The 144,179-nt window shown below is 38.4% G+C and overlaps 1 protein-coding gene and 1 long non-coding RNA gene across 4 annotated transcripts; one reads left to right on the top strand and one right to left on the bottom strand.

Moving 5' to 3' along the window:
• The first annotated feature begins 45,530 nt into the window (after positions 1-45,530).
• On the top strand, positions 45,531-59,115 carry LOC145781375 (uncharacterized). Its single transcript, XR_014290725.1, has 4 exons — positions 45,531-45,663; positions 57,470-57,600; positions 58,502-58,614; positions 59,038-59,115. It is a non-coding gene; the product is annotated as an uncharacterized LOC145781375 (long non-coding RNA).
• Positions 55,878-122,704, bottom strand: LOC145781374 (uncharacterized). 3 transcript variants are annotated; one of them, XR_014290724.1, is made up of 17 exons: positions 122,578-122,704; positions 73,218-73,298; positions 70,929-71,086; positions 69,559-69,680; positions 68,566-68,652; positions 67,451-67,834; positions 65,083-65,301; positions 64,309-64,840; positions 63,705-63,797; positions 63,512-63,581; positions 62,080-62,178; positions 61,883-61,950; positions 61,298-61,415; positions 60,605-60,791; positions 59,604-59,749; positions 58,487-58,623; positions 57,577-57,698 (listed from the first exon to the last, which is right to left on the bottom strand). XR_014290724.1 is itself a non-coding variant. In XM_082593161.1 (16 exons), exons 1-16 carry the CDS (start codon positions 122,608-122,610, stop codon positions 57,477-57,479), a joined length of 2,619 nt encoding a protein of 872 aa, XP_082449287.1. In that variant the 5' UTR covers positions 122,611-122,704; the 3' UTR covers positions 55,878-57,476. The 3 variants fall into 3 exon arrangements, 2 of the variants coding, with proteins under 2 accessions (XP_082449287.1, XP_082449288.1); XM_082593161.1 differs by lacking the exon at positions 58,487-58,623 and having other exon boundaries at positions 55,878-57,698; XM_082593162.1 differs by lacking the exons at positions 58,487-58,623; positions 122,578-122,704 and adding an exon at positions 89,266-89,382 and having other exon boundaries at positions 55,878-57,698.
• Between the last annotated feature and the right edge of the window lie 21,475 nt (positions 122,705-144,179).

The following is a 144,179-nucleotide window of genomic DNA, read 5'->3' as shown; positions in this document are numbered from 1 at the left end:
CGCCCAGAAGCATAGTTTGACTGTGGATGTGGCGCTATATAAATATTGTTATTATTATTATTATTACATGAAACAATAACTGCAGAGGTCAAACAAACAGACACACAACATAATGTAAAATCATAACACAGATACGTTTTCTGTCATGCCAGAGCTTTTAGTCTGAGAATTGAACTTTGGGCATTCCATACATGAGGTGGACGTTTTAACTACGGTAATCAACCATTTCCACTGCTAGCAGATTGAACTTTGCAAGCGTAAGATATATGTACTAGCAAAAACTAAAACCGTGCTGTCACTTTCAAACTCACATTTGTTCGGCGTTTTCAAGGACATTATTTTCCAAATCTCTAGTACAAATTTTAAAAATCGAGCAGTTCCCAAAAAGTCTGGATTGTCTTTCGCATAATACTCCAAGGCAGTGATTGTTGGCTCACTGAATACACCTGAAAAGTAATAACTTTTAAATTAAAACAAGACTAAACATAAAATTTACAGTCAGTAAAAGTTGCACAAGTTCTAGTTCTGCGATCAGCAGCAGGTGTCATCGTATACAAACGCATACAGGTACTTCTTACATGTTACTTGTAGTTGTAACCAATAAGAGTTAGGCTAATCAATAGAAAATTAGCATATGTTTTACTGTTTCATGAAACACATGCACCATCTTCTCTACGGAAAACAAATAGTTAAACGGAATTGAATGCTGTACGTTAGGTATTCTATTGCAAATTAAAACTGTTTTAAAAGCGACTTACACAAAGCATGTTGCGGAGATGTTCGTGACACATTGCTGGGATTTAGCGAAACTTTCTTCAAGGTGTGGGCAACTTTTAAACATTTGTGTTCTTCAATTGCGTAAAGACGTTTAATGTGGTTGAAGTTGGCATGGCACGACTCTCCAAGTACACGAAAAGGCCGAAACAGTCAGGTTGTCAAATACAAGCACTGAAGCAAGCAATTTTGGGGCTTCTTTCAACTTAGCAATGTCAATCAGGTGAAAAGAAATTTGGTTTTCTTCAGTTTTGAAAACATATCCAAAAGGCAGTGTTACTTTTTGAAGTTCATTCTTAAGTGCAAAAAAGTCTTTGATCTCATCATAGACATTACATACGTAGACGAGAAACTGCGAAAAAAGAAAAAAGCGATTTTAATGCAACAAACCAAAGCCGCGTTAAAATCATGTGTCTGCCTTGCCACGCATGACTGGATCTAACTGGCTTTCCATTGGCAAAACAGAAAATGATACTTTCTTACAATTTCAAACTTCTGGAAGCGGAAGCTTCATGCTTATTGCTTATACAGGAATAGCAATGGCAGTGTCTGGTGAAAACCTATTCCTTTCTGATGAAGATTGGGAAATACACGTGGAGGTAATAATGGAGCACAGTTTCTATATTAATAATATAATATAGTAATATAGAGACTGTGAATGGATACCGTGCTTCGGACAGTAAAATATTTCAGCGGAACTTTTACTAGTAATACTTCAACTCTATCGTTGATATAGTCTGTCTAAAATCTATGGTTTAACATGTTAATCTACTTCAACAGAGACTGTTTGTTGTGGTTCTCTTTACAACTGCCTATTTTGGAGCCAGGGATTGTTTGGAGCTGCGTAAAGATCGGTGACCCAGACTGTTGCCGCTCATACCGACTTCCGCCCGTAAGCTTTATGTTTTAAAAGTTATGAGATAGTTTTTTGTGACTTTGATTACAAAGCTTTAAGTTTAAGTCTTAATACATCGGTAGGCTATACACCAACCAGATACCACTCGAATGCTTTATCGGAAATACTGTAATTCAACGTGGATCGTGCCAAGCAGTTGCAGCAGGATTGGCAAAGAAGTCTTCCGACATTACTCCAAAAGCTATTGAAGTCATGACTTCCATTTACGACCGTAAGTTGTAGGCTAATTTTATGACAACAATCGATTTAAGAACAACCAACTAGTGAAGAATGTTGCATGCTTTTTTTAATTCTTCATCTTTATCCTCCATTTACGGGAAAACGGCGGAGGCGTTATGCATAGGACCATTTGATCCAGACCTGCTTGGGAGTTTCCACATTCAAGTTTCCGATTTCATTTGAAGTTTGATCTTGTCAAATAGTCCTACTACCGAGATTTTAATTCAGTTCAGCCCCCTTAGAGAGTGTGCAATGTGCATGATAAAAGAAATATTGCTAGGCTACTTTTTGTAAGAGCGGTAAGACTGGCGCGAATCTAAGAGTTTTTTTCGGGGGGGGGCCAGAAAATTTGAAAATCAATTAAAAAGAAAGAAAAAGCTAAACAGATATGAACAATGATACTACGACATATACGATATGCTAGAAAATAGACATTAAAACAACCATTTTCATCAATTGTGATGCCGAGAGACTAATATCAGCTGTTTAGAAGCATATCAAACCATTTGATGCGAAAACATACAATTTTTCACAAAACTTCGGGGGGGCCCGGGCCCCCCCCATAAATCCGCGCCTGGGTAAGAGTAAGGCTTTTGGTCGGCTGATTTTTGATAAAGTAAAATGTATTCCTGTTTTACACTTACAGATATACAGTAGCTAACATTGAGATGGTTGTGCTTTCTTTTTCAGAGTTTTTGAAAAGTCATGATGAAGGGCGATTGATAGGCTACGGCTATTTTCTCAAGACGCTAAGCGGTTGTCCTGCGAAATTGGTCTTTCGATAGGCGAGCTCCTAAAATGTTTAGATGTCATTCCAATAATTTTTTGCGAACGGAAGAATGAAGCTGCTGCCAGCAATCTTCAGACATTGTTATCAGTGACGAGGATAAAAAAAACAGTGAAGTATATTGGAGGTTATAACTTAATAATAAAAAATCTGCTACGCAAATCTTGGAACAAGGAAACAAAAAAATATTTTTTGCAAAGGTGCGTTAAAAAAAGTTCGGATTCTTCACTGCTCGAAATAACGGACCTCCTTCTTCGCATATTGATTGCTTTGGAAAAAGCCTTTCGAAAGAGCAAGTCGTTCGCTGGTATCGATTTAAATAGGCCTATTATGAACGAGTGTCTGGCATCGCCACATGTCCAAGCACATATACAACAAATGTGTGTACATATGGATCTTGAAGATACCAGGCCATGCGTCTCGTGTGTCCACAGAATTGCTCGCTTATTTTTTAAATTAGGGACCATCGTTTTGCTAAGTCATTAGCAGAAAATGCCACAGCAAAGAACAGTAAGTCTCTTCGCAACTCTTTGAAAAAGTTGTAACTTGCTATTGAACTCTGTACCGTAAGTGATTCGTTTTTTCTATTTGTGTTCTATGCCGTATTCTTATTTGTTGGCTGTGATTGTTGTATTTTATCTGTTATTCGGCTTGCCTTTTTAAGTCATGTGTTATTTCTCTTATGACCTTACACTAGAGTAGAGGACGAACTGCTTTCTTTTCGCTTATTGAATACAAGTATTTCCAGTTATTTGTTGTTGTTTTTTTTTCCAAAAAGAATATCAATCAATAATTCATTCGCAGAAACTCAACATTAACATTATCATAAAACACTAGGCAGTCACAAGCAAATTTAAAAATGGACCACTACTCTTTCCGGCGTTTCTTGAAAGGTTGACCAACTGCACAACCGTGATGTAATTCGCGCTTTAACACAATGGTGTTGTTTCGGTATCCAAACTCATGAATATTGGGATTTTGGTGCCTTCTCCCCAACGCTCTTTGGTGACCAAAGTAGGCTTCGAGGCTGTCTTGAGATATTCGCCTTGTCACCTAACGCACCTAACATCACCTAAGTCACCTAACGCAATATGAATATTTAACATACCGATAGGCCTACTGTCTGTAAACCTACCGATTTTTCAACTGATACCAGCAATCAATGATGAAATTCAACAGAACTTACTCAAAATGAAATCACAAGTTTTGAAATGCTTCTCGCAAATTCCACATTGCCCACGACACGATGAATTTGAGAGTTTATGTTATCTTCTTTTGCATTTGGATTTCGATATGATAATACCAAACGATTAAGCAATTTTTGATGTTGATATTCATCAGTGTCTTTCTTCAAAAACTTTAAACTTTTCACTTGCTTAATGTAAACATAGTGTTCTTTTTTATACCTGGTAGAACATCCAGGAACACAACAGAAACTTGGAGCCATGGAATCACAGAATGTTATACCACTAAGTAAAGTAACTTGATCTGGGCCTACCTACCTTGCTGAAATGCTTATAATGCAACTGTAAGCTAGGTCTATAATATGATAATAACAATAATAATATGAGATAAGGTCTCACTGGACATCTCAATTACCGTACACAAGCATCATTTCATCAAACCAACCGCTAATTTTCTGCAATAGAGTTCTTTTTAATATGCTGCCGGCAATCTCGCAACCTTCTGAGGGAAGTCAGTTAGGACCACTGAAGCGTGACTGGAACGGAGATAAAGCACGAAAAAAGCCAAGTTTCTCGTCTACGTATGTAAAGTCTATTAAGTCTAAAGTCTATAAAGCCTCTACAAGTATGCGAAACTGCCAGGATTAAGCTCTGCAAGAAGCTTTCCCAGTCCGAGGATAAAGATTCAATCAATCAATCTCATCGACTGCTAAAAACTCCATATTTTCTTTTTCTATTTTTGCGTTTTGTTTCTCGGCTCTTCCGGCTGCAGTGGACGCAGACGATCGTTTGATAGTTTGAGCTGATGATCACCTATGGATGGACGACAAATGGCTCCTCGTGCCCCATCCTGTGAGTACCATCTGCTTTCAACCAGATGAGAAACGAAATTTGTCAACAAAGAGCCTCCACCCGGACGGCACAGCTGCAAGGGGCAATTGATAGCAAGTTCAGACGCCCCACCATTCTGCAGCTCAACATAGAAGGCTACACAACAAGCAAGACCAAAGTTGTGGAGCAGCTTGCCCATACCAACCGGGCACTCGTCATCCTCCTCCAGGAGACCCACTGCACTTCTGCAGATAGGCTAGCCATTCCCAACTACACGCTAGCCGGGTCTACCTTAAGCAGGAAGCACGGCATTGCCACGTTTGTGCATGAGAGCCTGAAGTGGACGTTTGTCGACCAATCTCCAACTGATGCCGAGATTGAGTGGGTGTGCATATGTATCTCAGACTACAACATCGTCAACATCTACAAGCCCCCACCCTCGCGAATGTTGCCATCATCCCTTCCAACGTTCCCCTCCCCCAGTCTCTACGCTGGCGACTTCAACTGCCAGCACATCGACTGGGGCTACAACAACACAAGCAGCGACGGAGAATTGCTGGCTGACTGGGCCTCTACAAACCATCTTGCCCTCCTATTCAATCCAAAGGAACCAGCCAGTTTTCACTCCGGCCGCTGGGGAACAGGGACAAACCCTGACTTGGCCTTCGCGAGTGTCGACAGCTCTCTTCCAGACAGACGTGTGCTTGAGAAGTTCCCGCGGTCCCAACACCGGCCGTCCCTCATCACCGCCCCAAAACTTGTGGCTCCTGTCCCGAGTTCACCGGTGAAGCGATGGAACTTCAAAAAAGCCGATTGGAATCAATACAGCCTCCTGACCAATGAGTCTGCTGCAAAGTTACCACCGACTGAAACATGCAACGCAGACGAGGCATACCAGGACTTCTGCAATGCCATAATAACTGCGGCAAAGGCCACAATACCACGTGGCCATCGAACCAGCTATAAACCATGCTGGGACTCTGAGTGTGAAACTCTCTACCGCTCATACCTAGCCGCCACAAGTGGTGCTGCTTCAAACACCGCCGCCACCAGACTACTTGAGCGGCTGGACACAAAGAAGCTTGAGCGGTGGAACGAAGCTGTCCAAACCATCGACTTCTCACACTCAAGCCGCAAAGCATGGAGCATCATCAACAACCTCACTGGGCGCTCAGCAAACTCCCCTCGTCAGTGCCCCGTTTCTGCTAATGCCATCGCTTCCCAGCTAGTGCAGAACGGGGTGTACAAGACAAAGGACCGCAAGGCATCCCGCCTTGTTGCCAAGGAAGTGTCTGCCCTATGGCGAGTGGAAACACCACCAGAAGAAACAATCTCTGGAGACTTCACTCCAGAGGAATTCGCCACCGCCCTCCGCCTAGTGAAACCACACAAGTCTCCAGGGCCCGATAAGATCTGCCCTGAGCTTGTGCTCCATGCTGGCCATGCCCTAAAGTCCTGGTTACGTAGATTCCTCTCTTCCTGCCTGCACCACCTCACAATCCCAAAAATCTGGAGAAGAGCTTTAGTAGTTGCGATCCCTAAGCCTCACAAGCCACCAGAGGACCCAAGGAGTTATCGTCCGATATCCCTCCTCTGTGTTCCTTTCAAGATCCTCGAAAGACTGATCTATGCCCGCGTCAACCCAATCATCGACCCGCTCCTTCCAAAAGAGCAAGCTGGGTTTCGGCGCGGAAAATCCACTGTAGATCAGGTCACACTGTTGACCCAAGACATCGAGGACTGCTTTGAGGCAAAAAAGAAGGCCGGCGCTGTCTTTCTAGATCTCACAGCTGCTTACGATACCGTATGGCATCGCGGCCTTACTTACAAGCTGCTTCGCCTGCTTCCTGACCGACATATGGTCCATATGATTATGGAACTTGTCAGGAATCGAAGCTTCACCCTCACCACCGGCAACCCACGGCGAAGCAGACTGAGACGCTTGAAAAACGGCGTCCCACAGGGATCGGTCCTGGCTCCACTTCTTTTTAACATCTACACCCACGACCTGCCAACCACGGTCTCCGCAAAATACGCTTATGCGGACGATCTGGCAATTCTCCACTCCACAAAGTCGTGGGAAAATCTAGAAGACACCTTGAGCCAGGACATGCAAACCATCTCAGCTTATCTCCAGAACTGGCGACTGAAACTCAGCGAAACCAAAACTGTGGCGGCAGCTTTCCACCTACACAATCGGGAAGCTGATCGTGAGCTACATGTCCACAACAACGGAAAACCTCTGTCCTTCTGTCCCGAGCCAAGGTACCTTGGGGTGACACTAGACAGATCGCTCACATACCGCCACCATTTGGTGTCACTGCGCAAGAAACTGACATCTCGCGCTGCATTACTGAAGCGCCTGGCAGGCTCTAGCTGGGGGGCGAGGGCTGACACTTTGCGAATAGCAGCCTTAGCCCTTGTCTACTCTTCAGCAGAGTACTGTGCACCTGTCTGGTGCCGCAGTGCTCACCGCCACAACATCGACACTGCCATAAACAGCGCCCTGCGCACAGTGACCGGATGCCTGCGTCCCACACCATTGGACAATCTCCCCATTCTCGCTGGCATCCAACCTGCTGAGCTTCGTCGCGAAGAAGCCACTCTGTCCCTCGGTCGACGGGCACTGGAGCCTAATCATCTTCTCCACCACAAGATCTCTGCCTTCCCAAACGGGCACCCCCGCCGACTGAAATCAAGACACCCATTCGTGCCAGCCGCTCGGCTTCTGATCAACGAAGCTGATGAACAAGACATCTCTGCGGCTACTTGGGCGGACCATAAATGGAATTCTGAATGGAGGTCAAGCACCACCAGACTCCATTCATTCATCCCCGACGCCGACACACGCCCAATCGGCCTGACACTACAGAGACAGGCGTGGGTGCGCCTCAACCGTCTCCGTACGGGCGTCGGCCTTTTCCGCTCAACCATGCACCAATGGGGAATGGCTTCTTCCTCCTCCTGTGAATGTGGTGCCGAGGAACAGACCGCAGACCACATCATCAATGACTGTACCATCTTCAAGCCACCTAACGGAGTGGAAGGTCTGCGCGTCATGGATGATGAAACTAAAGACTGGCTGCTCTCTAGCAGCCTTCCAGTGTAGTCCGGGAACATCGTGAATCTGGGGTGGTAAAAGGATAGACCCTCGGCCCCAGAAGCTCAGACGACGACGACGACGAGCTGATGATATATATTTAGGAAGTCCTGGAAACACTTTTGGAATTACAGTAGGTTTTAGCCGTTTTCGAACTAATTCGGTGGTTTCTCGTTTTACTTTTCGTCTTTTCTTTTTATCAAAGGAAACTGTTTGAAAGTCATTAGCATGAAAATGCTTATCGCAAACTCTATGATTTTTACTTAAAGTCCAGTTTTTGCGTGGAATAGCTGCAACCCCTTTTCTTCGAATATCAGGATCTGCAGGGAATTTAAATAAAGCGGGCTTGTCTTCTTCTTTGCTCGACTTGTAGCCACTGCTACATCCCGGTACACAGCACGTGTTCACCATCGCGACAAGATTTTAAAAATGAGCGATGAACGGAATAAATTTGCAGATAACTTAATTAACTTAAAATCAACTTACACTGTGACAGATTATAGAAACTTTTAGCATTCCTAAATTATCAAATCCGACAATATTTACAGACTAGTAGGTACGACGTACGAGAACCTATAGCCTAATAGTCCCATGCAGTTGTTGTAGCTATTTTAGATTTAAGCGTTAAAATCTTACACCTCTTTTAACAACGCTTTTTACAGTTTAAAATGTTGACTCCAAGCTTGCCTCTTGTTTATTCAATTCAAACTGTGACCTACCAGAACCGATGCCGTACTAAAATGTATCAACATACTGACAGTAGTCCAGCAATCGTGTAAAGTACAAGATGTACATTTAAAGTAACGCCAACTACCGATATTCTTCGAAGTCTGTAACAATACTAAACTTAACTGACCATGTTCTATATAACTAGCCAACTGAATCTTAACTGCCAGTGTACTGGTACTAAAACGCTGAAACTATCACACTATCCTACATCGTTAGATTCTCTACTTTAGCCTACACAGCTGCAAAGCAACGACTGGATTTCTTTTCCTGTCATACAGTCACGAGACTGGCTTCCAGCAGGGATATTGCAGTGTTTCGTCATAGAAACCATTGTTATATTTCACTATCGTATTGTAATACGTGCGACTGTTACGAGACTGGAACCATGAGATAGATTAGCTGAGAGAAAGTACAATAAAGTGGTCTGTGTGTAATCTATTAAAGTGTGGTGTATCTAAGTTAATCAAACAGAAATACAACAGATATCTAGAAAAGGCGACTTCTCAACAGCGTAATTGACACGTGCTTTCGCCTTTTTCATTTTCGGGCTTTAACAGCGCTGACCCTTCTAGTGTCCATCGCTTTATCGAAATTTGCTAAGTCAGCAATCCCGATGTTCTAATATCCCTGGTATTCGTGAATAACTATAACACAATTTCAAATGATAGTTATCATAACGACGAAGTGGATGCTACAAAATTTAATTTTTGGTTATCAACTGCGGTACTATTTCGTTAAATGCTATACAATTTGCGATAATTTACACCGAAAAATAAATATTGTTTTGTCAATCAAAGATTATTGTGAAGAAAGGGGCGTTCTTCCCGGCTATCAGCACAAGGCTGAGCACTCACTAGTACAGCGAGCAGCTGCGATTCGCCAACCATAACGGTGTAGCTTCCACGCTAGCCATTCAGACCATCCAATCAACAATATGTTTCTCGGCAGCCGATTTGTAGCAAGAATTGACAGCGATAGACACGTGTTTCGCCCATGAGGCTGTTTTTTTTTTTTTTTTTTTTTTTTTATTGAAAAGTAAAAACAGTTGTACAGTAAACAATACAAAAGAAGCAATTGGTGAATGCAATCATATTATTGATACCAATCTGTTGCACAGTATAAGTTATACCTGTATTAAGAGATCAAAGGCATGCGATAGATTTGGAAATTCATTGTAGCTATGATATCACTTTTATGTTTGAGGCTAGTGTTTTATCTCCACAATAACGGTCATCTAACAAGTACGTTCATACAATAGTAGCCCAAAAGATATTCTTATCATGCATATTCCAAAAGCCGTTGTTGTGTTCGACATTAAATCAGATGCATTGCGCAGGCAGGTAGGTAACACATTACCAGTCACAATAAAAGTGTCTATGTTACTGTGCGTCCCACAACGCACATTTGTAGTCAAAAAATAAACAAATCAATAAGTAGGAATATAGCCTAATGTAATGCATGCAATTGCATAAACGAAGAAGGATCTGCATGTTGCCTCATTGCTCTCTTGTAGTGCAATGATGCTACATGCAGATGGTATGTGTGAATAAGTATCATTTACTATGGCGCATTTCATAAAATTCACAAGTCAGGTACATACACTTCAAATGATAACAATTAATAGCAGAATTCTTTCGAGAACAGTGGGTTCTTGGTTGTCATGTTCGACTTATGCCTCAGTGTGGGGAGTTTGTAAGGGGCGTCGGTATTACAGAGGTGTCATTTTGAAGATATTCTTTAATTTTTGTTTTAATAACCCAGAGGGTTGTTTTGGTAAATTTTTTGTTGTCCCACATATATTTATCTCCAATGTCTAGTGAAATTTTCTTTTTAATTATGGTACTCTTTACTGTATTTAGGATCAGCAGAATCAGTAGGTTGTCTGCTTGGAAAATGGTTGTATAGAATTATATCAGTTGTAAGTTTAATCTTTTGTTTTGTTATTGCATGATATAGCTTTTCTATTTTTTTCCAAATTGATTTCGTGAAGGTACATTCAGTTAACAGGTGTTTTATATTGTCAACAGCCATTTTGCAAAATTTGCACTGAGTAATTTTGTTCTGGCTGCAACGCCATGAGTTAGATTGTTTGTGAAAATCGCCCCATTTAAAAGCTGAATGTGCTATTCGATAGCAGATCGATATGTCAGAGTTTGAAAAGTATGGTTTGATATTTTTCTTCATAAGGAGCATTTCTGACCAGCTTATTGGTTCATTGTTTTGGCTCTTAATTTCAGTTTTAGTTTCTTTTTGTGTTTTTAGGGTTGTGTATATTGTATTATATGATATATCAGTCCAGTCAAGATTGTGTTTTCGGAGTTGGAGAAAAGTGCGGAAAATATCAGAATAAAACGAATTTGGGCAATCAGAGTGTGGTTCACTTAGGTTATATAATTTTTGGTTGATGTGCCTTATTTTATAGTTTAGATTGCACTTTGCCCACTCATGCCATAGTTCTGTAGCTTTATCGAGTGTGGACAGGTGTCTAATTCTGTCAGCTCTACTGGTTTGAAATTTTGTTTCTATGTCAATCATTTTTAATCCTCCGTTTTTAACTTCTGCAATGATTTTTGTTCTGCTTAATTGCTCAATTGGAGATGGATACCATAGAAAATTGTATAAGATTTTGTTTAAGGATTGGATATGCTTTTTTTGTGGGTAAAGAACCCTTCCCATGTGAAGAGATATAGGCACGAGGAGAGTATTTATTATGGTGATTTTTTCTAGAAGGGAGAGTGGTCGAAATTTATGAATGTTGGCAGTCGTTTCAGTTTGTTTTATCACTTTTTCCCAGTTAAGAGTGTCTAGTTTTTTGTTGTTGTTTCCTAGCCAGATTCCAAGGATTTTTATTTCATTTTGAATTTGAATATGTGGGTAATGTTGCTGTACTTCACTTTGTAACTCAGGTTGTGATACAAGCATTTGTGTTTATTTTCGTTAATTTTTTGTCCTGACATTTGTTGGTAAAGTTTTAATTCTTTAAGTATTTCAGTAATAGAATTAAGGTTATTTGTGATAAACGTTGTGTCGTCTGCGTATTGTTCGATTTTTACTGCTTTTTTATTTATGGAGAAGCCTTTTATTGATGCATTGCTCTCTATGCGGCGTGTGAGTACTGTTACGGCCAATCTCTGTACAAATCAAACGTCATATAAAACCGTTCAAGTCTACTGAATATTACGTCATGGAAATTCCTAAAGCATGTGCCAAAATTGCACCATCGTTCATAAGACCTGTTTGGACCTGTTTGGGCCTGTTTAAACAGGAAATATTACATCAGCTTAAACACCTGTTGGAATGACTTCATAATTGTCTTTCATTTATTGCGTCACAGTTACTTTCTACGTGAATTTGAGATATTGATATCTATTCTGGTCATTCGTAAAATGATTGTTTGAAAGTTGGCCGCACATTTAACTGTTGGCTTAGTGCTTGCTAGCTGGACAAAAGTTCCGTCTTTTATCCAATTAATCTGTATTGTAGTGACAGTTTTTTTAGTGTAGGCGTTACACCTATTTTCGATAGCCTCGGGCTAATTTTACTGGTATACACTGTTTGAATAGACGTTTCGAAAGTGTGTTTATTTTTGGGTCATTGCATGCAGACGAACGGATTTGGGAATCTTACGTTACAATTTTCCCACGAAGAGATTATGGTTTACCGCTGTGACCATAAAAAATAAAAGACGAGTTCTTGTTAGCTGGTGGGCCAAGAAATTAAAGCATAAAAAATAAAAGACGAAGTTTGTAGTTGGTAGGCTAAGAAGCACTTAGAAGCAAAGAAACAATAAAAGAAGATCTTATTGGTTGGTAGTCTAAAGAAGCAAAGAAAATTAAAGACATTTCTTCTCGGTAGGCAACTGAAGAACTTTAAGCTAAAAAGTAAAGACATTTCTTCTCAGTTTGGTACAGAAGAAAAATAACTTGACATTTATTGGCAAGAAAGAAGATTAAAGGCAATCCATCTGTGCTTGAAGATTCAAGTCGAAGAATCCAAGCAAGTTTTGTGGACTTTAGGACTTCATACTCGTACAGCTACGGTATCGTGCATTTAAATTCTTTTTTGTATTTTTACGGTCTTTGCAGTTAAGTTTTTTATAACTTAATTTTGTGTGTTTGTGTAACTTAATTTTTTTAATTGTTAAATTTAGCCCTAACATTTAATATGTCTACACTCGGTGGCGACAAGGACTCGACCGCCGTAGACTCGACTGAGTTTAAGCCTGATGATGTTCTTTGCGGTCGGGCAGGCCATTCTGGGGAGGGACCCATTAACGATGAGGCTAAGTCAGTTCGAGAGGCCCGGCATCTTAGACGGGATATTTTGACTCAAATTGGGAAACTTTCTGTGGCCCTAGGTTCTTTGAGTGATAAGCAGGAACTGTTAATTTTTCGATCTAAGTTATCTACTTTAGAAGAGGAATTACGGCATTTCCATGCTCTTTTGACTAAAATCTTTAACTCTGCAATCTTGGCAGAACTTCGTGATAGGGTAGATCCCGAATTTAACTCGTTAAAAAATAACTTTGAACAAAAAGAAAGTGAGTTCTCAGATATGTTGGATGCTGACATACATCCTGAGGATAGCGCCTCAAATGTAAGCACTAGGATGTCTAGGACTTCGTCTCGGATAGTGGCACAAATTAACCTGCAGCTAAGACGAGAGGAGCTCCAGATCCAAGCTGAGGCCGAAGCAAGAGCTGCTGAGGCCATCGCGAGAGCTGAGGCCATTCGAGCTGAGGCTGCCGCGAGAGCTGAGGCCGAAGCGAGAGCGGCTGAGGTCGCCGCGAGAGCTGCTGAGTTCGCACTCAAAGACGCTCAGTTGAGGGCTGAACAACGAAAAGAGGTAGTTTTAGCTGAATATCGATCAGAGGCGGGCTCCCGGCGTAGCTCTAGGAAGGGCTCTTCTAGGCATTCCAGAAGTGAACATCAATCACAGTTTAATTTACCTAACCTTTTCCAGACGCCTGTTCAATCTGTAAGTGGACCTGTACAATCCACATGTTTTCCAGCTGTTTCAGGAGGTCTCGGGGCCGCGGCTAAGGGTCTTCCGAAGGCTGTAGAGCCAAGGTCTGCAAATTACAACCGAACTCCTCCCCCAGAGCGTACAGGTCACGGGGCCGCCATTAGCAGTAATGCTTTGCCCTCTTCACAGTTTTCAGCGCCGCTAGTTTTTGATCGCCCAGCTACACGTAATTTGGGTGGTTGTGAGAGGCGTATCGTGTCTCCTGATTTTAACGTATGTGAGGATCGTGATCGGGCTGTGCATGTGACTGAGCCCACTCAGCCCATTAAGGGATATAGCTTGTCTTCTCCCGCTAAATCGAGTTCTCAACAGCAGGATTGCTTTTTTGAATACCAAAATAGTAGGACGTTCTTCGATAAGGCGGCCTTGATTGGTTACGATGGTAATAATATGCCATTTGTCTTCTTTAAAAATCGTGTTATGGCCTTGATGGCAGCTTCGCCCTTTAAGGGAACTCGTTTGACTTTGTTGCAAGCAGCTTGTGTTAGAACAGCTGCACAAACGATTGCTAATTTGGTTTCTGACACTCCTGGCTTGTCAGAGGAAGACAGGATAGAAATGTCGTTAGCTCGCTTGTCCCAACGTTTTGGGGTTCGTGGAGGTCTTTTCGCAGAACCAGAAATTAGAAAGTATCGCTATGGTAGCAAATTGACTTCTATCTCTTCCAGTGATTTGAAAGAGTTTAAAGATGAATTGTCGCAGTGTTTGCTTTACGCGAAAGCTTATGGTCAGCGTGATAAATTAGAAGGACGTTTTGTTTTGGATTTGGCTAAGCGACTCCCGTTTGACGCTAAGCAGCGTTATCTTGACTTTTTAGGTGATCAGTATGGTAGCACTGAGGAACCTACCTTTCAGAGTTTGTTTGATTTTGTAGTACGGGAGGAAACGCGCAAGTCGACTGATTTTAGCATTATGCTAATGGGCGATTCTGGTGAGTCGCAGCATTTTAAAAAGTTTGGCAAAGGAAAATTGCCTTCATGTCCGGTTAGGCAGACGTCGGTAAAACCCCATGATAATGTGATTTCAGGGAGTTCGCAGTACTCGACTGCTGTTGGCGCACCGCGCGGCGGTGTGGCCAGACGTAGTGACATACCGGCATGTTTTTGTTGTTCGTCACGTGGTCAAGTTGAATATCATTTTTTGTCTAATTGTAAAGAATTTTTGCGCTTGACACCTAAAGATCGGAGAGATGTCATTGTGAAAGCTGGCAAATGCTTGAATTGTTTGCGCCAGCATATGGTTAGAGACTGTAATCATGCAAATAACTGTCGTAAGTGTGGACCTACCAACGATAGGAAACACTATTTTCTTCTGCATGATTTTTATGTGACGTCACGTGATTCTCTGGATTTGGTCGGTAAAGATGAGGCTGGTGCCAGAGTTCCTGTGCGTAATGTTAAGATTGGAAATGTTAAAGCAGCGTTTAACCGCGTTACTGCTGCTCGTGTTTTGAATCCAATGACTGGCAAATCGAAGTTGGTGTATTGTCAGCATGATCCTGGTTCGCAGTTGACCTTTGTTTCGAGTGACTTGGTGTGCGAACTTGGTCTTAAACCGTATGATAAAGCGTCGTTTAAAATGGATACTCTGGCTGGTCAGAAACCTACTTGTGCTGAACTTGTTAAACTCAACATTCAGTCGTTAGAGACGAATGAACTGTTTTGTGATATAACTTCGGTGGTTAACCCAGCTTGGGCTGACGATGTTAAGACTTTACCACATAAGCAGGATTTAAGTAGTTTCCGTCATTTTCATGACGTGAATATGTTTCATTTGAATGATTGTAGTACTGTAGATGTACTGATTGGCAACGACAACGCTTATTTGATGTGTGCAAAAGAAGAGCGTGTTGGTGACAATCGTAGTGAACCGCATGCTTTGCTCACTCCTCTCGGTTGGTTGGCTTGTGGTGGTAAGTCACCCTTAGTAGAAAGCGTTGCTAAAGTGTGCAGAGTGCAGACGTCTTCAGAGTCGGATGTCATCTCTGGCTTTCAGCGTAAAATTGAGTCTCGCGATATGGAAATAGCAGACCTGAATAAAGTCATTCAGGATTTGACTTTGCAAAATGAAACCTGTGAATTGTCTCGCAATGATATTTTGGCTAGAGAACTTGTCGAACCGAATATTGAGTTGAAAGATGGTCGATTTGAGATACCTGTTCCGTTGAAGGAAGATATTGATTTACCTAACAATTTTGTGTTGGCGTCAGATAGAGCTGCTGCTTTAAGAAAGAAAGCTTTAAAACAACCTGAACTTCGTGATTTCCTTACTGACACCATGAAAGATCTTAAATCTAATGGCTATATTGAGCGCGCGGGTGAAGCAGGAAATGTCAAGGGATTTGAATGGTATTTACCATACTTTGTGACGTCACAATTAAAAAAGCGCATTGTTTACTATGGCAAGTCTGAATTTCGAGGAACTTGTGTTAATGATTTAATGTCTTCTTGTCTTGACTTGTCTGACTTGTTAAACCCTCTGGCAGATGTCTTGGCTAGATTTCGGCTTGAAAGATTTGGTTTCGTGGCCGATATGACCAAATACTTCTTTCACGTTTTGGACTCTTCAATTCGTAAGCCCAATTTTATTGAACTGCTTACGTACACCAGTAGTGCCGTTCGGATCGTGAACGAACGCCCTTTGGTACCTTTGAGTGACGATCCTAGGGATTTTACTGTCATCACCCCTGCCTCACTTTTGACCCCATACTTAGACCCATACTGTGCTGTTGGGCAACCACATGATCGTGACCAACTAAGAAGGGATTATCGGTTCAATTTGTCACTTTCTCAGCAGTTTTGGAGTAAATGGATCGATTTTTACTTGCCAGGTCTTCAGGGCCGGAAAAAATGGCTAAAAATGGCCGAGAATTTGGAGCCTGGTCAACTTGTAGTGGTAGGTTCTCTCCAAGACATTGGTAAACGTGGGAAGTATCAACTTGGGAGGGTGCATGAGGTAGTTCCACAAATTAGGAAAGGGAAGCCTGTGGTTCGTAGAGCCAAAGTTGCCGTCTGCAACTATGATGAGAGTACGGGGAAAGTGAAAGTAGACTACGTGTTGAGGGATATTTCGTGCCTCGCCCCCGTAAAGAACACCTAAGTGTTAGGGTTTGAGCCTGGTTTTGTCTGCGGTGGCCGATACTTGTTTGAGCCCGGAACAGTCGGTTATTATCGCAACTATTGTATATAGCGTCATTTAGCGTGTACCTATGGTACCAATTTCATGTATCGTCGTGTTTATTCTTATTGCTGTTCATTCTTTGCATGCCCTTTGTATTTGCGTACCGTATTAACTTAAACGTGAGTGATTCAAAAAATTTGTGTATCGTGTGTTTTATTCATTGGCTCACGATTGTCCTTCAATTCTTTTTTTTTAGTTATGCCATGTTAGACTGTCATAACTAGGGGCCGCTATGTTACGGCCAATCTCTGTACAAATCAAACGTCATATAAAACCGTTCAAGTCTACTGAATATTACGTCATGGAAATTCCTAAAGCATGTGCCAAAATTGCACCATCGTTCATAAGACCTGTTTGGACCTGTTTGGGCCTGTTTAAACAGGAAATATTACATCAGCTTAAACACCTGTTGGAATGACTTCATAATTGTCTTTCATTTATTGCGTCACAGTTACTTTCTACGTGAATTTGAGATATTGATATCTATTCTGGTCATTCGTAAAATGATTGTTTGAAAGTTGGCCGCACATTTAACTGTTGGCTTAGTGCTTGCTAGCTGGACAAAAGTTCCGTCTTTTATCCAATTAATCTGTATTGTAGTGACAGTTTTTTTAGAGGTGTAGGCGTTACACCTATTTTCGATAGCCTCGGGCTAATTTTACTGGAATACACTGTTTGAATAGACGTTTCGAAAGTGTGTTTATTTTTGGGTCATTGCATGCAGACGAACGGATTTGGGAATCTTACGTTACAATTTTCCCACGAAGAGATTATGGTTTACCGCTGTGACCAAGTACATCGGCGCATATTATAAAAAAGAGCATGCTCAAAGGGCATCCTTCTCGGATGCCTCGCCTAATGTCAATTTTTTTTGTCAGTGCTCCATTCATTTCAACTCGACTAGAGATGTTTGAGTATATAAGAGTTAAGTATGAAATCATCACTGGCTTAAATCCAATTTTTTGGAGTATTTTGTACAGAAAAGAATGTTCCACTCTGTCAAAGGCTTTTTCAAAGTCTGTTACCATTATATATAATTTCCTGTTTTTTAGTTTTGCTGCTTCGATGGCTGCTTGAATATTCATTGTAGCGTGTTCAATTCGTCTGTTCGGTAGACCACATTTTTGGTTGGGTTGAATCAGTGTTTTCATTAAGGGGGTGATTCTATTGGCTAGGATTTTGCTTAAAATTTTGTAATCCGTGTTCAATAATGAGATTGGTCTCCAATTTTTCAGCGATGATTTATCTCCTTTTTTGTGAAAAAGCTTAACTATGGCTTCTCTCATCGTTACTATCATAGTGTTTTTTAGAAAACAGTTAGTATACATTTCAAGCAAATCATATTTCAAAATGTGCCAACATTTTTGATAAAAGATTGCGCTGAGGCCATCCGAGACGGGGGCTGAGTTTTTATTTAATGTATCAATTGCGATCTTAATTTCATCTTTTGTTATTAGTCTTTCATTTTCTTGTGCTTCATCTGCATGTATTGTGGTGTGGTTCAAAATGTTTAGATATTCATCTTGTTCAGTTGGATCAATTTTTTCATCAATTCCCCATAACTTATGGTAAAAATTGTGTGTTTCTGTTAAGATGTCATTTTTGTTGGTTACAACTTTATTGTCCTCTGTATGTAGTTCGGTGATAGTATTATTTTTACCTCTTTTCGTTTCAAGATGAAAGAATCCTTTGCTTGTTTTCTCTGCATCGTTTTGAGGTATTTTGCAGCGAATTTGTGCTCCTCTTTGCGTGTTATTGTGAAATTGTTCAATAACATCGGTAAATTTTGCTCGATCAGATACTAGGTTTGGATGAAATTCGTCTTCAATCTTAGAGTTTAAGATCTGGAGTTGTTGGTTTGCTGTGTCATATGCTTCTCGTTGCAAGTTGCTGTGAGAGCTCTATCAGCTTATTTTTAAGTATTTCTTTTCCTTTATCCCACCATTCAAGAGTATTTTGAAAGTTTGGTTTTCTTATTGTCCAATTGGTCCATGTTGTTTCTATTTCGGATATTACATGTTGATGTTGAAAGATGGAGTTATTTACTTTATATGTGTGTTGATCCCATTTTATGTGTGTGTGATAGCTTAATGATAAGGTTGGTGCATTATTATGGTCTGAGTACAAATTTGTGTGATGTGTAATGTTTTCAAAGTGCTTCAAGGTATTGTTGTTTATATATATTCTATCTATTCTTGTTTTTGCTTTTGGATGTGAATATGTATAGATTGCTTTGTGTGGATGTTTGTATCGAAATATGTCTATTAGTTGAAAATTATTAACTAGTGTTTTAAAAGTCTTTTTGTCGTAAGTGTTTGAGAAGGATTGAGGGTTTGCAGTATCTAGATTCTAGAGGGTCTGTGATGAGGTTAAAGTCACCAAGTAGTATTATTTTGTCATCATTCCATTTTTTTAAGTTTGTGGATAGTATTTCTGATAGTGATGTTTTGTCTTTATGATTTTGTGGAAAGTATGCATTGATAATATGCATATTTTCACCATTAATATTGATGTGTAGTTGGTGGAGGTGGTTGTTCTTTAAAATAGTATGTCTGGGTTGACCCTTTTGATATATTTCATTTTTTAGTATTATCATAGTTCCTGCACGAAAGCTTGGAGAATCAGGGGATATGTTTGAGAAAAGTTTTATGTTATAAAATTTTTCCCAATTTTCTAATTGTTTAGGTAAAAGTCGATGAGTTTCCTGAATAGCTAAGGCAGAGAGTCTATGAAGCTTAAAGAATTTTATAATATTAGTAAATTTTTTGGAGATTCCATTTATGTTGATTGAGCAAATTTTAAGCTTTTTAACTTGCATGTGACAAGTTTGACTCTCTGCCTCAGAAAGCATTTCACTGGGTGTCAAAAGTATGATACACAATCACATTAGGCTATATTATAGGCTATTTAGCACTATGATTATTATTACCTTTTTTTTTTTCGGTTTTTAGGCGATAAAGAGATTCAATAAAAATTCGTTTTAAGTATTATAGTTAGTAAGTATTTTCGTTGTCTCTTGGCAGCTCTTCATCTTTGTTTGGTTCAAGGATAGATTTTTCATCATTTTCTGATGGTGTGGGAAGGTTTTCATCTGTCTGATTCTGGGATGATGTGTCAATCATCAGAGGCATTGAGTTTTGTTCTGAATCGGAGGATGATTCTTTTGAGTAGTTTGGATCTATTTTTTGGGTCTTGTTTTCTAAGGGCGGACTATCTTCAAGAGGTCGCTTATTAGGTCGGATGTGGGTGGGTGTAGGAGAATGGTGGCTTTCAGGTGCATTTCTTGTTTTAGATATCGGATGTCTTTGTTGATTGTGTGTTGTTTTCGTTTTCTTTTTCTTTCTTCGTGTGCTTTTCTTTTCCCATGGGTGTGATGCTATGTCAGTGGACTCTATATCTGAGGATAGTCCTTCCGTGTTAGGGCTTGTAGTACCACTTTCAGTTTCGGAGTTTCTTTGTTGAGTTAGGAGAGCACGTTTTGGGCATTCCGTACCTTGATGTCCTCGGTGTTGGCAATACCCACACAATATCCTCATGGGACATGTTGCATCGAGGTGGTCTAGTCCTTTGCAGAAGCGACAAAGATGACGTTGAGGAGTATTGTTCATTTTTTGTGTCGTTCGGCATTGTTGGGCTGTGTGCCCCTTCTTTTTGCATATATTGCACTGGGCGCAATCTGCTGCCCAATGACCTCGCTTTTTACATATTCTGCACAGGGGGAGATGCTCCTCTCCTGGCTTTGTGATATATATCCATATACCGTGTACTTTGATTTTGTCTGGGATATTTTCCAGGTGTAGCCTATGTCCCTTAAATGGATGTGGACATATTCGTTTTTTATGTTTGGGAATTTTTTAAATCTTCCAAGAAAGATTTTTTCGGGTTTTCCCTATTTACAGTCGTTTGCAATGTCTCTTGTTAGTTCTACCGGCCACTCTACTGGAACTGGGTACATGTTACTATGTCACAGGGTGGTTTGGGCTTCCATGCTGTGACTGTTATTGTAGCTCCTTGGAATTGATATGCTGTTGGGGTTTGGTGATCTATAGCTAGTTTTTCCAAGTTTTCCTTTTCTGCTTCGGTGTGTGTGATAACGAATTGATGTTCTTTTAGGTTTAACGTGCGCACTCCTTCAAGTCCTTTAGAATACTTGCTTAGAAAGCCATTTTCCATGAAGAAGCTAATAAAATTGTCTATGCTCAGCCAACCTTGGCATTCAGCTTTCACTATAAGTCTTCTTTGGAAGTTGTATGGCTCGCTTGGTATCATTGTTGCGAGCTATACTATAGCCTACTGCTTTAATTCTCAGATCACAATTGTATGTACGAGTATTTGTTAAATTTTCAAAGCAAAAGTTAAATAGTTTGTGGTATTATAAACTAGCTTTTGCAGGTTTTACCACGTTGGCAGTGAGAGCGCTGCTGGCGCCCAATTAGTTACAAAAAAACTGCCAACCTTTTCGAAAGAAACTGCTTAAGGCGTTTCTTTCTTTTTTACATCAACAAAATAAAGGTTTTTCCTTTTTGAAGAAATCAGCAGGAAGCCTCAGGGAAAAGAAGCCAGCTGATTGCCTCAAAAAAGGCAAAATATAAGTAAACACTCTAGATCAGTGGAGCCTAAGGCAGAGTCCACTGATCCAGCTGACGTAGGCTACTTTCTTCACTTCTGTATATTTACTATCCTAGGCTAAAGTATACTTGTTCCGGCGGGTCAATTGCCCTCTTGTTTAGAATTGAAATTGTAATGAAATCTTGTTTAGAATTGAAATTGTGATGAAAACTTGTTTAGAATTGAAATTGTGATGAAAATTTGTTGACATTGAATTTGCGTTGTTTCTGTGTTCTGCGTGACGTGGCTTGCCTGGTGGCAAAGAGATTTCACAACTGATTATCGCCTTTTGCTGCGTGCCGGGAGCCGTTGTTTCTGGACACAATTTTGCCTGCCTTTGTGTTGAGTTTCATTTCATTATCGAAAAAAGCAAGCTAGAGAAATGAATGTGTACCACGGATTTAAGTTGTCGTGTTAAAGCCAATGTAAGTTTATACAAAATCAAGTTTTTATCCCAACTCACTAACTCAATAAATAAATCAAGAAACAATTGCAATTATGATTGAGGCAGACCGAGGAGGGATTGTAGGTAGGCAGTGAGCACCTACTCTTGTAACCAATACTAAACACAAAAGATCATATATATATATCTCCTTTTACTATACTAGATTCTTTAAACACGAGTTTCTCCCATGAAGCTGGGCTCATCGGTATCGCACCGTATTCTGCCACAAATTTATTCGACCACCGCTTTACCAGTCAGTTTAACTCTTATCGTTGTATCTTATCGCTGTAAGATACAACTATCGTTGTATCAGTCCGCCCTGTATCTTATCGCTGTAGGCTACTAGTGAGTGCTCAGCCTTGTGCTGATAGCCGGTTTTGTTGGCTCTTTCTTTGTTTCCACAAAGATAAGAGTTAAACTGACTGGTAAACCGGTGGTCGAATAAATTTGTGGCAGAATACGGTGCGATACTGATGAGCCCAGCCTCATGGGCGAAACACGTGTCTATCGCTGTCAATTCTTGCTACAAATCGGCTGCCGAGAAACAAATCAAAGATTATGTTACCCTATTATGCAAGGCTCATTTCATACCTCCATAGATTAATTGAATCGTTAACTGACTGATTGAGTGTTCACTTCAGAGTATTACGTTAGGCCTACTGTTTGTTGTTGAGTGACACAAAAATAAATTTTCCACATATGATTCAAACGTCTGCAGACGTTGAATCAATATAAAAAACGACCGATTTGCTGTCTGGGATGCACTACTGCGGACTAACGTCATCTGTTCCGCCGGTTAAGTGAATGAAATGTGACAAAGTGAGCGAGAATTTTTTTTTAATAGGAGACAATCTTGGGAGTAAGACAGGCAACCAAGCCAGGGATATCTAAAGAAGGGGATAAAAAGGCTTTTAATACGTCTGACAGTAGAAGGGCTTCTGTTCATCCTAAATTCCCTTCTTTAGATATCCCTGAACCAAGCATCCGCTACTACATGGCGTCGGAAAATAAAATATTTCAGTGGTGCAAACATTATTTGACCAAATTTTGCTTTTAAAAATATAGGTTACTTTTAAAAACACAACCATTTGCCAAAATAACTGGACATTTTTGCCCGAATTTGCGACGTTTTTTTTTGTAGTGGAGGTACGACTGCAACCCTATCTCCTACGGCTATGAATTCTCGAATGCAATTCTTGTAGGCTAGGTAGCCTAAAAGTTTTCAGTTTAGTTTATTTCTTACTTACAAAGCGTAGAAAATAAAGCCGAACAACAAAAAGTAAGCAGCGACAAAACGCGATCGTTGGACCATACTCAAGTAGGCTATACCACCCAGACCGCAAATCAGTCGTTTTTATATTCATTCAACGTATGTGCAAAACGACTGATATGTTGTCTGGCAATTAAACAGGATTTAACACGGTTGCAGCAACTCAAGAAATTCAATAGAAAAGCAAATGTGCGCTAAAGTTCAAAAACAAACATGTTCGAAACACAACATTAAACATAGGTTAGGGAAAACGCCGAACCGGTATGAAAAATCACAGCAAGGATAGAAAAAATTACCACGCGATGGTTATCGGAGTCCTAACACAATCTTCGGAAGGAAGATCATAATATGACAAAGTGCCTCCGAGAAGAAGCTAATCATTGCTATGAATTTCAGCTTGTGTGGTTTCAGCTTCAGTTCTTGTGATAGCAAGTGGGACCTTTCAGTATACTGTACAACTCCGTCGCACAAGAATGTATCGATCTGTGGTGTAGGTAGGCCTATAAACCAAATTTAGAAGACTCGATAGAAGAAACAGATTGCTGTGGATTATCACCAAAAAAAGTAATCACCAAAGAAAGTGAGAAAGCGTTGATTTAATGGCTACGATCGTGAAAACGCTGGCTAAGGGAACGTTCAAATATTACGTAACGCCTTCGAGGGGGAGGGGGGGTTTATGCAAAGCGTTACGTTAGCGTCACATCGGAGGGGAGGGGGTTCAAGCAAAACGTTACGTAACGCTTTCGAGTACGGAATGGTAGTTTTTTGTGCTGAATTTGTAGTGAAAAAGCGTTACATGGGGGAGGGGGGATTGAAAAAAGCGTTACGTTGGCGTTACATGGGGGAGGGGGGGTCAAAAATTCGGAAAAAAAGCGTTACGTAATATTTGAACGTTCCCTAAAGTAATGTTCTAGGCTACTACTTACGTTGTCTGAAGTTTCTTGCCTGAACTATTTAATGCTCAGACAGTGGCTAGAAGTAGAGTCAAATATGGACATTAACTTTATGTTATGCTCACTCGGAAAATTTTTCATTTTTTTTAGTATTTTCCACGTGTCAGCTTTCGATTTTGAAACTAAACGTAATTTCCCTCTTCTTCCAACACCCACAAATCGACCAGTGACCATGTGTTTCAATTGACTTTGACGGTCAAGTAGCGAGCTTTCTGATTCAAATACTCGGTCATCGTAGTAGGTTACGCTGTTGGAAGGATCCTTGCCCTTTCGCAACCTAATTTTTCTTCTTGAATCAGCGTAGGCGTACAAGAAAGATGCTGGATTGTTTGGATCAGATTTTCCGAAGATGTAGCTATATTGACTAAATGCTCTCCCCACAGGATTCCATGCAATCCAGAATTCATTTTTGCTTCCAACTACTTTTACCCTTCTGCCAGGTTTAAGAGTAGGTGCGTTCCATCTTCTTTGCTGATTACTGATGACTTGTAATTCTTTGACACGAGATTTACCAGCGTTAACTTCCACAGCGGCAATAATTACGCAATGTTTGATATCTATAAAAGCTCTTCCGCCTACTACTTTGCATAGTTCTACCGTCTTTTCAGCAAATTCGGCTTTTTTGTGGCAATGCACTAATATAAGCCAATATGTGGTCAACATGTTTGTGGGATCATCTGCCCAAAGCCTACTCAGATTAAGATTGATATATTTGTGGTATATGCTACAGAAAAGAATGGTAAAAACGCTTTGAATGGGTTTTCTTTATTTTTTGCCATAAAAAGTGGGGATAAAATACTGTGTGTGCATTTTCTTGTAAAACTGTTCTGTAAAAAAGAATAAAAATATATATTTAAACCGCAAAAAATCTATTTCCGGTACAAGTAGTATGGTTAGTTATACATACTCAATGGTTAGTTATTAACTTATTATCAACAGTCCGCCCCGGTAGTTTGATTAGTTAGCACCCAATTTTATGAACAAAAAATGCAAGATCAAGTAGAGCTGATTCTGCAGGTCTCTGGGTGTAGCCTACGCTTGAGCAACACATTTCAAGGACACCTCTGCATTCAGTGGCACCTAGTAGATAAAATAATTCACAGACAACATTTCAAAAACAAACTTCGCTCTGCCAAAGTTGGTGACTGGACCTGCATCAGTGGTTCAAAGCATCTACACAAGTACGTACAACTGCCAGGAACAAGAGGCTTTCTCGGTCTGAGGATGAAGATTTAACCAACCAACGCCGCTGACAAGTTAATTATAGTCGTAACTATTTAAACTACCAATTAAACTTCAATTTGTTATTTTATTTACTTTAAAATTATAGTAGCCTACTTGCGTAAAACATGTAGGCCTTAAGACCAATTTTGAATTATCTTTTCAAACTTAATAGTCTGGGAGCCTACGACAGAAGATTTCACCCCATAAGGTACAAAAGGTTTGACCCCTTGAAGTTACTGGGGTCAACCATGTCACTCACAAAAAGTATGGAAGATTGACCGCGCCGGGTGGATCTGGTCCCTAGAGCCCCCTAAAAAGCCCAAAAAGGGGGTTAATTTCACCCCATAAGGTACATGGACCAAACTTGGTGAATACGAAGTTCTATGTCAGGACATCACAAAAATATCAAATCTAACAATATTTTCGAGTGGAAAGGTGATGTAAGACCCCCCCGAAAGTGACCCCCCGGGGGGTTAATTTCACCCCATAAGGTACATGGACCAAAGTTGGTCAAAACGAAGTCTTATGTCAGGACATCACAAAAATATCAAATCTAACAATATTTTCGGGTGGAAAGGTGATGTAAGATGCCTTCAAAGTGACTTCCCTTAATGTGACCCCTCGGAAGGTTTATTTCACCCCATAAAGTACATGGACCAAACTTGGTCAAAATGAAGTCTTATGTCAGGACATCACAAAAATATCAAATCTAACAATATTTTCGGGTGGAAAGGTGATGTAAGATGCCTTCAAAGTGACTTCCCTTAATGTGACCCCCTCGGAAGGTTTATTTCACCCCATAAAGTACATGGACCAAACTTGGTCAAAATGAAGTCTTATGTTAGAACATCACAAAAATATCAAATCTAACAATATTTTCGGGTGGAAAGGTGATGTAAGATGACTTCAAAGTGACTTCCCTTAATGTGACCCCCTCGGAAGGTGTATTTCACCCCATAAAGTACATGGACCAAACTTGGTCAAAACGAAGTCTTATTTCAGGACATCACAAAAATACCAAATCTAACAATAGTTTTGAGAGGAAATATGATGTAAGACTCCCCCAAAGTGACTCCCCAGGGATTAATTGCACCCCATAAGGTAGGCTACATGGACTAAAGTAGGTTAAATCGAAGTCTTATTTCACGGCATAACAAAAATATCAAATCTAACAATATTTTCGGGTGGAAAGGTGATGTAAGATGTCATCAAAGTAACCCCCAGAGGGTTTATTTCATCATAGAGTACATGGACCAAACGTGGTCAAAACGAAGTCTTATAGGACACCACAAAATATCAAATCTAACAATACACTCAGTTGGGAAGATGATAAAAGACCTACCCAAAAGTGAATCTCCTCCTATAATTTAATTTACTTCATCCCTTACTCGAACCAATCTTGGTGTAACGGAAGTGCTATGCCAGGACAGTACCAATGGATTAAATCTAAAAATATTTTTATATAGGTTTTTAATTTGTATAGGTTTTTAATAGGTATTTAATTTGGTTACGCCAGGGCCACACAGTGCATAGTTTTAGAATTACTTTGAAAGAGTCGTACAAGCATGTAGTGCAGTAAGTGTAGCTTGTGTTACTTTTGCAGAAGAAAAAAGCTATTTTTTCAGTTATTATTACATTGAGGTTAAGAGCTGCTGAAACGTCTTTACCGGTTTGGCAAAAAATTGTATATAGGAAAATCAGCATTTGGAAGGCTGGCAGGCAGATTTTTTTCAATTGAAAAAACTCTTACCCTACCCAATTTTTAAAAGACTTGTCACGTTCCAAATCGTCTTCAGTATGGACATGGCCATGGTCAACCTCCTAAACTTCAAGATCGATCGGTCAGAGTATTTTGCAGTCATTGACAGCTCGCAGCAAAATCTTGCTGACTATTTCAAGTCGACCGATCTTGAGCACTACAAAATTCTACAAGAATCACTCTTTAGTGGAAAGCTACAATCACATTTGGTAGACGATTATCTTCAGTTCTTTGATACAGAGTCTCTTGCACAAGATTTTCGAATGATATTCAAGAAGATACTATCCGCTGTTCGGCAAATGTTTCCGCAAGTGAAACTTTTGCTCATATCACCAGCCCGCTCGTGTTCAGCTGAACGCTCATTTTCAACTTTGCGACGTATCAAAACTTTGTTACGATCTACCATGACACAGAAACGGCCAAATCATGCAATGGTCTGCTATGTGCATAATAAAGTTTTGAATTCGATCAACCTTCATTACAAGCCAAGGATCAACCAAGGACTTCGTTTTTAATTCGCCGGAGACTCGTTGCCGAGTTGCAGTGTTTGGACTTCTGCTGTCCGATGCTGACACTGACAATAAAAATACATTGCATTAGACTTGTAGTCTATCTACTGTAGGCCTATTTGTTTGTTTGTTGAACAGACCCCAATCTTTCAGCTCGCTTCGCTCGTCTGCCCTTTCTTTCCTAGTAAATGTCCCCACCAATCTTAGAGAGCGATCGGCGCCCATGACTGTAACCTATATGCTTCTCATGTACTTTCTGTTTTTGGTGTTACAAAGCCATGTATTGTCATGTCCTGTTGCCTTTTTTCGATTGACTGAACATGATTTATACAAAAACTTTTTGTAAAGTAGGCTATAGTTCCATTTCATGCATCATGGGACAGCTTGTGAATGTATTTCACCAAAACCTATATAAAAATATTTTTAGATTTAATCCATTGGTACTGTCCTGGCATAGCACTTCCGTTACACCAAGATTGGTTCGAGTAAGGGATGAAGTAAATTAAATTATAGGAAAAGATTCACTTTTGGGTAGGTCTTTTATCATCTTCCCAACTGAGAGTATTGTTAGATTTGATATTTTGTGGTGTCCTATAAGACTTCGTTTTGACCACGTTTGGTCCATGTACTCTATGATGAAATAAACCCTCTGGGGGTTACTTTGATGACATCTTACATCACCTTTCCACCCGAAAATATTGTTAGATTTGATATTTTTGTTATGCCGTGAAATAAGACTTCGATTTAACCTACTTTAGTCCATGTAGCCTACCTTATGGGGTGCAATTAATCCCTGGGGAGTCACTTTGGGGGAGTCTTACATCATCTTTCCACCCAAAACTATTGTTAGATTTGATATTTTTGTGATGTACTGACATAAGACTTCGTTTTGACCAAGTTTGGTCCATGTACTTTATGGGGTGAAATTCACCTTCCGAGGGGGTCACATTATGGGAAGTCACTTTGAAGTCATCTTACATCACCTTTCCACCCGAAAATATTGTTAGATTTGATACTTTTGTGATGTCCAGACATAAGACTGCATTTTGACCAAGTTTGGTCCATGTACTTTGTGGGGTGAAATAAACCTTCCGAGGGGGTCACATTAAGGGAAGTCACTTTGAAGTCATCTTACATCACATTTCCATCCGAAAATATTGTTAGATTTGATACTTTTGTGATGTCCAGACATAAGACTTCATTTTGACCAAGTTTGGTCCATGTACTTTATGGGGTGAAATAAACCTTCCGAGGGGGTCACATTAAGGGAAGTCACTTTGAAGGCATCTTACATCACCTTTCCACCCGAAAATATTATTAGATTTGATATTTTTGTGATGTCCTGACATAAGACTTCGTATTTACCAAGTTTGGTCCATGTACCTTATGGGGTGAAATTAACCCCCTTTTTGGGCTTTTTAGGGGGCTCTAGGGACCAGATCCACCCGGCGCGGTCAATCTTCCATACTTTTTGTGAGTGACATGGTTGACCCCAGTAACTTCAAGGGGTCAAACCTTTTGTACCTTATGGGGTGAAATCTTCTGTCGTAGGCTCCCAGACTATAAGCATTTTCTATGCCTTAGTCCAAGAGTCGGCAACCTTTTTCGCAGTGTGGATCGGAAAGGCACGCATTATTTTGCGGACAGGTCTTCAACAAAACACATTTGGTGCATGCACATGCACAATGCAAATATATTTACAACTCATTCAGTCATTATTACACTTCTTCCGTAAAAGCCCTGGGTTTATTTTGTAGCAATAGGCTTAGCTGCTCACACTTCAGGGTTATGGCATTGGTAAGCTACGGTAGTCTATGACACTCGCAGATCGTAGTGTGTGCGCTAGCCTATGTCTTGTCCAGCCTTCTTCGTAATTTTGTCTTGCTTGCTGCAGTTTTGTTGTTTTTGATAAAAACGTTATGAAATTCTTGTTTGTTTTTGACTTGGGTATTTTGGCAGTAAACATTTACTAATCATCGAAATTAGAATTGACGCTTTGACACAAGCCCGGTTGATAAAAAAAATTGTGTAGTTTTTGAAGGAATCTGGCAGTTTTGCACGGCCGGATGACGTGTTATTGCTTTAAGTTGCATTGTAATTTACGTTGTTGCTGATTGCTTGTTGCTGATTGCTTTGTTACGTTGCCTTAAGTTCCTTTGTCGTTTTTACTGGTGTTTATTTTCAGTCTCAATTCAGTTTGTAGTTTATGTCGTCAGAACAACCTAGTTGCATTTTAGCGTAATAAACTTCTTAATAGAGGAATTGTAGATGGTTTCACTACATTTTATTACGCTAATAAAGTATGGATCTAAAAGACTTGCGCCCTAGACTCTTAGCTGCGGACCCGCAAAGTAAAGACGCTAAACGACAATGGGTGCATTGGTACAAGTCTTTTACAATTTATCTAGAAAAGCTCGGAGAAGTTTCAGCTGAAGACAAGTTGAATTTGCTTATAAATCACATAGACGCTTCAATATATGAACTGGTGTGTGAGACAACAAATTATGATGAAGCTATCGAACAACTGAAGCGCCTTTTTGAAAAGGTTTCTAACCCCATGTTTTCTCGATTTGTTTTAAAAACTAGGAAGCAGAAGCCAGATGAATCACTAGACGAGTACATGCAGACCTTAAAGCGATTGAGCCTCTCCTGTGACTTTCGGGCCGTATCGGCAGTTGCGCATAAAGAGGAAGCTATACGTGACTCGTTTATCGCTGGGATTTCGTCAAATCACATTAAACAACGCTTGCTAGAGGACAAAAATGCTTCGCTACAACAAACTTTTGATAAAGCTCGATCCTTAGATGATGCCCAAACGTTTTGCAATCGTGTCGAAATGACTGCGAGCCAGACTCCGTCTTCACTTGATTGTGGCGCAACAGCTTTTGAAACACGTCCTACCTTTAAAATTGAAGATTCTTCAGATAAGGAAGAAAGCTCAGATGTTAGCGCCGCGTTGGTTGAAAAGTGTAACTATTGCGGAAATAGGCGACATAGTAGAAGATATTGCCCTGCTCGTGAAGTTATTTGTTTCAAATGTTCTAAAAAAGGTCATTTCTCAAAAGTTTGTCGTCTTTCCAGGGTAAATCGAAAACCTATTTATTCATCTGCTTCTACTCCACGAGATGTCATTATGAATATGACAACCGAATCTTTCGACACCCACGCAAAGGTCAACGTCCCTGTTACAGTTAATGGAGTTCAAGCCAATGCTCTCATCGACACTGGCTCTACCCTTTGTCACATGAGCGACCGTTTAAGAAAGCGTCTAAAACTAAATCTTGAAGAAAGTGAATGCCGCATTGGTTTAGCCGTGAAAGGATGTTCATCGCAAAGTTTAGGAATCTGTAACGTAAAAGTCGCGCTTTTTGGACAAGAGTATGATAATGTAGGAGTCACTGTTTTGAAAAATTTGCTCACCGACCTAATTATCGGACAAACTTTTATGAAACAGCACAAAAGCGTGAACATTCAATTTGGAGGGCCTATGCCAACGTTACAGATCGGAGCATTAGAAGCTATTAAAACGTCTACTTCAATACAGCTTTTCAAACACTTAAGGAAGGAGTGCCATCCGATTGCTACAAAGCCTAGAAAGTATTCTCAAGCCGATAGAAGTTTTATCTCTTCAGAGGTGCAGCGACTTTATAAGGAAGGTTTAATTGAGCCGAGTCGTTCGCCATGGCGAGCACAACCTCTTGTGGTCACTCAAGAAAATCACAAAAAGCGTATGGTCATCGATTTTAGCCAAACCATAAACAAATTCACTTGTTTGGACGCGTATCCTTTACCTCTTATGTCAGACGTAGTGAACAATGTTGCTAGGAACAGCATCTATACAACGCTAGATTTAAAAAGTGCGTACCACCAGGTAGAAGTTCCTCTGCAAGATCGAAATTACACTGCTTTCGAAGCCGATGGAAGCTTGTGGCAATGGAAGAGAACGCCGTTTGGTCTAACGAATGCAGTACCTGGTTTTCAACGGATAATGGACAACATTATCAAAGACTACGAGTGCAAAGGTACGTACGCTTATCTTGACAATATTACCATTTGCGGGAAAACCCAAGAAGAGCACGATCAAAATTTATCAAAATTTCTTGCAGTAGCTCGAGAATGCAATCTAACTTTCAATGAAGCAAAAAGTACTTATTCGGCAGATACAATCGACTTGCTTGGATATAGAATCTCTAAAGGTACTTTAAGTCCTAACCCCGAAAGAGTGGAATCTTTACTAAAAATCCCGCCTCCAAAAAGTAGTAAACAACAGCAGAGGATTGTCGGTTTATTTGCGTATTATGCGCAATGGATTTCGCGTTATTCTGACAAGATTCAGCCTCTAATTCGAAACACTACCTTTCCTCTGAATGATGCAGCCCTAAACTCTTTCGCGACGTTGAAAGCTGAATTGGCTCAAGTTACGCTTGGGGTGATAGATGAAGAAATTTCATTTACAGTAGAAACTGACGCATCTGACATTGCCATTTCAGCCACTTTAAATCATAACGGGCGACCCGTTGCTTTTTTTTCCAGGACACTCAACAAAAGTGAAAAAGTTCACTCAAGCATAGAGAAAGAAGCGACGGCAATTATCGAAGCCATTCGAAAATGGAGTCATTTTCTAGCGGGACGCCGATTCAAACTTGTCACAGATCAAAAATCGGTGGCATTCATGTACAACAGCAACAACCATGGCAAGGTAAAAAACGCAAAAATTTTGAGATGGCGACTGGAACTATCACAGTACGATTATGAAATTGTTTATCGAGCAGGAAAGTATAATACTGCTCCCGACACTTTATCTAGAGTGTATTGTGCAACTATGATGGACAATTCGTTGTATGAAATTCATGCGGCCTTATGCCACCCTGGAGTAACTCGCATGCATCATTATGTTAAAACAAAGAATTTGCCTTATTCTATTGATGACATCCGTAAAATGACATCCGCTTGTGAAATTTGTGCTGAGTTGAAACCTAAGTTCTACAAGCCAATCGAAATTCCATTGATAAAAGCTACGCAACCTATGGAGCGCTTAAGCATCGATTTCAAAGGACCTTTACCTTCTGCTACGAATAACAAATACATTCTGACTGTAGTAGATGAGTACTCTCGATTTCCTTTCGCCTTTCCTTGTAGTAAAGTAGACACTGAAACTGTAATCTCGTGCATGTCTAGTCTTTTTGCAATGTTTGGTAAATGTGGTTATGTGCATTCGGATAGAGGTGCATCGTTTATGTCTAAGGATTTTGTGTCTTACATGTACAGTTTGCGTATTCCTACCAGCAGAACCTCTATATACAATCCACGGGCTAATGGCCAATGCGAAAGATACAACGACGTAATTTGGACTTCTGTAAAACTTGCTTTGAAAACTCGAGATCTTCCTATTTCTAAATGGGAGTGTGTTCTACCTGATGTTTTACATTCTATGCGCTCTTTATTATGTACTGCAACAAACGTGACGCCACACGAGCGATTTTTTAATTTTCAGCGTCGTTCAAGTCTAGGTCTTTCCATACCTACTTGGGTTAAATGTCCTCAAAAGGTTTTATTGAGACGACACGTTCGTGCTAGCAAGTATGAACCGCTTGTCGAAGAAGTGGAAATGACTCATGCAACTCCGAACTACGCGCACGTTCGTTTCGCGAACGGACGCGAAACCACAGTGTCAATTCGTGACATCGCTCCAACTGCTCGTGGTGGCCTTGACGAGTCGACTCTTAGTTTGCCGGATCCCGGGAGTCCAAACGAAGGGATAAACAATCCATCTGTGGAAATTCCCGAACAAATAACAACTAATAATGAGTCTGTCAATGAAGATGCTCCTGCCCCGTCATCGGAAACTCATATACCGACTGATTCCAGCGAGCGCCCCATGCCCCGGCGCTCATCTCGTTCAAGGCGACCGCCAAACAGATTTGTAAATTAATTAAATGTATTTAATGTATTAGCGCCTTTAATTTTTGTTGATCCCTATTGATAATCTATGGAAGGGGTGAATGACGTGTTATTGCTTTAAGTTGCATTGTAATTTACGTTGTTGCTGATTGCTTGTTGCTGATTGCTTTGTTACGTTGCCTTAAGTTCCTTTGTCGTTTTTACTGGTGTTTATTTTCAGTCTCAATTCAGTTTGTAGTTTATGTCGTCAGAACAACCTAGTTGCATTTTAGCGTAATAAACTTCTTAATAGAGGAATTGTAGATGGTTTCACTACATGTGCGTTAGCCTATGTCTTGTCCAGCCTTCTTCGTAATTTTGTCTTGCTTGCTGCAGTTTTGTTGTTTTTGATAAAAACGTTATGAAATTCTTGTTTGTTTTTGACTTGGGTATTTTGGCAGTAAACATTTACTAATCATCGAAATTAGAATTGACGCTTTGACACAAGCCCGGTTGATAAAAAAAATTGTGTAGTTTTTGAAGGAATCTGGCAGTTTTGCACGGCCGGATAACAAACTCCTCACGGTCAGGTGGTTTCCGATCCTTGCTCTAGCCTGCTTTGCCAACCCACCTTGATGTGCATAATGTGCAGCTTATCGTTTTTTACGTACGATACTCTGACTATTAAACTAATCCTGTAGGTCTAGCAGGCTACAACGGTGGGCTACAATAACTCTTATGACTTATGACAGTGGTGTACACAGACAATTTCATGGGAAAGGTTTCGAAAATTTTTTGTAAAAACTGTAAAAATGGTAACCTACTTTTTCTACATCAAAAACAACAATAGGCTAGGCCTATGATGGATCACAAATTAGTTTATTTGCCAAGTAGCTAATTACGCCGGTGGCTGCATGTGTCAAAACCACCCAATTTTTCATCAAACAGCTCTACTGGCCTTATAAACAATTAAAGCATAAGCTGCACGTGGCCAAACATTTGTAAGTTTCGGTACCAGCCAGGCTAGTTCTCTTTTTTTACTGTTTTTTTAAAGCCTCTTTTTAGATTATATCATCATACACATACATTTTTCCTAAAATCAATATAGAGTTAGACAAAAGATGAATAGATTTCAGTGACAAAAATAAATTGAACACATCCCGCACCAAGAAAGCCATAACAAACGATGAAATAATAAACAAATAAGTTTGCAACTTCAACGGTTACGTTTTGACCATCAAATCCTACACCTGCGTACGCCACTGAGCTAGCCTGTAGTGTAGGCTACTAAGTAAAGATAAATTCAATCATCTAAAAGTCACAAATATTTAAAGTGGGAACCACCCTTTTAATGCCGTTGTTGAACATCACATACGCGCTTTTTATAATTTGGTAGCAAGTCACAAATTGAAAGTACAAATTTTCTGTAAATTCACGATGTCTTTGTGACAAACATAAGCATATTTGCTTTATTGCGTTACTCTCACCCGGACAACAAATCAATCGTTTTTTTACATTGATTCAACGTCTGCAGGTTATACATTTACTTTACGCCAGAAGCGAATGTATACCTATGTCAGGTCACAAAAATGTTGGTTTGCAGACTAATTGCGCTAATGATGGGGCTACAAGATACCGGTAGTCGAGTAAGCTTTACTAACACTATACGTTTTTTCCTTTAAGATTTGTAAGTTTGATGGTTAAGTGGACAATGCAATGAAACTTATAAATGCAATCCACTGTCCACAAATATTACACGCTAAGATATTTGGCCAGTGTTTCCTGTGAAGTACGAAGACGCCTTTCATGTAAGTTATCTTAAGTTATAAGATCGCATCTCTAAGCAAAAAGGTATTTTAAATACTCGTTTTAGTGGTTTGTTTTACTCTTACGACAGAAACAAATAAATGATGATGAAAATGATGATGATGAAATGTGTACAATACAATTTGGGTAGAGAGGTAGCTCTTTTGAACCATAAACAAACATAACTCAGCAACAACACTACATTTAACATTATAAAACAAAAAACAAAAGCGAACGTTTTCGGCTAGTCATACAGCCCTTTTCAAGCCTATAAGAAAAAATACATATTAAAAGAAATGCTAAAGAATCATATAGTATCACAGCAAAAATATGGTCAAATCTAAACATTTAAGAAACTGTCTCGCTCACTTGTCATTTGTCATTTCAGTTGTCATTTGTGTGAGCTTCAGTTGTCATTTGTGTGAGCGAGACAGTTTCTTAAATGTTTAGATTTGACCATATTTTTGCTGTGATACTATATGATTCTTTAGCATTTCTTTTAATATGTATTTTTTCTTATAGGCTTGAAAAGGGCTGTATGACTAGCCGAAAACGTTCGCTTTTGTTTTTTGTTTTATAATGTTAAATGTAGTGTTGTTGCTGAGTTATGTTTGTAAATGTCTACAAATCCAGTAATTTTAAAACGAAGCAAAATTTGACATACGCTGTGTCTTCTTTAGAACACCCCTGAGTGAAAGTGGTCAGTGTAGCCTACCTATAAACACTTTTTACACAAGACAAGCATTGTTTTACTTCATGACTCCTCCTACGTTGTACGATTCTTATGCATGAGTATTTCATATTTCTTTAGCCTATAGCGCATAACGAAACAAAACTTCATCCATCTTGAAATAAAAAAAGACGAAAGAATTTTCCTCAAAAGTGAAAGAAAATTTTGTTTTAAAAACCTTCCGACGTAAACCTAAAGTTGCTCGTGTTAGCGAGGTGTTTCAAAAAAACGGTAGAAACCGTAGCTGTAGGCAGGGCCCGATTAACAATGAGGCACACGAGGCACAGGCCTCGGGCCCCTTGGTTTTGGGGCCCCCAATTTTTTTTACATTAATACCGTAGGCGTGAAACTTGTTGTGCCAGTGTGTGCACAGTTGTTATTTTTGAGTAGGCCTAACGATTTCAAATTGTGTAATGATTCACACATCTCAGTATAGCGATACAGTTCACTTTCCCATACAGGAGCATAAAAAATGAAAGTCGAATCAAGGGTGATTTCTGTGCCAGTAGCTATGTCAATTTTTCTACTGATGATATTCAGTTAAAATAAAAGCAAAACATGTAAAACGTTGCACATAGCCGCAGTGCTGTGTCAAAGAGGGGGGGGGGGGCGGGCCCACCGTCTCAGGGGGCCCACAAGTAATAGACTTTTGCGTGTCAACATGTTTTTTAGCTGCTAAAGTTTATTGCGTGTACTTCCATTGAGAAAATAATTTAGGTCCGGTACCAATGAGATGCTGGGCCTGGACCCTTATACCAAAATATCTCTAAAATCACTACATTATCTTGAAGAAAAGTTAAAATAGGCTGCGACAACATTAGTAAAATCATTTGTATTTGAAACAAAACAGGTTGGTTGCAATTGAATACTTGAAATCAAGAAGGGCCCAATTACCACAAAGGTGTGTGTAAGATAAATGTGAAATGTGATGTAGTTATTTTGTGATGGAATTTCAGGGGGCCCACAGGTAATAGACATTTGCGTTTCAGTAACAACCGGAATGTGTTTTTAGCTGCTGTGTGTAGTTTACTGCGTGTAGCCTACTTGTCCATTAAGATAATTTAGGTCAGGTACCAATGAGATGCTGGGCCCTTAAACCAAAACATCTCTAAAAACACCATATTATCTTGGAGAAAAGTTAAAATACGACAACATTAGTTAAATCATCTGAATTTGAAATAATTGCAATAAAACAGGTTGGTTGTAATTGAATACTTGAAATCAAGAAGGGCCCAATTCCCACAAAGGTGTGTTTAAGATAAATGTGTTTTAATTATTGTGGTTGTTTATTTTTTTGTATTTTGTGGTGGAACTTTGTAGTTGGCAACTGTTGAACTGAAACCGCTTTATACACTGGTAGGGTCACCATACTTTGTGTGCTACTGTTAAAAGTTAAACCACGAAGTAAACAGCTCATTTTAAAATGATTGTCATAAACGGGCAAATTATAAGACATTTGCATAATTTAATTGTAATGCTTTGTCTAAATTTTGCAAAAGCAGATTGAAACCTTTCTTTAGCATGAGGTGAAAGCGTTCATGTTTTGTAGGTTAGCTTCTCTTTAGCATAAACTTTAAGAGTCAGGTACGATAATTTTGGAGTCTGCCAATAACTAAACAAGACACATGAAATACTTTTTGTAATATTATACTGGACTAGCTGAAAGTTTGGTTGATGTATTGGCATCCCTTTTAACAATAAAATGTTTTTTCTACATCTACCGGTATAATTTGTAAGGTAAAAGTCTTTTTTGAAGTGTCATAAGCTGCATTAAGGCTGTTGCACTTTTAGCTTAACGTTTTGGTATTACAGGGTGTTTTGTTTTCTTAAGCTTAACTTCAAAGTGAATGTTACTGGTTTACAACTGGTAGTCTAGTTCTAGAATGGTGTAACCTTGCTATGTACCAAGATTTCACTCAGCATTTCATAAAGAAGATGTCTTGTTTGAACTAGCGACATTCTTGCTTTGAACATTTCAGATAAACAAAACTCTCAAAGAGGAATTCTTTGAAATGGCTTGTCATGGAGGTTTGTCAGACAGAACCAAGCAAACTTTGCTTTGCCATTATTGCAATTGGAGTACATTCGTTTACTATGATTACCAATGGTGCAGACATGCTGCAAAAGTTTTGCAGATGTTCCAAACAAGGGAATGTTTTTCTCCAAGCTCTTTGCATAGCTTTTTTTTTCAAAAGTTATGTGGAGCCAAATGTTAAGCCTTGAATGTACCAGAAACCATGAAGCATTTAATGCTATCTTTACCCATGTCTTTAATTGCTGTGGTAAGAACCAGATAAAGTGACCAGCAGGCCACAAGCTGAAGAGCGACCACCAAAAGTAAGGCAAACAATTCAAAAACTGGCCTCAAACGTCAGCAAGTAATAAGTGGACATTAAGTGGTGTAATAATCAATTCACCTGCCTTTAGCTGTAGGTCATAAAAATGTTTGTCGTATTTGTAGCCTATTCCATTTGTACAGTCATATTTTGTTTACTGCTAAAAAATTGTAAACAGTAAACAAAATAGCATTTCTCATAGATTAATTAGCATTTACAATCCTGTAATTATAAATATCCCTGACTTTACAGAGGTAGCTATCAGCAAGTGTAACCAGCAATCCAGCATACATTTAGATACCAGTATAATATAATAAGTATTTTATGACAGTTGCCAGTGTTTTGTTTGTGATTTCAAATCGTTGCTGCTTTGTTTCATTTCTTTCATTCCAAGCAAAGATGAAGCTATAACTTGATAGACCTGTGTTTACTATTAGTTATATTTCTGCTGTGTTCTGTACACTGCTGGGTTGATGGTTGTTTATGAAGTTATAAAAGTTTAATTAGGTAGTAGTTAGCCGGTATTGTGCAGTAAGCATTACGACATTTCATTAAGCACCAGTAGCCTAACCTATGAAGGCTTTCTGAGTACTGCAAAGTTGTGAGTAATGAAGCTGTTAGACCTTACCTAACCTATTAACTAGTGTTACACTGTAAATATTGGTCCGTTTTGTTAAAGATTATAGTAATTTTCTTATGTATGCTGTGATTCCTGTGAAGTAGTTGCAACATGTGATGAAGTTATTAAACTTCATCTACATAAGTCAGCACTCATGCACCATTTCAATAACAACTGTTTTTTAGCATGACCAATGGTGTTTGCATAAGAAAAAAATAATTACATGTAGAAAAGTTAATTCAACAGTTAGATTACAGCAACTGCTGTTCATAATTGTGCTTCTTAAATTCAGCAATCATAATGTTTCATGATTACTGTTCGTTGGAAAATCTCGTATACAATTCTATGAAGCTGACAATTAATTGTAAGCTACTAATCGAAGTATTAGTCTTGTTTGTGTTTTCTTTTTTGATTGTAACCGATTTGTTTAATTGTTGATTAGTTTCATAATTCAAATTGTTCTTTATGCCAACCTTCCATCATATGTAAAAAAGTCAATACTTCCATAGATTTCAAGGAACCATGAATAAACTCTGCTAGTTCAAATCCAAGTGTATATTTTGCTAGTGTTTCCAGTATGAAATGGGCCCAATTTCCAATCTGTTAGACAGATTTTTTATCCAATAATTTTTGTAACAAGTATAAGAGTGTTAATACTGTTAGAAAGTTGTAGGTAAATTGGCGAAATTAATATTTATGAAGTTATAGTTTTGCTTGAACTATTTGTTAGCCCATATTTCATCATTCGCAGAGACTACATGGCATTGCGTCGAAAGCGATTGCCAATAGGGGCCCCTAAACTTAGCTGTGCCTCGGGCCCCCATGAGCTTTAATCAGGCCCTGGCTGTAGGCTATACCCGGATGTATGTACGTAGGCTACAGCCCGGAGGAGCATAAAACAGTTTGGGAATGCGAACAAAATTTTTTCAAATTTTCTTTTTGTAAAGTTAAAATAACGCAGCAATTTAGGCTCCAACTTTTTATAACTTTTCTAAATAACGAATTTTTTTCCCAAAGTCGTGATGCTTTTTCCTTACAGCGGAGAGGGACTGCTTCCCCTACATCCCCATTTCGTATGGCTTTGGTGGAAAATGTTGGCTATTAAATATCAGGCTAGACACTAGCAAAAAGACTGGTTATTCAAGCAGGTTGTTAACATGGGTCCACGATCAGTAGCGTTGGCAGCGAGGTCCAGGGGCTACTTTTGGACCCGACCCCGAAATGATGTTAGGGGTTAGTAACCTTTCCAAGACGCCCCGGAACTTAAAGAAACTTCTTCCTATTTTTTGGATATGATGCGTTTTTTTTTAGAAGTGTCTGGATTTGAGGCCCAAAGATCTCAATGGCTAAGGGACTGAAATTGTCCTCTCCATTTACGCAAAAGTCAATATTAAGTTGCGTTGGAGAAGAAAAATAGACAATAACCCATCAAATAATGCCATGATACAAACAATATAACAAAATCAGATATGAAGCTTAATAGAGGAGTTATCTCCAACCTCCTTGTGTACGCCCCTGGTTGCCATAATGCAGCAAATTACTAGGTTTGCTATAAAACAACTTGTGGACTAAAAACCATCCAAAAAAAATCTAAAACTTTAGCCTATTTTTATTTGATATTGTTATAGTCTCCGTTGGGTAATCATGGAATGTGGTTTCCAAGTTTTTTTTCCGGCTCTTTGCGTCAATTATTTCAGCACTTTTGTTCATTAGAAGGTTGCGTTGCTTTTGAGAAACCGATGGAAGCTGCCAGTCTTTTTACAAGAAGCCATTTAATTGCTTTTTGTAGTGTTGGTGAAAGAATGATGTCATCTCTGGCAATTAGTTTTACTTCATTTATGTTGACTATTTGTGGGACATTTTAATTGTTCAGTAAAGATAATGGCTTCTGTTTGAAATCAAACTTAGCATAATAGGATTGAATCAAGAGCAGACTCATGAACCGATGTGAATCACCTCGGGAATTTGGAAATAACAGTGACCTTAATTTTGCCAAGCCAGATTTTTTGAATTACGGTACCACAAAGGTGTTTATGTTTTTTAGACGATAAAAATTGCATATAGTATTTGGCTTGAAAATGTAAAAAAAAATCTTTGTATCACAATCAATAAGTGTAACCCACACCACACGGTAGCCTACATTATATGTCTTGACCAAGCGTACTGTTTCAATTGTACAATTCTTACGAAACGTTATTATCGGTTACTGTCCTATATAGTAACCTTTGATTGCGAAATCCTTATTATTTCTCAATCAAACGTCAGTAACCGACAATAACATTTCGTAAGAATTATACAATTAAAACGTAACCTTTCCAAAATGCCCGGAAACTGAAAAAACCACATCATATATTTTGGATACGATGCGTTTTTTTAGTCAGCTAAATCAGCTCGAAAAGTTAGAAATAACAGGGGCTTCCACTTTGGTCAAGCCAGACTTTTTAAATAACGCAAAGATATCTATCTCTTTTAGGCTAACCAACTCGCATATTTCAATTGAAAATTGAAGTCACTTGCTTTTATCTTTGAAGAAAGGACTAAGACTTTCCCACTAAGTCCACAACTGTCTATACTCGAAACAGTTTAAAGCCAACGACCACCGGAAAAGTTTCCAACTTCTCGGTGGAGAATCATTCCTGGAAAGCGTTGGAATGATGGGATAAGGCTAGTTCCCGTAAAATGAAAAAAATCTGAAATGCCATTTAATTTTTGGTGTTGAAATCAAGTTGAAAACAGTGGCTGCCCAGTGCCCACATAGTGCATCAAATCACTAACAACTTATCCACTTGAAATCGAGATACACTCGATACACCAATTAATCTATCACATAGCCGTAGTAGATGGAGGTGCAGCGGGGGCACGGTCGCTTTCCTGCTACAAAAAAAAAACAAAAACATTATGAATTTGAAGTAAAATGTTCACTTATTTGGGCAAGTTGTAAAAAGTGCTGCGTTTTTAAAAGTATATTTGCAAAGACCAAATTTGGGCAAATTTTGTCCGCATCCCAAAAATTTTTTAGACTCTCCCATAACTATGTTCGGAATCATAGAGTATCAAAAGTTCAAAACTATTCTGTATACCACCAGTCACTTGCCTTTATCCGCTACATCTAAAATTAAACTTCTTTAAATAAGATTTATTTATTAAGAAATAATAACAATGCTACGAGCTACGTGTGTTTAAAATAACGGAACATAAATTTCTCGCGAAGCTAAACTAAACAAACGATAAACTCAACGTCTACTAATGTGAGGAATATAATAGTTGTAAGTTATTTTTCGGCACAAACATTTACACCATAATCTAACAACTGTGGATAAAAACATTTTGGATAAATTTTTAAGTCTGTGGGCTTTTAAACACTTTTTGCTAAGTAAATCAGCTGAGAAAAAGAGAGAGGGGGAGGGGAAACTTTTGTTCCGTCTGTAACGAGAATAATACCGTACAATTATAAAAATTCGAAAAAATAGCACCATAATAAACTAGATTCCGCAACAGACAGGAAGCAACGAAAGACTATATCAGTGATAAGTCAGTTGCCTCCCGTATCCTTTAATGTGAAAAAGGCATTATTGTGATTTACAAAGAAAAACAGTTCAAAATAGCACTTTAAATGCCAAATTTCAAATGACCATCTAATCCAAATCATGTGCAGAAGATAGGCCTAGGCCAATCGTAGGTTAAAATAAAAAAAAAAGAACAGTTTGAGTGATTACTTAAATTATATCTTCGAACTGAGAAAACCTTTCTAAAAGCTCAGTCCTGGCATTTTCGCACAGTGGCGTAGCCAGAAAATTTTTTTTGGGGTAGCCATGGCCACCTAAAGATATGGCCTGATTTGTCACATTTTGCAGAAATTTCCAGGTTTTTCTAACTTTAGGCAAACGTTTAAATATTTTTTTCTAAAAATTAGATTTTTACGCTTTCTTTATTCTTTTCCCCAGATGAGACAATAGGTTTTAACATCCTCACATGTTGAAAAACAAAGAAAATTTGATTTCGAAGATTTTAGTCAGACTGTTAATTTTCAATAACAGTCTGATTTTGCGTTTTTCAACTTACTTTTTCTCATTTGCTACTGCTTCCCCAAGGCAACAAAAAAGTTTTATGTCATTAGGAAACCGCAAAAAGTAAAAATATCTCAAAAAATGTCAGTCAAGCACTAGCAGTAGCTGTAATCAAAATCTGCAAAATGTGACAAATCATGCCGCATCTCCAGGTGGCCATGGGGTGGCCAAATATATGATGAGTTCAAAGGAAATACAAAGAGTTTGATTTAAAACACCACCACTTGATGTAGAAGCCTATAGACACAAAAACTTATAATGGTTGATTAGTAGGCAAAGCAATCTGCTAGCTTTTGCGAATTAATTGGTTGTTCAATTCATACGCACAGTCCATATAAAAAGAAGTATGGAAAAAAAATGCAAACCGAATTAGGTACCGTTACCACATTTCAGAACACCCAGCACAAACACTAATGCAGGTCTTGACCCTCTTCATGCATGAAAAAGATCTTTCAGCCTCAACGGTTGTTGCTGGCAAGGCCAAGATGGTTTGGATTGCACTGTGCACGCTTGGATAATATTTAGCACTCAGAAGAAGTTCTTGTAAACTTTCCTGGTTGACTTGAAAAGTCAGAGAATACCTCCAAAGAATTATTTCGCTGTCAAAGTTGTCCAAAGAATACAAATACTCAATCTCGTCTATCTTGGTTGGTTTGTTTGTTGGAAGGATGGATAGCAACGCAAACATTGAAGGGTTGTCACTGAATTTTTCCGGACAGAGTTATGCTAACGTTGGAAATACTGGGAAACCGATTCAGCACAGACGTTAGCACGGTAAACTTGTACATCCAATATTCTGGGCATTGTCAGCTCTTGTACACCGAGTAGTCTATTTCACATGCTTTTGTAAGTAATCAGGCTGTTCACGCAAAGCCGGAATGTGACTTAAAAATACTTCGTTTATTTGTTTTTACAAAATTATTGGTGTCTCTCTGTGTGTCTAAAACAAGTTCTGGGGTCTGTTAACTGCCAGATGTCTTGGAAAATGATATAATTTTCTACAAATTTTATTATATTTTCAACAAAAGGCTCAACTTCGGAATCCAAACTTTGAAAATTTGGGAGAGGTCATGGCCCCTTTTGCCCCCTCTGGCTGCACCTATGCTTTCGCATAGCCTACTTATAGACTAGAGGTAGCGAAAAATTGACGAAAGCCCATTCCCTGAGATTGACAGAGTGAAGTATCTGTTTGCCCTTGAAGTGTTGTTGCCTGTGGGTTATATTGTTTACTAAGTGGGGCTGAACGTGCTACTCAAGCGCACACTCAGAAATTTGAACCACCGTGACTGCAAATCTTTCACCAGGCTTGCAACTATAACACTTCTTAGTTCACTAGCAGTTGTTTTCTTTTTTACAAGTAACAACAATATTTTAATAACAAAAACATATGATAGCCTACATTTCATACAAAGAAGGCCACAATAAGTTTCTGGGCAGCCGATTGTAGCATCAAATAAACAGCGATAGACACGTGTTTCGCCCATGAGGCTGGGCTCATCAGTATCGCACCGTATTCTTGCCACTTCGGTAATCGACCGCCGCTTCACCAGTCAGTTTAACTCTTCTCTTTGTGGAAAGAAAAGAGCCAACAAAACCAGCAGGTGCCAGGGGTAGGACATGTGAAGAAGGGGTGTTCTTCCCGGCCATCAGCACAAGGCTGATCACTCGCTAGTACAGCGAGCAGCAGTAACGCTTCTCTAACCGTAACCACAGTTAAGAGTTAGTCATGGCCACCTAAAGATATGGCCTGATTTGTCACATTTTGCAGAAATTTCCAGGTTTTTCTAACTTTGGGCGAACGTTTAAATAAATTTTTCTAAAAATTAGATTTTTACGCTTTCTTTATTCTTTTCCCCAGATGACACAATAGGTTTTAACATTCTCACATGTTGAAAAACAAAGAAAATTTGATTTCGAAGATTTTAGTCAGACTGTTAATTTTCAATAACAGTCTGATTTTGCATTTTTCAACTTACTTTTTCTCATTTGCTACTGCTTCCCCAAGCCAACAAAAAAGTTTTATGTCATTAGGAAACCGCAAAAAGTAAAAACATCTCAAAAAATGCCAGTCAACCACTAGCAGTAGCTGTAATCAAAATCTGCAAAATGTGACAAATCAGGCCGCATTTCCAGGTGGCCATGAGTTAGTTAAGGCCACAATGTTAATTTAGGGAAAATTATGCTTTATTTTGTGAAAAGGTTCGTCTATTTGCAATGTCGTCTTGAAATTAATTAGCAGTTTTTCAAACATCAAGTACTTGATTCAGAGCAGAAGCTCAAGATTCATCCTCAGCCAAAAATGAAATGTTGTTTTGCTGATTTTTGATCAGTTTCCACGACGTGGCCTTCGATTTTGAAACAAGTCGGAGTTTTCTTTTTCTGAATCTAAAAACATGACTTAATCCTCTTCTTCTAGCACCGACAAATTTTCCAGTAACCATGTGTTTCAAATGACCTTTATGGTCAATCAATAATCTTTCAGATTGAAATATTCTGTCATCTTGGCAGGTTACGCCGTTGGACGGATTTTGGCCTGTTCGCAACTTAATCTTCTTTGAATCTGCGTGGGCGTACAAGAAAGATGCTGGATTGTTTGGATCATGCTTTCCAAAAATGTAACTATAATCACTAAATGTTGTCCCATCAAGATTCCATGCAATCCACGATTCATTGTCAGTTCCACCTAATACTACGCTTTCGCCAGGTTGAGAGGTAGATGTGCACCATCTTCTTTGTTTATTATTTACTATTTGTAATGTTTGGCAGTTCTGTTGATTCCTTGAATCCAAGATTGACCACATTCCTTCAGTGTTCATCTGTTCCATATAAATACTTTGCAAATCACGTTTCACAGAACTTGCTCTTAACTGTGGCTCTTTCTAAGAAAGAGTCTTTTACACTTTCTGGCAACTAAAAAAGTTACAACAATTTTCAGAATATCTTCACTGCAAGTAAATCTGCAAGAAAAACATAATCACTGGGTAGGCTAAACTTCTCTAAACGCAAAAAGAGCCTCTTATTAATGCCTCAAACGTAGTTATACGACAAGAGATTTGAAAAAACAGCGGTATGTTTATCAGCTACTGCCCTCCTTCTAGTGTCTGAGATAAAGGCAATTGCTGCGAGCCTACGCTTCTCTCTGTTTTAGGTATCCCTGCGCTAACATTAAAAAAACTCCTTGGTTGAACACAACTATATGTAGAGGCAGCAGAGCTACTTTTTCCGTTGTGATGGTTAAAAATAATTGATACATGCACTCACGTTTCAAAAACTGTTTTATTTTTCAAAAACTTTGCCCTTTCCTTGTGATTTGATAATTTCTCTTGACAGATCAATGAGCGATTGTTGATCGGATAACATAGGCTGTAGTTATAGGCTACCATGGTTATACAGATAAACTGGCGCACACATATTTAGTTTGTGCAGCATTTTGTGGTTTGTAATTTTACATGAAGGGCTGTAGGCCTAACATTTAATATGAATCAACACTCAGCAGCCAAATTAACTTACAACTTTAGGCTTTTGTATTTACTTTCAGTAACTTAATAGCTTTGATAGCCCACCAGAGTTAAATTACGCTCTTGAATACAAAAGGTCCGACAGTTTGAAATTAGTAAACAGACCTTGGTGTTCAAAAATATCCACTCAAAAACACATATTTTGGGCTGTTTTCAAGTTTATTTCTGAACAAAGTTTCATGAAACAGGCTGTGTGAACAGTTTTTTGCCACTTCTGCGCGTTAGTACCGTCAGGCAATAAATTCAAATTGATATTGTAGAAAATTCAAAGGCAGAAGATTCAAATTGAGGGTAACCAGAAAACGTCGCTCGATGTTTGGTGCACTGAGTTTGCATCAGACAGAGACGTGCTTACGATAAACATTGATTCCGAAGATGGCTGCGATAAAGCAGGCTTATCCCAGCCTGCCTAAACTTGCATTTTTAAATTCCCCAAACACTTGGAATTCTTCTCATTAATGTACCATAGTGTCATGTTACAGCTGAATGATGTAAACATTTTGAATAATTTAATCTGTGGGTCTGGGCAGTGTGGGCAGCGGTGTAGAGTGACTCAATTGATTGGGGGGGAAGTGGTGGGGGTCACTCCAGCAGCACAAATATTTAACTTGACATGAAAATTTAATTACAGGCAATTTTTGGTCTTTTAAATTCCAAATTTTACTCAATGAACTTTTGTTATAAACCCAGGCCATTTTCCCTTTTCTAATTTTCGCCTAATAATACTAGGCTATAGCCTATGCAATTTTACAATAACAATAAGACACGCACAAGACTCATAGCAGACAAAAATGAAGACGTATGCGAAATTCAGCCAGGGTTTCTTGATTTTTTTGAACTCGACAAAAGTGTTTAAAAAGATGAATTATGTATTGAAATTAGGCTACAGTAGTTCCTGCAGTAGCCTATAGCCTAGTCACAAAGATGGAATGGTGAGCATTTCACTTTCCAATGGGCCTGTGTATGACGTAAACCCAGGCCCAGATTTAGGGGGGGAAGAGGGTGCAGGTGCCCTGGGCCCCCCGACTTTTGAAAAGCCCCCCTACGTGGAATTGCACGGGGGACCCCGATCTAAAAGTACCCCGAACCCCACATCAGCTAAATCCAGCCCGCGTAAACCTTCTTCTTCGTCGTCGTATGAGCTGTTCTTCCGGACTATATGTTTGGGCATGATGTCATCAGCCACTCGACAGTCTCGTCATCCAGGGTCTTCAGTCCAAGCGTTCCATGTGGTGGTTGATGGATTGGGCAGTCATGGACGACATGATCTACTGTCTGGTCTGTGGCGCCACACTCGCATCCCGGTGAGGGAGCCAGGCCCCATCTGCACATGTCTGAACGAAAGCGACCGACGCCGGCTCGTAGGCGGTTAAGCCGGACCCACGCAAGTCTTGCGAGGGACATTCCCGGAGGGTGGGGATCGACGTCGGGTAGGAAATCACGGAGTCGGGAGGTGTTGTTTTGCCACTCCATGTTCCATGTGTAGTTCGTCCAGTGTGCCGCACTTATTCCAAGATCTTCAACGTTGTTCAGAAGCTGTTGTGCAGCGGGCACAAATGGGCGTCTTGATTTCAGTCGCTGCTGTCCTCCAGGTAGGCGCTGGAGTGTACTGTGGAGGAGGTGGCCGGGGTCCAGCGCGCGACGAGCAAGGGAAATCATGGCTTCTTTAAGGCGAAGCTCAGCAGGTTGGATGCCTGCAAGGATGGGAAGGCAGTCCGTTGGAGTGGGACGCAGGCATCTAGTCACAGTGCGTAGTGCGTCATTGATGGCGGTGTCAATGTGGCGGGTGTGAGAGCTGCGGCACCACACTGGTGCGCAGTACTCGGCGGTAGAATGGACGAGGGCCAAGGTAGCTGTGCGAAGGGTTTTCGCATCAGCTCCCCAGCCGGAACCAGCCAGCCGCCTCAAAAGTGCAACGCGCGCAGATAGTTTTTTGCGCAGTGACTCCAGGTGTCGTCGGTACGTGAGTGACCTGTCCAGGGTTACGCCGAGGTAGGTGGGTTCGGCGCAGTAGGGGAGGTGTTCGTCATCGGTGGTAATGTTGATCTCACGTTTTGCTTCCTTGTTGTTTATATGGAAAGCCGCCGACACTGTCTTTGCCTTGCTGAGCTGTAGCTTCCATTTCTGGAGATATTTTGATATAGTTGACATGTCCTGGCTTAGGTTTCTCTCCATTGACTGCCAATCTCCGGCTGGATGCAGGAGAGCCAGATCGTCTGCGTAAGCATACTTCCTGGAGATGGTGTCAGGCAGGTCATAGATGTAAGTGTTAAAAAGGAGGGGAGCCAGGACAGAGCCCTGTGGGACGCCGTTCCTGAGTCGACGTAGTTTACTTTGTCGGCCGCTACCGGTGGAAAGGGTAAAGCTGCGGTTTTGCACAAGTTCCATAATCATATGGACCATGTGCCTGTCAGGAAGGAGACGGAGTAGTTTGCAGGTAAGGCCGCTGTGCCATACAGTGTCGTAGGCAGCCGTGAGATCGACAAACACGGCGTCAGCCTTCTTTTTTGCCGAGAAGCTGTCCTCGATGTCTTAGATCATCAGAGTAACCTGGTCTACGGTTGATCTTCCGTGGCGTAAACCTTGAAGAAAAAGGACATTTTAAATTAGTGGCGTAGGCTGCACAGAAATTTTCAATGGTGAGGGAAGTTGAAAATATATTGCTTTGATGAGTTGAACAGAACCATGATAACCACCTTTTACCACGCGACAAAAACAAATCGGGGCTTGTGAAAGGTTAAAAAATGTTAGCTTTTACGCCAAATTATGTTCATGAAAGATTGTTCAGTAAATGTAATCAAAGTTTCTTTTTTGGTTTAGTGAGTAATGTAGCATTGTAGCCCATTGACTGTAAATGTAATTCACCGTTTACAAATAACCTATCTCACGCTGTGTTAGGTAGGTCTTTCCTGCAGAGTAGCCTACAAAAAGCATTTTCCAGGGAGTTACGATAAGATCATTACACAATACTTATTGCAGTGATTTATTTTGCTCATCGCCAGTTCAGTAAGAACAAAGTAGGCCTAGTTCAATAGTGATATTAACTTTGGCAAATATCTCAGTCTTACACACACACTCTTGTTGATACAACGTTTCGACGGTGCATCATATTGTTAACCAGCATTATAAAATGATTTTATCAACAATTACAAATTCAGCGTCAGTAGTTTGAACCAACATAGTCATTAACTCGCAAACAAGTAACCACGGACAAAATTAATTTGGACCTCATTGGTCTACAATTTTACGATATGTCTAGCTTGTTTGTTTGGCGTAACGGATAAGGCGTTTGTTTTCCCATCATGCAATCCTAGTTCGACTCCCGACTTCAGCTGGTTGTTGAAAACACCGCTCACCTCTACCTAGGGTGTAATAAATTGGGTGCGCATAATTGCTGTTGGAAAGGCGACCGAAAGGAACTGGCCACCCTCCTTAGTGCGGAAGGCTTAGTACAATGAGAACCTTATCTTCACACACCCAACACTTGAATCAAGTATGAGACCACCTTTACCTAGTAGTTTGTTGAAAATGAGACCACCTTTACCTAGTAGTTTGTTGAAAACAAAATTTGATTGCTTTTGCTGAAACGTGATAAAATCGCTATAGAGGTGTTTGAAGCAAATCAGACAAAGGACTTTATTCTGTTAAACAAGTTTGACCCAAAAAGAAAATCAACACAAAGGATTTATGTACGGTAATAAAAATGAAGAAAATTTTAAAATACATTGTCTTTTGCTTAAAACATTTCCATGTAAAAGTATAATTCATATATCTTGACCAAGTTGTTTACTGTGCATGCAAGTTCGCTCAATTTTTACTTTATTAGCCTATACTCATTCTGTGATGTAACATCTCTTGCATTTTTTTTTCTGCGCATAGCAAAACCAAATTGCTACGATTTCGAAATGAAAGGCAAAGATTTTTCCGACAAAATGAAACGAAAGTTAGTGTTAAAAGCTTTTTAACAAGAAAGCAATACCCAATTTACCAAATTCAGATCTCACTGAGGGGTCAAGTTAGTTAGGTAGGCCTTTTTTAAAATTAAAGCGAGTAATCCCAATATAGGCTACGTAAAATTACTTTTTACTTTTAAATTCCGTCACAGAAAATTTGCTGGCTACAGGTAATTGCTGTTATCAGAACACAAATTTATGTCTTTCTTAAACTCCACGTAGGCTATAGTTCCAGGTCCTTAGGGGCAAAAATGAGCATCTTTAGGCTAAACGTGTTACACGTTGTTTTTTTGCACTTTTTTGTTGTTGATGAATCTAACTTCAATTTTAGTGGGTGCCGCAACTTTTTGGGTCACGTGATCACCCCCAAATCAATTTTGAGCTCTTTTCACGGCATTTCTATGCAATTAAATACGTTATTTTTTATATTTGGACTGACTGCCACTACAAAATACACGAGACAAAAATCAAACAAAATTATGTCATCAATGACGTCATTGTGACGTCATAACATCATTTTTGCTTGTTTTTTCTTGTTGTAGTCGCTTGTTTGTTGTTGGTATTACTTTTTTGGTTACAATAAGTTACCAGTGCTAAAACAATTCCCTTTTCAAATATGACGTCTGCATTGCATCATGAATGACGTCATAATTGTGTTTTGTGATTTTTTTTCAGATGTTTTTCTTACTAGTTTAGGCCCTTAGGGGCAAAAATGAGCATCTTTAGGCTAAACGTGTTACACGTTGTTTTTTTGTGGTTGATGAATCTAACTTCAATTTTAGCGGGTGCCGCAACTTTTGGGTCACGTGATCACCCCCAAATCGGGGATTCCCCCCAAATCAATTTTGAGCTCTTTTCGCGGCATTTCTATCCAATTAGATACGTTATTTTTTATATTTGGTCTGACTGCTACTACAAAATACACGAGATAAAAATCACCCAAAATTATGTTATTAATGACGTCATTGTGACGTCATAACACTAATTTTTTGCTAGTTTTTTTCTTATTGTAGTCGCTTGTTTGTTGTTGGTGTTACTTTTTTGATTACAATAAGTTACCAATGCTAAAATAATTCCCTCTTCAAATATGACGTCAGCATTACATCATGGATGACGTCATAACTTTGTTTTGTGATTGTTTTTTCAGATGTTTTTCTTGTAGGTTAGTATAGTAGGTAGGCAATAACCAGTATTTTATACAGGTTGATTAGTGATAGGCCTGTCATGAATGTAACTACCAAAAAAACTACTCATCATCGGCGTATGAGCAGATCTTTCCAGGCTCGATTGGAGGGCAAGAAATCATCAGCCACTCAACAGTCTCGTCGTCCAGGACCTTCAGACCATGCGCATCGTGTGGAGGTCGGTGGGTTAGGCAGTGGTGGATGACATGGTCTGCGGTCTGTTTAGTGGCACCACACTCGCATTCTGGTGAAGGAGCCAGGCCCCACTTGTGCATGTCCGAACAAAAACGGCCGACGCCAGTTCGCAGTCGGTTAAGCTTGACCCACGCAAGCCTTGTAAGGGACATCCCCGGTAGACGGGGATCGGCGTCGGGTATGAAGTCACGGAACGTGGAGGTGTGGTTTTGCCACTCCGTGTTCCACATGTGGTTCATCCAGTGTTTCGCACTTAAACCAAGTTCTTCTGTGTTCTGAAGTAGTTGTTGTGCGGCAGGCACAAAGGGGCGTCTTGATTTCAACCGTTGCTTTGAAGGTGGTGGTCGCTTGAATGTTGCATGGAGGAGATGGTCGGGGTCCAGAGCGCGGCGAGCGAGAGAAATCGTGGCTCCTTTACGACGTAGCTCAAAGGGGTTGGATGCCTGCTAGGATGGGTAGGTAGTCCGTCGGAGTGGGACGCAGGCATCCACTCACAGTACGCAGTGCATCGTTGATGGCGGTATCAATGTGGTAGGTGTGAGAACTACGGCACCAGACTGGTGCGCAGTAGTCTATTCAAAGGTGGAATGAACAAGGGCTAGGGTAGCTATACGAAGAGTTTTAGCACCAGCTCCCCAACCGGAACCCGCCAATTGCCTCAAAAGTGCGACGCGTGTAGATAGTTTTTTGCGCAGTGACTCCAAGTGTCGGCGGTACGTGAGTGACCTGTCCAGAGTTATGCCGAAATAAGTAGGTTCGGCACAGTAGGGCGAGCGCTCCCCATCAATTTTGATGTTTATCTCACGCTGTGCCTCCCGGTTGTTAAGGTGGAAGGCCGCCGACACTGTCTTTGCCTTGCTGAGCTGTAGCTTCCGTTTCCGGAGGTATGCTGATAGTGTTTGCATGTCTTGGCTGAGATTCCTCTCCACTGACTGCCAGTTTCCTGCTGAGTGCAGGAGTGCCAGGTCGTCTGCGTAAGCATATTTCCTGGAGATGGTGGGGGGCAAGTCATAGGTGTATATGTTGAACAGGACAGGAGCCAAGACTAAGCCCTGTGTGACGCCGTTTTTAAGTCGGCGTAGTCTGCTTCGACGACCGCTACCGGTTGTGAGGGTAAAACTGCGGTTTTGCACAAAACTCGCTTCATTTCAATCCATGATATTGTTTTATCTTTACCTCAGTCTCTGATGATTTGCGTTTCTTTGCCTTTGTTTTATGCTATCACAGGCTGTGATAGGCTACTGTTTCGTCTTTTTTCGGCTTTGGAAAGAAAGGCTTGGGATGGTTGGATGCTTAATCTTACCGAAATGTGTGGTTTATTTAACTCTCTAAATTTCTCAAGCTCTCCTAGTTCTATAAATGACATACAAAAGTATGTCATGGCTCTTTATGGCAATGGTCCTACTATCACGGATGCAGACGATTGCCGTTATATGATGTTTACCAATGGTTGCATTATTCAAAGGCTGCCACCAACGTCAGCTGCTCTGATGCAGCATTCACACGGTAGCCACTTTAACAAGTCGAAATTCTGCCACTGAAATTGACTACAATGCAACCGCCAACCAATCAGAACGTGTTATAAGAGGCTACCGTCCAATTGTGACCCTTATAGCTCTCATTCAGAGAGTTAAGGCTTGTTTTGAACTTTATTTGGAAATTACAGAAGAAAAAGAGCAATAGCAGAGGTGAGAATCGAACACGCGTCAATGAAATGACTACTTTCTAGCCCTAACCCTAACCCCTAAGCCAACCAGCTGACAAAAAATCCATCGCTTAATTTGCTTTCTATGATCTTATTTTCGCAATTTTTTACGTCACTTAAACCGCAGCTTATGATTGGTTGGCGGTTTCATTCTAGTCAATTTCAGTGGCAGAATTTCGACTTGTTAAAGTGGCTACCCATTCACACAGAGCGATATATCAAGCTGAAATATGGAAATCAAACCTCGTAAATGTTCAGCAACTATCTTCTCTTTTAGCTTGGGGTTGGAAACATAATGATGCAAATCAGCTTGTTCCGTTTTGGACCTCAAGCCAATCCGCATCATCGATTCACGAAATGATACATCATTGTAGTTGTTAATCTACTTATGGCTCTCAATATTCCTGAAAGAAAAAATCCATAAAATGCACAAGCCTTTGTTCATGCGAGTACGAAACATGCAATTCGACCACACAATCTCCAATCCTCTCTGATGTTTCATCTTCAATCCACATTGACGTTTCATCTCCAATCCACACTGACCATTCAAGAAATGCTTTTGATTTTCTAAATTCTATGTTGTAACTTGAAAAAACTTGTCGTACGAATTTTCTTAACATCAAATTACGTAGGCTTATGGTATGAATAACACTAAAATCCGCTACTGGTAGTTTTTTCATCTTGAATTGACAGTGTTAAGACTCAGACATTGCATAATCTGGTGTCGTGTATTCATTTGATTTGTAGATCATAATTAGTTAATTACATATTATTTTAACTTTTAAAGTGGCATGGCTAAAAGGGAAATTCACCCCTAGTAGTTGCTTTTCTGGTTATATCCTTGATGACGTCATTATTGCGTCATATTGTACTGGTATTGTTGTTATTGCTTGCAATTGCAAAATTTTAAGCCTTTGCAAAATTTATAATGATAGTTATATTTGATCGCTTTTTTCAGAATAAACTTACCTTTGGTTCCTAAGTTTCAAGTTGTCTCGTCTTAATAATGTAATGATGACGTCATAAAAGATGCAATCATGACGAAACTACTTTTGGGAATTGTGAAATGGTATCAGTAACCGGTACTCCAACTAAAACCAACAGCAAACGACCAAAATAGGTTAAAAAAGCAAAAAAAAATTGATGACGTCATCAATCAAACTATTTTGTGTTTGTTTTGTCTCACTTATTTGTGTGTGCTTTTTAAGTTAAAATACGCAAAAATCAAATATGCAATTGCACAAAATAGCGTAAAAACAGCTGAAACGTGATTTTTGGGGAAATCCCCGATTTGAGGGTGATCACGTGACCCAAAAAGTTGCGGCACCCACTAAAATCAAAGTTGGGTTGACCAACTGCAAAAAAACAACGTGTAACACGTTTAGCCTAAAGATTCCCCTAAGGGCCTGAACTAGTAGGCTAAATAAGAATAAGATAATTAGGTTTAGGCTAATAATTTGCGCTGATGAGTGATAAAAAAAAGATAATGCCTCATGTAAGAAAGCCATCATGGTAATAAACTGTTTAAAAATCAGATTGTCTCATTCAATGGCTACGGTTGACAACTGAGAGATAAAAACTATCAAAACTCTAATGCGACCGACCGAAAAACGATAAATGATGTCACAAGCACGTCCGTAAATACTTGGTTGGTCACAATGTTTAAAGGCCAACTTTAATAATGACGTATTCTTGAAATGTCACTGCTATTTTTGTCTTGTATTTAATGTTTTAAACAGAAAAGTTTAAGTGCATGAACTGCGCAATTTAAGTGACGGTTGACCCCTATACTTTATAATTTAGAAAAGTTTCAAACCAATCTTATGATTTTTTCTCTAAAAACTAATATACTTTTTTACTGGAACGTCAAAATGATTGGGGGGCACGTACCCTTAGTCGTTACTGGGCTACCCATCGTCCATCATAGTAACATAGACAATTACCGTTTCGAAAAACTTCAATTTAAGCAGTCTAGATTTCTCAGTTGTCACTTTGTGCCAGACTCCATTCGTTTACAAGTAGAATGAAGTGTGATCAGATATTTCTAGTACAACAGAATTTGTCAGTTCGTCTTATTTGTCATAGTTTGTCGGACCTGACAGAAATTATTATAGTTTTGACCTGTTCGCCTAATTTCTCACTTTTTTTCTAATCTCCTTGGTGACGAATTCTACTGTAGGCCTATAAGGAAAAAGAAAACTTTTTTTTGGTTTCAAGTTATCAGGGTTGCAACTTAGGCTACTTACAAGCATTTCACACAAACACCCACTAATGACGCGGAGTAGGCTACTCGTAACCCTCAGAAACTGATTCAGCTACATTCAAAAACAACCTGCTATTGCTTTCACTCAGGTGCTACTACTAGCAGACGTTCAGTGCACGGCACTGTATTTAATATTCATCATCATTCAAACGAAACCACAATAAAAATAATTAAACAAAATGAGAAAAAAATGAAGGGAAAACCATAAACTCATCAGTCAGAATGCCAGTTGAAAAGTGTAGCAAACCTAAGGTGGGCCACTTGCAACAATCTTGAAAACGACTTGAACTTCACATAGGACACCATTTCCTATTAAAGCGAAGTTTGAAACACGCGTTTCTTTTAACAGGTAACTATTTATTGTAACTTTTAATGTAACAGAGTAGCAATTCCTTTAATTTAGAAAATGAAATATCTTCTGACAGGTGTCAAACCCACAACAATGCTCGATATGAACGATTCGGTTACATGTCTTGTAATGCAAAGAAATTTATTTTCACACGAGTCAGTTCAATCATACATAGATAAAAAATTTTTTTAGCAATATATGATTGAACTGATGATTGGCTAACTTTTTGTAGTATTAATAGTTTTTATTGTTTTAATTGATAAGTTATATGCATTCTATGTTTGATTTACAATGAATGACACGTTTAAATAAAGCACATAGTGGAATAAAAGGTGGTAAATGAAACGGTACAAATGCACACAAGAAAACAATATTTCTTTTCAAGCATAATCTGCTATTATTGATTTAACGTCAGCAACGCAAATGCAAGCACAATGAAAGACAATTCAGGTCATTCTATTACAGTCAACATTTTGAAATTTTATGATTGGTCAGTTCAATCATACATAGATCAAAATTTTTTTTTAGCGATATATGATTGAACTGATTCGTGTGAAAATAAATTCCTCTGCATTCCTTTAATTTGGGGTTTTGAGAAACGAGATCTGATTGTACTTCTAAATATTTTGAGCAAAACACCCACACATGAATGTCTACTGGATTTTTTTAAATATATCCTCGCACTCAACTTTTAGCACCCTAAAACTTTTTACGAACCACTGCTGGTTGAAAATAAACAACTGGATTCCGTTATAAGCAACAAGATACTTCACACAGATACATTTGATTGAGTGTTCAAAAACAATAAGTTAATAACATATTAAGCTACAAAATAAACTAAGGAGAAATATAACTTTAAAAAATCAGTTGCTGCACTCTTGATTTGCAAAATTAAATAACCCTGTCGATGGGAAGCAAAGTTAAGCGACTTTTGGTTTGGAAAACGGTTTTTACTTTCAAATTATGTCAAAAACTTAGTGCTGGTGGAAACGTTCTCTAATATCATGGCATGTCTTGATATTTTCAAAACTTCACAGGTAAAGCACTTCAACAATGTCGAGATGAAAAATAGCAACATACTCCCACAACTCTTTGGGGATGTTTGAATAACGCATGACGTCCCATGGCGGTGTCGAAACTGTCATGCTGGTTGTCAACTGATGACACAGGTTGAAAAAGCAACAAAATGTCGCCACTCATACAACAAAATCCGTCATTTTTACATTGATTCTGCAGACGTTGAAATCAATATAAAAATGACGGGTTTTGCTGTATGGGCATTTGACACCAAAACAACCCTTTATACATTACGCAGCAGCATAGTATCATCTCATATCTTGTTTCATTGCAGTAAAACTTCATTCATTGTCCGGTTGAGCTCGGGAAGCATTTGACCTAGCGACGCCTGGTTTACGAATGAAGTTGATGATCCTTGAGTTGTTGGACAAGCTACCCATTGGCGTGATCTTCTTCTGATGCTTAGTAAGCATATGGCGACGAAATGTGTTACGAGTCTTGAACCGACGAGGGCAGTCTGTGCAAACATAAGGCTCTTCTCCTGTGTGTCGGTGTTTGTGCTCCTGAAAGGAGACGCGAATGTTAATTGTTAAAAAGCAACGTTATTTGTTTTAATTACCAACTAAAACTTAATTTATTCAGTGATTTTTCACAACAAACTTCGTCCTATATAACTGTGTCTAGGATTATTGTTTGGCTCGAAATTAAAGATCTTTTCTCAAAACACCAAAGAAAGGCACAGATTTACAAAGCCATTTCTTTTTGTGTAAATCTGTAATAAATTTATTAGAATCGTTAATGACTGTTGTTTTATTTTGGATTGTAATTTTACTCTCGGTTTTCAAAAAATTGGAATCTTTAAACCTAATATAATCCGCAAAAAGTCGAGTTGGTGTGACTTTAATCTTATTGGCAAATAGTAAATACTAAAAAAGATCTAACTGTCCAAACCTGTGCTAACAACTGCCGTAGATAGACTCACGTAAACTAGATGACTTTTCAGATTGTTTAAACGTTTGCAGACGTTGAATCAATGTAAAAATGATGGGCTTTGCTGTGGGTCACTACATAACATCATTCACTAATATATATTTCAGAAATGGAAAGTAACTATTCAAAACTAAAGTGCTCAATGTGTCACAGCAGAGCTGGTACACCACTGCAATAAAATCTGAGAGATCAACATTTGTTTCTTCATTTGCATATGATTAGGCCTGGTAATTTTAACTTTTTGTTAAGTATATAAACGTAAGAACAAAACGGTATGAGCGCCTGGTCAATCTGATCAAATAATAAAGAGTCTAACTTGAAGAAACTAAACTCATGTTCAGCAAACGTTCAAAAACTCAACTGTTTTCATCTTCAGTGCTACATATAAACTGCCAAAGAATACAACTGTGTACAAGACTAGACAACCACGGGATCGGAATTCTGATCTGAAAGTAGAAGCAAAATACAAAGCGACTTCCACCATCACAGGTATAACATCTGCAAAATAAAAGGCGACCAAGTTGAAGCAAAACTATGACCAGAAATTAATTCACAAATAATTTATGGTGCTATGCAATCGAGGTAGCAAAATCTGCCCTTTTTACATTCGTACTACATATAATGACGTTGAATCATTGACACACGTAATTTAACTTTACTTTTCTAACTGCTTGCGAAAGCTAATTAGCTGCATGCTAAGCTGCCACTGCAGAGAACTAACTTTTACTTCAACCATCAACTTTCTGTTCAGTACTGCGCATGGAGTTACGCATCATGCAATGTTAAAATCATGAAAATAACATCAGCAGTTTGAAGTGCCGTGAGAAATATCTTGATTGAAAATACACATTAAGTCATGCCATGGCTAAATCTATAAACTTGTTACTAGATAATTGAAACATGCCTACACAGTTTTCAGCTGACGGAATGTGCACCATCATCATCAAGTTCCTTCCTCTCGTCGAGGGTTGGAGGCAATGAAGCGCCAAGTTTCTTTGTTGTGAGATTTTTCTACTGCAGTTTTGCAATTAAGTCTTGACCAGTCTTTAATATCATTAGTCCAAATTCTTGGTGGTTTGCCCCTGTTTTGTTTTCCATTTATTTCTCTTTCTAGTAGTTGTCTTTGAATAGAACTACAGCGAATCATATGACCAAAATATTTCAATTTTCTTGATTTAATTGTTTGTAGAATTTCCATGTTGGTTTGTATTCTAGATAGTACATCTTCGTTTGTGATTTTATCCTTCCATGAAATTTTAAACATTCTTCTACAACTCCACATTTCAAATGTTTCAAGTCGTTTTACTATTTGTGATGACTAAGTCCATGTTTCCACATTGTAAAGAAATATGTAATCCAATGAATAAAACTATCACAATGCTCAAATTAAAAAAAAAAACGTTCACATGTGTGTTATACATTGCCCTGCTTTATTTCAGCATTAACCAGCAGGAACAATGGAACATGCAAAGGGATACCTTGAAATGTGTAGGGTGGCGAAACTTTTTCTTGCAGATCTCACATTCAAATCTCGCTGTATTCTCGTGAATCATCCCATGGTAGGCGAGACTGTGCGACCTGGTGAATTTCTGGCCGCATACTTTGCACCGGTAAGGCTTGATGCCTAACCAAGATCAAAATAAATGTCGGGAATTGAAATCACAAGATAAAAATCAAAAAATTGTAAAACTACAAATGAAGCGAAAACAATTACAATCAATGCGGAACATATTGCTGATTCAATAAAGCGAAAGAACTAAAGCGACCTACGTACTAATACGCTGCACTTTGAACTACAACTCAAAAACAGCCAATAATTCCAACCTGCAGATTGAGTTTCGCTTTTAGCAGCACAAACGTTGTTTACTGAATAGTCAGCAAGTGTTATTTCATAAACAGGAGATCAGAATCGTTGTGAGATTTATATCATAAATGCTTGGTCATTTATCCGTTCATGACTCATCATTTCTCCTTGGTCATCCCTCATAGACAGTTCGTATGACTCGAGATGGTTTTCATATCATTTCAAGTTTGTGCATAGCACAAGCTTGATCAAATAAGATCACAGTGTAAAAGTAGTATGATTTGAATACAGAAATAATGCCACGCAAAAACAACATTGACGGAAATGAACGTGAAAAAAGACGTTAGAACCTTTTAATATAAATTTTGAAATTAAAATGTTGTTTTTGTTTGGCACGTGTCCTTGCATATTAGACAGCATCAACAAGAAAACTTGTTTGTGGACGCTTTCGTGTGCTAATGTGCAAAAGCTGATTTCGGCAATTTGTCAACAAAAAAGTGTGGTCTTTGACTTTCGTGTCTGTGACGTTATGCCTTGTAGAACAACATTAACCCAGCCAACAAAATCCGTCATTTCTACATCGTATCAACGTCTGCAGACGTAAAAATGACGGATTTTGTCTGGGGGATCCGTAAAACTAACGAAAACGTGCTTTCAAATTGAAGGAAAAACTACCTGCGTGTGCCCTGTAGTGACCATACAAAGAGTTCGGCGCCGTGAAACGCTTCCCACATATCTCGCAGGAATAGAAGTCTTGCACGATGAAGGCGGATTTCCCTTGAACCAACACTCGCTCAGTGCACACCATGACCTCACTTGGCTTGCGATGACGTAACTCGGATATCAACCTCATCGCTTTCGCCTGAGAAATACTCAAGTGAAAGGCAAACAAGTTGAAAACTAATAAACTGTGCCAAATAAACAACATAAGAGAGATGTTGGGAGTAAGAATTAAGGGGTAAGCAAGAGAATGGATAAGTGAAAAGAAGGGATTGAGGGTACATTGGTAAAATTACTGAGTTTAGATTTAGTCTTAAATCCAGCGACGGTTTTTGTTTATTTACAGCATTTGTAATTGTAGGGATCATTTGGGTAGGCGGTTTTCATATTTACCTTCCCGTACCCATGTAAACGAGAAAGTTATTGTTCCAATGAGGTAGATGTAAATTAGCTGATATCTTGCGGGTATAGGCGATATAGCGATATCTAGCAACTTTAGTTGAGACATTTTTGCTGAGACTTCATTTGATTAACCACTATTGTTAACCACGAAACGCCGTTTGAAATTCGTTTATTTTTTACGCTGAGACTTATTTTGATTTACGTCAGTGCAGACATAAAAAAGTGTCAGACTTGACCAATTCATACCTTGATGTTGGGATCTGTAGCAGCCTCTACTTGCTTACTGCTTGGGCCTATAAGCTTGTATCCTTCTTTTGAAGAGCTCGAGTCGCCGTTTGGGTCGATGTCTGGATTCGCACCAGCACTGCAATGAGAGGTCGTGTAAGTGTGTGGTTAACATACAATGTACTCAGACAGTAAAATCCGTTATTTTTGCATTGATTTAATGTAAAAACGACGGATTTTCTGTCTTGGTATTGGTGCAATAATGAGTTACACCAAATACAACATGCTGGATATCACACCCATAACCTTCAGAGCATTGGTCAGACGTCTCACCAGGCAGTCCAAAATACACAAAACTTAATTTTAGAGTCAAAGCATGGCTCTCTTCAATTTGCAAGGCGGCCATGGGTATAACCAGGGGTGCAGAATGCAGTGCCCAGCAGATGCCGTGAATCAGGGTATGTACGAGTGCGTTCTTACAAATTTGTGCCTTTGAGTACAATAGCACATTTCTTGCTGATAAAACATATGCAGAATAAATGCATGCTACTTTAGTAGGAAATATTTAAATATAAGAACATCCCTAAAAATTGAGACAGCTTTTACCTTTGCACATTTCTGCTTGGCAATGTCACCTTGATGAGGTTAGAACGATTTCTTTCGCTTGACCACATCTGAAGGAATGGTATAACATTTTAATCATCATATGACAATGTTATACCTTATGCATACCTCCTAGACATCAAAATGCGTCATTTTTGCTGACTAGTTAGCACATTTCTGAACTATTTTTCACAACTTACTGCTTCGCAATAACAATGATCGTGTTGTAAAGAATAGAGAATGCCCTCCTTGGTAGAGCTTTTCTCATCATCGTCTTCTTTCATGCTCTTCATCAAATCCTGCAGACAACTCAGTAGTTACAGTTAACCAGCACACTGTGATATTTCATATTTTCACCATTTTTAATCTTCATAGAGGTCTGATGTGATGGGGTTTTTGGGTAAAAACTCGACGCTTAAATTTTTTACACCAGTGAGACGTCATAAAGATGTAGACACGGCCCTGAAGTTCCAAATACGGAAAATTTGACGTTTGGAAACTACTAATCATCGACGTAGGAGACAAATTAGGGTCAAAAAGGCAAAATAGGCGACTTCTTTTGACCACTTTTAAGAGTTAACACAAAAAGACAGGTCAGCTATCGTTTGTCGTTGATCGACGTAATACTGCTTTGTAAAGCGTTGAGGAGCAACGCATTCTGCGATGGACATAGCTCTATATAAAAAACGGTACTACGACAGTTTATCGAACGACTATTGATCAAAACGACAGTTTATCGACTGACAATTAATCGAAAGACGGTTAATCGAAACGACAGTTTATCGAAAAGACTGTTCATCGAACGAAAATTAATTGAACGACAGTTAATCGAAACGACAGTTAATAGAATAATAGAATATATTGAGATAAACAGATATCTTCGAGCAATTGCATACAACTTGTAACTGTAAATATCAACGGCTGAAGGGCATTGTCCAAGATTATCACTCAACGAATATTGACATAAACAGATATCTTCGAGCAATTGCACACAACTTGTAAACCATAAATATTTTGTATCCGTGTATTCAAAATAAATGAATATGATTGAAATGTACATTTAAAACGCCTTGAATATTCCATTGCATATGCGCATTAAAATTTTAGATAAAATTTGTTTCGGGAGATTCGTCGTTTGATAAACTGTCGTTTCGATAAACAGTGGGTCGATGAACTGTCGTTTCGATAAACAGTCGGTCGATGAACTGTTGTTTCGATAACAGTCGGTTTGATTAACTGTCGTTTCGATGAATTGTCGTCAGATAAACTGTCGTTCGATTAACTGTCGTTCGATTAACTGTCGTTCGATAAATTGTCTTTCGATAAATTGTCTTTCGATAAATTGTCGCCTCACGATAAAAAACAAGCATCATTATTATTATAAATCTGCATTAACTTTATCAATTTACCGCAAAAGGTCAAAAAACAAAATTAGCTGAAGTCATGTGACTTATATCTCCCAATCGGTTTTCAACAAATAAACTGTAGCTCGATAGCGTCACCAGGCTTTCATTTAAAAAGAAGAAGTTTTGCGATATCTGAGGGGGGCTGAAAAGGACCAAACTTCATGTTGCATACTGTATATGATAAAGTGGGCCTTATAAGGTTAAAAGTTTTTTTTTTCAACCTCACCTGCTTGCGGCTCTTCTTGGCGTTTGTCATCGCATCACCTGAAGTCTCCGTTAATGTTGATGCAAGATTTCTGTCGTAAAAAAAGAACTAATGAACACAACCGGCTGATGAAAAATACCGCAATAGCGGATGTGACTCGTTGCTCAGAACAAAAACTGACATAAAGCAGAAAGGGATACACCATATTCAATACCTGGCTACATTTTCAAATGATGTTCCGGCATGCATCATGGGTGCTTCAGCAACCATATGTGGTTCTGCATCCAATTCTTCAGAAGAAGAATTTCTGTGATAAGAAAATGATGGATAAAAATTCCAAATGCAGAAAAAGACGCTAATATTGACAATAGTCAGCAACTGCAAGTTCTTTTGGTCTTTGAGACATGCAGATAACGCATTTACCACACCATGGCCAGTTGGCCACCTATATAATTCAACATGAAGGGGCCATTCCTTTTCATCATTTACAACAAAACCGGAGGCACCAAACCCTACAAAAAAAATCCAGTAAAATCACGCGGCGTCACAACGTGAATGCCTGCCACACATGTGCATCCGAGTGCACACACACGAGCACTACCAGAACTAAGCCTCCGATAAAGTCTTCTACGAAAAAAAAACTCAAACAGAAAGCACTTGGATTTATATACAATACGTCATCAGTTCTAAATTATTGTCTTTGCACTGTGACACTGCAAGTTATAAATTCTTTGTACGATCCAACAATGTCAAATGAAGTGATAAGTACGCTACTCAAAAGACATGTGAAGTAAAACCAGAGTAAAACAAACACTAACCTTAAAAAGCTCCTTTCTCTTTCCGATGCAGATTTTGCTTGCTTGCCAGCAAGTATGGAATTCTTGTTGCTGTGAGATTTTCTTTGCAATATACTGGGCATATATCGCCTTCGTATATTGTCTTCAACTATTTTGTCACGTGTGGAAGTTGTTACGTTATTTAAAGGATGAGACCTCAGCTTAGCCGAAGCTACAAGTTTGGGCGCTACTTTAGGTTGAGTTGGTTGGCATAAATTTTGAAAAGGGCTGCCGTGTTCAGCGGCACGTGAAGGAGTTGCTGGGTTGTTGAAAACAGCGGTGTCATGACTAGTCGTTTTCGTCTCAGAAATGTGAAATGAGGAGACACCGTTTGAAAATGGAATAGTATCGTCTATATTGTTTAAATTAACAGACAAAAGGTTGTCACAGGGTTCTGCAGAAAGACGTTGAGAAATTGGTCCTGAGGTCGAGTCTTTATTAGGCGATGAAAGAATTTTCACAAGTCTATTTTGAGTTGGTGAAACGGTTGGTGAGCTATTGCACGAAGATTCATCTAAAACACATCAATTAACATGCTCAGCATGACATAAAAAGCTGGAAACATATAACAAACAAACACTATACAGATTCGACATGCTACTGTGATAAACATGAGAGCAAATAATCAGTTATTTTGGCATAAACGTATGCTATAGTTACTACACTTGTAAGTGTATTAATCAATGATTTTTGCAGTTGAATATTGTAAATATAGAAGACTTTTGAAAAGGTGATAATAATTTCAATACCAAATACCTGTTGTACAATTAGAAATAGCTTTCTTTTTATTCCCGCGGTTAATGTTCAATTTTAAAATGTCTCCATTGTCATTTTTCACAGCTTTCCTTCTTATGGGTCGACGCAAATTGATTCGGTTTCGCAATGTTGATGACAGGGTCCTATTTCCGAAACTACGACCTTGTTTCATAGAAAACCGGCTCCTTATTGTTGTCGCACTGTCACTATCTGATGATTCTATTGTCACAAAGTTAATGTTGTGATCAAACATACTGTTACACATACACTGCATCAATTAATCGCTCATCATCAACACTCAACAGCCGTATTCCAATTCAATCAAGCACGATGGAAATTGCAAAGGTTATCGTGTCCAATTGAGCATTGGTTGTCATACAAAAAAGTTGTCCTTGTTACATTGATTGAAATACATTACACATGTTGAATTAATGTAAAAGTGACGCATTTGGCTAACGAGGTCCCAGCTTCAGGATATAAACGACTTTCAAACCCAAGCTTTCGCCTACGTCAGTGGTTCCCAACCTATTTTATCTTGTAGTGTGGACCCTTTTAGTCGATATTCAAATCTAAATTTCCCCTACTAGCTACCTAAAATTCTTTGCGTGTGATTGCTCGATTTCCTAAACAGGCTCTAAGACAGCGTTTCTTAACCGGGGGTGCTAGCACCCCCTGGGGGTGCTGGAATAGACTGTAGGGGGTGCTAAATGCATGCTGTATAATATCAAAAAATGCCATTTTACTTTACTGCATTTTTTCGTCTTTCTGCCAGTATCAGTAGTTGTCTTATCAATGATTGCTGTTTTGAAGTAGCCTACATGGTTTGCGGTTATTGTAGTCATCTCCCAGTCAAGTACGCAACTTGATCCTGAGTAGATTGTGCGAACTTACCTGGTGGGTGCGTACCTGCAGTTTTGTATTTACCTACATAACCTCACCATGCGTTTTTACCCGTGTGACTACCGCATGCGTGAATTGCACGCATTGAAATACACAAATTTTGGTTTATTAGGACCTATGTACCATTGTACCCCTGAAAAGTAGTTTTGAAGTATAAACAAAATGATGAATTTGTACATCGCTTTCCTTCGCCAAAGGTGGCGGCGCCTAAATTTTGACATGGTCTTTGATCGCTGGCGGTATATTTTGTAGTGAGGTTTCTTGTCGTCTAACAAATTGTGCTGTTGTTTTAACAGAGTTGATTCACGTACATATGGTTATAATCGGAGATGTACGTATACGTCGCAAATTCTACACCGTAGACTTGCGGCGTAGACTTTTTGTTTACGCTAACGCTTGCGGCCACATTTTTTTGGATAGTTGTCGCTTGAGGCTACGCCGTAAAATTTTCGCGTTTTTTTAGCGCATGCGTCAACGCATACTTTTTAATGTCTTAGCTGTTGTTTGTATTTTTTTTTATCAAACTTTCCAAATTTTGAATAAGTTGAAGGAGTGTTTTCAATGGGCAAAGACATATTGAAACCAAAACGCAACAAACTGTCAGATGAACAGTTTCAGATGCTTGCGTTTCTTCGTGGAAATTCAAAATAAAACTTGTTTGTTTCGAGTGGTTTATACCGTGTGAATGTTTGGCACCTAGCAAACAAAATTAGTTTACGCTATAGTGTATGCGCTGACGCCGCCAACTTTTTTACAAGTTACGTTGACACATACGGCGTATGTTTTTCGAACGTTTGCGTTTACCCTGAAGCCTGAAGGCGTCAATATTTTTTGTATGCGCGTACACCACTGGTTATAATTGAACTTTTGTTGGTGAATGAAAGTGAAATATCAAATTCTGAATCAACTTCGTTAAAACAACAGCACAGTTTGTTAGACAACAAGAGACTTCATTACAAAATATATCGCCAGCGATCTGCAAGCATGTCGAAATTTCAGCCTCTACTACACTTTTGTCGGCACTGTAGTAGTCGTATGTTAACGATAGTTAGGGGGTGCTAGACTGTTCAGGCCTAGTTACAGGGGTGCTAAAGTCAGAAAAGGTTAAGAAGCGCTGCTCTAAGACGTAAGTATGATGTACAGTGCTTTGTATCTATGAGTGTGACATCACATATGCTTGTATACTCTTTTCATTACCTATTGATACTCTTAACTTTTGAGTGGGAGATAAGTCGCAAAGGTGTAGTTAGTATGTGAAAACATGTTAATTCAAAAGTGATTTGAACAGTGAACACGCACTAAAGCTTTAGTCTAGCCTCTAGTCTAGGCCAACTTGCTAGACTTAAAAAGCTTTACAATTCTAAAACTAAATTCTCCCTTGTAAATTTCAAAATTCCCCAACCCCCCAGTTGGGAACCACTGGCCTATGTGATAAAGAAAATCATTACTTTTAGTGTTACAAACATACCACTTTCGAAATCTGACGAGCTTAACTCATCATCTTCGTCACTAGAGGTAAAGATGGGAGGAATGGGCTCGATGCTTTCAACAGAGTCGGCAGATTGGGAACTTGGCTTTGCTTTAGCAGTTACAGGAGCAGTTTTTCTAAAAGGGGGGTGCTTCACTGGGTGCTCCACATCGTGCAAGAAATTGTCAGCGCTTTCAGATTTTAACTGAGCATTTGTTGTTTTCAATACCTCCTTGTCTTCATGAGCGGGCAAGGACATAATATTATGAAATCGAGCTTGTGGTGAAGAGGTTGCATGTCTCGTAGTCAGCTCATTGGCTGTGGTCTCAGTCAAAATGTGACTTGATTGAAAATCTGATAATTTGCTCTCTTTCACAAATAACTCTGAAAACAGAATTAAAGCAATATTGTGTACACCTTTTGCCATATTGCCTCAGATAGTGTAGTAGTTTAAATACGACTAAAGTTACACAAATAGTAAGTATAACGAAGTGATATTATACATGAACTGCAACACTTTTTAGCACAATTTTTGGCTGAATGCAATTTTACCAATGCTTTCAAAAGTGCTTATGTAATTTTACTTTGTAAGAAGCACCAAAGAACACAACTTGTACCGAGAAAAAATACTACCACCGTAAAATAGATGACGTTCGAATGTGCTTAAATTTGTAAGCAGTTAAATGATGCTCGGACAGACATGGATAACATTACCACAAACGTAAGTTTCGTCATGTTGCTCAACACAACAAACAGCGTACCGGCCTCATTTATATTATCAAATATCGATCGATATTTGATTACAAAAATGAGGCTGGTACACTGTTTGTTGTGTTGAGCAACAGGATGAGACTAAAGAGACAGTCAACCGCTTCAAGTGGACAGTTTGCTGGGTGGTTCACAAAAAACAGGAAATTTTTATTAGTCACGAACGTAATTTAACCGAACTAGTCAAGTTTGTATCAATTTGCTTATTGACTTAGCAAATATATTACCGTACATAGAATAGCCAGCATTAGTGTTCAGAATGGATTTTCCACAGATTAACGTTACATACAAAAGTTTATATGTTTACACATGATGGGACAAAATGAAATTGTAAACAGCAAATTTACCATGATTAGGAGCAGTAACACCAACTTCTTCTTTCACAGCTTTTTGCAAGCATGGATAAATTTTCATATTTGCATATAATGTTGGATCTATAAGGAAAATAAATTGCTTTCAAAAGTTAAATAGCTTTGTTTCATCGCACTTCAAGCATTTAAAAAAAAATGCAATTATATGTCAAGTCTGAACACTCAACTTTGATAACAAAATGTATATGATATATTGATATATTATATACATCTTATCTGAAAAGTTAGCTTTTAAAATGACAACAGTTGCCATAATTTTCGTCATTTTGGTATAAAGGTCTAAACCCGGAGCACGTCTTCTAGGTGCAGACAGTTAGGTGCCTGCCAAATACGAGCGCACAAAGTGGCGTAAAGGATATTTAGATGCGGCGCCTGGTCATTTAGGTGCTATTTTCAGTGAAGTCTGTTTCATTGGGTGCTTGATGATGGTAATACTGCAGATAGTGGCGTACGCAGGATTTTCTCCATGCCTCTGAAGTGTCTTGTCAAAGACACAGCCGCAATCCTGGGGGTTTTTTCGGCCATTGACTGATTTTTTAGCAAAATGTCCAAAAAAAATATAGTCAATTTGGTCAAAATGTCCGAAAAAACATATAGTCAATTGACTATATATGACCAAAAGTGACTAAAATGACAGAAATAAACAAAAACTGACCGAATTTTTTCAAGTCATTTTGGACATATGACCGAAAAGTCTCAGCGAAGAAAAAAAAAACCAGCCGCAATCTCTTGAGCGACATCAAACTGGCGACGACTGACTCTTTTGAGTGCTGCACCGGGGCTCCCACCACTCGGGATTCAACCTTTACAACGCATTTACGTATTGGCCTTTTGAGTTAATAAAATGAGAAAAAAAGCTTGATGGCTGACAACTGTGGAGTCTGTTACAAATTACATCAAACGTCTGTGCACTTAAAGTTGTTTTACCATGTTTTGACAAGTAGAAGTATAACAAATAAAGCAACTTACTTCGGTTAGATCGAATCACCAAGCTTTCAACATGATTCAACAGATGAGCGCTAATCAGTTCTTTGCATTGGCTTTCACTTGTCTCTGTATAGCAACGAAAACAGCCTGGAAGCATTTGACATCTAACAAATATACGCATTGTGACAATGTGACATAAAGCAGCAGGAAGGCTTATAAAAGCAGACATTAAAAACATATTTCAAGACAACAATTTAAAAGAAAAATCTCAAAAAAACATACCGGTATATATAAACTTCATTAAAAATTGTTTATATAATATCCAATTACCCATACTAAAACATGAAGGAAAGTCCGTAATGTTCGTGGTGTCAATTAGTAATGTCCGCCCCGATAACTCAGTTGGTTAGCGCGTGACTTTTCTGGAATGAAGAAACTTTAAGATCGGGCGATGCTGGTTCGACTCTCGAAGTGTGCACTTGAGCAACACACATTAAGGACTGCTCTCAATTCAGAGGCACCTAAAGGATGGAATAATTCCCGACAAAAACATTTCAACAATCAGAAACTTCACTCTGTCAATCTCGGCGACCAGGCCTGCGTCAGTGATTCAAAGCCTCTACATTAACAAGTAGCAAAACTGCCAGGATTAAGCTTTGCAAGAAGCTTTCCCAGTATGAGAATAAAGATCCAATCAATGCCCAATGTCCATTTCCTGAGCCATCGAAACCATACCCTCAAATTCTTCAGTGAATGAAATTGCCTGATTGTCAACGTTAAATAATCTGAAAACCTAGTTTTGAACAAAGCAGTCCACTTTTACTGATTCATGTGTTAGAAACTGTACATGATCACTGATGTTTTATGCTTATTGCTATCATAAGTTTTAGTTTGTACCGGCATCACAACAAACTACATTATTACAGTCGTTCCAGCATACTAGGCCCACCGCTTATTAGGGTCTGCTACTATTCGGTGAGTTCCTAACCTATAACCCTAACCCCTAATCCTAAAACGGCAATGATAATTAGGCTACGGTCCCCAATAATTTTTTTAAAAATGAGATAATCCCCCGTTAAGGGATCGGACTCACCGAAACGGGCCATTCCGCGCTTATTAAGCCTAATTTGGCCCAGAATTGCTGAATGTTTAGAGTGGTAGAGAATTGTCCCCCGCTTAATAAGTCCAAAATTGTCCGGTGCCGAGGTGGGCTTAATAAGCAGGGACAACTGTATTTGTAATACAAATAGTAAAGCACAAAATAGCTCTGGTCATTTTTCTTATCACTCATACACCCAACAAATAAGTTTTTATATTTCAAAGAAAAAAATAAAAGCTAGAAATCTTCACTTTAAAAACGAGTTAATTATATAAAATTTTGTAACAAACAAAAACAGTTTTAAACCACTCACTTGTATTTGATTTTATCTTTTGGTAAACATTCTCTAATGGTAAACAAATTGACTAAAGTAGATGCATCAAGATTCTGCAATTCATCTATGGAATATTCTTCTTTCGATTTAAAGCTGCAGTTATCCAAATGTTGTGGGACACTTTCATACTTAATCGACTGAAAATAAGAGCACTTAGTAAATAAGTATTTGAATTCTAACTCCTCAGCATGAGATTTTTAAAGAATAATAAAACGGTTGGACAATAGCAATATGTAACTGCAAAACATGCTAAAGTATACATAGGTTCAGTGGAATGAAGCAAATTCTAAATACAAAAAAGCAATGTAAAAAAATGTTCTGACAACAAAGTATTGTTGCACTACTGTTCAAGAAAGAATAGAGATGTGAGAAGTTGCATAATAGGGGAGTAAAACTATAGAACCATAAAGTAAAAATTGTGGAAAAAAAAACTAATTAGGTTGGGGAAGGTAGTGGAATTTGAATGACATGCAACTTGGTTTCATGTCAGAGAGATCAACAATAGATGCTCTGCCTATTTTGAGAAGGATGCAGAAAGAATACCAAGACAAAACAGAAAAAGTGTACAATGTACCGGTACATGTGCTCCATGCACTTATACAATAGGGTGGAGTGAAAAAAATTTTTTTTTTCAAATCAAAAAATCAGATTAACCAAAAGTGGCGTATGGACCTAAACCACTTCTGAGAAGGTTTTGGGTTTGTGCCACCTACACCCAGGTGGCCCATGATTTTTAAAGGTCATCCGAGGGTCCTATTTCATAAAAATCCCATAACTTGGAAACCGGTTAAGCTAGAATGTTGGTTTTTGACTTAAAATTTCCAGAAGGTCCATGTTTATATAAATTATGCTCTAATGCAACTTTTGTCTCTATTTTAACTGCATAAGCTGATAATAATAAAAATTGACGTTTTAGTTTGAAAGCTATGTAACGTGAAGAATTGAAAATGCTATATTTGAACTATTTGTACCCATAGTTATGTGTTAAGGCATAATAGGTACAAACTGACTAAGTACTGCTTAAAATACTTTCTAAGTAGTTAGTACAAAGGATATGCAAGCAACAATCATGGATACCTGACAAAAAAACTCAATGACAAAAATAATGTAGCAAAGACTCCTATGCAATAATGTTACAATGCTATTTGACATTAAGTTTCAAAATTTACATCTTTGGTTTCCATGAAATTTATAAGAAACTACTTACAATCAGGGTCACATTATAAAAATTATCATGTGGTGAAAAAATATTGAAATCCTTCAACCTGAAAACATCAGGACTATCAAAGTCAGAAAAAATATATTTTGACTCTGATCCATTGCAAATTTGGACAAGGTTGACTCTGCTTTGGTAAGCTGACTCCAAAGCTGACTCTGCTTTGTCAATTTTTATTAATCAGCTTATGCAGTTAAAATAAAGACAAAAGTTGCATTAGAGCATATATGAACATGGATCTTCTGGAAATTTTAAGCCAAAAACCAACATTCTAGCTTAACCGGTTTCCAAGTTATAAGATTTTCATGAAATTTGACCCTCAGATGACCTTTAAAAATTATGGGCCACCTGGGTGTAGGTGGCACAAACCCAAAACCTTCTCAGAAGTTGGTTTTAGGTCCATACGCCACTTTTGGTTAATCTGATTTTTTGATTTGAAAAAAAAAATTTTTTTTCACTCCACCTTATTATACAAATAATAATACAACAATCATGTGAACTTATACAACATCCTGCAAAAAAAAACATTACACAAAACCATATATTTCTTTGTAAAAATATGTCTAGGAAAGGGCATTTGGTAATTTTAAGAAATCAAACTTACAAAGCTAACATGCAATTCAAATTAAAATGATATTACATTACTGTTTTTGAGCACTGTGTTGATGCAGCTGGCTTAACATGATAAAGCCCAGTGGCTCTTACATAGAATGGTAGGTTAGGAACTGTTATTCTTGCATTCCGGACAAGTTTGTTTAGCATGATTTCCCAGACCTTGTGCAACAAACAGCATTGGCAAGATGATCAAAATATTTTTGACACATGTTTTTATGTAAATATGAGACATTGGAATAAATTTGGATAAAACTAATTATATTCTTAGTAAATACCTCAGACAATCACTCTTCTAAAAAACACAATGTATTCAGCATCCTGTACTTGAGCCTCTTATTTATTGTAGGCCTATATAAAATGCATGAACTTCAGGGTGCATGGTAAATACAAAAGAAACAACAAATTAAGATTGCAGCAATCACTTAATGACAACATACCTGTGTGGATAGGAATACATCTGAAGTAACCCCTTCATCAGAAACTTCATTTTTAATAAAGACAGGTAATTCTTGCTGATCCTGGTAAGAAGATGCTATGTTTTAATGGAGTGAAACTATGGAATCAAGTACCAAAAGAAATAAAAGAAAAGTCTTACAATGTTTTTAAATTTAAATATAAATGTTTATTAAAGAATTTGTACAATGATCACTCCTGAAACGTATCATCCGCTTATTTCTCTACACAATGTTTTTTTATGTTGCCCTGTGTTATTCCATTGTTAATGTATTGTTAATTCCATTGTTAATTTTTACAAATTAAAGTGCTGGTATTGTGCTATATATTATATACCATATGTGTTATTGTTCTTAATTTTGGGTCTTTTGTTTAAATGTTTGGGTGGCAGACTGGCAGCTGACTTTGGTGACCTTTTGGTCTTTCGCTGCCATCCTTGTTGTGCGAATTATTTGTGTTTATTGTGTTTTTGCTTTTTGTGTCTTTCTTTTTCACCAACAAAACAAAAAATAAACTGAACTGAACTGTAACAGATAAATTTCACAAAATGTAACTTGGAGATGGAGAGTGGAGACACAAGGTTTGGTTCATACACAGATAACTAATCGAAGCAAAAAGTACTGTTTCATTGAAGTAGGCTTGTGCTGTTCCAAAACAAGGCTATCTTTCATTTATTTTTATCCATCTTTTAGTAGATGATTGAACCTTCAATGCATGACAAATCTGGGTCCACAACATTAGGGCGCAATTTCCCAAGTGCAAGCCAGACAGGCATCTTCACTGCTGCGCTGGACGATTTCCTGCTGGCTCGCTTTATTACATGACCATTTAGGTGTTTCTCCCAAGTAAAATGTATTTTTTATTGGTTTTTACAGCATGATACGTCTTATTAATAAACAATTAATAGCTGCATAAAACAGGTAGACTTAATGACAAGGCAACAACACAAAGTGTTCTTGCAAAAATCTAAGTGTAGAGATGTACCGATACCAATATTTTGGCCGATACCGATCCCGATACCGATATCACTTTTTTAGGCCGATACCGATACTGATACCGATATTTTGGCCGATACTTTGGTGTTACAAAAAGAAGCAATTTTGGTATTTGCAAGGAATTATATCAAGGTTTTAGTAGGTTTTTGTAATTAAAGTCCGCCGCAATTGAGGACTGGGGTATAAGGGAAGAAACAAACATCATTATTTGGGTTTCTGAAAAGTGTTTGGGCAAACTCTCCAAATAAGCTATCATAATTGATAACACTAGCCGACAAAAAAAAAAAAATTGTGGTGCCGAAGATTTTTCAGCTGTTTTCAGCTAATTTGTGGTTGCTGATTTCGAAAATGTAGTCAGTTTTTGTCCATCAGATCTAGTTTTCTAGTTACTGTGATTCCACTGCATGAGTGAACTTGTGCATAAGGGCTATTCCATGTCGATTCACACAGTCAAGAAATTCAACCTTTCGACTTTCTTTAAATTTTACACACCTTTTTACTATTCTATATGATGAACACTTGCAAAATTTGAGTGAAATATATTGAGAAACACGAGAGTTATGAACCATTTATTTTGGGGGGGTCTGCTGAGGGGGCACAATTTTTTATTTTTGGCCATGTTTGAGGCCCTATTACTGCTAAACTAAATTAGGTAACAACCCAATTTTTTTATAGGTGATAGTACTTCTGCCAAATATTGAAAAAACAACATCGTTCACTTTGTCACTCTAAAAGGTCAAAGGTCATAGACTCCCAAAGTTGGCCGTTTCCAGCTCTCGGTTAAAATTTTCCAAAATTTGAAAAGCTCACCAACACCCCATTTTTGATTGAGTTTGGCTGAAATTTGGTGGAAGTGTTGTTTACAGGATTCTCTATGAACTGAAAAAATTTTAGTACAAAATATTAAATAGGTTGGGAGATATTTTATATGAAACATGGGTCAAAATGGAAAAAAAACTAAAAGTGGGGTCCTTTTAATATCCCGGTTACCCATGACCCCAGAGAAAATTTGCACTGAAATTTTATCCACATATTCACAAAGATATGACAAGTCCACCATGTAAAATTGATCCATGGTTCTCAATGTTTTATAGAAAGTATGCGTCAAAGTAAATCCAATTGTGACAACCCTTCAAAAACAGGAATAGGAAGTTCTTCACTGTGTACAAGTGTGTAGCACTGGCCTGATTGCTGAAGCTAGGTTTGGATATTGCAAGAAAGTCCTATTTCTCCTGTTTATGCCTTTTGTGTTTACTGCACAAAAACAGCAGTCGCTATTATGATATTTTGGCTCATGCTACACCATTAGACTTCTTTTGTTTCGTTCATTGACGTAAATGTTCTTTCAAAGTTTTGCAAACAATGTGGAGAGCCCAAGACTTATCTTGATCCCCAACTTCACTTTACAGTAGGAAAGTAAAGGTGTGGAGTCTGGAGGTGTTGTGTGTCCACGCCTTTACTACTTTTTACTTTAAAGTTTTCTTGCTTTACTGTAAAGTGAAGTTGGAGATCAAGATAAGTCTTGGGCTCCCCACATTGTTTGCAAAACTTTGAAAGAACATTTACGTCAATGGACGAAACAAAAGAAGTCTAATGGTGTGGCATGAGCCAAAATATCATAATAGCGACTGGTGTTTTTGTGCAGTAAACACAAAAGGCATAAACAGGAGAAATAGGACTTTCTTGCAATATCCAAACCTAGCTTCAGTGGGTAGTCTTGTGGGTACCTTACCCAGTGGGTAGTCTTGGCCTGGTGTTATACTCTGCTGAGAGTAAAAAAGAAACACAAATAATAAATATTGGAGAAATTGAATCTCCTTCACAACTTAAGAATCGAACAATGCAAAACTGCTGAAACAAAACGTTTTGTTTGAGTGAAAGAATCACTGTAAGCAAACAATGCCAAAAGGTGCGCGCATGAAGTCATGGGAGTGTGAGGTATCAAAAATTTGAATAGGTTGTTATTTTTCTCCATCAATGTGACGTTAGTTACTACTTTAAAAAATCTATATATATCTTTTCTTCTGCAGAAAATCCATAGCAAACACCTTTTTTTTACATGTTAAGTATCGGCCACAGTATCGGCCAAATTTTGCCGATACCGATGCCGATACCGATACTCAAAAAATGGCCGATATCACCGATACCGATATATCGGTACATCTCTATCTAAGTGTCTATCAATTGTGATGTAGGACTATTAAATAATGGCATACACCGAGTTATCTTCACATTTTCATGTAATTTCATGAAACGGATAGTTTTTTTTATTTTTCAACAAGAGAAACTCCGAAAATGATGCAAATTTTTGAATAAAATAAACTATGCAGTCATAGATTATTGTGACAGATTTTGCAAAATGATGTAACCTAGGCTATATCACAAAATCAAACCGCACTATCAGAGATCTATAAGTAGAGCAAAATTAGTGACATGGCCTGCAGTATTTTCTATGGCAAGACAACATTCAATCATGGACCGGACTCCACTTGACGACACTGGGCGAGTTGGCTCAAAATCGCCACTCTTGGAAACAAATAAGCCATGTTGATGCGCAATCTGCCGCAGGCGGAGATAACGACTGATGATGATTTTCTATTTAATGCGGTCTCTTACAATAACCTAGTTGTTTCATATTCAAAACTAGCATTTTGGTAGTTGTATTGATATACAAACAAAATCGGTTAATCGCATAGCATTGCATAATCCCAAACCATTCCCATTCACTTGTGAAGAAAATTTAAAGGGGAACTGAAATGAAAATTTTTTTGTTGATTCTTTGGTGTTTAAGTATTATCTTTTACAAATTTTTTTTATAAACCTTTTTGTTTGATAAATATAACAAAAAGAAAATCGGCCACCGAATGGTGCTATGTGTCTTGGGACGTCATTGGGTGGCAGCCAAGTTAACAGCTTCACGCATTTGCAGTGGAAACGTCACATAGGTCATTGCATATTGAGTATAATAGAAGATCAGCACAAACAAGATGTCTGAAACCAGACAAGGATTTCTCTTTGAACCAAAAAAAATGGCGACTTGACAGTAAAGAACATCCTTCTGATTCGTGCTCTGACAACACCAGTTCAGACAGCAGTCGGATGGAAAATTTGCATTGGTGTAGGCCTAATGGCCTATGTGTGGTAATTGTGCCATCTGCCGACAATAATCGAAAGCGAATTTTGCCAGGAAAATGACTCTGTGGTAGCCAAAACCAAAACAACCCGCCAATGCATAACTCAGGCAAGCAGCTTTAAAAAGATGTGCCTTGATAAGGAAGTCTTGGAATATCTCCTGGCTGCGCTGAAGGAAGTGTAGCCTATAGCATTAATAGTGAGCCTAAGTAGTAAAGCCTAATATACTGTAGCCTAAGCAGCATATCTATTCAGAGTTGGCTACCCTGCCAATGTTTTACTGTCCTACTGACCTGTTTCAAAGTCTTGTTGTCTTCTCGCTTTGCTATTCGATCCAAACGCCCGATTGTACTCACATATCTGTGCCTAGGTCGATCGAGTTTTGTGTGCACTGCATTGACAGTGGCTTTCACATATCTTGAAAAATCAAACACAGAAGGAACAGCTTCAGGGATGAGCAGGTGTTTGGGCTTGGTGCCTTGTAGCTCTGCCCGTAGATCACGTTGGTAATCGCTGGCCAGAAAATGATCGCTGCACAAACGGCAGTGCTTGTTTACAGGTGGGTCTTTAAGTTTCATCGCAGAGATCCATTTCTTCAGCTTATCTTCATTATTCAGAGGTAAACGGTGAAAGGATAATCCTTTGACGATTCTCCGGTTAGTACAACCGGGAGCCATACAAGCAACCACCATTTTAAGGCCGTAAAAACTCCCTTAGCACAAAATTGTTCGCTCTTTCGTTAGCCTACGTGATTTGTTCCTTGTGTTTGCACGCAAAACAGTAGACCTTGGATACGGCGTTGCCACCTAATGACGTCATTTAATTTTTTAACCAATCAGATTCATTCACATCAAAAAAGTTTTTTTTAGGTTTTTTAATTAATAGCAACATAAAAAATTGTTGAAAAATGTTGCATTTCAGAAATATCTACAAACACAAAAGTCATGTATTTTCGTTGCAGTGCACCTTTAAGGTTAATCGCATAATTTCCTATGATGAAGTGTTCAGTTGCTCAAGATTATTCTTACCACTACACAAAAATCGTGGCAAGAAATCTCACAACCTGCAACGATTAAATACAGGACCCACAATGAAGTCAGCAGCTGTGATGAAAGACAGTTGTGATTGAAGGCAGCTGTGATGAAAGACAGCTATGATTAAGTTTACCTGCAAGACTGAAGGATGTAAGATGTAAAAAAGGGTGTTAAAAGCCTCTAAAAGTATGGAAAACAACCAGGAATAACTTATCAAGGCTTTGGTTGTCCGAGGATAAAGATTCAATACCAACCTACTGTAACAGTAGCACAAACACGTTCATCCTTACAAACTGTAGATCATCGTATAAACGGTTAAAATGTTTAACGGTCTGCTATCAAGCTTTTGCGTAAGATGAACGTTCGGTATTGACGTGAAGGATACCAGGATACTGTCAATCAATGAATACGGTTAAATAGCATAAAGAAGATTGGTAAATTGACTATGCAGTATGCAATCAACCGATTTCGACTTTATATAATATATAAAAGTTATTATTTGATAATAACCAAACTGTTACAGGCCTCTAAACTTCTAAGCTAAGCTTTGACAAATAGTAAACTGCATTGTTTCCCAAGTCGTGTGGAGGCTAGTCTTCCAGTTTTATGGATCGACAGTCAGCTATTTTGCGGAACTTTTCTCAGCAATACTTCTCGTTGTCGTGTGATCGACTGTGCTTTGTTTGTAAAAAAAGGTTGCAAATGCAAGTAAAAAGAAAAATAGTTTCAAATATCAACGCAAGTGGAGAAATGTTGGCTTGTGACTAAACACTTACTGGGCGCAGTAGCCATTAAACAACTTCTTTGCGGTCTGTGTTATCAAGAACTGTCCGTTTTTTTTTGGTACACAACATCTGGGCGAGCCCATCTGGGTGAAACCTTCTTGGGCGAGACCATGTGGGCGACGGTAGTGAAATTTTTGCCGTTTGGAACGGTGGTGACCTATATAATTTATCTAGTTGCTTTGCGGCGTCACATCACAGTCCATCCCGGTGGAAATGCATCGACGCTCTTTGTACAATCCAAAAGTTACGTGATGCATATTACGAACAAATGATGGCTGGATTGGATACAAACCGCCAGCGAAACAAGAAAATGCAAAGAAGTTGGCAGGTAAAGTGTTAAAACAAAGTCTCAGCAAGAAAAAAAAAACACTTGTCAAACAGTGTTTCATGATTAACAATAGAGGTTAATGAGATAAAGTCTCAGTGAAAAAGTGTCAACGAAAAAAGACAGTTTGCCAAATTGCGTTTGACATAATCAACTAAGTTAAAACCTAAGTGGCAGTTTAGAATAAACCTGGGTTAGCCACAAACAGTGTTGGGCGCAATGACTCATTTTTCAGTTAAGCGGCAACGATAATCGACAAGCGAAAAATGCCTAAAGCGATAACGATAAATCAAAAAAAGCTAAGCGATAACGATAAACAATAAATTATCGCCGATAATGATAATTTGTTTTTCTTGATTAGCGCTGCCCCATTCCATGCAGCATGAACTGTTTTCATCAACATGACGAAAAATCTTTATATATAATAAAGGGACAAAACTTTTTGTAAGTTATGCATGAATAGAATCGCAACAGCGGTCAGCGGCAGTGGGTATCGAATCTTCAACCTCTTCATCCAGAATCAAACCACTGAGATAACTGCCGTGCTTATAATTATACCTTCAGATACCAGTTGGATGCTTTTAGCAATTGAGTTACACTGCCGCTTACGGCCTTACGTGCAGTAGGCAAAATAATTAAATCAAATGAAAATACCATAAAAAATTCAAACTTTGTATTTTGCTTTCTGCTTAAAGAGCTGTTTACAGCAAAGTCAGCAATAATTGAAAAAATCCCAAAAAACGCAAAATGCTTGAAAATTTATCAGTAATCTTAAGCGTTATTGGTAGTAAAAATGTGCATAGGGCCATAGGCCTACTGTGAAATCCATCAAGCTTGTCAAATTAGTCGTGTTTGTTTTAGAACAAGAACATAATTATTGTAATTTACTGATAATTTCAGATAATTTTTTTTGTTTTCTATGTGAACACTATCATTAAATCAATGGCAGAAGGCTGAGTTGTTGAGATAAGAATTACAATATAAGCACTGTATTAGTGGGAATAAAAATATTTGATTGAGGTAGGCTATGTCGCATAGGTAAATGAGAAAGGTTATAGCCTACTGTATTTAGTATAATTTTACCACGCAACTCGATGCGCCTATTGTCATGCAAAACTACTACAAGATGCAAAAAATGTGATGTCGGTCTGCATGTCAAATGCTTCAAGCAATATCATATTCCGCAATGACTTGTTTCAGTGATGTTGTGTTACTTTGCTAATTTTCATCTTCATATTTTTTGAACTTTCATTCAATAAAATGCTCCATGACAATAATGACATGACAAGACATGAACAAAACATTTCCCATTTATCACTTTGAGCAATAAGTAAAACGTAATAACGCTTACGCATTACGCACAAGAAACTGGTGAAATTTGATAACGGGTTTGCCTAGCGTCCTATATATAGGACGGTTTTTTTTCTTAAAAAGTACAAACACAATAAGGAAAAAAATAATTGTGATATGTTTTTTAGGTCATAATTATGCAATATTTAAATTTTCCGAAATTTTTTTTTAAGTAGGCCTACTTTCACTTTCGGCACAAATGGGTTAACTTTTTAAGTTAAATGGCACTTACGCATTTGGTTATAATTTTTGGATTACAGTTATATCGCCAAACTAGAAAAAAATCGATCTTACAGTCTATAACCGATCTTGTGTTGTTATTGTGTGTGAATTTTGTCTTTTAAACTGAGTTTGTGGCGTAACCGCACGTCTCAAGACAAGTTCTTGCAATTTTAGTTAATCTACTCATCTAAAGATTTAATGCAGTAAGTTTCATGTTTTGACAAGAGATATTTTATTTTTATACGACAATTACTAAAAACTAACACTTTTAACGAGAAAAAGAAAACACAAGAAGGGCGTGACCCTCCCCTGACAACGACCTGTGCACACACACTTCAGGCACTGAAGAAGAAGTGGTTTCAATTTTAGTTTCATTAACTAGGTGGCTAGTAAAAATATTACTTTTCATGGTCTTTCCACTTGTGTGTTGATCCGAAATAAAATTTGTCGGCGATAATCAAATATTGCCTTTGGCGATAACAATAAACGATAACAGAAAAAATAATTGAGCGATAACGATAGGCGATAAAAACTTATCGCCGATAATAACGCCCATCACTGGCCACAAAAGTTGAAAAAATATAGAGATGCTGATGACTGCATCAAGAAACTCCTGTTATGCCCATTGTTCGCTTCGATGGGCATAGCAATGTTCCACTTCAGTCTATGTGGGACTTCCTATGTGGTAGCCATAATTTCCAAATGGACGCATGAACTGTTACTTTTTGTTTGTTTTGTTATTTGACATCGATTGAATCATCTGCGGCATTTTTGTATTGACTTGTTAAACTAGGGCAGTGCTTCTCAACCTTTATTTGTGGCGACCCAAATATTAAGGTTAAATTAATAGCGAAGATTTGGCGATCCTATTTCTAAAACTACGTTTCGCACAACGTTTTGTAAGCATGAAAAAATGAGCCACGCACTCATATACAACACATCGTCGTGTCAGCATCTTGGGCCGAGGGTCTATCTTTTTACCACCCCAGATTCAGGATGTTCCCGGACTATACTGGAAGGCTACTAGAGAGCAGCCAGTCTTTGGTTTCATCATCCATAACACGCAGGCCTTCCACTCCGTTAGGTGGCTTGCAGATGGAGCATTGGAGCAGTCATTGATGATGTGGTCTGCGGTCTGTATACAACACGATTAAACATAACAACAAAATGTTGAATTAAATTAATGTGAGCCTTGACTTTGTATTGTTTCAACAAGTTTGTCAAAATTTGGAGTTATTGTGCTCAGTGCCAATCTCATGTCATTTTCAGGCTGAAGACAATTTCTCTCCTTTGTTTTGATGTGAGTAAGCCCAGAAAACCCTCACAGGCAGGCAGTAACAAATGGCAGGAGAGCTTTTGCTGTGTGCGTGCCAGCAACAGTCTTTGCATTCTTGACTTTTGTCCAAAATTGACCAAGGGTGTCTTTCTTAAAACAGTTCATCTATACACTGTCGCACTGAATGTCAATAAACTCCTCTTAAAACCCAAAAATGCTTTTGAAGTTTTCAGGCAGGGTATCAACATCAATAGCAAATGGATTACGCATCCATTCCAAATTCTTTGCAATTTTAGGGACAATCAAATTTTCGTATCAATGAACCCAAATCCCTTTCTACAACAAGCTGGACATCGTCAAAGCCTTAACTCCGTAACTTCCAATAACTAATTCAAAACAGTAAATGATGCTATTTCCTGGGACACGATCTTTATGTTTGGTGTGGTTTCTGAAGTAATCAATTGTTACAATTCCCTAGTGTAGTGTGTACTGTTGTGTACACTTTATCTAAAACGCGTGTGGCAAAATCGTCCAGTGAAACATGCAGCGTAGTGGGTCATTCCATGCCAAACGTCCTGAAATTTTGAAACTTCCCAGTTTGACCCTCTCCGAATTCGCTGAAAATCGGACAAAAGGTTTCATAACATGATTGAGCTAAAAATTGAAAATTTTAGCTCACAATCTATTCTACTTTTCAAATTATGACATTTTTAAAATGGGTACACCCCTGCGCTGATGAGCGCTCGGTCATTTTCGGCCATTTTTAAACAAGTATATGTCTCTCATTGCAAATTTAATCTACTTCATTTCTGGCAAAATGAGACACTTGTAGGTATATTACATGAATCCAGTTTCAAAATTATATTGTCTCAAAGCATTTTGAAAATATGGAGGCCCAAAGTGTCCCCATTTTGATGCGAAGACAAATTTTGGACCATATTAAAAAAGCTGTAGCTTCCATACAAAACATAGCATTGCTCTCAAATTTATCCTGGAGGCTCCCCTCCTACTGGATTACAACTACATTGAATTTGGAAGGAAACACTGCTTTCATTAAAAAGTTATTTCACGTCAAAATATGGACCAGCAGCAAATTTTGCTAAAATATGTCATCTTGTGGTGAAAAAATGACCCCGTCAGACAGTTTTCAAAAAAAATTTTTTTTCATCTCAAAGAGATTTTCATAAGGAACTCATCTTCGGAGTTTCAAATTTGTTCCGCAACTATTAAGGGGTGAGATGCAGTGATGTTTAACCCGCTCTTAATATCCATTTCAAGCAACGAGAAAAACATCAACATTAACTTTTAAGTTAGCCAATTGTACTTGTTGTATCGTAAATTACATAAACAACTACAGCACATTGTACAAAGGAAGCAAAGAACATTCAATCTAAAATGACTGGTTGCCTTATAGGCTACTGGAATTTGACTTTCTCGTATATGTAAAACTTGTAAATGTTTTTTCATGTAAATTTTGCTCCATGTTTGGGTCTGCTTCTTACTCAGAAATTTGGTATTCTGAGTAAGAAGCAGCCCCAGTTTTCATATCTACCATCAAAATTGCCAATTTCAAATTAGTTTTAGAGATAGAACGTTTCAAAAATTGAAATTTTTTGCATTTGAACTTTTTTAGCAATTTTTGATGTCCACTATCTCCCAAACCAATAGTCACAGATCTACCATTTTGCATATCATTAATCTATACTAGTTGGTAATGAACCCCCATGGGACTGACACCAAACAAATGTGAAATTATTGAAATTTGGAGAGTGCAAAGATGAAGCCCGAGCGAAAAAAAACTCAAAATGCGCCATCTTGTGGTTAATATTTGACTCTGTGGACAGTCATTCACAAAGTTGAAACTTTCAGGAAAAAATCTTCTTTGCCTAAGCTATAGACAGTTCAAGTTTCAAATATGTAACTCAACTCCTTCAATAGTAAATACAGCTGTGAAATCATGAGCTTGATCATCACATGCAAAAGTCTCGGGGGTGGGAGGTAAGGTGACTCTTATTTGGCAAAAAATGAAAATTTTGCTGAGGACACCCTTTTAAATGGTGAGGTTGTCGAGCGATTTTTGAGATATGTCGATGGTATTTTGGGGGAGGGCGCAGAACTTTAGGGGGAGAGCCAATAGGCTATCACTAAATCAATTTCAAATTTCAAGGAGTTAGGTTACATATTTGAAACTTGAACTGTCCATAGCTTAGGCAAAGAAGATTTTTTCCTGAAAGTTTCAACTTTGTGAATGACTGTCCACAGAGTCAAATATTAACCACAAGATGGCGCATTTTGAGTTTTTTTTTCTTGGGCCTTATCTTTGCACTCTCCAAACTTCAATAATTTCACATTTGTTTGGTGTCAGTCTCAAGGGGGTTCATTACCAACTAGTATAGATTAATGATATGCAAAATGGTAGTTCTGTGACTATTGGTTTGGGAGATAGTGGACATCAAAAATTGCTAAAAAAAATTCAAATGTAAAAAATTTCAATTTTTGAAACGTTCTATCTCTAAAACTAACTTGAAATTGGCAATTTTGATGGTAGATATGAAAACTAGGGCTGCTTCTTACTCAGAATACCAAATTTCAGCTTTGTAAATGCTTTAGATCAGGGGTCGGCAACCTACGGCCCGGATCCGGCCCGCCAAGCAAAATTATCCGGCCCGCAGCATTTTTGCAAATTGTAGTTGGCGGGCCAAAACGAACATCCCATTATTTTATGCTGCCATTTGGTTTTACATAACAGAATTAAGATTACTAAATGTTATGTAAAACTTTCGCAATTTTTACTTTTCCATATTTATCCGTAACGCTCACTTGTAATCACGTAGCCTGTGTACTTATGCCGCAACAATGCTTAGTTAGGGCATTGTCGCCATTTTGAATTTCCTTGATATTGTTTCTCTGCAAACTGCATTTTAGAGAGAGCGACGTTGCAGGCCTGACAGATAGTTTGATAGATTTGAAGTTTTAAGAATTAGTTTGTTTGAAGGTTGATAATTTAGAAATATGTGTAGCTTAGGAAGCAGGAATTGGCCTTTTTAGTGACAGCCGGTCCAGACTTTTAAATTACTTTATTTTTTAGAGTTATAATTTACTCCCAGTTCCATTTTTCCGTTTTTTTCAACAAGTGATTCTTGTCTTTGAAGAATTTGCTGCTTGTTAGAATCCACCAAGCATAGGAAATTATCACAAAGCGCCTTTGTACCCGCGACCTATCGATCACGGGTCGCTTTGTTATAGTAAATTAGGTTTGGGGCAAAATTTAGCTTAAGCTTGCAGAAGGTAGCATCAAGGTACTTGGCAGTTTCACCTTGAAGTCCGGTTATATTAGCCTATTTACTGCATGCTAGTTGCAGGCTACATGAGTTGCGTTAGTAATAGTCAATTAACCGTATATTTAACGGCAAGTTGAGAACACAACTTACTGATGACCACTTGCAAGATGTTATGATTCTTGCCTCATCCAACCTATCACCTGACCTTCAGAAACTTTCTAGCAGGAAACAACATCAAATATCACATTAATGTTGTGCTGTCAATAAATAAAGTACTTGGTGTTTTTCGTTACCAATTGTTACTAATTTTGTTTATATTAATCTACAGGGTGATTGAAAAGTAACTCCCTATTTTAAAATAAATACAATTTATTCAAATGCTATATCATGTTTCTCAATTTTTGTGTATATATTACTTAATGTATGGCAATTTAATTTATGTTCTTGTTTTCCTTTCAGATTTGTTTAAATATTGTTCAATTTCAATCTTTTCAAATTTATTTTATTTCAAAACCCTACAAAAATGGCTGGACGTCTTACTCTACAGGAACGTTGGCTTGGCTTGAATGTTGGCTTGGTTTAGAGATTGGCCCAACCTCTTTAAAAATATTCTATGGAGTGATGAAGCTGTATTCCACATAGGTGGATTTGTGAACCGTCATAACTGCCACTACTGGGCGGAAGAAGATCCTCGTGTTACCTGTGAAAAAATGCAAAATCGACCCAAAGTAACGGTATGGTGTGGAATGACTTTTGATAGGATTGTGGGTCCTTTCATTCTTCGCGATACCATGAATGCCGAAAGGTACCTCGCTATGTTGAAAGATGAAATTTGGCCAATTATCAGTGCTTGGGAAAATATTGAAGATTTGATTTTCATGCAAGATGGAGCTCCTCCACACTTTGCTATTGTTGTTCGTGAATGGCTAAATGCTCAATTTCCTGGAAGATGGATGGGTCGTCGCGGTTCACACGAATGGCCGGCCAGAAGTCCTGACTTAACACCCTGCGACTTTTTTCTCTGGGGTTGGCTGAAAGAGGAAGTCTACTCAACCAAACCAAGAAATTTGGAAGAACTTGAAGGGCGAATACGAGAAGTTATGATTTCCATCCCGCAAGAGTTTCTTGCGAAATCAGTTGATGCGATTCCTGGTCGACTTGAGAAGCTGGTGGCAAATAAAGGCACCCATATCGAATTTTAAATAAAAGCCCATGCATTATACTTCCTTCTCATATTCATTAATTGTAGAAATTATATTTTAAAAATAAATTATAGTTTTTTTAAAATAGGGAGTTACTTTTCAATCACCCTGTAGTATATAAGCCTATAGTAGCTAAATATGGAGATACTCTGATAAGAACGCCAATTTTAACAATATTATGAAAAGTAAAGAAAACGGAAGTGCAAATGGAAAACTTGTACGGCCCGTTGACATCTGCGCAGTTTTGTTTTGGCCCGCGACTGAAGAAAGGTTGCCGACCCCTGCTTTAGATTAACAGTTGTGAAGACCCAAACATGGAGGAAAATTTACATGAAAAAACATTTACAAGTTTTACATATACGAGAAAGTCAAATTCCAGTAGCCTATAAGGCAACCAGTCATTTTAGATTGAATGTTCTTTGCTTCCTTTGTACAATGTGCTGTAGTTGTTTATGTAATTTACGATACAACAAGTACAATTGGCTAACTTAAAAGTTAATGTTGATGTTTTTCTCGTTGCTTGAAATGGATATTAAGAGCGGGTTAAACATCACTGCATCTCACCCCTTAATAGTTGCGGAACAAAGTTGAAACTCCGAAGATGAGTTTCTTATGAAAATCTTTTTGAGATGAAAAAAAAAATTTTTTTTGAAAGCAATGTCTGACGGGGTCATTTTTTCACCACAAGATGGCATATTTTAGCAAAATTTGCTGCTGGTCCATATTTTGACGTGAAATAACTTTTTAATGAAAGCAGTGTTTCTCTCCAAATTCAATGTAGTTGTAATCCAGTAGGAGGGGAGCCTCCAGGATAAATTTGAGAGCAATGCTATGTTTTGTATGGAAGCTACAGCTTTTTTAATATGGTCCAAAATTTGTCTTCGCATCAAAATGGAGACACTTTGGGCCTCCATATTTTCAAAATGCTTTGAGACAATATAATTTTGAAACTGGATTCATGTAATATACCTACAAGTGTCTCATTTTGCCAGAAATGAAGTAGATTAAATTTGCAATGAGAGATATATACTTGTTTAAAAATGGCCAAAAATGACCGAGCGCTCATCAGCGCAGGAGTGTACCCATTTAAAAAATGTCATAATTTGAAAAGTAGAATAGATTGTGAGCTAAAATTTTCAATTTTTAGCTTAATCATGTTATACAACCTTTTGTCCGATTTTCAGCAAATTCGGAGAGGGTCAAACTGGAGGGTCCAGGACGTTTGGCATGGAATGACTCTAGTATGAATAGTGGAAATTACGAAAACTAAAGTAGTGGTAAGCAGTTTTGACTTTGCTCAAAAAACATTATCTTTTATTACCACATCTTACAGCGACCCAACCAAATGAAATGGCGACCCAGTTTTGGGTCGCGACCCAGGGGTTGAGAAGCACTGAACTAGGGATTGAAATTTTCTAATAGTTGAGGATTCGAATATTTTCTAAGTTTGCATGCAGACGGCGACGAAGGATACATGTCAATTTTATGTGAGCAAACATTTTAATTTAATACAACAGTTCAAAAATAAATTTAATTCGCTTTTTATTTTTTGCTAAATTTCAATTCAATTTATTTTTCTTTGTCGGAATGCAAAAGAAACGATATTGAGGAATAAAAAAACAGAAGGCGTAGTTGGATTTTCAAAAATTCTCCAAAAAGGGCTGTCTCCGAATTAGGATTTCTCCGAATGGGATTTTCCGAATTGGATTCTCCGAAACGGGCCATTTCGATAACAGCTGCTGTACTGATTTGCGTGTGGGTAGTACAACAAGCTGTGTCCTCTGCTGCTGAACGTTAACTGATACTTCATAATCCGAATGTAGACTCTAGACACTGCATAGGCGCATCAGCAGTTTACAGAACACATTGTGACTGACAGTCATTACATTTTAAGACTTGAAATCACACGGAATCAGAACTTTGCAGTGGTTGCTGGATGATTGTGCTGCCTGTCGCTTATACCGAAAATTGTTTCAACAGAATGCACCATCAGCATCGGAATTGCGACTGACAAGTTTTGATAACGGTTAAGAAGCGTTTATAACTGACGTCAACCACTTTTTCGGCCATTCTTCTAGAGAGGTCTTTGTCTTTTTTCTAAGAGGTTTCTCTCAAGCTTCACGATAAAATGTGACGCCGCAAAGCAACTAGATAAATTATATACCCGGTAGGTCACCACCATTTGAACGACTGAACTTTCGCTATTGTCGCCTACATGGTCTTACCCAAGAGGGTTTCACCCAGATGATGTGTAGTGTTTTTTTTTGCCTTACAATTTACATGCAATTGTGTCAGTTTTTTACAGTGTTATACTGTTTCTGACTACTCCTCGAATATATAATATTGATTAAATTCAATCATTGAAGTACCGTACCGTACTGTAGATGACAGTTAAAATAACTACTAATATTATAACTTTGCCTGTCTTACCATATTTCAGTCTTGTCCAATTTACTTCATAACGCCTTGGCCACAATTAAAAAACCTTAACTCTACTATAGAAATTTAAAACGATACAACAATATACCAGTAGTATGTGTATTAAGTTACATTCTACTTCAGTAGTTATTATGTGCTGCAGAGGTAACACATATAGATTATTTTTCAAAAAAGCAAAAAATTCTTCTAAAAACTTATTCCAGATAAACCGTAGTCAACTTAACCCTATTTCCTGTGGGGGGGGGGTCGGTGGGGACTTGCTCCTTTTCAAAGCAATATCATTAAAGAACTACGCGATCCACAGCTTTATAATTTCTTGACTTTTCCTAAAAATTATTCAAGTATTTATTCCGCTTTAAATGACGTTGCTATTGTCTATAGTTTTAGAGATATGGCATGATTTTCATAACATACTCTAATATTTTAGCTTGCTACTAGCTAGCCCTTTTGTTTTCAAATTATACGGATTAATAGGATTACTGAGCGCCGCCGTGCGTGGAACTGCGACGCAGATATCTCATGAGTTGGCTTTGTTGTAAAGCATTCAACCGTAATGAGTCCGCCTTTGTTTGCAAACTCGAGTTTTGAGTTGCTTTGATTAATCTTTTAATTACATCTGAGTTGCTTTGAAATTATCAGAGAGCATCCGATAAGCTATACTGAAAAAATGTAATTTTACGTTGTTTTCTATGGCGAATACATTTTGTTTCTAACTTATAACAAGAAGCAGTAGGAAAATTCTTGCCAAAACTCTGTTTATCTCATAAAACAAACAGACTGATGTGGTAAGTTTCTTGATTTCTTGTCGGAAAGCAAGGAGTGCGTTCTTGACCCGCCAATAAACTTTTCCATGTACCTGTACACTTATATTCACATGAATGTTGTGAAAATGTTTTATGAAAACGAGAGATTGATGGATATTGAAAAGAACTTGACACAGACTATCTAAACTGCTTGGCTTTTGTGGAAAAACACGCGCAGCTAAATTATTGTGCTTTGACAAGCATTGTGCATATTGTATCATCACTGAATCTTTACCTAAATGGTAATTTTGCAGTTGCTTGAGAGATTACAAAATTATTTTTTCTCTACGAGGATTGAAAAGTTTTGATATATCTCAGCAGAAACACTATTAGGACCAACTCAATAATTTCAAACTTTTCATTCAAATGTTGATCTTCAAAAGCTTATTTTCACAAAACGGTGTAGGCCTACATCTTTTTCTCCATAAATTTAGACGTTTGTGTCATTTGGAGCAAAGTTGTTTGTTGGGTTGAAAGAATCTGAAATCAATGCCTCGTTTGTGTAACGTATCGTAACGTAATCTATCAGTCAGCGCTTTTGTGCCTTTTTGTTTTCGAATACATTTCCGTGACAAAAGATTGGCTTTTGTAATAACGCCATCAACCATAGAGTTGTATTCTCTGACTGCATCTCAATCGCTATGCCATACTCAGCAATTTTTCTAAAGCATTGTTACACAAAATGCATATCTGACAAAAGAAGGGAAATACGTTGAATTGAATTATATTTTATACGGATCGTTTTCCTTGTCCTTGAAAAAAAGAAAGAACGATTTTTATCGTTTGGCATAAAAATATGTATATTGAGGTTCACCTTGGTTTGCATAATGAAAATCACCCCAAAGAATTGCTTGAAGTGATTTTTGCAGCTATTTGATCCTTCGCGATGATATCAATTATAGTTTCCATCAGATGAAACCTGTTCAAACTATTTTTTTAAAACTATGGTTCATTCAAGAATATAATACTTTGTAAATATAGCTTACTTCATTTTTGCGTTTTTACTTCGATGTTTTCACAAGCAAGACTTTACACGAAACAAGTTATTTGCAACGTGAGTTGATTGACCATAGTAGCCTAAATGGACCAATATGCTGTGGCCAAAACTTGATTACTTTTTATCAAAATGTTTGCACATTGGAAACAGCAATCACTTTGTTTCAAATCAGCAAATCACTTTTTGTCATTGGTTCAACGTTTGCAGACGTCTAATCTAATATACGACAAAATTGGTTTTCTGGGTCTTCGGTTCGGAAAAACATCATTATGATGTATTGTGACGTGGTCTATCAGCCAGCAGTAGTTTATGCGTCTTTTGTTTTTGGATGTGTGTCAATTACAAAAGATGGCTTTTGCAGTAACGCCATCAACCGCAAACTGCATCTAAAATGCTATTTCAAAATTTGAACAGAAAGAAATCTTCTAATGCGTAATAAATAACTTGACACAAAATGCATGTCCAACAAATCAAAAAAAAATGTAGAAAACGTTATTTTGCAAATCTAGTTAACAACATGAAAAAAAACACTTCAATCCTATTGACACAAACGTGCATTTTTAAAATATCAATAACCTTCAATTTTGCCCAAGGAAAAAGTCAACACTTTAGTGATTTTTTTGTTTTTTTACGACAATAGCATCGGCCTGAAAAATAATTTTTTCTCTTTTTCGTATCGTTATGCCACGACTTTGAGTTTGTCAGGCAGAACGGGAGTTCCATTTGGCAAACGACCTGTTCTATAACCTACCAACACGATTTGACTAAACGATTATTATCACTACATTTTGTCACAACTGTTTGCAAAATTGTTTCATTCAAAGTGATCATTGTTGGTAAGTATTGAAACATTTCACTTTGGAATGCATCGTGACATAGTTTATCAGTAAGGAGTTTTAGACGCTCTTTGTTTTTGGAGTGCATGATGGCCTAAAATGGAACAAGCTCCTATAGAAGCAAATCACTACCTTTGGATAGGTTGTTGTTCAAATTCCACGTGACACCACAGGCTACCTTACTTTTCTGTATTCAACCGCTACCCAGACAGCAAATCAGACACTTTTTACATCGATTCAACGTCTTTAGACGTTGAAATAATGTTAAAAACGAATAAATAGCTTCCTGAGATGTGCTGTGAAATACAAAGTGTTTCTTGATCATGCATAACCAAATTCGACAGTGCGAATGTGAAAAAGTTTGCTTGATTTAGTTCCAATATCAAGTAATGACAGTACGTTTGAAAAAGTATAGACTATAAACATGTGGCTCAAAAAAAACTTGAAATAGTTTTTTTGTGGTGATTTTGTCTCATTCTCTGCAAATGTTGAAACAAAGCAAATTTTTTTTACAATGCCTCCGGCAAAACAACAAGCAAACGCGAGCAAACCCAATTACGATTTCATTGAAGCGTGGACGACGTCTCCGCGTAAGAGATTAAAATCCACACAATGGAATTAACCCGTCACACTCAATTATAAGTTAATTACGAAGCAATTTCTCAAGTCAAATAAAAAAATATGACCAACCATCAAATTATTTGATTTTTCAAGTTGCGCTGTTGAACAAATTGCAAAAGAGTTTCGATGTTATGTTGTCAGATAAATTATCTACACCATGTGAAAATTTGATTGATCTATCTTGCGTAGTTTTTGAGTTACACGAACTCAAAGTGATAGTGTCGAACCGACCCCCCCGTCCGCAAGTCAACTGGCCAAAATACGTCACAGGATAAAGGGTTAAAGCAGTTGATAAATTGCTAATAAAAACATCATCAGTGTGATTGCCTCAATTGTGGAGATGGGAAGTTTTGAATAGTTGAAGATTTAAATCTATTATAGAATAGTTAATGTAAGCGTATTTGTAATCTGCGATACGCTGCAGCAACCACATGATTTTGTGAGCTTCTTTCTTGAAACTTTCTGATATGAAGTAAATTAAACAATTGGGTTCAATTCCCACTGTTGTCAGTACTTTTTTTTCTTTATTTACTAAACAAAGTTCAAAGCAAGAATCAATTCTTTGTCGTAATGTGTTTACCGGTCAAAACACTCCATCTGCTGGAGCAACTTGCCGATTACAAAAACGTTAACCATAAATATTATTAATGATGCATCGGAGGAAACATTTCAACCGGAAGCAGGATGTTCTGGCTAGAGAATTGCAACGAATTTTAATTGCAATTGATTTTGCAAAACGAGCTTCTGGCCTTTGGTCACATCTACTTGATATATTCAATGTTGCAACCAAGTGGTTGCATACCACTCTCACTAAGTGCTCTAAAAGGTGCCACATGGAAAGGCTTAAGGTCCTTTAAAAGAATCCATTCACAGGCCTCGAAATTTGTACTTTTTTCCGGCGGTCAAGCATGTCCTACCGGACTGGCCCTTTCAGCGGACATTTAATATCTCAACCGGACATATTTTTTGCTTGCAAATAAATCAGTGCGTTCTCAATAGTGTTAGTGTTAACTAACTAACACAATAGTGTTAGTCTAACACCCTCCCTTATGTGCAGAAATTCTATTTCTATCAGTATCGGCGTGAATAAGGTCGCCACATTCGCCTAAGCACGTGCGGAACCCAGCTGAGACTTGCTTCTCCGTGACGTTTCTTTTTAACAAACGATCAATGTAACGCAATAATCCTCATTGTTGAAATTAGAATACATAATATCCTGCCGAAAAGTTCAGACAACTTTATTTCAAGGCAACATTGCAAGGCGTTGAAATGATGTAAAAATGGCTACTTTTGCCATCAGCTCGTTAACCACGCCACTCTAATGTGATCTAAAGCAATTGCCTGTACTATTATTGTTTCAGCTCCGTATTTGTTCGCGTTAAACAAACAATTGTAACAATTAAAATTTTTTTTTGCTGCATTAGGGAACGTTCAAATATTACGTAACGCTTTTTTCCGAATTTTTGACCCCCCCTCCCCCATGTAACACCAACGTAACGCTTTTTTCAATCCCCCCCTCCCCCATGTAACGCTTTTTCACTACGAATTCAGCACAAAAAACTACCATTCCGTACTGTAAAGCGTTACGTAACGTTTTGCTTGAACCCCCTCCCCCCCCGATGTGACGCTAACGTAACGCTTTGCATAAACCCCCCCCTCCCCCTCGAAGGCGTTACGTAATATTTGAACGTTCCCTTAGCTCTATTTTTGTCAAGAATTTTGCGGCGGTCATTTATGACCGACCAATGAGTCGGCTTCGGCAGACATTCGAGGTCATTCCGGAGGTCATGTCCGCCATGACCGCCGGAATTTCGAGGCCTGCATTCAGGAGTAAAATTTTGGGTAGATTCAAATTCGGCAAGGTTTTCTATCCACCTGATGTAGAATTGTTTTTATAGATAGTGAAGAATTTTGATAGATTTTCTTGATCCTGTTTCAATCTTACATTCCTGGTAATGCCCCATGTTGCATATGCATAAACCAGCTCAGTGGCTGAGCGGTTTCGCCTTCGCCTCTGGTGCTGGTAGATCTGAGATCGATTCCAGGTCGGGTCAAACCGAAGACTTTAAAAACGGTACCAATTGTGTTTTTTCCTGCATAACGCAGTGAGAATAAATCGGGTAATAATGTGATAACATAGTAAACCTGATATAAAAAATTAAAACATGAGCCCTGTCGCTAAAAGACCTTAGCTGTTGTAAGGTAAAGGTAAAGGGGGGTCCCATACTTGATTCAAGTGTCGGGTATGAGAAGATAAGGTTCTCATTGTACCAAGCCTTCGGCACTAAGGAGAGTAGGGTGGCCAGTTCCTTTCTCTCGGCCGCCTTTACTTCAGCAACTACGCCCACCCAATTTATTACACCCTGGGTAGAGGTGAGCGGTGTTTCAACAACCAGCTGAAGCCGGGAGTCGAACCAGGTTTGCATAATTGGAAAGCCAACGCCTTATCCGTTGCGCCATCCCACCGTTGTAGAGTTGTAGTGTTGTACTGTTGTAGAGCGACAATAAATAAAACCATAACATTATTATTTTTGCATATGCACAACAAAGATTTTTAGGAAGTAGATTGAAGATTTGTGAAAAAAATGAAACAAAAAAAAATGCTTTTAATTGACCTTTTATATAGCTAATGTTGGGGTCTGCTACAATTCGGTGAGTCCGATTTGGTGAGTCTGATTCGGTGAGTTCCTAACCTCTAACCCTATGCCCTAACCCTAAAACAGCAATGATAATTAGGCTACGGTACCCAATAATTTAAAAAAAAAAAATTTTAAAATCCCCCGTTAAGGGATCGGACTCACCGAATCGGACTCACTGAAACGGGCCATTCCGAAATATTCTGTGTTGGTTGTACAAACAAAATCAGTTCATCATATCAACCATTTGCCAATCGTTTTGATATGATTATCCGATTGATACGTTTAACAATATTCTCAAAAAAGGGGGTTGGTGTAGATCCAAACTCATGTTCAGCAAACAAACGTTTCGAAAACTTTTACTTTTAAAAAGAAAACTTTTAAATTGAAAAATTTTATACCACTGAAGGGGGTTAGTACATGTACTAAATCGGTTGCATAGAGCTTCACGACTGTGAGGTTTAATTCTACAATTGTTTGCAAGTCTAATTAAACTTGGAGGACTCTATTAGTGCTTTGTTATACGACGTAATGCATTGCCAGCGATCGATTGTACAATCAAAGCATTTTCCCACAAACTGCAGCAATCAGACTCATTGACATCTCTGACGTCACAAAACGAACTTTGACTGTCTGTATCTTTGTTTCAAGGATGCTATTTTTAGATCTGTTGCAGTGTGATTATTTCCTTTGTGATTTGTGATGATGCTCGTTTAGAAACCATTCTTGCAGGTTTCAAGAAAAAAGCTGTAAAATTTCTACTATGTACAGTTGTACACTCAATGGTAGTATAGTTATACCAAGGGGTGATTACCAGGAGCTTATTGAAGCTGCTCTAATTTTCCTAGGAGAAAATCCACTGCATGGCATACGCTTCCGGCTTCCAGGTGCCTTCCACCATGTACGGTGGATGGCGATTGGCCAAGGTTATTTATGTTCTCAAAATACCGTATATTGTTGGCGAAACCAGTTTGGCTTGACAAAATAAGAAAAAAAATGGTGTCTGGAGTTTGGATTGTTTGCAACACTTGTGCACATTGAGGCATGGATAGAATCACCAGTCACAACAGATACCCCAGTCAATGACATCGAGCTTTACCGTTCACTGCAGTTGTATAGGAATACAAATCAAACAATAGCTGACACTGCGACTAAAGCTCTTTTATGACATTTGTGGTATTTAAGCGAGGAAATGATGCCTTTTTGCCTATATGCAAGCAATGATGTTGTTTCAGCTCAGGAAAAACAAAGAACGATCAACAAGTTTTAAAAAAATTGACTCAGTGATACAGAACAAACAGTTGTGCGGTAGAGATCACATGCAAGTTCATTCGGCAAACTCTCACAAAGATTATGGGCAAGTTCTGCTAAACCAAAAGCTTCAAGTTATACATTGATGAAACTATTTTTTAAACAAATATTGTTAATTTTTACAGCAACCAATTACCAAACATACTTGTTTACAACAAAATGTAGGGCATCAAAATAAAGTTCATGTGCAAGTTCATATGGCAAACGTGATCTGATCACGTCACCTTTTGACAAACGAAAACCTATCCAGAGATATTCTCAAATTCCAACAAAATAAAAAAACACTCTAACTTTATTACTTATATTTGAAAAGACATAAAAATTGGGCTGTGATCTAGTGATGGAACAACCTCCAGCTTAGACGGAGGTACCAATGAGGGTTCGGTACCAATTAAATCCTCAGGCAACAGATCAAAGATTTATTGAAATGATTAAATATATCCATTATCCAAAAAATATGCGGTGGTTTCTTCAAGTTCCCTCACCCCCTTTAGTGGAAACCCAGCACATTTCACTTGTTTTATAATTACAAGTAGGCGATTGCCAGCAGTGACTTTTTTAGCAATAGTTGTAACCAGGGCTGCGATTTTTTAATTCTTGTCGAACGAACAAAAATTCTGCGTTTGTTTGTCGAATAGTAATATGTCGTCACAAGAATCAGATAAAGCGTTTGCCGCGAATTACCGCACAAGTTGTGTGGATGTACGTCAGAGTCACTCACTTAAGTTTTTAATCGCACGCTGGCTCAGTGATTGCAAAGAAGTATCAAGCGCTATTGTGTACCGACCAGACGTGTATATTATTGTTTTGCTCCGGGAAGAGAACTGTTGTAAATGCAAAACTGAGGACCGCAAAAGAAAAAAGCCCTTTGGCTATCGTCATCGGCTCCAGCTCGTGTACCCGAGCATTGGTTTCGTCTTCAAATCGAATTTGGCTTTGTATGGTATGTGGCTTTGGAGGCCCAGTCTATGATGGAAAAGACATGGGCAAAAATCATATTGTATGGAGGGTGGGGGACGTGGTAGTTTTAGCTTTTCCTTTCTAGTGTTTCGTTTTTCTTGGGCTTTTTGTATTGTTTTTTTTTTCAAAAACTTCCATGCCTTCCCTAGTTATTTTTCTCCAGAGTAATCTGTCACTAGCAAGTTGTTCCCATAAATCCAGATCAATTTTTGCATGGCTGAGGGAGACTTTAAGCTGATCTTTGTATCTCATTTTTGGTCTTCCAGAGGGTCTTTTCCCAGTCTCTTGTTCACCATAAAGCAATATAAAGGAAGCCTCGTTGGGTCCATTTGCATGACATGTCCTTGCGAAGGCGGTGTTGCAATATGGTGGTTTCTGATTCGCTTCCTGATTCCTGATGAGCTTAAACATCCACTGAAGCCGTGCTATCGCCAGGGCCTGACCTTATATTTGCAGATGGAAGCTCACCGACCGAACTTGAACTGCTTGTTGGTTGTGCTTGGGCAAACTCAGAAACGTTATCACTGTCTCGTCGAGAAAAAAATGTATCGATGCGTTGTTCCTTATGCACTTGAACGAGCTTATCTATAAAGTTTTATTGTTGAAAAGTGAAAACGTAGTAGGCACATTTTATTAAGCATGCTTTTGCTTACCACTATTACATTAAACATGTTCAAAATTGAGAATGCTTTGCGACGTTAGGCTACTACACGCTATTAGCTGGAAGTTCACCTGAATGATAAGTTCCAAAGTAACATGGCAATACTTCTCTTGATAGCTCAGATCCCGCACTTCATTCGCTGTTTGCTGAACTTCAACCGCTTCTCGGTAAGACCGACCGAAGCTTTTGCCATCCGTGTTGTCGGAAGATTCTTTTGTTATTTAGTCATTATAGGATAGACTAACTGAAGGCTATCCTATCTGTAGTTAGGCAAAGCTATGCTGTTCTTACAACTTGCCTATTACCTTGCCTTGTCCACTCCCAGTGACTACCTACTATTCTTCTAGAAGCAAACTCTTATATATAGCGACCATTCTTATCTGTGTTTTTGATTCTGAACATCTGGTCGGAAACTAGGCTATTTTCTTGATGTAAAAAACTTGCATAATAAGTAGGCTTTATTGTGTTCTTTTATTGTATGCTTCTGCAATTATTTTCTCCACAATCACCTGCTTTAAGTTATATACCGGAAGGGAAATCTTAAATTTGTCTTCGTCATCATGCACTGGCTACATGAATCCATCACTGTTAAATCTTTCGGTTATTTTATCTATAAAAGAAACTCGTTGTGTCGAATAACATGAAACGTGTGTGGCGAAATGTTTGATGGCAGGCATTAGAACTTCGAACTGCATTTTCCCGCAGTGTTCAAAATGTTCTGGAAGAGAACTCCTTTCCATGAAAATAACGGCTTTTTTCATCTGTATTTCTGAACATCTGGTCGGAAACTAGGCTGTTTTCTACATGCGAAAAACTTTCATAGCAAGTACCCAACAGTCATTTTACCAGAGCAATATTGTTAACTGGCTCAAATGGCGAAATACAAACTGGCATAGACGTTGACAACTCAACGTAGCCTAGGTTATTTCATCTATAAAAGAAACCCGTTGTGTCGAATAGCACGAAACATGTGTTGCGAAATGTTTAATGCCAGGCGTTGGAACTTCGATCAAAGCATTTTCCCGCAGTGTTCAAAATGGCGGCGCTGACGCATTGGGAGTTTCTCGTGTGAAGCGTCGCTTTTAAACCTTGCTTTGAAGTACCTGGCGCAAGAAAGTATATGTAAGTCAGCACTTTTATGATTACATCACATGATGCTCCCTCGATTGTTTCTCGACCTGACAACGTTTAGTCCTCTCTCAATTTTTTTTCCTTTTTATTTACATTTTTTTCCGTTAGGCATGGCGTTTGTCGAATAGTGATGTCGCGTGTCGAGTGATCTCATCACCGCAATTATCGCAGCCTTGGTTATAACCAGGGCTGCGATTTTTGCCTTTTTTGGTGACGAGGTCACTCGACACGCGCCATCACTATTCGACAAACGCCGTGCCTTACAGAAAAAAAAAGGGAAAAAAACTGAGAGAGGACTAAACGTCGTCAGGTCGAGGAACAATCAGGGGAGGGGGCATCACGTGATGCAATCATAAAAATGCTGACTTGCGTAAACTTTCTTGCGCCAGATACTTCAAAGCAAGGTCTAAAAGCGACGCTTCACACTAGAAACTCCCAAGGCGTCAGCGCCGCCATTTTGAACACTGCGGGAGAATGCTTTGATCGAAGTTCCAACGCCTGGCATCAAACATTTCGCAACACACGTTTTGTGCTATTCGACACAACGGGTTTCTTTTATAAATGAAATAACCTAGGCTATGTTGAGTTGTCAACGTCTATGCCAGTTTGTATTTCGCCGTTTGAGTCAATTAACAATATTGCTCTGGTAAAATGACTGTTGGATACTTGCTATGAAAGTTTTTTACATGTAGAAAACAGCCTAGTTTCCGACCAGATGTTCAGAAATACAGATGAAAAAAGCCGCTATTTTCATGGAAAGGAGTTCGCTTCCAGAACATTTTGAACACTGCGAGAAAATGCTTTGATCGAAGTTCTAACGCCTGCCATCAAACATTTCGCCACACACGTTTCGTGCTATTCGACACAACGAGTTTCTTTTATAGATAAAATAACCGAAGTAGGCTACTTTTAGTTGTCAACGTGTTTGCAAGTTTGTATTTATGTCTGACTTATGCACTTGTTGTTCCAACATTGCAGAAATGTTTTGCAATGTGAATAAAGAATAGTAGACAGATAAACACGGTTGCAACTCGACTTCCTTCCACTAAAAGAGTTTCTGTGATTACGTAATGGGCGATTTTGCACATTCACAAAAGCACACAACCCAGCTAGCAAAACCCGTCGTTTTTACATTGATTCAACGTCTGCAGACGTTGAATCACAATGCATGACATGTATAAACAAGTTCGCTGGCTGGGAAGTCTGGACATCTGCAGGAAATTTGTCTCGCACCAGGCGAGATGTCATCCTTTGAAAGATTTAACAATGATAGATTTATGTAGCCAGTGCATGATGACAAAAACAAATTTAAGATTTCCTTTCCGGTATATAACTTAAAGCAGGTGATTGATACAGGAGAAAATAATTGCAGAAGCACACAATAAAAGAATTTATCTTTGCTTTATCTTCGCTGTGTTTCTTGGTAACTTGCATGTTTCGCTCCTAACTGTGTTTGCATGTGAGTAGCCTAGGTGCATAACCATTAACGTAGGCTACTAAGCGAGACTAAAGAGATGCCAAAGGAAAAATTCTCTATCACACAGTAATCCGTGGCCAAACGCTTATAATCTGACTCTTATGACGTCATACCATTATTCGACAAACAAACTCAGAATTTTTGGTCGTTTGACAAGAAAGAAAAAATCGCAGCCCTGGTTATAACCATCACTCCTGTAATTTACATAATACATACCCAAATACCCAACAAAAGGGAGCAAGTCTTTTAGGCGCAGACAGTTAGGCGCTGGTCAAATAGGCGCACACACTGTGGCGTCTAGATATTTAGGTGCGGAGCACTGTGGCGCCCAGTCATTTAGGTGCTATTTCCAGTAAAGTCTGCAGATTGTATCAGCTTGGCAGGTGGGGCAATGCTTTTCACACAAAATGCTGTATTGAAAAGAAAAATATGTCATGGCTTCCGTGAGTGAAGCTGCGGCAATGCTTTTCACACAAAATGTTGTATTGAACAAAAAATATTTAATGCGTGTGTTCAGCATTTATTTGTTGTTAGTCCAGGTTTGCGTCGGCGAAAGCTTCATCAATAAATTATTCAAGTATCCGAACATGACTGAGTTCACTTTTAGTGAGTCAAATAATAACTATATTAAACACCGGTAAAAAATATACCGTAGCCTATATTTAAGGGGGTGGTAGGCTTGAGTGAAGAGTACCGTAACTTAGTTTTCCGTCGAAACCCCGACTAGGTTTAATAACGAGCAAAGTCGCACCATTATGCTTGCAACTTGTACCCAGAATTCATATGCCCTATAGAAATGTATTCATGTAGACGTAGTAGAGCGTTGTCTCATACGTACTCGCCAATTGCGAAAGATAACAGATTAAGTAAAGTTCCATCTGGCTGCAACTTGTGTTCAGGATGCATAGCAAATGTCCTGCGGAGATGTGCTAATATCAAGAGTCGGAATGGTCCGTTTCGGTGAGTCCGATCCCTTAACGGGGGATTTTTTTAATTTTTTTTTAAATTATCGGGTACCGTAGCCTAATTATCATTGCGGTTTTAGGATTAGGGGTTAGGGTTAGAGGTTAGGAACTCACCGAATCGGACTCACCGAATAGTAGCAGACCCATCAAGAGTAGTACTAGTAGAGCGCTGTCTCGCACATCATCTCCACACGCGCAATAACAAAACAACATATTTTTCTGTTCAGTATAACATTTTGTGTGAAAAGCATTGCCCTACCTGCCAAGCTGATACAATCTGCAGACTTTAACTAGGAATAGCACCAAAATGAACGGGCACCACAGTGCTCCGCACCTAAACATCCAGACGCCACAGTGTGCGCGCCTATCTGATCGGCACCTAACTGTTTGCGCCGAAAAGACGTGGACCCCAACCCAGCATAAAGGCTTATCCCAAGGCATGACCAACAACAGACCTTGTCAAACTTTTTAGTGTTTAAATAGTAATTTATAATACAACATACTGCATAGCCTAAAATGATTAAGTGGCTGCGTAATTCTAAAAAATCTTCCATATAAATATTTCCATGAAAAATTGACGCTGTTGCGCCGAAAAATTATTTACAGTCCTCTCCAACAACCAGGGCCGTGGAGACTAGAGGATAATCTGAGCCCAGTACCAATGAGCCTCCAGACAATGAGACTTCTAAGAAAAAACACACCACATCCATTATCCAATGAATATGAGGTGGTTTTTTCAATTTCCCAGGCCCCTTGGAATGATTCTTCTTCTTTGAGTACCATGCTTGTTCCTGGCTTAGGCGTTCATGCATAGTTCTTTCCATTTATCTCAGTATTTGACTGTATTAAAAATTGTTGTGGTTGTATAATAACAGAAAGGTGATTCTTATGGTTTTGAAGAAAGTAAGACACTGTTTTCTACAAATTTGTTTTCCTTTGATCTTTCCACAAAAAGCATTGCGTTCTAACTTTTCCTTCCTCATAATGTGGCCAAAAAAGCTTGTTTGTCGCTTGATGATGTTCTCCAAGAGAGTTCTGGTTTGATCGGTTCGGGTTAGCACATCATCATTTGTTTTGTGGTTGAAGTATTATATTTGTTGCATTTTTCGAAAGAACCACATTTCAGCAGCATTTACTTAATTTTGCATTTCTTTGCATAGCGTCTTCTAGGTTTCACAAATTCACACCCACACAGAAAAATATGTCTTGTTAACACACTCTTCCTTATCATGAATTGCAAATTTTCGTTTTGAAAAATGCATGCAGTGTTTTGGAAAGCTTGTTTCGTTTGAACAATTCTTGTTTTAATCTCTGTTTTGCATTGCCTTATTTGTAATGAACAATAAGGTATGCAAAATTGTTTAATTGGTTTGTTTGAAATCAATATATATAAATATTGGATATTGGATATATTGGATATTGGATATATATAAATATTGGATATAAGTTAAACCAAAGTTTATTTTTTAGTAAAGATCGTACTTTCAGTCTTTTTAGTACGGTATTAATACTAAAAGTCATATATACTAAAAGTTTTGCTTCTTGAATTGTTGCGGAATGACCCGTTTCGGCGAGTCTGATTCGGCGAGCTCCGTATTCAGCGAGAGCCTTTTTCGGCAAGTTCCCTATTCGGCTAGTTTTTGGAATTTTTAAAGGAAATTATCGGGCGATTTTTTGAAATTTTTGAAAGGTTATAATTGCCGTTTTTACATCGTTTTAACGTCGCTAAACGTTGAAATCGTGCAGAAAAAATAAAATGTTTAAACTATTAAATTAAAATTTGTCATGTTTATGTCAATAAGTTACAGGGTTGTCGGTATTTTACCCGATCCAAAAAAACCCGGCCGGGTTTTTTTAAAAAAACCCACTTAAAAAAAAACAAAAAAACATAAAAAAACCAGAGCATCATATTTGTCCAATTTTCATAGGAAAATTAAAAAAATGAACCAAAGTACTACAAGGCAGGCTACTTAAAACAAACTTCAAATTAGGACTTGAGAATGTGATTGTGAAGGAAATTTCCAAGGATAAATTGAAAACACAGTGGATATTTCTGTACACAAAAATCAAGTAATGCCACTTTGTACTACACTAAAACTCATTTACGCAAGAAGGCCTCATAGAGGCTCATAGTTAAACACGGAATGGCCCGTTTCGGTGAGTCCGATCGCTTAACAGGGGATTTTTTAATTTTTTTTTTAAATTATTGGGTACCGTAGCCTAATTATCATTGCCGTTTTAGGGTTAGGGGTTAGGAACTCACCGAATCGGACTCACCGAATAGTAGCAGACCCAGTTAAACAGCCCTAGTGCATTACTTTATTGAGTTATGCCAGCATGTTCTGTGAGTGAGAGGTACTTTATGGGTAAAAAGTAGTATTTGAGGTGAAATAAGCCTGAATCTACCTTTTTTGCATCTTTTTTAAATAAAACCCAAAAAAAAACGGGTTTTTTAAAAAAAAAGCATGGGGGTTGGGCTTTTTTAAAAAAAACTCGAGTTTTTCTCAACCCTGATAAGTTAGTACCTTTGAATAGTTAAAATGATTACTTTGGATCAATAAATGTGTGGACACTGGACAGCTTAGATTGGATTAAAAGGAAATTATCGGGTACCGTAGCCTAGTTATCCCGACCAGCAAAAATTTGTTCCAAGAACCCAGTTAGCCTAACAATTCATTTTTACATTGTAGTAACAGAATGAAAAGGCTAACCAAATGTGTGGCCTACAGCTTGGATTGAAAGGAAATTATCGGGTACGGTAGCCTATAGTTATCACGACCAGCAGAAGTTGTCATTTTTACATCGTTTTAATGTTGCTAAACGTTGAAATCGTATAGAAAAAGAACTTTTGCTGACTAGGAAACGTTGAAACTGAGAAACATTCACAGAAGCCCTTCGATTTGTTCCAAGAACCCAGTTAGCTTAACAGTTCATTTTTACATTGATTCAATGTCTAAATATTCAATCGTTGGATTTGCAGTTCTAGGCATCGTAGGATTTTCAAAAACTCGCCGAATAGTAGCAGACCCAATTGTTGCAACTAGTTGTTGAAGTTTTTCTTCTGAAGTAGCTAGCAATTAGCACAGTGTCATTCGTACTAATGGAATGGTTAGGCTCTTAAAATCATCCCGGGTCCAAACATACTTTCTAGACCTCCAGGTCAATGCTACTGCCAACAACCACTTGGTTAAAACAGTGGTTCCCAACTCATGGGTCGCGACCCAAAGTTGGGTCGCCTGATAATTTTTTTGGGTCGCTTGTTTTTCAGGTATATTGTATCTTGGCATAAAAAAATAACAATAAAAAAAATTTAAAACGTGAAGAGATCGATCACAAAACTGGAAAATATAAACACAAGTCATAAAGCGTTTCATGTCGAGACATCGGAAAGCTTTGTAGCATGATCGTAGTGCAAGAAGTTTTAACAATTTTTGCTTTTATTATTGTTATTATCATTATTAAATGTAAACCCAACAAAAATTTTAGTCTTAAACATAAAGTAACTTGACAAAGTTACGGGATATATATTGTAACGTGCACTATATGTCACGAACGCTATGTCAGACAAACTATGACAAAGTTTTCCACACGTTGGACCATGCATAGTCTGGTGTGGTAAAACGCATCAAAGACAAAGCCCCAAGTGCTGTATGGACTTATTGCTTTCTCCACAGAGAGGCCTTTGCTGCAAAAAAGCTGTCTCAAGCGCTGCACGAAGTCTTGAATGATGTGAAGTGTGTAAACTTCATCAAAACAAGTCCACTAAATCGACGTTTGTTTTCGTCTTTGTGGATTCTGATTATTATCAAGCATTGCTGTTGCAGACAGAAGTGCGATAGCTGTCACGAGGTCGTGTCCTGAAGCGAGTTTGTTATTTGCAAGAGGAGAATGCTATCTTCCTGAGGCAACAAAACTGTGTGAGATTAGCCGAGAAGTTTTTGCAAGAAGATTTCAAGACAAAAGTTGCTTACCTTGCCGATATATTTGACTCGCTGAATTCTCTAAATTTATATATGCAAGGCAACGGTTTTACGGTGATTGATCGCGCCGTAAATGTTTCTGTTTACCACAAAAAACTCATATTCTGGAAAAGTTATGTCACCAGAGTTGAGTACGATATATTTCCTCAGCTAACGCAATATATCTGTGGCAATGGAGTTGATATAAAGCAAACGATAATTAGACACCTGGAACAGTTTGCCAAAATGTTTGTGCACTACTATGGAGAATCTCTAACACTTAATAACCAAAATGATTGGATAATTGATCCATTTGTTGGAAAAGATCTGCCTCAACTTTCCATACATGTTGCAGAACAGTTTATGGACATAACGACAGAAGTAGCAAACCGTATTTCTTTTGCGTCCTTCAAAGACAAATCCCCAAAGACTCTGCAAACATCCACTTTAGGGCTTCCATGTACAAAGTGTATCCCACAGTTTCACAATTAGGGATTCAAAAACAGATTCCATTTGCAACAACTTGGCTTTGTAAGATTGGATTTAGCGCCATCGCCATGTGTGTATTGAAAACTGAACAGCGAAACCGGCTGAAAGTTAAAGCTGACATGAGGCTATGCCTAAGCAAAATAACGCCTTGATTTTAAAAACTCACTGACAGCAAGCCATCACAGCTATCTCATTAGTGATTTGATAAACATATTATTTTTGGAAAAAGTTACTGCTTTTGTAGTGCTGTTTGTTTGCAACACAATCTTGTATGGCTTTTAAAATATTACGACAATTTGCTTGGGTCGCAAGTAGAGATGTAAAAAAACGTTTTTTTTGTTTTTTATTGTTTTTTTTTTGTTTTTTATTCGTTTTTTTTTTTTTTTTTTTACCTATATTGACATTAAATGTCACAATATGCAGCAATTAGGGTAAACTCATTGCAATAATGTCTCTTTCAACAAACAAACAGTCTCATAACTCGTATAACTTATTTCAAATCAGACTATTATGTCTGGTATATTGTTTCCTTACAATTTTGTAGATCTCAAGTCTCTCAACACACGAGCCATAAAGATTTCTCATTGTCTCAAATAGTAGTAACAATGTCCTATGGTTGGCACATCCCAAGTATGGTCTGTAAATTGGTCCAGCCAGTTGTTAAATGTAGTACCACACTCGTGTACAGTTTCGAAGCAACCTGGGATTTTGGTTAATGGGCATGTTAGGACTAGGTGGTCAGTGTTTTGTTTCTCTGCTTCACAAAGGCACTTTTGACCAGCACACCACACTTTTTCCAACAAGAGGTTGTTCCAGTTGATGTGCATTTGGTACAAACTTGATGAAAACCACACAAGCGGTTCTCGAGTTATAAGAGAAATAATCTTAGCCACTAGGTGGCTTCATAAACAAGAAGCAATAGAAAAACGGCAATATCTCAAGAACCGCTCCACATATTTGGTTAATTTTTAGTTCTACCCCCATGTTTTCTGGGTGGGCTATCTGTTTATGAACATTAAAACTTTGGCTACTACTTTTTGAGATAAAAAGAAATTAACCTCTTGCCGTTACGCACTGATAAAATCATGATGCGTCACTTTAAAAAAAATTTTTTTTATTTGGGTAGAGAAAGATTGATGAAAAGTTTGACAAAAGCAGTGTAGTGCTAAAGTCGCAACTTTAGCCAAAATCACATTTAAATGTAGTGAAAGATGGAAACATTTTGATGTTTTTTATTTTTTCTGAAGAGGTTCAATACTCCTTTGTGATGTCATAGTCATGTTTGTTTTACCTTAATCACACCATTGTGCTGTCATAGACATGTTTAAAAGAAGTATGTTGCACTTAATCCATCCAATTTAAACTAGTTTGCAGGACTTTGAGACTTTCGCACTTTTCTGTTTTTGCCAAACTTTTCGTCAATCTTTCCTCCACCAAAAAAATTTTTTTTTAAAGTTGCGCTTTATGGTTTTATTGGTGCGTAACGACAAGAGGTCAATTCTCACTCCTTTTTACTCCAGCGTAGTTCCCAAATAAAATAAGTTTTCATCTTTGATGTTTGTTTTATAATATCCTGCATTGCGGGAAAATGGGTAAAACTTTATACTTGTCAGGAAACGTATTATAAAGCATTTATTCACTATGTGAACACTGAGCAGTGCTGAAAAACTCCACTTTAAAGGGAAAATTTCTTTATTCAAGGTTGGTAGTTACTAGCAATAGTCAACATGGGTGGTGAGTAGAGTTGTAAATGCAAAAAAAACGAACCGTTTATTTTTAAAAAAACGTGTTTTTTTTCAAAAAAAACTTGGGCCAAAAAAACACGCGTTTTTTGTTTTTTTTCATATTTTTCTGGAAAAGTTGCAAATTTTTTACAATTTGCAGCTTAGTTTCATTATAGTGCTCTTGAAACACATTAAACTAGTAAAATTGGTTTTATTGGTGTGCTGAAATTCCTAAGTGTGTGTGCTTGGCAGCAGCATATGTTTTTTGCATAGCCCTATAGCCTACGTTGTTTCACTTTCTTTTTCATTCTCAGGCATGTTTGTGGCAGTAGACCTGACAAACATTGAATTAATGCAATTTGATACATGACATAATGTAGATGAGTTAATTTCTTTTTCCTTTTATGGAAGTGCCCTTTATGGAAGGTAGCCTACGATGTTAGTATACCGGTAGGCCCACTGGCGCCGACTTACGGGGTGGCCACGCCACCCCGTAACCGCTATGGCGGGGTGGCAGCCACCCCGTTTAGGTTACATTACTTACTGCAAATAAATGTAATTTGAACGGAAGTTTAAATCTTTTTTTGATCATTGGTTTTCGCTTCAAGTCAACGTGAAGCAAGAGGTGAACCAATACAGTATTGCGAACAAAATGATTGTTTTGTCACAAGCATGATACTAGCGAAACATCAAGCAAGCTACGTACAGATTACGCAACACGTGGCTGCAAGTTTTTTCCTTGTTGTTGTTGCAATCGTTTTATTTGTTACTTATCATAAGTCATTGTTACATTTGTTAGGTTTACAATGGGATTTATTAATCAATAAAATACGATCTTTCTATTGCCTCCCTCAAAAATCTTTTTTGAAAATTTTTAAACTGCTCATAATATCGCTATAAATCATGACAGCTATAAAATACTTGGAAATAAACTTATCTGGATGATTGATAGCTCCACTCCCTAAATCAGGGACGGGCAACATACGGCCCGCGGGCCGGATCCGGCCCGCGACGGGATTTTGAGCGGCCCGCAGACAGTTCCCTCTCTTTACATGATAATGTGGCCCGCGGCCACACTCTGCCGCAATCACTCACTACTTGCTTACTACGTCAAATAATACTGACTGTTAGTTATTCTTTAGTTGTTTGTGTTCTTTGACTCTTTGTTTTCGGTTTTTAGTCAAGTGACAAGCACATTATGTTATGTCATAAACGGGCCCTTCCATCCTTTTTCTTTGTCTCTTGTAAGAATCTCCTTCAGTCTCAAACCTCGCCTCAATCCGGAAAAATAAATCAAAGTGAAATTTGGCTAAGTAGTGTAATAATTAAACGGAGAACGTATGCAAATAATAGTGACTGTTAGTTATTCTTCAGTTCTTTGTGTTTTTAGATTCTTTGTTTTCAGTTAAAATTAGATTATGAATTTACAATAAATATTTTCCCATTGATTTTGCCCAGAAACGTAAGCAGTAGACCTTATGTTTGCTTTGCAATGAAAGTGTTACCGAAATCGACCACAGATGTCTCATTGACTTCAGCAGCTATTGAAGAACATTACGCTAATTGTTGATAAATTCATTAAATACTGTTTTTGATCTCTATGCTTTAAACTTCAAGTTTACATTACATACGATTTATTTCTTGTCTAAGTAGATAAATACGCGATTAATGTAGCAATTCGTGAATCCGGCCCGCCAAGTACTTCATTTTCCCATATCTGGCCCGCCGACTGGAGAAGTTGCCCGCCCCTGCCCTAAATGAATATCTATTTTCAAATTTCATTAAAAAAATGCAATTTTCGAAACTTTTTGAGTTTTATTTAAATAGTGCACTTAGTAAAGTAGCAGTTTTAACGTTCTGCAAATTTACACGTTTATATGATTATATTCGAGGAAAGCTACACCCCCTGCCAATTCCCAAATAATGAAAGCAACCTTTTTCAATTACTCAAGATTTTGCATTTTGAATTATTTTCCGATTTCAATTGTAGTGTACTGTCATCTACTTCATGCTTTAATTTCTACTTTGTTATCTACTTCATGCAATAATATTGCGTGTCAATGCGTGACAAACTGTGAGGCGGGAATTTATTGGTCTGACATACTGTAGGAGTTGCTTGTTACATCATAGAAAAAATTACGAAAAGTCGTCCTGTAAAAGTCTGAGGCGAGAATTTATTGGTCTGACATAGGAGTTGCTTATTACATCATAGAAAATAAAGAAGACATAAACCCAACGCTTCTGCGTCTGGAATTGCAACAGCTGGAAAGTTTTCAACAGCAAACAGATTTTTGTTTCAACTATGTTGCAACTGCTTGATCTATTTGCAAGCAATGAAACAATTTCATTAATGCTTCCAAACGTGGTCTGCGTTGTGAAAATATACTTATCGTTGCCTTCCACCACCTGCGATGCGGGGTGATCATTTAGTGCACTCAGGCACATAAAAACCTACTTGCGATCTACCATGACGCAACAGCGATTGAACCACGTTCTAATTTTAAATGTTTATCAAGCTGAAGCTTCACGGTTACAACTTGACCAGTTGATTAGCAGTTGGATTGACAGAGCTGCTGTTCGCAAAAATACTTTTGCCAAATGTTAAGTGTCAGACCAGCAACGTAATAATAAAATTCACGACATACCTCCTGTGCTTTGTTTTAAAGTTGCTTTGTAAATTGTCGAGCTACAAATCAGGTGTGAAAAGACAATTGCATCTACGAAACACGCTTAGTAAAAATCAAACAAAAACATGCAGTTTGATAGTTTTTAGGTTGCCATATTGTGCTACCGCCACCCCGTGCAAAAATAAAAGTCGGCGCCTATGGGTAGGCCTACTGGTTATTCTTGTACATACTCAATGCAGGCCTCGAAATTCACGGCGGACACGGCGGTCATGTCCGCCGTCACAGCATGTGATGTCCGCGGGAAGTACCATCTAGATCGATCATATTTGTCCGCCGAGAAATAACACAAGAACTAGTGATGCAAATCGTCATTGCATAACACGAACAATTGTTGCAAGAATACAATTTCCCGCGCATTCTAGCACGCATCGAGAAAATGTGAATACCGTCCTGTATCCCTTAGCTTCCATTTAAGCAGGAAAACTTTCGATTTTTACGTTGCTTCAACGATTAATGACATTGAATCAGCGTAACAAAGGTGAATTCTTCGCTAAGAACCGATGGGAGTTACCGGTACTTTTACACTAATCACGCTTAGTTCAAGCAACTTAGTTCAAGTCTTACGTCACAATGTCTGGCTTTGATCTCCGAGTAATATTGATAAGGCAAGGTTGGTTACAAAATTACACTATACGAGTAGGCTATTACAGCAAGATCCAGCAAAATTTGTTACGGTAAGTTTAATAGTAGCTTTAGTGTAGAAGTTTTCCGGCTCGTGCTCAGAGCATTGTGATGCAAGAAGCCACACGACTTCGTTCGGTGGAAGTTAATCAGTTATGCGGCGTATTGAGCAGCTACACAGCGCTTTGGCTCTTCAAGTGCACGTCGTTGTTTTGATAAAAGCTTTTCAGAGTCAGTGACTTTGCTAAAGTTTTATAAAGCCTTCTAAACCGTAGCTATAGTTCTCAAATGGCGAAGAATTATCAAGAAAAAGTGATTAAGCATGACGATCGACGCTAAAACTGGTGTGTCCGCCGTGAGACTTAATTTGTCCGCCGAGATAGCTGCTCAGACTGGACACGTTTGTCCGCCGTCAACAAAAACGAATTTCGTGGCCTGCAATGGGTTGACAAAATTTTGGCAAAAACAAGATGGCAGTATTCAGAACACACATTACCTTGTTTGTGGTAATTTACTAATGCAAGCTATTGCCAATAGCTTGTTTAAACATGTTTTTTAACTGATAGCTTAACAACGATGAATATGCTTTATAAATGTTGAAACAGAAGTATTCTTTTCGTGTGTTGTAAGGTCTTAGACACTTTGTCATTGATGCTTCCTGCAGATCATTTGTGACATAATGCAAGAGATCTTATCACTGATATTTTTAGCTGTCAAAAGTAAGTGCAATTGTCAGAAAAGGTTTAGGTTAATGTTCCTTTCAAATGCCCACCACCCATGTTAACTATTGCTAGTAACTACCAACCATGAATGAAGAAAGTTTCCCTTTAAAGTGGAGTTTTTCAGCACTGCTCGCAGTGTTCACATAGTGAATCAATGCTTCATAATACTTTTCCTGACAAGAATAAAGTTTTACCCATATTAGGCTACCGCAATGCAGGATAAAGATACAAAACAAACATCAAAGATGAAAACTTATTTTATTTGGGAACTACACTGGAGTAAAAAGGAGTGAGAATTGACCTCTTGTCGTTACGCACCAATAAAACCATGATGCGTAACTTTAATTTTTTTTTTTTATTGGGTAGAGGAAAGATTGATGAAAAGTTTGGCAAAAAGAGAAAAGTGCTAAATTCTCAAAGTCCTGAAAACTACAGTAGTTCAATTTGGATAGATAAGTGCAACCATACTTCTTTTAAAAATGTCTATGACAGCACAATGGTGTGATTAAGGGAAAACAAACATGACTATGACATCACAATGGAATATTGAACCTCTTCAGGGAAAATAAAAAACATCAAAATTTTTCCATCTTTCACTACATTTAAATGTGATTTGGGGTAAAAGTTGGGGCTTTAGCACTACACTGCTTTTGCCAAACTTTTCATCAATTTTTCCTTCAAAGGATCAATGGATCTTGACTTCAAAGGTTGCAGAGTTGTTGAAAAGGATGTTTTTGGAAAAATTGAAGGGCATGCATTGCGGTTTAATTTAAGGCAGATGGCAAGCCCCATTTCAAATTGAAGATTTTGGAAATCTGTTTCCTTGAAATGGAGTCTGCATATAGTACTGGACTCTGTTGGTCCCTTCCATACTCTCGTGGTTTTTACAAACTGTTCCCATTCTATTCTTGTTTTACAATTTTTTGGGAATTTGAACAAAGAAATTTTATTTGAAGTACCACCAGATAAACAGTCATATACAGCGCATCGCTTTGGCATGATGACACAAGGCAAAAATTTAACTTTTTTATAGAACGTGTAATAAATGCCTGGAATAATTTATCACCAACAGTTATAAATCCACATGTTTTGGACTGAGATGAATCTGATTCTCCTTTTTGTTAATGGCAGAGGCTATATTTACCATATATTACTCAAGCAAGACATATGCACTCAAGCGTATCCTTTTGCAAAAGTAAGGCCGTGCATTTCAAAAATAATGACTTTATAATGAATTTAGAAATTCTTTCCTTGTCAAATATCTTGAAAACTCAGGGGCCTGGGTATAACAGAATCAGGGGCCTGGGTATATTTTGAAATGACACGCATTGTGCAGCAGATACCGTAGGCGTATATGAATGAAGTGTCAACAAAACAAGAACAAGAAAAAGCAAAACCAAAACGTTAAAATTATAAATTATGTAATCAAATTTTTTTGAGTAAGCATTGTTAATTTTTAGAGCTACCAAACTTACTCATTACGAACAACAGTAACAATGCAGTGCATAGAATCAGCAATTCCTTCAACTAGTCTAGCAAAACAACATTTGAATGTTTGAACCCAAGCACATACATGCAAGTTCGTTTGATAAATATGGTCACATCCCCTTTTGGCAAACAAATATTTACCCATAAAATTCTCAAACATCAACACAATTTGAAAAAAAGCGCATCCCAACAGTGTCAACACCTATTGCAGACATAAAAAACCAGCTATCAAATCCTATACCAAAAATTACTCATTTAGAGATAATAAACGTACCTTTCTTGTTAAAACTAACGTATAAAAAAAGTGCACCACGCTTGAGTGACCTATGCTGAATACAGCCTCACAGAGGCTATATTTACAATTATATACGACATAGTAAGAATTGCCACTGTGTTTCCTGATAGCTTTCCGGTTAATGCTTGACTAAGCAGGAAACTTTTGCAGTGTATACGGTTAGGGATGGGCATTTTCGAATAGTTGAGGTTTCGAATCTATTCTACAATAATTTGAGATATAGACGAGTAAGAAGTGACATTGGACCCGGACATTTTTGATAACAACCATTTTTTGGTTGCAGGAGGCTTGTCTGGTAGTCAGACCGACGATTCCAAAATTCGGCAAAAATCGAACTTGGGGAATTGCCCCAAAACCGGATTTTAAATTTTCACAGCGCGCCATCTAGCGATTGTAAATATTTGCTCTAAGTAAAATGCAACTTAGGAAGCATATACACGTAAATAACACTCACAAAAAGATAAGTGTATTAAATTTTTTTTAAAAAGGTTGTGATCATGGGTGTCGACAGGGAAGGGGCACTTACCCCCTCCCCCAAAATTATGATTTTACATGTAATTTGCTCGACAGTAAAATTTTCAAAAATTGTATTCGCCTTCCACGCAAACACTTTCTCATCAGGTTTTCAACCAACTCTACTTCAGTTTTTTGATTTCTATAAATAGTTTTGCACCGTAGGCGCAACAACCACTTACATCATACATTAGTAATGTTTTTCACAATTTTTGCACCTCACCACTCAAATGTTACTTTAAATTTAGAACTTTTCTTACCTATATTGCAGCTTACAAGATGAATTTGGCTTCAAAAATTGTGCCCTCCCAACCCCCGTTTCTCTCCACCCCTGCATTTTTTCTGCCGAATATACCCATATTTGTGACGTATTTGGCCATTTATTACAGTTTAATTATTTTCACGCAATTATATATAATTGCCTACGTTAAAGTGTAATTCAATGTAGACTATGACACTTCAACAACATTAGCAACTGAAACAAGTGGTGATACAGCGTTAGCAGATGTAGAACCAACGTATAATAGAAAGATAAACATCAGCAATTTGAGCAATTAATGCTCATCTGGAGACCATTTAATGTCGTTTATTCAGTACTATTGATTTGCTTCAACAGAAAACGCAGCGTATATTTAATATATGCGTTCACTTTCATTTACAAATCATTCATTGCAAAGAATATTTTACTTGCAAAAACTACCACAGTAACAATTTGAGGTCCTGTTGTAGGAATGAAACTATTTTTATTACCGGTAAAGTAAATATACTTCTACACTCACAGCTCTTGGGTATCTAGCACTGTAAAAGTGATGAATTTTCATGCTGAGCTTCACAAGCACAGTGAATACTGCATTTAAAGCCTTTCTTGGAGCAAACAGTGCATAAACGCTTAGCGCTCCTGCAACTGCACCTAATTTCTTTCAGAAAGGTTTTGGGTGCACATACATTATTATAATATCTGTCATTATTGGGACCAGACCAGAAGCTGTTTCCTTGTATCATAGAAAAAAGGATTCAGCACAGTTTTCAAGTGACGCTATGTTGACACTTGATGATGCACACGAAGGCTGTAAAAGAAGCATGCTCTACTTGTTGGAGGCATTCTTTCAACTGATATATATTTTGGGGATACAGCGTAATAATAGCGAAATAAATTCAAAGTATTCATGGAAAACACTTGCTTGTACAGAATTTGGGAGAATTCTTCTCCAATTTTGGAAATGTCTTCTCCAATTTTGGAAATGTCTTCTCTTTTAAAGCTTCCTTGTTTCCGAAAGCGACACATTTACGTTGCACTTTGTCCAGACCTTTCAAGATTTTAAAAACTTTTACTTTTCCCGTTTCGTAAAAGCAGGATGTTGTATCGCATCCAGAGAACGCGTGGCAAAGTAGCAAAGATTGGCACATATTTCTCCGAATGCAAGCTGAGCTCGACGAATGGAAATTTTCGCGTTAGACGTTTTCATATAGGCTAAATGCTGTTTCCGTATGGTGCGTGATAAAGCAAAAGGATGAGTATATCAGTATCGTCAGCCATCACAGTTAGCCTATAATTGACCATAGGTTTCATGTTCTTCCAGAACCTTACGGACGATAGCAACATCAGCGTCTCTTTCTCTTTTGGCCTTGTCCACAGTAATGCCATTACTACTAAAATTATCCTAGACTAGAGTAAGTTTATAAATTGTTACGTTTATTTGATAAAAAGGCGGGTTTATTTGCCAGGATGGGTGTATCTAAGCGAATTGCTACGTCGGTACAAGATGTGGTCAGCTTTATGCGCTTTGCTCTGCTCCTTTGGTTGTTTCAATATCACAATTGTCAAAAAAACAACGCTGATACTGTATTGGTATTTTCCCCGCGTAGAACATATTGAATGAACATTTGAAGCAAATTTTTCATATTCCCAACTTTTGGCCAGGGAAGTCGGTGAATGAGAGCAGAGCCATCAAATACAATCAAATTACAAGATAATCGAGAATTAGTGCACAAAGTATCCTCATTTTACAAGATTATGTATATAATGTATTTGAAAAATGCAAATATCTGAGATTTCCGCATACTTCCGTCTTCTGAGAAAAGTGATGGTGATACATTGGCAAGTTCATACGAAAATTTGTCGGGTTCCAGTGACCCCTGCAAACAGGCTATAGACAGTAATCTGTGAAAGATTTCGGTGTATGACATGTGTACGTCTTTATCTCCATACTTTAAGGCTTTTCGCATCACGGCAAAGGTACTTGCTTGGTCAGATTTTTTTAGCAAAATCTCTTTCAGTTTCTTTCCACATATTTTGCGAATAATATTGTTACCAATAATTAAGACTGTTACCAATAACAATTCATGGAAAAGCTCAAGGATTTTAAATGTCCTCCGAATAGTGTTATGGTGAGTTTCGATGTGACATCGCTATTTACTAACGTGCCGCTTCGAGAAACCATCAATATTATTGCTGATCACATTTTTAATGACAACCAACTGCATCGTCCACTTATTGAGAAAAAAGATTTCATAAAATTGTTAAATCTGGCCACTGAAGGTATGTTTATGTTTAATAATCGCTTGTTTAAGCAGATCGATGGCGTCACCATGGGTACTCCACTTGGTCCAACTTCTTTTTAGCGCACTTAGAAACGAAAATGTTTGAAGTGTTCCGTGATTTTTACCCTAAAATGTATGTACGTTATGTTGACGATATTTTTGCAGTTTTTGACAACGATCAGTCTTGTTCCCAATTTTTAAATCTTTTAAATGCTCAACATCAAAATATCAAATTTACAGTTGAAAAATCTGATGACACTATTGCCTTTTTAGATGTTGAAGTAAAAATAAATTATGACTCGTTTGACACACAAATCTGGAGAAAACCCACCAACACTGGCCTACTTTTAAATTACAACGCTTTTTGCCCAAATAAGTGGAAATCTGGATTAATCTTATGTCTTTTATCTCGTGCCTGTTTGGTTTGCTCTACAGACTTATTGTTCGACTAGAGCTGGGGAACACCTCAATTTGAATTCTGTACAGAAAAGCGCCATTAAAGATCACATTTTCTCATGCACAGAATGTCAAAACAACGTTTCTATCAAGCAATTTGAGATCATGTCCAGAGGCAGGTCTGAGTATCAAACTAAGATCTTGGAAGCCTTGTACATAGAACGTCACAATCCACTTTTGAACAGACAATTGTATGCTTGCGGCTCGTCTTTCTTGCTCTCTGTATTTTAAAATTAGTTTTTTCGCACCTTGCCTTTCTACCATATCATGTGATCTGTTTAACGCTTTTTGATGCAGTTACCTTTGATTCTCGTGGAGCCTATCGTTGAGTTTGAGCTAGTCAGAAGTACTGTGCAGTTTTGTCTTTTCCTGTTTATAGATTTAGTTAACCATTGTATTTTATTCAGATGTAGTTAAGTTATGTATATTATTCCTGAAGAGGACATCTTGTGATGTCGAAAACGTTTGATATTTAATTGTTGCGTAGTTTTGTGTTTTTTGTAAATAAATAATCTTCAATATGTTAAACTTGATAACGTTGCTCGGCTTCGTATGCCTATGGTTCAATAATTAAGACGTTATCCACATTTACACGAGTATCAGCAATAATGCCCTGTTGAAACATTGTAGCCTACAAATCTTCTCTATCATTTTTGGCAAAGATTTCGATGCATACACAGTTTTCCATAAATCATCTAAACCACTTCTTGCCATCAGTTTGCACCCTGCTCTGAAAAAGGACATCAGTTGATGAAAACCACCAAGTCGTAAGTGAACATTTTTGAAAATACCAAAATTGTCCTGTTTAATTTTGAATGCTCTGAAGTAGAGGGGTTGGTCAAACGTTAGCGGTGTACAAGTACAACGTATGCTCATTTTTCTCGCTTGGTCTTGAACGAATATCATTGTACTGTAAACAGCTTCATCTGTTGCGGGATTAAGCGCTATCATAGGATTAAATGATACAGACGAAACCTGAAACTCACCCTTAACTACATTAGCCATGAACCTTTGCCATTGTACTGGCTTAGAATTGAATATGTTTGAACACAGCCATAGAGTGTCAAGCAATTCATGGTGCGTAAATAACACAGGAGAGACGTTCAGCTGCTTGATTCGTACGTCTTTCCAAGTACGTGTCTTTGCACCAGTATACGACTTGACTAAATTGCCAAAATTGTCTGATTCCAGTAGTTCAGTTGCACTGACGTGTTGTTTTTCAATAACTAGTGGTCGAGTTGCTATTCTTGGTGTTTGACAATTTATAATGCCCATAACATGCGTTGTATCATGAGTTCATGACCTGTTAGAGTATCTTCGTTAAAATCGAAGTTATCTGCTACCCACTGACAGAAAGAGCCGGGATGACTTGTAGAGTCCATTAACTCATCCGTATTATCACCATTCGCTTGGCTTACAATAGCTGATCGTTTAAACCAGTGGTTCTTAACCGCCAGTCCTCGGACCGGTGCCGGTCCGTGTAATTTTTTTGCCGGTCCGCAAAAGATGATACTTTCTGCAAAGCTTATTTTAATGTGGAGTCATTAGCATATTGTAGAATTTTGATCGGACTGTGAAACATGCACAGCTGTAAAACTGACATATCTCCATGTAAAATTGTTTGATAATAAAGGTGAACTTTTTGATGACCTAATTCTGTGCAGTTGATAATGTTTTTGTGACAAATTGCATAATAGTTTTCAAAAAGTTTTGAAACACAGAAATACATAAACAAATTGGGAATTTTGTCCTTGACTTTGAAATTTTTCAAGGCAACATTGCAAAATTCCCCTTGCAATTTTGCCTTGAAATAAAGTTGTCTGAACTTTTCGGCAGGATATGCATTCTAATTTTAACAATGAAGATTATTGCGTTACATTGATTGTTTTTTAAAAAGAAACCGTCACAGAGAAGCAAGTCTCAGCTGGGTTCCACACAGGCAAATGTGGCGACCTTATTCACGCTGATACTGATAGAAATAGAATTTCTGCACAGAAGGGAGGGTGTTAGACTAACACTATTGTGTTAGTTAGTTAACACTAACACTATTGAGGGCTAACACTAATGAGTCACTAATGCGCATTTGTCTGGACGGTCCTGAGCTGGAGATTTACGACCCCGCGCCGGCAGTAATCGCTTGGCACAACGATTCTATAACGCGAAAACCACGGAATAAGTGATCGTAGTTGCTTTTGTAATAAGGAAATTTGGATTGTTGATTTCAGTTGTGTTTATTGCGTCATTACACGACTGTCATTAACGCACTGATTTATTTGCAAGCAATCTGCTCCAGTATACTTCAGGGTCGGTGAATTAAGCCATCAACCATTGCAAAGTTATTCTGTTGCAGAAAATCTTCTACAAACACGACTACACAATACTGTAGTGTGATTTTGTGCAAAATCTACATGCAAAAATATGTCCGGTTGAGATATTAAATGTCCGCTGAAAGGGCCAGTCCGGTAGGACATGCTTGACCGCCGGAAAAAAGTACAAATTTCGAGGCCTGCTGTAGTGCTGTAAGGTCATTCGTTGAACTGAAAAAAAGTTTGGTTTAATAATTCTGAAATATTTCGGAATAATTCTGGAATAGTGAATTATTCTGAACTGCCCATCCCTATATGCACTGTGCAGTGTTTATAGTTTTCCAAGCCTTTACTTGTTGAACAGTGTGGGCTATCTATTTGACGGTGGCTACTGGCTAGCCCTGTAAACTAATATATAATGTGGAGACTCAGGCAATACAATCGCTGTTCCAATACCGCGACATCCACAGACAACATTTCTCTTGCTCTCCTTGATACAACACAGTTATTCAAATTAAGTGAAACAAAGCAACCAGTATCAGTTTTTATACCGAGTTACTGTCTGCAAACGTTGAAACAATATAAAAAGAAGAGTTTTGCTACCCAGTGCGGACACGCAACAAAGGCGGATTAATTTTGATGTTGAAGTATTAGCGAACCAAACGACCATCGCACTGTTGGATGCAGTGGTATTGGCCTAACGGGTCTGCTACTATTTGGTGAGTCCGATTCGGTGAGTTTCTAACCTCTAACCCTAACCTTAAAACGGCAATGATAATTAGGCTATGGTACCCAATAATTTTTTAAAAAATGAAAACATCCCCCGTTAAGGGATCGAACTCACCGAAACGGGCCATTCCGTGGCCTAACAGACCAAAGGCTATACAGTACCAACATTACTAGTTTTTATATATATAGGTAAAGCGACAAATGCGCGGAAATTTGAAGAAACTTTAATGTACCGTATTTTACGGACCATAAGGCGCACCGGACTATAAGGCGCACTGTCAATAAATTGCTTTGATCAGTTTTTTGTTGATACATTAGACGCACCGGACTATAAGGCGCACCGGACCATAAGGCGCACCGGACCATATATAATAGTATATCGGTACTGGTTTTGAGTGTAGGCAATAAAGCAGTACCGCACTTGATCCATACATAAGGCGCATCGGACCATAAGGCGCACGATCAATTTATGAGGAAAAAAAAGAATTTAAAGTGCACCTAATGGTCCGTAAAATACGGTAGCTTAAATAGTTCTTGCGCATTTCAAGTAATTTTTACCCTGTAGCTAGCCTAACATCTTAGGTATATAATTATGTACTCCCAAAAAATTACGTCATTTCCGGTTCGCATTTTTAAGCACGTAATTAAAGACTCACTACCTGCATTTTCACTCAAAAATATTAATTTGCTATGTTGACGTGTATTGTTTTTGATATGATGGTCAGAAATAAAAACAACTGAATTGACATGACGAATTTTAATTTAATAGTTCAACCATTTTATTTTTATTCCTTTCTGCACGATTTCAAGGTTTAGCGACGTTAAAACGATGTAAAAACGGCAATTATAATTAGGCTACGGTGCCCGATAATTTTATATAAAAAATTTCAAAAGCTTGCCGAATAAGTCACTCGCCGAAAAAGGCTTTCGCCGAAAAAGGCTCTCGCCGAAAAAGGCTCTCGCCGAAAAAGGCTCTCGCAGAATAGGGAGCTCGCCGAATCGGACTCGCCCAAACGGGCCATTCCGACCCTGGCGAGTGGTGTGTCATCTCGTACTACAGATGCACACAATGTAATATTAAAACATAAATAAATATTAAGCACACACAGCATACTAGAGCTCGACCGATATCACTTTTTCAGGCCGATACCGATGCCGATATTTATGAAATTTTTATGCCGATACCGATATATATCGGCCGATATATATATAGCCTTGTAGCTGCTTAATATGCCGCATAACTGATTAACTTCCACCGAACGAGGTCGTGTGGCTTCTTGCGTCATAATGCTCTGGGCACGAATCGGAAAACTTTTACAATGACGCTAGTATTTTCTTCTGTGCAAAGTTTCACTAGGCTTTTTTCTTTGGGTTTATTTTTGCATGTCATGTGAGCGAAAGTTAATTTTCCCTGGGCCTTTTCTTTCTTACTGTAATACCAAAACTTGACAAAATTTGCTGCATCTTGCTGTCATAGCCTACTCGTATGATCTAATTTTGTAACGAATCTTGCCTTATCAAAATCACTAGGAAATCAAAGCCAGACATTGTGACGTAAGACTTGAAATAAGTTGCACGTGGTCAGTGTGGAAGTACACCGGTATGGTACTCCCATCGATTCTTAGCGAAAAATTCACCTTTGTTACACTGATTCAATGTCATCAGTCGTTGAAGCAACGTAAAATTCGAAAGTTTTCCTGCTTGAATGGAAGCTGAGGGATACAGTATTAACATTTTCTAGATGCGCGCACTAGAATGGGCGGGAAATTATATTCTCGCAACAATTGTTCACGCTATGCAAGCACGTTTGAGCAACTTGTGTTTCTTCAAAGGCATGTATGGCTGGTTTTAAGTGTGCTTTTGCTTGCCGATGTTTATCGGCGAAAAATAGCCGATACAATATATCGGCTACACCTGATATCCGCCGATACATATCGGCTGACCGATATATCGGTCGAGCTCTACCGCATACCACATTTATTTTTTATGTTTTAAAATTGCATTGTTTGCGTCTGTAGTACGAGAAGGTGTTTTTGTACGTATTGTTGCTCTCTTGTGCGTACTGAAATCTGAAAGCTTTTACTTTAGTTAGTTTCAGTCTAAGCCAAAACACATATCTTAATACGTCATCAGACAAGTGAAAAGTCAGTAAACTGGTCGGACTAGTGAAAAATCGTGCAGGCTAGTGAAAATGGGGTCGGAGAGCAACTAGTCCGGTAGGCTAGTGAAAAAAAGTTAAGATCGACCCCTGTTAAGAGATTAAAAGGGGTCGCGAGCAAAAAAGTTTGGGAAGCCCTGCAGTATTCACAATATAAGGCAACAGCCAGCTGCGTTATAACATAGATGTAGTAATATAATAGTTAGTTCAAATTCACCTCAAAAACTGGACGCTTTCTGCCATATCGCATGGAGGAAGTTGTCTCTATATTGGATCTTGACTTCAAAGGTTGCAGAGTTGTTGAAAAGGATGTTTTTGGAAAAACTGAAGGGCATGCATTGCGGTTTAATTTAAGGCAGATGGCAAGCCCCATTTCAAATTGAAGAAGATTTTGGAAATCTGTTTCCTTGAAATGGAGTCTGCATATAGCACTGGACTCTGTTGGTCCCTTCCATACTCTCGTGGTTTTTACAAACTGTTCCCATTCTATTCTTGTTTTACAATTTTTTGGGAATTTGAACAAAGAAATTTTATTTGAAGTACCACCAGATAAACAGTCATATACAGCGCATCGCTTTGGCATGATGACACAAGGCAAAAATTTAACTTTTTTATAGAACGTGTAATAAATGCCTGGAATAATTTATCAACAACAGTTATAAATCCACATGTTTTGGGGGTCTGCTACTATTCGGCGAGTCCGATTCGGCGAGTCCGATTCGACTAGTCCGATTCGGCGAGTTCCCTATTCGGCGAGAGCCCTTTTCGGCGAGTGCCCTATTCGGCGAGTTTTTGAAATTTTTGAAAGGAAATTATCGGGTACGTAGCCTAATTATAATTGCCGTTTTTACATCGTTTTAACGTCGCTAAACGTTGAAATCGTGCAGAAAGGAATAAAAATAAAATGTTTGAACTATTAAATTAAAATTCGTCATGTCAGTTCAGTTGTTTTTATTTCTGACCATCATATGAAAAACAATACACGTCAACATAGCAAAGGTAGAAGCGACAAAACGCGAACGTTAAAACGTGCTTAAATTCGTCATGTCAGTTCAGTTGTTTTTCTTTCTGATCATGATATCAAAAACAATACACGTCAACATAGCAAAGGTGTAGAAAAAGGTAAAAGCGACAAAACACGAACGTTAAAACGTGCTTGTGACCGAAGTAAGTTATTCAGTTGAAAGAAATTTGGCACGGTCGCAACACTTTCAGAAAAAATTAAGATATGAAGGAAAAATAAAACAAAGAAAATGTTACAAAAAAAAAAATAGATCATGTTTATGTCTATAACTAAGTTAGTACTTTTGAATAGTTAAAATGATTAGTTTGGACCAACAAATGTGAGGCCTACAGCTTGGATTGAAAGAAAATTATCGGGTACCGTAGCCTAGTTATCCCAACCAGCAAAAAATTGTTCCAAGAACACAGTTCATTTTTACATTGTAGTAACAGAATGAAAAGGCTAAACAAATGTGTGGCCTATCGTGTTAACGTCGCTAAACGTTGAAATCGTGTAGAAAAGGGAGCTTTTGCTGACTAGGATACTTTGAAACTGAGAAACATTCACAGAAGCCCTACGATTTGTTCCAAGAACCCATTTAGCATAACATTTCATTTGTACATTGAATCAACGTCTGAATACATTATCTTAAAAATGCAACGTATCGTAGGGCTTCTGTGAATGTTTCTCAGTTTTAAAGTATCCTAGTCAGCAAAAGCACCCTTTTCTACACGATTTCAACGTTTAGCGACGTTAAAACGATAGGCCACACATTTGGTTAGCCTTTTCATTCTGTTACTACAATGTAAAAATGAACTGTTAGGCTAACTGGGTTCTTGGAACAAATTTTTGCTGGTCGGGATAACTAGGCTACGGTAGCCTACCCGATAATTTCCTTTCAATCTAAGCTGTAAGAGTGTAGGTCACACATTTGTTGATCCAAACTAATCATTTTACCCATAGGCGCCTAAGCCGTGGGGGCCAGGCCCCCACGCACATTTCCGCGTGGGAGCAACTTTTTATGCTGCATTGATACATAAAACAATAGATGAACTAGCGATCGGCAGCAGGAAAACATTTTTAAATGCAAACCGCAACAGCTTCGCAGTAAATAATCACTAGAACGAGTAGCGATGCTACAATCCCACTCCAGACAAAAAAAATCTATCACTTTTACGTTGATTTAACGTCTGCAGACGTTGAATCAATGTAAAAATGACTGATTTTGCTGCCTGTGACATAGCAAAAATCTACCATTTAGCGTCGATTCAATGTCATCAGATGTTGAATGCACCCAAAAACAACATAATTTGCTACGTTGACGCAGCGTGCGTTTAACTTAATGCGCTTGCAAACAGCCTCGCTGTCGCTTTGAAAAGTTGAAACCTCTGCAGAGAATTGTCGCGGCAGTGAATCGGTTGCTGTGAAAATGAACTTGAAGTCTCGGCCCGAGGTTACCACTAACCAACGTAACAAGGGCTGGTACAAACCGCACTGCCCACAGTCGCACAAGCGGCATAATCAATACAACAACGGACTCGCGCAAACTGCATGGCGCACACACGTCCGTTGCCATAGAAACCCGATGATGATGATGGCGTATGAGCGATCTTTCCAGGCTAGATTGGAGGGCAGGAAATCTTCAGCCACTCGGCAGTCTCGTCGTCCAGGATTCTCAGACCATGCGCACCGTGTGGAGGCCGGTGGGTTAGGCAGTGGTGGATGACATGGTCTGCGGTCTGTTCCGTGGCACCACACTCGCATTCTGATGAAGGAGCCAGGCCCCATTTGTGCATGTCCGAACGAAAGCGGCCGACGCCAGTTCGCAGGCGGTTAAGCCTGACCCACGCAAGCCTTGCGAGGGACATCCCTGGTGGACGGGGATCGGCGTTGGGTATGAAGTCACGGAGCGTGGAGGTGTGATTTTGCCACTCCGTGTTCCACATGTGGTTCGTCCAGTGTGCCGCACTTAAACTAAGTTCTTCTGCGTTCTTAAGGAGTTGTTGTGCGGCAGGCACAAAGGGGCGTCTTGATTTCAAGCGCTGCTTTATAGGTGGTGGTCTCTTGAGTGTTGCATGGAGGAGATGGTCGGGGTCCAAAGCGCGGCGAGCGAGAGAAATCGTGGCTCCTTTACGGCGTAGCTCAGCGGGTTGGATGCCTGCTAGGATGGGTAGGCAGTCCGTTGGAGTGGGACGCAGGCATCCAGTCACAGTACGCAGTGCGTCGTTAATGGCGGTATCAATCTGGTGGGTGTGAGAACTACGACACCAGACCGGCGCGCAGTACTCAGCGGTGGAATGAACAAGGGCTAGGGTAGCTGTACGAAGAGTTTTAGCACCAGCTCCCCAGCCGGAACCCGCCAATCGCCTCAAAAGTGCGACGCGTGTAGATAGTTTTTTGCGCAGTGACTTCAATCCGCAGATCCGCACTTCAATCCGCAGACACCCGCTCAAAGGCGGGGAATATGCGCATCTTTTGTTTCATCTGCAACACGAAAACGGGCGTATTACAGCGAATTGAAACTTGAAAGCTGGTCAGCCTCAGCCATAAGTTGCGATATTGTAGTGAAAAGGGAGCAATGTCAAGTCAAAAACTTAATCAAACGTCTCTCTGTAACTATTTTTCAAGGGCTGTTTACGGATGTCAGCAACTTTTAAATTTATTAAAGGTGACGTGCTGTTGAATTGCTGTAAACATGAATGATTTTGCTTTCAACAGGTATATTTTCAAGCATATGATCAAGTTAGTAATTTTCATTCCATTTACAGTATACCTTTTAGTAAACCTTTTCGTCTCTTGTTTCATGCTAATAAATCTAGTTTGTTGCTAAACTTTATGTTGCGCTTAGCTTAAAGAATCGCAGTCCGTCAACCGCTAGCCAACGCAGACGCATAGCATGTGTTTTGGTCGAGCTTTGTTTATAATAACTAACGGTAGGTCGAACGTAGCGATAACTCCGAGTGTGGCAATAAAAGCAATCCTAGTGTGGCGACATAATTACGTCATCCATCTGCGTGACATTTCGCTGAATTTACGTTGCTGCTGATGAAACACGCTTTCGCCCCCACGGCCAAAAAAATAGTTAGGCGCCTATGATTTTAACTATTCAAAAGTACTAACTTATAGACATATATAAACATTATTTTTTTTGTAACATATTCTATGTTTTATTTTTCCTTCATATCTTAAATTTTTCTGAAGGTGATACAACCTTGCCAAATTTCTTTCAACTCAATAACTTACTTCGGTCACAAGCACGTTTTAACGTTCGCGTTTTGTCGCTTTTACCTTTTTCTACACCTTTGCTATGTTGACGTGAATTGTTTTTGATATCATGATCAGAAAGATAAACAACTGAACTGACATGACGAATTCAAGCACGTTTTAACGTTCGCGTTTTGTCGCTTCTACCTTTGCTATGTTGACGTGTATTGTTTTTGATATGATGGTCAAAAATAAAAATAACTGAACTGACATGACGAATTCAAGCACGTTTTAACGTTCGTGTTTTGTCGCTTTTACCTTTGCTATGTTGACGTGTATTGTTTTTGATATGATGGTCAAAAATAAAAATAACTGAACTGACATGACGAATTTTAATTTAATAGTTCAAACATTTTATTTTTATTCCTTTCTGCACGATTTCAACGTTTAGCGACGTTAAAACGATGTAAAAACGGCAATTGCAATTAGGCTACGGTACCCGATAATTTCCTTTTAAAAATTTCAAAAACTCGCCGAATAGGGCACTCGCCGAAAAAGGCTCTCGCCGAATAGGGAACTCGCCGAATCGGACTAGTCGAATCGGACTCGCCGAATCGGACTCGCCGAAACGGGCCATTCCGTGTTTTGGACTGAGATGAATCTGATTCTCCTTTTTGTTAATGGCAGAGGCTATATTTACCGGGTCTGCTACTATTCGGTGAGTCTGATTCGGTGAGTTCCTAACCTCTAACCCCTAACCCTAACTCCTAACCCCTAACCCTAAAACGGCAATGATAATTAGGCTACGGTACCCGATAATTTAAAAAAAAATTGAAAAAATCCCCCGTTAAGGGATCGGACACCGAATCGGACTCACCGAAACGAGCCATTCCGATATTTACCATATATCACTCAAGCATGACATATGCGCTCATTCTGCTCAAGCATATCCTTTTGCAAAACTAAGGTCGTACATTTCAAAAATAATGACTTTATAATGAATTCAGAAATACTTTTCTTGTCAAATATCTTGAAAACTCAAGCCAATTCAAAAAAACTTAGTGCATTTCTAGAATCAGGTTTCAGGGGCCTGGATATATTTTAAAATGACACGCATTGTGTAGTAGATATATGAATGGAATGTCAACAAAACAAGAAAAAGCAAAACCAAAACGTTAAAATCATAAATTAATCAAATCTTTTTGAGTATACCGACGGTCGAAAACAAAAAAGTCATAAGTGCATTTTTACACTTTGGAGTAAAAGACAAAAAAATAATTTTCTTTTTTGAATTTTGTTAATGCTTTTACTTTGAGCATTAATATCTGTAACTATAGTAGTAAAATAGTAGTAGATAGCCCTAAGTGCATAGGTTTTGAAAATGCAAAAAAAGGAATTTCTTAAAATGTCACTTATGACTTTTTTGTTTTCGAACGTCGATATAAGCAATTAAGCATTGTTAATTTTACAGCTACGGTACCAAACTTATTCATTAAGAATAACAGTAACAATATGGTGCATAGAATCAGCAATTCTCTCAACTAGTCTAGCGAAACAACATTTGAGTGAATGAACCCAAGCACACAAGTGCATTCGTGCAAGTTCGTTCGATAACTATGGTCAGTGGTCACATCCCCTTTTGGCACACAAATATTTACCCAGAAAAAATCTCAAACATCAACACAATTTTAAAAAAAATGCATCCCAGCAGTGTCAACACCCATTGCAGACATAAAAAACCAGCTATCAAACCTTATGATATACGGTATCGAAAATTACTCATTTAGAGATAATAAACGCAGCTTTCTTGTTAAAATTAACGCATGAAAAAAGTGCACCACGCTTGAGTGATCTATGCAGAATATAGCCTCACAGAGGCTATATTTACAATATACGACATAGTAAGAATTGCCACTGTGTTTCCTAATAGATTTCCGGTTAATGCTTGACTAAGCAGGAAACTTTTGCAGTGTATACGGTTAGGGATGGGCATTGTCGAATAGTTGAGGTTTCGAATTTATTCTAGAATAATTATATCTGATGAGATATATTTTGGCCAAAGAAAATGAAGCAAAGGTCAAATAAAGTCAATGTTTTGTTTGGGCGCAAATTATTCCCATTAAAACGTAAAATAGATGCTATGCAGTTAGGGATGTGCAATTCAGAACACGGAATCCAGAAGGATTCGGAGCGTAAACTTTCCAAATCCAAAATGGTCGGGTAATAAGATTCGGCATTAAAGATATACATACGTCTTGCAACTTTGCAAGCTGTCAATTTGAGACAGTGAGTTCAGTTCAGTTTATTGTTTTGTTGGCGACAAACAAACAAAAAGTACATACAAATTGAGTGTCTATCAGCACAACAAGATGGCAACAAAAGACCTGTATGGTCATTCATTGAACTGAAAAAAAGTTTGGTTTACTCACTTTTTCTTTGCACTGACACCATCCACACTTTCAAAAACCTTTTGCAGGCCTGAGCAGTGTGCACTCACGGTGCATGCATCCCTAGTCATTCGCTCGCATGAGCAATCAAAGAAACTTAAGCGCGCAATTTTCTTCACATGCGCAATCGTACAATGCTTTTTTTTAATCCACGAGTCCACGCTCCACGTGCAATGCTTTTTTTCAATCCACAAGTCCACGTGCATATGCAACTCTGTGATAGTTTGACTGGTGGCGTAACAACATTGAGCAGATGCTCCTGCTAAAGGAGTTGGTTCTGAAATATCTCGGCATACCTGCCACATCAGCATCTTCTAAGAGATGCTTTTCCGGTGCGGGCTTGACGGCAACTAAGCTGCGCTCTTGTTTGACTGGCAGTCATTTGGAATGCCTTAATGTGTTGCACTGCAACAAACATCTCCTTTGATTGTGTTGCTTTTGTGTCTAAAATTGTAAATAAACATTGCATGAAATTTTTTACTTCTTGCGTTGCTGGAGCCTGGAAGCACTAATTCAAGCACTACTTAGCGGCCATGGCCGCCGGCTGCTTTAAGGCTTGTTAACAAGTAAAGGTTTGGAAAACTATAAACACTGCACAGTGCATATAGGGATGGGCAGTTCAGAATAATTCACTTATCCAGAATTATCCCGCAATACTAAAGGGTCATTCTATTATAATACAGTCAAAATTTTGAAATTTTGTAACCCATACTCTCAGAATTTCTTCATTTTTTAATATGTTAGAGCTACTGGAAAAAGATGAAGATTGGCATTTACGCTGTCAAAATCCATCAAGCGGTTTTCAAGATATCGACAGTTACATTTTTGCCACTAGAGGTGCTGTTTTCGCATCACAAAAACAAAAATGGCTTATAATTCTTATTTTATAAGATACAGAAATAATGAAAATATGTATTCTTATAGTTTTTGGGGCAAGGAATTCAAATATGTTATTACATTTGTGAAAAAAGCAAAGGGAAACACTTTATTTTATTGAACAAAAGTTTTGGGGTGCTTCATTTCAATGCCCCATATCTCAAATCTGCAAAAAGATTTTTTCCCCCAACCAATGCTAAACTGTCAAGAAAAGCTACTTGCTTCATGTGCAAAAGTATGATAAATACGTTTTGTTTCAAACTTCTGCAATTGACAAAAATGTTTCATTGCTATATTCACAATGTTTTCAATTAATAGACTTGAAGTGTAATATGGTACCTAATACATGATCACTAGGGTGCCACAGGCGCCCTCATGTGGCCGAAATCACCTGAACTTTTTTTCTGGTGTGACATTTCACATATTAAGGCACTTTGCAAAGTTTGATTGAGATTGGACAAAAATTGGATGTGCAGATTGAAAACGAAAGTCTAAACTGAAATGCAGTAAAATTAGGGGATTTCCCTAGTTTGAACATCGTTTTTTTGCTATTTCTCATCTTTTTCTCAACATTGAAACAGGGTAACTTCAAGAATTAGGTTAGGAGACCAGTGCCAGTATGTCAAGATCTCAATTGAGGTCAAGCATGACAGCTCCGCGCCTGTTACATTGATTCACCATCTTGCAACATTGAATCAACATAGCTGGCTTGACCTCACTCAGGGCCTTGGAATAATGGCTTTAGTATTTCTTCCTCTGTTGAATCAGTGTTGCAGCGCCCAGGAAAGCTTAGTATTAAACCCATGCAAGTTGTGACTGTGAAAGGCAGGTAGCCTACTGTAAGAAAGGGTTATGTTACCTTCGCTTCTTGCAGGAAAGGCTAATAATGTTGCAAAACCTATGGTTGTATTGTTTTTTAGGTTATTCTAGTAATGATAATTGATACGGTAGTGTTTTTACAAATCGGTCTGGTTAGTATTACAATAATGAACAGCCAGTCTCAGAATGCTGAGAAACAGTATCTTCTTCTTTCTACTAGATTCCAACGAAAGATGATCAGAAAATCAAGGGAAGTAAACTGCCAACTTATCATCAAGTGATTTTAAGTTTTCTTGCCTTTAAGCAGGAGCTTGAATCTCAAAATCCCACGAAAAGGAATATCCAAATATCAGTAGATGCAGCAAACGAGACAGTGAAGGACATCTTAACGTTTTACTACAAAGCTAATATTCCAACAATTCCTCCAAAAAAATGGCTCAAAAATTCAATCTTTTCGAGATGAAATGAGTCTTATCTTCAAAATTCAGATCGAATGCTTCCATAGGAGTGATGGAAAGCAATCGGAAAGGATTAAGGAATTTAAAAAGAAACTTCAATTGACCTTTCCTTGACCTGGCCTCGCGATGTAATGAAGAAGATGTCAATTGAGGAAGATAAAGAATTTTTGTGGAGCATGCAAATTACCAGAGAGGCGTCAATGGCAGGGAGAGACAATGCTTTGCGTAAAACGTTGAAACGAAAACATTCTAGAAAAGAAGCAGAAGTGCAAAGGAAAGAAAAAGAAATAAAACGTCAAGAGGCTGAATCCAGCAGCAAAAGTAACATTTCGCTTTCTTCTAGCGATGATACCAGTGATGAAGTGACTGCAGTTAACACTGCCGAGCCTTCTACATCCACAGGAAGTAAAAGGAGTCACCGTCGAGTTGTAAAAACCAGTACCACAATATTTGTACCACACGACATTTTACGATCACCTGGTTTAGTGGCCACAAGTTTACGAAACAGGATAACACCAACTGCATTATCTGCAACACTACACTCGTTAATCAAGAGTTGTTCTGGTGAAACTATTCCCGTAAACTTAAACTACATGACGGCTCAAAGGTATAGAGTTGAAACGATTTTCAATATTTCTGAAGCGGTTAAAAAAGGTTGGGTACCTCTTGAAGATGGAACCATTCATTGGGATGGTAAAAGGATGGAGTCACTAACAAACCCTAATAAGCAAGTTGATAGGCTTCCGATATTACTATCAGGTATTGGAGGCTCAAAACTGCTTGGTGTTCCTTATTTGCCTGCACAAACATCCGATCCAAAAGGAAAGCAAATAGCCAATGCAAGCATGGAATTGTTAAACAATTGGAACTGTAGGCCTACTGCATGTCTTGCTGCAATGGTGTTTGACACCACAAGTAGCAATACGGGCCACAAAACTGCGGCCTGCATCCAAATACAAGATTATCTTGGAAAAGGCCTACTTTGGGCAGCATGCAGGCATCATATTGGATAGATAATACTGACACATGTTTGGGAAGAACTCAAAATAGAAAGCAACAGTAAACCCAACATTTCATCTCAATAGGCATTTTCTTTACATGGATCCTTTTTTATAATGCATAAAACCTCATATTTTTACGCATTTTTCATAAATTGTTGAACATATACAATTGACACATGGTCTGTACGATTGTAAATTAGTAACTAAGTTCACCAGAAAGTGTTCGAAGTTCAAATACTCCGTAACTGAGAAGAACAGGCAGAGCCCCTCGACCCTTGAAGTGGCGAAGAACAAGGTTCAAACGAAGAAGAAGAAGAAGACTGAGAAGAAATGTCTGAGTTTTGATGATCTAGAGAGGATTTTACTATTGAAATTGTGCAAATTTACCTTTAAAAACTTTAAACTTAATCTGCACGTCCAAATTTTATCAAAACTTATTAAAATTTCTCACATATGCTTTTTTTTACCAAGTGTCACATATAAAAAAAAGTTCAGGTGTATCGGACAAAATTTTAATTTTTGAGGGGCGCCTGTGGCCGGAATGGCCCGTTTCGGCGAGTCCGATTCGGCGAGTCCGATTCGACTAGTCCGATTCGGCGAGTTCCCTATTCGGCGAGAGCCTTTTTCGGCGAGTGCCCTATTCGGCGAGTTTTTGAAATTTTTAAAAGGAAATTATCGGGTACCGTAGCCTAATTACAATTGCCGTTTTTACATCGTTTTAACGTCGCTAAACGTTGAAATCGTGCAGAAAGGAATAAAAATAAAATGTTTGAACTATTAAATTAAAATTCGTCATGTCAGTTCAGTTATTTTTATTTTTGACCATCCTATCAAAAACAATACACGTCAACATAGCAAAGGTAGAAGCGACAAAAGCGAACGTTAAAACGTGCTTGAATTCGTCATGTCAGTTCAGTTGTTTTTATTTCTGATCATGATATCAAAAACAATTCACGTCAACATAGCAAAGGTGTAGAAAAAGGTAGAAGCGACAAAACGCGAACGTTAAAACGTGCTTGTGACCGAAGTAAGTTATTGAGTTGAAAAAAATTTGGCACGGTCGCAACACCTTCAGAAAAATTTAAGATATGAAAAAAAAATAAAACCAAGAAAATGTTACAAAAAAAAATCATGTTTATGTCTATAAGTTAGTACTTTTGAATAGTTAAAATGATTAGTTTGGATCAACAAATGTGTGACCTACAGCTTAGATTGAAAGGAAATTATCGGGTACCGTAGCCTAGTTATCCCGACCAGCAAAAATTTATTCCAAGAACCCAGTTAGCCTAACAGTTCATTTTTACATTGTAGTAACAGAATGAAAAGGCTAACCAAATGTGTGGCCTATCGTTTTAACGTCGCTAAACGTTGAAATCGTATAGAAAAGAGAACTTTGCTGACTAGGATACGTTGAAACTGAGAAACATTCACAGAAGCCCTACGATACGTTGCATTTTTAAGATAATGTATTCAGACGTTGAATCAATGTACAAATCAAATGTTATGCTAAATGGGTTTTTGGAACAAATCTTAGGGCTTCTGTGAATGTTTCTCAGCTTCAACGTGTAACATCCATTTATTGAGTTTTAAAAAACTAAGAAACGAAGTGTACCTACAAAACACAAACCATAAATATAAAGCGAACAAAGTAGGTCTGTTTCACACAATGAGAAAACTGAGAACTGAGCGCTAACCTGAGAACTGAACGCGTACTGAGAAAACAATCAACGTGAAGCGCTCTAGGCAAGGAAACCAGAACGTAGGAACATAATGTAGACTAAACGTAATTTTACAACACAACGTATCCTAGTCAGCAAAGTTCTCTTTTCTACACGATTTCAACATTTAGCGACGTTAAAACGATGTAAAAACGGCAATTTTTGCTGGTCGGGATAACTAGGCTACGGTACCCGATAATTTCCTTTCAATCCAAGCTGTAGGCCACACATTTGGTTAGCCTTTTCATTCTGTTACTACAATGTAAAAATGAACTGTTAGGCTAACTGGGTTCTTGGAACAAATCGAAAGGCTTCTGTGAAAGTTTCAAAGTATCCTAGTCAGCAAAAGCTCCCTTTTCTATACGATTTCAACGTTTAGCGACGTTAACACGATAGGCCACACATTTGTTTAGCCTTATCATTCTGTTACTACAATGTAAAAATGAACTGTGTTTTTGGAACAAATTTTTGCTGGTCGGGATAACTAGGCTACGGTACCCGATAATTTCCTTTCAATCCAAGCTGCAGGCCACACATTTGTTGATCCAAACTAATCATTTTAACTATTCAAAAGTACTAACTTATAGACATAAACATGATTTTTTTTTGTAACATTTTCGTGCCAAATTTCTTTCAACTCAATAACTTACTTCGGTCACAAGCACGTTTTAACGTTCGCGTTTTGTCGCTTCTACCTTTGCTATGTTGACATGTATTGTTTTTCATATGATGGTCAGAAATAAAAACAACTGAATTGACATGACGAATTTTAATTTAATAGTTCAAACATTTTATTTTTATTCCTTTCTGCACGATTTCAACGTTTAGCGACGTTAAAACAATGTAAAAACGGCAATTATAATTAGGCTACGGTACCCAATAATTTCTTTTCAAAAATTTCAAAAACTCGCCGAATAGGGCACTCGCCGAAAAAGGCTCTCGCCGAATAGGGAACTCGCCGAATCGGACTAGTCGAATCGGACTCGCCGAATCGGACTCGCCGAATAGTAGCAGACCCCCTGTGGCACCCTAATGATCACATTTTATTCTGTTTGAATTAAGGCACTATGATGCTCTACAGTAGCAGAGCGAAATGCATATTCCATAAATAGGGCTCTGCTGATACTCCATGCACTTTTAATAAAAAATACATGATTATACAGCATATGCAACATGCATTATGATGTCAATCATAATAAATGTTCTGGAGTAACAAGATATCCAGGCTATCTGTTTCATGTGTAAAAGTAAGATAAATGTAATTTGTTGCAAACTTTTGCAATTGTCATGAAAAAAAAACAATATTAGACAAACAACATTTTATGGGTACTTCAAAATACACTTATAAACAGTACACACTAGTTAGTGATGCTCCCTATGATGCGATATGTAGGTTGAATGTAGAGCATACACAAAACTGCACTAAACTGCAATATACCGGGATTAAAAAGTGCCAGTAATAAGTCAAGGAGAAACCAAAATAATGAGTGCAAGATTTCGCAGGGTTGATCGGTTTAAACTGGGGCGGTTTAAACTGCCCGGTTTAAACCGGGCAGTTTTGACCACTGGTCAAAACCCCTTTAGTGTATGAATCAAGTTGCTTTTCAATTAAATTAAAAATATTACCCTCTATGTTTAGTAATGATGTTCAACTATATTTTGTTTTGATCAACAATAACCTAAATGCTGGATTTGGAACAAAAAATATTCAGTTTCTCCGTTTATTTTTGATATTTCAATCAGTTGGTATTTTAATTATTATGGATATTTCAATTGCACGGTTATTTTAATTATCGAGAAAATTCAAATTCTAAAAATAAGTTTCTGATGAACCAAAAAATGCTTGGTAGAACGATGAACCATTTGCACAGCCAACTGAAGTACAAGAATTTATTTCAACATTTTTTTTTATGAAAAACATTTGCCATAAAATTTGCGCAACATTTGCCCTCCCGTTGCGTAGCACATAAGACGTAAAACGACATGTAATTAAGGTAGTAGTCTTAATGCTGTTTGATGTCTTGTTTTTGGCAGTGCTGAAACAAGAGAAAAATCCAGGATAAATATAATCTTTCGTACGAATTTTACAGGCAGCCATCTGTGATTGCCTGACAGGTCGGTATTGGCGGCCATTAATGAAAGTTCAGGCGGCCATGGCCGCCAGCTATTTCGAGGCCTGCATATCAAAATGGTCACAACTGCTTTTATATTTCCTACATAGCCCATAGTCCAGGTAGCCGACCATGCTACATAAAAATATTATTCTGGGTTTTGACCGGTTTAAACCTAGTTTTCACCGGTTAAAACAAGGTTTAAACCGCTTAGAGATCAACCCTGATTCGATAGTTTGACAAAGATTTCTCGCTAATTAGTACAGTGGCAGCCAACCCTCAAATAAAGAGAGGGCACTCAATGATGATGAATAGAAAATTACAGCTTCCACTAAGATAAAAACGCAAACTCCGCAATCCGCATCAGTAATTTGATAAACACGTCCAGTTCTGCTGATGCTCAGTGCAGCAACTTTTGATATAACTTTTGTCTTAGGAACATATAAAATATCATCATGTTTTGGCCATTGAAACGTTTGACGTGGCCCACTGGGATGCATGAACTTGACTAAAAGTTCTTCATCAGCTGCTGTATCATTCAAGATAATACCAATCCACTAAAGGGGTTTTGACCAGTGGTCAAAACTGCCCGGTTTAAACCAGGTTTTAACCGGGCAGTTTAAACCGCCCCAGTTTAAACCGATCAACCCTGCGAAATCTTGCACTCATTATTTTGGTTTCTCCTTGACTTATTACTGGCACTTTTTAATCCTGGTATATTGCAGTTTAGTGCAGTTTTGTGTATGCTCTACATTCAATCTACATATCAAATCATAGATAGCATCACTAACTAGTGTGTACTATGTAGAAGTGTATTTTGAAGTACCCATAAAATGTTGTTTGTCTAATATTGTTTTTTTTTCATGACAATTGCAAAAGTTTGCAACAAATTACATTTATCTTACTTTTACACATGAAACAGATAGCCTGGATATCTTGTTACTCCAGAACATTTATTATGATTGACATCATAATGCATGTTGCATATGCTGTGTAATCATGTATTTTTTATTAAAAGTGCATGGAGTATCAGCAGAGCCCTATTTATGGAATATGCATTTCGCTCTGCTACTGTAGAGCATCATTAGTGCCTTAATTCAAACAGAATAAAATGTGATCATGTATTAGGTACCATATTACACTTCAAGTCTATTAATTGAAAACACTGTGAATATAGCAATGAAACATTTTTGTCAACTGCAGCAGTTTGAAACAAAACGTATTTATCATACTTTTGCACATGAAGCAAGTAGCTTTTCTTGACAGTTTAGCATTGGTTGGGGGAAAAAATCTTTTTGCAGATTTGAGATATGGGGCATTGAAATGAAGCACCCCAAAACTTTTGTTCAATAAAATAAAGTGTTTCCCTTTGCTTTTTTCACAAATGTAATAACATATTTGAATTCCTTGCCCCAAAAACTATAAGAATACATATTTTCATTATTTCTGTATCTTATAAAATAAGAATTATAAGCCATTTTTGTTTTTGTGATGCGAAAACAGCGCCTCTAGTGGCAAAAATGTAACTGTCGATATCTTGAAAACCGCTTGATGGATTTTGACAGCGTAAATGCCAATCTTCATCTTTTTCCAGTAGCTCTAACATATTAAAAAATGAAGAAATTCTGAGAGGATGGGTTACACAGTGTGACTGTATTATAATAGAATGACCCTTTAGTATTGCGGGATAATTCTGGATAAGTGAATTATTCTGAACTGCCCATCCCTATATGCACTGTGCAGTGTTTATAGTTTTCCAAACCTTTACTTGTTAACAAGCCTTAAAGCAGCCGGCGGCCATGGCCGCTAAGTAGTGCTTGAATGACCGCCTGTGCTACCTCCTCCGTCGGCCAAGTTTGGCCGCCGGTTTCTTCTAGCCAATTATTCAATTTCGCAATAGAATGATCGTGGATTAAATGTCGAAAATATGTAGTATCAAAGAGTGACGCAGAGTTAGGTCAGCGCATCATAGTCACTACTGTTGTATTGGGGTCTGCTACTATTCGGTGAGTCCGATTCGGTGAGTCCGATTCGGTGAGTCTGATTCAAACGGTGAGTTCCTAACCTCTAACCCCTAACCCTAACTCCAAACCCCTAACCCTAAAACGGCAATGATAATTAGGCCACGGTACCCGATAATTAAAAAAAAAAATTGAAAAAATCCCCCGTTAAGGTATCGGACTCACCGAATCAGACTCACCGAATCGGACTCACCGAATCGGACTCACCGAAACGGGCCATTCCGGTTGTATTGAATATATCCAGCTGCGATCACCAGCGCTGTAGCCTGTAAGTCTTGTTTGCAATTCTTGTTGTTTATTTTAACAAAGTGTTAATCCGAAGTGCTAATTTACATCGGCTGGCAATATTGTTGTTTTTATACCGATTCAATGTTGTCGGACATTGAATCGTTGTTAAAAAGGAGAACTAGGTGAGTTGACATCCCGGCAGCCCCTTGGGTAAAACACGTGTCTTTATAGTTGAGACCGCTGTGGGTTAGTGACTTCACACCCTCAATGGTGACATCACAACGGAATAAATGGTCAGGTTTTACGAAAGGCGGTATGCAGTTGAAACAATTTACTGAGCTGCGAGCAGTTAAAACAATTTAGTATCGTTAGATGGTCCCGCAATGCCGGATTACAATCCCGATAAAGCATTTAATGCGTGGTACTACGATTCTATTGCAGGACGTCGCCCAGACTTCAACAACGCTAAATGATCATTTTAACATTGTTGCAAGTTAAATGCTATTTACTTGTGCTATTGTTATTGTATTTTGGCCTCCAAGCACGCAGATTTGGCCGCCGAGAAGGAGCTCTCGGTAGGCCACGATGGCTGCCGGAACAAAACACGAGTTTTAAGGCCTGTGTTAAACAGTGTAGGCTATCTATTTGACGGTGGCTAGCCCTGTAAACTAATACAGTATATAATGTGGAGACTCAGGCAATACAATCGCTGTTCCAATACCCGGACGATTAACAGCGCGACATCCACAGACAACATTTTATTTAGCTCTCCTTGATACAAGTTCAGTTCAGTACAACTGAACTGAACACAGTCAAACAAACCAACCAGTATCAGTTTTTATACCGAGTTACTTCACCCAGTGCGGGCACGCAAAAAAGGCGGATTAATTTTGATATTGAAGTATTAGCGAACCAAACGACCACCGCACCTAAGGCTATCGCACTGTTGGATGCAGTGGTACGGTATTGGCCAAACAGACCAAATGCTATACACTATACCGGAATGGCCCGTTTCGGTGAGTCCGATCTCTTAACGGAGGATTTTTTCAATTTTTTTTTTAAATTATCGGGTACCGTAGCCTAATTATCATTGCCGTTTTAGGGTTAGGGGTTTGGGGTTAGGGGTTAGGGGATAGAAACTCACCGAATCGGACTCACCGAATAGTAGCAGACCCACACTATACAGTACCAACATTACTACTAGGGGTGTTCAATTTTGATTATTTGAATATTCGAAATTCAATTTATTTTCGATTTCCGAATTTCGATTTCGAATATCACAACTATTCACCACACTGCAAAATGTGATTTTATTGAAAGAAACGACATGAAAATTCGCTAAAAAACGAGAAAAAAAAGTCATAAAAATTTGCGAAAAAAGAACACAAAATAATGTCTACAGCTCCAGGCCGGCCAGGCCCATGTTGGTGTTTATGAAAAGCTGATCGACATGGTCACCCGTCAGTCGGGATTTCAGCTTCGTGACGGTTAGGCCAGCTTTTGAAAACGATGGCTCCGCTGGAGCCGAGGTCGCTGGGATCCCAAACACTTCAAGTTCATTTTCACAGCCGCGACATTTCACTGCAGAGTGCAGAGGTTTCGACTCGAAAGCGACATCGAGTAGGCCTATGTTTGCAAGCACATAAAGCTAAATGCACGGTCCGTCTACGTAGCAAATTATGTTGTTTTTGGGTGCATTTAACATCTGATGACATTGAATCGACGCAAAATGGTAGATTTTTGCTATGTTCCAGGCAGCAAAATCAGTCATTTTTACATTGATTCAACGTCTGCAGACATTAAATCAATGTAAAAATGACAGATTTTGTTGTCTGGTGTTGGAATGTAGCATCGCAACTCGTTCTAGTGATTATTTATCGCGAAGCTGTTGCGGTTTGCATTCAAAAAGTGTTTTCCTGCTGCTGATCACTAGTTCATGTATTGTTTTATGTATCAATACAGCATAAAAAGTTGTCCCCACACAGAAATATGCTCGTAGCCAGCCGGGAGCAAAGGGGGGCCGTGCCCCCCCTTGACAAAATCTCAACATTCTCGAGCAACAGCTACAATTATAATGATTTTGCCCATTTAAATTTTTTTGGCCCCTCTAAAAAAAGGTGTTAGGCACCTATGGATTCGGTAAAAAATGGATAAAACTGCGACAAAGCTCAGCCTACACCTTCTGCTATTGCACAAATGCACAACCTAGCTATCTTCATTCTTTAGAGAAATTTGGCATTAAAAATGCCAACCTGGCATCCCTGGCCGTTGGGTAGGCACTTTAACAAGCAGATTTCTAATAATCCACGCGCGTATCCAATCCAACCACGAACCAATGAGATGCTACGTTATCTGTACGTTATCTACGTTATCTACGTTATCTGCTATTGTGACCATTCCAGCATTCAGCCAGAGAATTAATAATTACTTTGAACTTTGTTTGGTGATTACAGAAGAAAAAAGAGCTATAGCAGAGGTGGGAATCAAACCCACGTCATTGTAATGACCACTGGCGCCGACTTACGGGGTTACGGGGTGGCCACGCCACCCCGTAACCGCTGTGGCGGGGTGGCAGCCACCCCGTTTAGGCTACATTACTTACTGCAAATAAATGTAATTTGAACGGACGTTTAAATCTTTTTTTGGTCATTGGTTTTCGCTTCAAGTCAACGTAAAGCAAGAAGTGAACCAATACAGTATTGCGAACAAAATGATTGTTTTGTCACAAGCATGATACTCGCGTAACATCAAGCAAGCTACGTGAAGATTACGCAACACGTGCCTACGAGTTTTTTCCTTGTTGTTGTTGCGATCGTTTTATTTGTTACTTGTCATAAGTCATTGTTACATTTGTTAGGTTTACAATGGGATTTATCTATAAAATACGATCTTTCCATTGCCTCCCTCAAAAATCTTTTTTGGAAATTTTTAAACTGCTCATAATATCGCTATAAATTATGCCAGCTATAAAATACTTGGAAATAAAATTATCTCGATGATTGATAACTCCACCCCCTAAATGAATATCCAATTATCCATTTTCAAATTTCATTAAAAAAATGCAATTTTCGAAAAGCAGCTCCCAGCGTAAATGCTTTTCTTTACCAGTATGAGGTCATACTAGATTGGCTTGACACGGCATCGAAAGAAGATGGCATGGATGCTGTCACTCGAAACAATGCCACTAGCCATGTTTTATCCATGGAGAGTTTCGACGTTTACTTTTCCTTGCGTGTCCTGCAAAAGCTTTTGCTTTTTTTAAGCCCTGTACATATCGCTGTTCAGAAACGTGGGATCAATGTCGGAAAGGTACGTGAATTACTGGAAGCCATATCATCAACGGTTTCTTGGAATGCAGCAATATAAAGTGAGGCATCTGCGTTGTTCGAAGCATGTAAAAAATCAGCTGTTGATATGGGTTTGCAGTTGCCATCTTTGCCGCGTGGCCGTGGTGGACGTACTGCAAGATCTTTCGATGACCAGCAACAGCAACCGTTTTTTGTTTTTTTTCTACCGTAAATGCTTACTCCCAAAGCATTTATTTAGACGTATTTAACCCTTTACACGCCAACGTTCCCAAAATGGAAACATGGGGTTGAAGTCGCGCACAGCTTTACACGGAGCCAATTTAAAAATTTTCTGTTTTGGATATTGTTGTTGAACGATTATTGTTTCAGATGCATTTGTTGAAAAATTAGTATTTGCAAAATTGTTCCTTTATGAAAGCGATGGATTTAGTCAAAAATCATATTTTTCATCTTTCGAAAAAAAGTGCTTCTCGAAAACACAAATTAAATTTTTTTTCAACATATTTGCGTTTTTTATGTGAGATAATTACCAATAACTTGTTTCCCCTACCATTTGTTTCGTTATATTTAACATTTTTCTTCTCATAATTAAATTTATACGTTGTTCCCAAAATGGGAACGTTGGCAACATGTGGTACACAAATAACAGAGTTTATCTCAAAAAAGTTCTCACTGCTTTTACCAAGAGAACATTTTCACAGCTTGATGCTGTCACAGCTTGATGTTCTCACAGCTTGATCTTATGCAGAAAACACTTCTATGACTTCTATCGAAGGAACTAAAGAGCTTGCAGATGGCAAAAAAAAAGACAAAGCATCACTAAGCGACCCAAAAGAACTGCAGCCATTCGATAAGGTTCAAGCTCATGGAGGGAAAAGCTTGTTTGAGATATTTTCTCTGTTCTTTACTGATGACATGTTTTCTTTACTAGTAGAGCAAAAGAGCTTATATACAAGGAGAGACAAGAATAGGATAAACTTCAAAGTTGATGAGGTTGATATGAGAAAACTTATTGGCTTACTATCAGTGTTATACGCGTCAATGAAATAAATTGACCACGTCAGCGTTAGCGCGAATTGCCTAAAAACTTCACGGCGTAAAGTACTGCGTAAGCTCTCAAAGAAATTGACGGCGTCAGCGCTAATTTCAAGCGCTATATTCTAAGACCATGAGCAGAGACCGTTTCCGCAATATAAAAACGTACTTGCACCTGGCTGACAATCATAATCTAGCTCAGTCTAAAATGGCCAAGGTACTGCCGCTGTTAGATCTGCTAAGGTCAAATTGTCAACAATTTGGTACATTTCACCAGTTCTTTTTCTTCTTTCGTTTGAGACTAGATCAAATCAAATTTCAGGGCAGATGGTGGAGAGCCAGGTGAGTGTAGCTTCGTCCACCGTTGCTATACCATGCGTTCCATTTGGTGCTTTGTAGATGGGGCATTCGAGAACGACATGGTCAGCAGTTTGTTCCTCCGCGCCGCATTCGAAGGCCGATGAGGGAGCCAGACCCCACTTGTGCATGTTGGAATGGAAGCGACCGACTCCGGTTCGGATTCTGTTGAGCTTGACCCAAGTCGGCCGAGGCAGATCCATACCATGGGGGCACGCCACCGGGTGGGGTATAAAACCATGTAGTTTGGTGTCGGTGGCGCACCACGCTGCATTCCAAGTGTCTTCCATGAAGTGTGCTGCGCTGATGGCATGATCGCTGAATGGATGTAGATTGTAGTAATTCAACAGCAGCTGGCACAAAGGGGTGTCTTGACTTTAGTTGCCGGGGAGGTTCCTGAGGTGGGATGTTGAGTTTTGCATGAAGCAAGTGGTTAGGATCCCCCGCCCGGCGAGCCAGGCGTATGATGGCTCCCTTTCGGCGGAGCTCAGCAGGTTGGATGCCTGCAAGGATTGGTAAATACTCTGTTGGAGTTGGGCGTAGGCATAGTATTTTATTTGAATTTACGTTACTGACGAAGTTTGTAGTTATGTAACCACCCACAAAAATGCGAAATTTTCAGCAAAATGGAAATTTTGAGAAGCTGTGAGGAAGCTGAATGAATAGTTCAAATGACTCCAAATTTTTTTCTTAGGTTAATTAGATATATCTAAACAATATTGAATCTACCCAAACTAAAAATATTTTTGAAAAAAATTTCGTTTTTGACCCCATTTTTCGATTTTTGGGCCCCATGAGGAGACTGAAGACAATTTGTTACGAATCTCAAATTTTTTCATGAGCGTTTTCTCACTCATTGGCACCATTTCCCCACTACCCCGAAAAAATTTTAAAAAAAAGTTCAAAAAACGAGCCACCCTAGAGTGCACATCCGTCCGCAGCCGTGCGATTCGATTCATTGAATCATTTACTTGTATCATCGTAACAAGGAAGATGTGCAGTGAACATGAAAAATACAAAGTTGCTATGCACAAAATGCAAAAAACCGACGCATAAGATATGCAGTGACGCATACCACCACAAATAAAGTTAGTGACAGGGTAGTTGTAGAAGGTACAGTCACACGGTATAGAAAGTACAGTGGTAAAAAGTACATCTGTTGTTTGTGGATCTCTTAAACGTGTGTACTTTTGTTTATTGTCTTTTTCAATGCTATTGTATCGAATAAAGTAG

Source organism: Aplidium turbinatum, chromosome 12, assembly GCF_918807975.1.
Source record: "Aplidium turbinatum chromosome 12, kaAplTurb1.1, whole genome shotgun sequence".
Taxonomy (NCBI): domain Eukaryota; kingdom Metazoa; phylum Chordata; class Ascidiacea; order Aplousobranchia; family Polyclinidae; genus Aplidium; species Aplidium turbinatum.
The sequence above is the reverse complement of the archived record's forward strand: the minus strand, read 5'-3'. Positions and strand labels throughout refer to the sequence as shown.

Excerpts from the sequence above, each read along its gene's own strand:
- LOC145781374 (XM_082593161.1), bottom strand. The coding sequence starts at position 122,610 with ATGCGATATGGCAGAAAGCGTCCAGTTTTTGAG. Across the intron at positions 64,841-65,082 it reads TATTTCTAATTGTACAACAG|ATGAATCTTCGTGCAATAGC; the intron begins GTATTTGGTATT and ends GATGTGTTTTAG. Across the intron at positions 59,750-60,604 it reads TCACTACAGGGCACACGCAG|GCATCAAGCCTTACCGGTGC; the intron begins GTAGTTTTTCCT and ends GATCTTGGTTAG.